The sequence below is a fragment of the Leguminivora glycinivorella genome, chromosome 5 (genome assembly GCF_023078275.1).
Source record: "Leguminivora glycinivorella isolate SPB_JAAS2020 chromosome 5, LegGlyc_1.1, whole genome shotgun sequence".
NCBI classification, from domain to species: Eukaryota; Metazoa; Arthropoda; class Insecta; order Lepidoptera; family Tortricidae; genus Leguminivora; species Leguminivora glycinivorella.
Genome location: NC_062975.1, coordinates 638739 through 777390, shown reverse-complemented (window position 1 = coordinate 777390; position 138652 = coordinate 638739). Strand labels below are relative to the sequence as shown.

General features: G+C 38.6%; 3 protein-coding genes across 8 annotated transcripts; 2 read left to right on the top strand and 1 right to left on the bottom strand.

Annotated features, from left to right (window-relative positions):
- Positions 1-21698: 21698 nt before the first annotated feature.
- Positions 21699-129737, bottom strand: LOC125226253. Of its 6 annotated transcripts, none has more exons than XM_048130176.1 (11): positions 129539-129737; positions 81909-82160; positions 77818-78016; positions 36234-36372; positions 32359-32475; positions 29437-29685; positions 28463-28567; positions 26691-26915; positions 25435-25594; positions 24899-25049; positions 21699-23802 (listed from the first exon to the last, which is right to left on the bottom strand). In XM_048130176.1, exons 2-11 carry the CDS (start codon positions 81916-81918, stop codon positions 23733-23735), a joined length of 1425 nt encoding a protein of 474 aa, XP_047986133.1. In that variant the 5' UTR covers positions 81919-82160; positions 129539-129737; the 3' UTR covers positions 21699-23732. The 6 variants fall into 6 exon arrangements, with proteins under 6 accessions (XP_047986133.1, XP_047986135.1, XP_047986131.1 ...); XM_048130178.1 differs by having other exon boundaries at positions 21699-23748; XM_048130174.1 differs by having other exon boundaries at positions 24916-25049.
- On the top strand, positions 49257-51321 carry LOC125226254. The gene is made up of 2 exons (XM_048130180.1): positions 49257-50279; positions 50708-51321. Coding segments are annotated over exons 1-2 (912 nt in total). The 5' UTR covers positions 49257-49369; the 3' UTR covers positions 50710-51321.
- On the top strand, positions 90737-91630 carry LOC125226420. Its single transcript, XM_048130402.1, has one exon. The coding sequence runs from the start codon at positions 90737-90739 to the stop codon at positions 91628-91630; it is 894 nt and encodes a 297-aa protein (XP_047986359.1).
- Positions 129738-138652: the final 8915 nt, after the last annotated feature.

The window sequence follows — 138652 nt, the reverse complement described above, 5'->3', positions numbered from 1 at the left end:
TTACGACGCTTAAGAGCGAAGATAAGGGGGGGCTCGGGGGGCGCAGCCCCCCGCAAAATAGAAATACCGATTAAGTATCCAAACTAAGTAAGGTTAGGGTTATCTTGTGACCCTGAAAAGCGAAAATAGGCAACCCACTTCGCGGGCTAGCGTCGACACGCTTACAAATCCAAAATTGATAAGAAAAACAAAATGGATCACGAGGGGTGAAGCATCCACAATGGGGGCTGGGGGGGCGAAGCCCCCGCCAAAAAGAAACACCAACGTAGTACGCATTGAATATAAGTTAGGTTAGGGTCTTTTTTACGAAGCTTAAGAGCGAAGATAAGGGGGGGCTCGGGGGGCGCAGCCCCCCGCAAAAAAGAAAGATCAATTAAGTATCCAAACTAAGTAAGGTTAAAGTTTTCTTGCGACCCTTTAGAGGGTAAATAAGGGGGGCTCGGGGGGCGCAGCCCCCGCCAAATAGAAATACCGATTAAGTATCCAAACTAAGTAAGGTAAGGGTTTTCTTGTGACCCTGAAAAGCGAAAATAGGCAGCCCACTTCGCGGGCTAACGTCGACACCCTTACAAATCGAAAATTGATAACAAAACCAAAATGGACGACGAGGGGAGAAGCACCCACAAGAGAGACTCCAAAAAGAAATACCACGTAGTACGTATTGAAAATAAGTTAGGTTAGGGTTTACTTGCGAAGTTTAAGATCGAAAATAAGGGGGGGCTCAGGGGCGCAGCAAAATAGAAACACCAATTAAGTATCCAAACTAAGTAAGGTTAGGTGTTCTTGTGACCCTGAAAAGCGAAAATAAGCAACCCACTTCGCGGGCTAGCGTCGACACGCTTACAAATCGTGGACGACGAGGGGCGAAGAAAGAAATACCACCGTTGTACTTATTGAAAAGAAGTTAGGGTTTTCTTGCGGCGAAACACCCACCCCGGTGCTCGGGGGGGGGGGGTAGCCCCCACGAAATACCAACGTAATACCTATTGAAAATAAGTTAGTTTAAGGTTTTCTTGCGACGAACAAGAGTGATTATAGGGGGGGGGGGGCTTGGGGGCCCAGCCCCCGAAAAAAGAAAGACCTTTAAATATCCAAACTAAGTTAGGTTAGGATTTTCGTGTGACGCTTAAAAGCGAAAAGCCCACTTTGCGGGCTAGCGTCGACACGATTACAAAACAAAAGTTGATAACAAAACCAAGGGCAGGACTATGATGCTTGCCATTTTATCACTTATCTACGCGGATAAAGCATCCGTTACGTTGTGGCTAGTTAGTCAGTGTGAGATTGACATATGTCTTATCCACATTGATAAGTGATAAAAGTGCAAGCATGATAGCCCCACAGTTTTTATATGTTAAATGCAGAAATTGCCGTTAAGGGCTTGAGTTGAGTGCCTATAGCGTACGAGTATATGTCGCTTGAAACTGTTGCTGTCATGAAGTCATGACTTGACTGCGATAATCACTAATTAGCTTTCAGTTTTGCGTTCTCTAAGCATTTCGCGAAGGTCTACAGCTCCCAGAGCCACTAGTCATAATAGTAAAATCTAATATAAGATTCTAATGTGAGGTACATAAAATTGTTTTTTTTTAACACTTGGTGAATATTTGGTTTTATTTATGCAAGAGTTGAAATTGCATATCAGGTAACCAAAATTCACACGGAGCCCCCAGAGAGGCTTTGGGCCTAGGGGTCCGCGGAGCACACTTTGAGAATGGCTGCTATAGGTATATCCAATTATCCAGTATCCACGCGCACGCGTCCTATAATTAGAATAATCAAGCTAGGTATCAAAAACGTTCAGTGCTGACTGATAATGGGTCTCCACATGACTCAAAACTTGTCACCAAACGTGATATATTAACGTGAGTAGGTACAACCGTATATTTAAATATTTAAACGTCTCTCGAAAGTTTTACGTCTATTGAAAATGCAATTTTTTGTTGTTTTTCATATGTATACACCGTGGGCCTAAATAAACCGAAAGTTTTTAACAGTGTATTCCTGACCCATTTAGAGTATAATGTCATATAAAATTTTCTGGATATAACCTAAGTTTAAGAGTTATTACTAATTGAAAAAAAAAAAAATTTACTCGGTACAAAAGGCATTTTTAACGGAGTGATGCCATTATGGAGAATAGTCCCACTATCCTCATTGACACATGTCAAAATGTAACAATTAAAACCTTTCAAAAATGAAGTTTGTAGATAAAACCCTAAAACTCATTACAAGTGCCAGTTTTGTGAATAAAATTAACTTTTTGTGTGAAAATACATTAAAAAATAGTAAAAAAGTAAAAAAAAAAAATATTTTTTTTTTTTATACCACGTCGGTGGCAAACAGGTATACGGCCCGCCTGATGGAAAGCGGTCACCGTAACCTATGGACGCCCGCAACTCAAGGGGTGTCACGTGCGCGTTGCCGACCCATTAGAAACTTGTACACTCCTTTTTTGAAGAACCCCATACTGTAGTTCATCGGGAATACCTCGACAGGGAGCTCATTCCACAGCCGGAGCGTTCGTGGGAGGAAATTCCTCTGAAACCGCACGGTGCGCGACCATTTAGGTTGCAAGGTGTGTGGATGGGCGCCCTGTCGATGGCGAGCGGTGCGATGATGAAAAGTGGCCGTTGGCATCATGTCAAACAGTTCTTCAGAACACAACCCATTGTACAGGCGATAGAACACACATAAGGAGGCGAAGTCCCTCCTTAGACTTAAGGGTTCAATACCGCCTGTGAGTTTGGGATCGTCGACAATTCGTACAGCGCGTCTCTGGATCGAGTCAAAGGGTCCAAGCTGGTATCCAGGTGCTCCTGCCCAAAGGTGACAGCAGTACTCCATGTGGGGTCTAACTTGCGACTTGTACAAGAGCAGTCTTTGCCCCGGAGTAAAGTATCCCCTCGCTCTGTTGAGCACACCGAGCTTTTTGGATGCCAACGCAGCTTTCCCTTCCAAGTGACAACGGAATTGGACGCTACTCGAAATGTCGACTCCGAGGATCCCAATACTTCCTGACAAGGTAAGGGCTGTGCCTTGAAACTGTGGAACCACAGTAAATGGGGTTTTCTTAGCGGTGAACGCACACACCTGTGTCTTAGTGGGATTGAAACAGACTAGGTTGTCCCGACCCCACACCGAGACTCCGGACAGAATCCTCTCGATGTCCGACACAAGCTTTTCACGACTTTCTAGCACCACTGAACGAGGGATATTAGCACGGCCCGTGTAAAATGTATCCCCAGTACTGTCATCCGCATAGCAATGGATGTCGCCGATAGACAACATGTCATTGATATGCAACAAGAACAGCGTTGGGGATAGCACAGAACCTTGCGGGACGCCAGCGTTTATGTCCATGCTATCGGAGCAGCTACCGTCTACTACGGCTCGTATGCGTCTGCCGGACAAAAAGCTGGCAATCCATTTGCATAATCCCTCGGGCAGTCCATAAGATGGTAACTTCGACAAAAGGCCCCTATGCCAGACCCGATCAAATGCCTTCGCTATATCTAGGCTAACTGCCAATGCCTCACCTTGACTCTCAATGGCCGAAGCCCAGCGGTGAGTTAGATACACTAGAAGATCACCAGTAGAGCGACCGTGGCGAAAGCCATACTGGCGGTCGCTTATTAGATCGTGTTCTTCTAGGTATCCAAGGAGCTTCGAGTTAATTACACGCTCCATGACCTTAGAGAGAAGGGAGGTAATAGCGATAGGCCTATAGTTTGATGGATCCGATCTGTCGCCCTTTTTTGGGACAGGGTGCACAAGGGCCGTTTTCCACGAAGATGGAACTTCCCGTTTGCTAATAGAAAGCGTGAAGAGATGCGTTAGCACGGGACACAACTCTGGAGCACAGCGTTTGAGCACAACTGCAGGTATGCCGTCTGGCCCGCTCGACTTGTGAACGTTTAAGGACAGTAGCTCCCGCCGAACATCCTTCTGGGAGATGCGGATTTCCGGCATGGAGTGTGCGCACCGCGGTATGGTAGGTGGCACGGTGCTACCGTCATCGCTCACAGTCGAGTTCGAGGCAAAAAGAGTACCTAGAAGATCGGCTTTCTCTTTTGCACTATGGACCAGATTACCGTCAGCATTTCGCAGTGGTGGTAAAGACGACCGACAAAAGTTCCCCTCGGCAGCTTTGGCAAGAGACCAGAAAGCGCGACTCCCGGATGGGTAGGCTGCGAGTTTCTCACCAAATCTGCCGACAAAATCGAACTTTGCTCTGGCAATAGCTTTTTTACTAGACCTCGAGGCAGCGTTCAGCTTACGTTTCACATCAGTAACGTTCGGATCCTTATCAGCTACGGCCTTGGTCCAAGCCCTGTAAGCAGCTTGCTTACGTGTTGTAGCTTCCTTACAGGGCCGGTTAAACCAAGGTCGCTTCTTTGCTCCTGCAGCGACTAACGAGTTGGGAATGAAACAATCCATTCCCAGCTGTATTGTCTCAGCGACATTTGTCGCACAGGAGTCTGGATCATCTGTTGCGAAACAAAGCTGCCTCCATGGGTACGAAGCGTAAAACTCTCGCAATCCGTCCCAATCTGCTGACCCGTACTGCCAAACGCGACGTAGGCTAGTTGGCCGCGGTGGATCAGGCCGCGCGCAAGGCGCTTTAGTCCGGACGAGACAGTGATCGGACGAGCCGAGAGGTGCATTCACTGTGACGGAATATCCGTCCGGACGCGTGGTCAGCAGGAGGTCCAGTAAAGAGCTCGTATGGTCCTAGATGTCTGGTATTCTCGTGGGAGAATGTACCAGTTGTGAGAGCCCATAGGCCAGAGAAAATTCATGAGCAGACCTTCCCGCAAAGTCGGTGGACCGAGAACCAAGCCACTCAATGTGATGGGCGTTAAAGTCCCCCAAAATCACCAGCTCTGCGGATGGGTACTGCTCAAGAACTCTGTCGGACGTCAATTGTAGGTGCTCGAAGAGTCGGTTTGTCTCCGTGTTGCCGCTATGAGACAGGTCTCTATACAGGTATAGGCACGCGTAGACACGGGTGTGGCCGCCGTAGTCCACACGCACCCACAGAACTGACAGGTCCCGGTCTTCAAAGGCTTGAAGACGGCGACAGCATATATCCCGCCGGGCGTACACACATACACCGGCGCGTCTCATGAACTTATGTTCAAGTGTATAGCCGGGGTACGATAGGTATGATGTGTCCGTCGGGCAGGATATCTGCGTCTCCGTGAGGAACAGTAAGGTCGGCTGCGCAGTCTCCAAATAGCAGTGGACTGCGTTCAGGTTGGAGTGTATACCCCTGATGTTGCAGAAATCCACTTGCGTGGATGGAGATTCCGCTGATGGACCAAACTTTCTTTTTCGGATTAATAAATTACAAAAGCCATATTTTATCATATTTTTTGTTTGTTTTACATCAAAAATGCGTGGTTAAAATATTTCGGGTTATTCAGGCCCACGGTGTATAATGTTTTGTATTCAGTACTATTAACTGCTTTAGCTTCCTGAGTGATCAGCTTATTTATTTGGCTCTGTAAATTCTTGTTTATACTTCTAGATAAATTAGCATCGCACTCAGATTTTTTAAAATACCAGGAAAGTTAAATTAAAATGGAAGAGAGCTCGGATGCATTTTCGTCCAAAAATAAATCTGTCACACTAATAATGACGAATGAATTCGAGTAGATAGTGGGCGGATGTTTCTTTGACAAATGGCGTTGATAGTAACGGGGTTTTATTATTAAACGGGTTTATTTTTATTTTATATACAATTTGTATGTATATTCACGTATATTTTACACAATAAAGTGATCACATACCTGGTATTTAAGTCCGTTAGGTATACACCTAACTAAATAGGTATGCAATGACTTATATGTAATCAAGGGTGAACAGGCATCTTCTGGGAGAGTTCACTTCATTGTAAGCCACGTCTTTGCCTTTGGCTACTATGTGGTAAGCCCATTATAATTAAAAAACTACGGACTATTACGGAAGTATATACTTGATTTAAAACACTCTCTACGTTTGTGTTTTAATTTATTGCCACTTGTTTTGAATCCTTATCGACAAACAGCAAATAAAAGTACGTTTTTATTTAAGCGCCAGAAACGTGTGATATTTTGTAATATCTACTTACATACCTATACATATTTAAACAGTAAGTACGTAAATATAAACTTCCTGTCGAATATAACACAAATAAAAAAAAACAAGGTGTATAGTTAATAAGTTTCGGTGTATCCATTGCTCCAGTATTATATTGTGTACATTATTTACTACAAAACTACTGAAACAAAACACCCTTACATAACATTGTCAAGTGTATAATAATTAGTATTATGCTAATCTATGCTAAAAGCACTCGCAAACCAAGGGCTATAAATAGTCTTGTCAAGCTGCCAATAAATTCAATGGCTTGAATTTCGTAGCCAAAATCATCCTGTCTTGTACTGATAAATGATCGAAGCATAGACTTGAGATAATATGAACCTTGGATACTATGTTTCGATCTATCGTATATCGTGTTTAAGAGGAAAGAAGAGAAGGAGCATTCATCTATGCAAACGTAATGCTAATTTTTTCTCTGGATGTTGACATTACGAAAAATGTTTTACTTAATTTGGCGAAGCCCTTCTTTTGTTTGGGCAATATTACAATGGATCAAAAACTAGAATTAATTCGCGTTAATAATAAATAACCTTTAATAACGATAGAAATTAAATCCAGGCGAGCAAGCACGACCGAGTGATATGGTGGTCCTTTTTGCGCTTACAGAAAGTACGAAAGGGACGCACTGACGCGATAGGCTATAACACGCTAGTGTACAGTCAACAACACACCTGAGACAAAGTGGCAAAGATATGTATATACACCTAAATTTACCGGCAATAAAGTTCTGTATATATATTTTTGGCACTTCGTCTGTATTCACAGCTGTGTTGTTGACTGTACTAGGTCCGAAGGAGCATAATTGTCATTGATATATCAAATGGTGTCAAAATATTTTCAATAATGTGAATACCCAAATAGGCAAATGTGTCAATTCTATGAAATGGTGATTTCGCTCGAGCTCTTCCGTCTTAAAACCGAAACGTCATATAAGACATAAGTGTGAATTCACTTAAGCTGTTTTGTCGATGAGAGGCATCATGTCTTCTGGCAGACAGTACGGTACGGACAGAAGCCAATGACGGCCGGTATTTCATCCAGATTAACCGGGCGCTCTATTCCCTTTGCGGTGGACATGATGAAACTACAGTGCTTAGAAAAACAACGACAAAAGGATATCTGGGAGTGTTGTCAAAGCAGAGAGTGAAGAGCTAGATAAACTAAGTCGCCACAAGTAAAGATAATTAAAAAAACATTTAAGAAATGAATGAAAATATTCTCCTATTATTTCAGAACAAAATTAAACATACAGTCGTAAGCTTTCTACGTTTTCAGCAGTTGTGAAGTTCCAGTATTAAGTTTTAGTATTTCATTTTCATATTATTTAGAATCCATTTAAGAGAGATAAAAGTTACATTGTTCTAGTTTCGACGCATGAGGAGGCTCGACCTGAACAGAACTTGTAATGGTATTAGGGGACCTAAAATACCATGCTGAAGGCTTTAGAGAATTAAATAAATTAGATTGATTAGGATGTAGATGAATCTAAGGAGTCTGAGCTGCTATATGGGGTAGTTGTAAGGAAAGGCACATGGCGATTTATAAAATTGAAATATATTATCGCAAATTTATAAAGGTATAGGGCGTTCCTATCAAAGAAATCTATAAGGCATTCGTTATATAAACTGAAATCAATAATCTATGAATGCAAACTTGAATACACTACAGAAATACGTACGTGAGGAAAACAATTTAGGCCTTCATCACTTGAAATATTTATATAAATTATAAGACAAAAGTGTATACAATACAAGTCAACCTATAGCCCATACCTTTGCGGGGACAATATATTAAATCAGTGGCTCATGAAGCAAGGGAAAACCCGCTAAAACCCTTACTTCGCCTTATTAATGTAACGTCTACATACAATGTCTACATAACATCTATATGCTCTATTTAATACAACAATACAATAATTCATTAGAAATTGTAGTAATAGAATTTCCAAGACAGTTTACTCTAAACACAGTTTGAGTTACAATAAATGCACATGTTAGTTAATCCGTAGGATATAACAATAGAATATCAGCTGTCTCACTTCAATCGCTTTCGGGGTCTACATAAGAATATATCAGGAGCTCGAATCCTGCTTTCAACAAATATTACAGATCATAATATTTAACATAAAGGCGAGGCTTGAACTCGCACTAATATTTATCAATAAAGTGTCATACAAGATATGTAACCCAAAGCTGAAAGAAACTGAAGAAGCATTTAGCAGTTACTTTAGAATACTAAATATCCGTCATAAGGTTTTAGAATCTGTCCCAACAATAAATCCAGATTATAACGCAAGAATTGAACTTGCTTTGCACTTGAACAAAGATAATTAAATATTTATGTTGTGTTACTTAAAATACAACATGGGACGCTGTTTGGATAAAAGAGGTACTTAGCTCGTTTTTCGCCGAATCCGGAACCACTGGCTTTATCCTCTAATATAACTACTAAATTAATCTTTAACAATTATTACAATTATATATGATCACGATCAGGGAACAAATTGAAACAAAGCTGAAAAGACTTGGATTTTCTTGGAGTCTAAAATCCGAGTGTCCTGCTACTCTCATCCCTCGTGTTAACTGAAATCCCTACTAAACCAACTTACTTCTAGTTACGATAATATCAACTTTATTAACAATAATTTAAGAATTGTGCAAACGCTTCTTCTATGGGACCTTATCCCTTCCAACTCTTCCAAGGCTCTGGTTGGTGCGCTGTCTCGCTCTCTCTTACTGCAGCAGTGCACGTGCAGTCTCTGCGTGGTCAGGGCTTCAGAAAGACCCCCCGCTGTCCCTTTTGCAACGAATGGTACGGTCATGGTCAATTTGCCTTGACACATGGGCTCCAGATGTCCTGGAAACAGTTTACCAAGGAGAGTAGACTTTGTATGGAATAATATACCATATTAGAGTATGATTACGTTATAGGTTTGGCGTGCGGTGTGCATTGTGCGATAGCGGTTTTTCTGTTGTCCCAGTAAACTCATAAATAAATCTTATAATGGGTTTTGTTTTTAAATTTCTATAGAATATCTTTTAACTAAAATATTGAGCAATCCGAGAATGGGAAACAGCCTGCTTTCTACTTTTATTGCCGCCCTTTTTTTTCGGCTAGCCATTTTAAATTTATTACTTTTAACCGATGGCAATTTTAATCACCTATTTATAACTACTTAGTAAAGCACGTATTCACGTATGTGGAATACGGGTTGCCATCTCAAACTGGGGAAAATGCTAGACAATGAAGAAGTATCCATACTAATATTATAAATGGGAAAGTGTGTGTGTCTCTTTGTTTGTCCGTCTTTCACGGCAAAACGGAGCGACGAATTTACGTGATTTTTTAGGTGGAGATAGTTGAAGGGATGGAGAGTGACATAAGCTACTTTTGTCTCTTTCTAACGCGAGCGAAGCCGCAGGCAAAAGCTAGTAAGTACATAAATGTCGAAAATCCTGACTTCTTATTTTAATCATGCGTAAATGTAATCTTCTTGTCATAATTCAGTGCATCTCAAAATAAGATCCACTGCTACCATTTTCTATAATTTACTGCTTTCCACTTAAATAAATAAAGTTTATTTAGGAAAACAACTGATTATAAATATCTTCAAGATCCCAGCTGCGGAGCTCGTGATTGAACTATTCGGGCATGTAGGTCAAGTTTGTGGACCGACGGCAGGGACTTAGTTTGGTCCCTTGAGTGCCAAAACTACGAAACCTCGCGACAAGTCCGTCGACGTAGTAATGAAATATAAGCTGTTTACCATCTTTAAGTACTTAGGTACAAATTATATTAGAGTTTTGAATGCTGAAAGAAATAAAAAGTGGAGAAAATTGAGACGCTAGAAAACGCTGTGTCAAAGGAATGCTTATAAAAATAAAAAAAAATTCAAACTTCAAAGTCGAAGCAAAGAATGACAAATTTTTACAATAATTAAGCCTCCGTCACATATAAAGAGTTTTAGTAGCGCAATGATAGCGTTGCGCCGGACGAACGCTGACGTTGCGCTCGAGATCCGCGCGCATTCCGCTCGTAATCCGCGCTCGTTATTTCCCGCCGGCGTCCGCTGGGCGCAACGCCAGCGTTCGTCCGGCGCACCGCTATCATTGCGCTCCGCTAACGCTCCGCTGCCGCTCCGCCTACGCTCTCAAAACGCGCATGTGTGGCCGAGATTTTAGCGATATAGGTACTTAGAGTGAGACCTTGGTCTACAGCCCCGACTCTGCATGGGTTAAAATGGTCATAATTTCATCAACGTTTGACCTTTGGAACATAATGTACAGTGACCTGCAAAATTGCATGGAGATATTATGAATGAATTCATTGATAAATTCGCCATGCACTTTTGCAGCTGATAGTACCTACACCGGCAAGGCTGTGAATATCGTTGTCAACATGTCTTGGAATGACTCTACCCCTATGGTAGCTCATAATGCAACATTGTAGGGTCATTGTGGTGACATTCAATCACATATTTTTCAGAGCGACATAGAATCGTCGGCCGGCGTATTATGCTTCCAATTTTATCACTTATCTATGTGGATAATGTATCCGTCACGCTTTGGCAAGTATGTCAGTGTGAGAGTGACAGCTGATGTCTTATTCACGTGGATAAGTGATAAAATTGGAAGCATAGGTAATAGGCCGGCTGTTTTTTTGTTTCAGATTTAGATACCTATTTAGCGAGATCTAATAAACGTACCTACTGAAATTAGTCGACTAAGCTATTCGCAGTGTCCAATGAATGTGCACGGTCGCGGTTATGCGGATGCGGATTGCAGGATTTATGAACACATTCGCCTTTATGTTGTTGTACGAACCGGATTTGTCGCCAAACGGCTACGCACACTCACGCCAGTGTTCCCCGAAGGGGTAGGCAGAACACACAAAACAGATCAAGTTGGTCTACAGACTCGAGCTTGCAATTCTTAACATAATATTTTTCATTACAATGGCAGCGAAAAACATACGAAGAAGCTTTTTTTTAGGACTCTCGCTACTCCTGTGTACAATTGCACACGTACCTATCGTAGCCGAATGGCATTTCTACGATGCGAAACGAAATCGAAACGCCGCAGAAAGGTAGTCTGGCTCTGTCGCGCCAATACGCAAGAGCGATATAGATAGATAGATAGCTACGAAAGAGAATATCGTGAGCTTTTCACAGTGTGATGAAAAAAAAAATGCATTCATTCAATATGTCATTTAAAAATATCAGAGTGATAACATAAAACTGGATGTTACGTACGAAATTCATTACTAATGCAAACACTCGTGGAACTGATGAATCCACACAATTCACAAGTCGGCGGCGCGTAATCAAATTAGCGAACCTCGTTTTTGGCTCGGTTGTAAAAACTGATGCAGAAATCCTGTCTTATTTAGTATTAAGGGGATAGGGGACTAAAGGTTCTTCAGAAAAAAGTCGTCCTCATAATTTTCCTCCCTGGGTTTCGACATTACACATTTTTTTTTACTACACACATATTTCTGTAATGAATCTTAATAATATTGTACGTCCCTACGTTTTTTATTTAGTACAGATGGTGATTTTTTTAAGCACTAGTGCGAGAAGTGGTTCATTATAATTATGCCAGGTTGAAACTTCGGAGGGCTATCTGCACTGAAAAACGTCGTAGGATACACGTGCGAAAAGGAAATTCGTAACTCGTGTCGATTTTAAATACTCCCTTCGTTCGTGTTTTGATTTATTGCCACTCGTTTCGAACTTCCTCTTTTCCGCACTTGTAACTCCTACTTTTTACAATACTTAATAAATTGGGTAAAATCAAATACGAGTAACTACTCGTATGACCAAATTGTGTAAAAAATATCCAGGAATAAAATAAATATGAAGTGTATGTATGTTCGTATGAAAACCTGGTTTCTGAGCATTCATCCTCTCTCCTCTTAATTTTGCGTAGACGTCAGTTCAATCATGTTTCTCATAAAATCTGACGAGTTTTTTCATCTCACGAACCCTTACGACTCGGAAAGAAGGTTTACAATCCGCTGGTTAACATTCTCATCATTATTACAGCGAGAAGCGTAAAAGCGATGAGGCGGATAATTTCACTGCATTGCGATGGATTTTTTTATGTGAGACATAAAGATGTGATTATGAAATTTGGGGCGGTCTCAGTTGGCACGTCTTAGGATATTATTATACCTACTTTTGGGTGAATCCACGTAGCAGTAACGTGAGTCACGACTTCATTGAGGGTTTATTTGAACTAGAGCTACAAATGAATGGATCTATGTCATCATCATTGATCCTGCTTGCGTTATCCGGGCATTTGCCACGGCTCATGGGAGCCTGGGGTCCGCCTTGACAACTAATCCCAAGATTTGGCGTAGGCACTAGTTTTACGAAAGCGACTGCCATCTGACCTTCCAACCCGGAGGGTAACTAGGCCTTATTGGGATTAGTCCGGTTTCCTCACGATGTTTTCCTTCACCGAAAAGCGACTGGCAAATATCAAATGGCATTTCGCACATAAGTTCCGAAAAGCTCATTGGTATGAGCCGGGGTTCGAACCCGCGACCTCCGGATCGAAAGTCTCACGCTCTTACCGCTAGGCCACCAGCGCTTGATCTGAATGAATGGATCTATGTATACATCGGGAAAGTAACACTTATTTAAAGATAGATTATCACTTGAACTTGCGTCGTGGATAAATGGATCATGCCATAAAATCGTGACTTAGCATGTTACTCTTACCGAGGATTGACCCTTTTGAAATAGGACACATTTGTAAATATTCTGTGATATTAAGTTGAGTAATAGCAATACTTACAGCTACGTTTTTAATTCGTTCTAAGTTCTAATACTGTTTTACTTAAATATTAAACAGTTTGTGGAGTTTTTCCTATGTAACACGTCGGAGCTTAGTCTTTAATAGTATTTTATGCAACAGGCGTTTAAAGGAGGTCAAAAAGACGAGTGGCGTGGGTAACAATTTGAGGCGAAGCCGAAAATTGTTATTAAGACGCCACGAGTATTTTTTGACTCAGTTAAACACCGTTGCATACTTTTTCTACGACCATGCACTTACTTTTTAATAGTTTTCTAGAATAACTTTCGTGAAATTCGCACTGTTCCCTGTATTTTGACTTGTCCTCTGTAATGATCCTGTACTCACCCTGTCGCTCGCACTCCCCCGCGCCGCCGCAACCCCCGGCGCCCCGCGCACCCACGCTATATCCCTTAAAGGCTACCTAACAATACTTTAAGAGCTATATCGTATGCGCGGGTGCGCGGGACGCCGGGCGGGGCCGGGCATCTTTTATGTAGGGTTTTAACGATCTATGCACGACCCTGTAAATGACGAATAACAGTTTGGGAGTAGAAAAACATAATAATAAGCGATTTAAGTCTTAAGTAAGTAGTTATAATGTGTAAGAATTGTGAAAATAAAATAAATAAACTTGATATTTTGCTATGGGCAAACATGTTTTACAAGGAAATATTGGATACGAAATTGAACGAAAAGTCTTGATTCCCTATGAATAGTTATAAATAAGTTATAATATGTAACTTCCTGAAAAAAATATGGGATATTTATAATAAGTAGCTATATATATATTAAATAAATAAATAAAATAAATATTATTATAGGACATTCTTACACAGATTGACTGAGGCCCATCGGTAAGCTCAAGAAGGCTTGTGATGTGGGTACTCAGACAACGATATATACAATATATAAATACGTATATACATAGAAAACATCCATGACTCAGGAACAAATATCTGTGCTCATCACACAAATAAATGCCCTTACCGGGATTCGAACCCAGGACCGCGGCGTAGCAGGCAGGTTCACTACCGACTGCGCCAGACCGGTCGTCATATTCTATTGTAAGCGTTTACCTAATAACATATTACGTATGTAGGTATGTCACAATTTCAACGGGTAACGTATGTAATTCAAAGTAAGGACGACATTTGCAAACGATACTAATAGGTCACCGCCCCGACACGCCGTTTAGCTTATTCATAATTCCTAGCAACACCGAGCTTTCGGAAAGTTTGTACTTTGGCCAACTCCTCAAGTCTGCTAAAGCTTCTCTCGTACCTGGCCCCGTAGCCGAATGGCATTTCTCCGACGCCAAACGAAAGCGATACGCCGCTGGCTCTGTCGCGCCAATACGCAAGCGCGATAGAGATAGATATCTACTAGCGCTTCGTTTCGTGAGCGTTTCGTGAGCGATTGTGCCATTCGGCTAGCCACCCTGGTGCGGTAGCCGAATGGCATTTCTACGACGCGAAACGAAAACGAAACGCCACGAAAGGTAGTCTGGCTCTGTCGCGCCAATACGCAAGAGCGATAGAGATAGATATCTACGAGCGTTTTGTTTCGTGAGCGTTTGTGCATTCGGCTACGCACGCTGAACTATATAAAAACTCTCTATTAGACTAAAACTGTTGTAAAACAAATGGGGTAGTTTATTATGATCTTGTAAGACGAATAACACCGCCATTGAAAAAATCGTAATGTCTGTTTTGACTTTGCCGTTTGTTGAACAACGTTGAGTGAAAGTGAGTGAAAGTGACCGAAGTCATCTATTATAGTAATAAAATGTCTATTTTCAGCTGTGTCCCAGAGTAGAGTAATAGGCTACTAGACTCGTAATTATCGAATTTGGCACAATATAAATGATTGTCTTCTGTAGTATTTAATATAAAAAACAATATTTATAGATTGTTGGTATTAAAAGTGTATGATGACTACGTATTTTCGATTAAAAATGTGTGTAAATTTTTATTTATTTTGGCCACCGAAAACGCTGACAGCGATGTAGTGACGTCACCAAACTCGAACTTACTTCATGTCAAAACAATCACTGTCAATCATGAACTTTTTGCCTCATACCTGCCGGCGTACCATGCTTCCAATTTTATCACTTATCCACGTGGATAAGACATCTGTCACTCTCACACTGACATACTTGCTAAAGCGTGACAGACGTCTTATCCACGTGGATAAGTGATAAAATTAGAAGCATGATACGCCGACTGCTCATACTCAAAAGTCAGAAAATGTTGTTTTCGAGTAGAATGACCTGATGCACAGATAATCTATAGATTACGTAAAAGTATACTTACGTAATCAGGCGAAAACTTATTATGACCTAAAAACAGCAATGGAATGATTGCTTTATTTGGGGTGGTATGTTCAACCATACTACTAAAGTGACTGACGACGATTACAAATTGTTGACATTTTATATTAAGTATATGGCTTTTCTTTAGAAAATGATCGTCAATCAATTACGGTTGTGGGGACCTATATACCACACAGTTAGGAAAAAATCGCGCTGCCAAGAAAGTGTACCTGGGAAGACCAACTGGTGGCCACCCTGTGGATCCAGACACAGCTAGAGAAACAGTGTGTAGCGGATCTGTGACAGCTTCCAGCCGATGTTTGGCAGAAAAATAATCAAGATCAGGAAAGTTACGTGTACCCTACTTATTTGGAGGTAATTTTCTTTGAGTCACTGAGCTGCATTAGTTAGATATCGAAGCCCTTTGTCTACGCCTTGTAACTTACCTTTTATTCTGATTCATCCCCGTCAAAGTTCTAAAATACATTATTAATAACAAGTAAACAACGGCAGCCACGGTAATACCATCCGGCTCTAGCTAGCATCTCAAATAAATTGCTGCTCTCTCAAAACTTCCCTAGCACTTTGCTTGTTATAATTAATGGTCGTACTTTACGTAGCTGGATCGGTTCCGTATGCTCGATGTTAGCTATTTATTCCGTGTGGAGGTGTAAAACAATAATACCATTTGAAAGAAATTACAAGTTTATAGAGAAACTTTCTTAAAGTTAGTTTTGATTTCACTTTATTAGTCTTTCGGTGTTAGTCTTTTAGTACTTAGCGTAGCGGTAAGTACGTGCGACTTTCGTTCCAGAGGTCGCGGGTTCGAACCCCGGCTCGCAGCAATGAGCTTTTCGGAATTTATGTGCGAAATGTCATTTGATATTTGTCAGACGCTTCTCGGTTAAGGAAAACATCTGTGTAACAATGTCCTACAATATTTGTGAGTGTGTTTAGTAAAACGTCCCACTTTGTCGGTTATCATTAAGGCGAGATTTACTTGTATCTTTATGTGAATAAACTGACAAAACGGCTTTATAGCAATCGACAAAGTGGGACGTTTGTGCACACTCACATTTTTCTTTTTTTTGTCTGTGTAAGAACGTCCTACAATATTTATTATTACATATTTAATTACATTAATTTTCTTTCGACCTTGAGCTATATCTACGTGCTATACCTACTTACCCTTTTTTTGGAAAAACATGCGTGAGTAAATGTTTAACCCCCGACGCAAAAACGACGGGGACGACGGGGTGTTATAAGTTTGAAGTGTCTGTCTGTGTGTGTGTCTATCTGTCTGTTTGTCTGTTTGTCTGTCTGTCTGTGTGTGTGTGTTTGTCTGTGGCATCGTAGCTCCCGAAGGGATGAACCGATTTAGATTTTTTTTTGTCTGAAAGCTGAGTTAGTCGGGAGTGTTCTTAGCCATGTTTTATGAAAATCGGTCCACTGTGTCGGGGGTTTTTTGAAAATTTTAATTTTGTGGTTATTTTGAGTATGTTCAAGTTCACCCTCTGAATTTTTGTCTCTAACCTACCTAAATTGCTCAAGTACTAATAATACTATTTTCCAATAGAACAATGGAGACACCTCGGTGTTTCCTTGTTAGACAATTCAATTTAGTTCCAAGTCCGTAACAGATAACAAATTGGATACGAAATTGAACGAAAAGGCAATTTTTCTCTTCAGAAACTAAGATACAACAAATTAAATTGTTTGCTAAACATAATACCTACCCGTTCCTCTTTGCCAATAAGAATTTCATTACATAATGTATTTTCTGGACCAAGATATACTTCTGTCTTGTTGTTTTTGCGCTATTTGAAAACGGGGAAAGCATTGTTTGGTTTTAATTAAATGTATTATGTACCTATTGAAAATTAATTTAAAGCGATCCTTCGATAGAAAATCCCATTTAGACAAAATGAGGTTACCTACCTATATACACGGTGTTCGTCAGCAATGCGAGAGACTTAACCAAGAATTCCTGATTCTATAAGGAGTAATAAATTTTATAATATGAACTTCTAGGTCGAAATACAAGTTCTTTTTAGGGTTCCGTACCTCAAAAAGGAAAATCGGAACTCTTATAGGATCACTCGTGCGTCTGTCTGTCCGTCTGTCAAAGCCAATTTTCTCCAAAACTACTAAACCGATTAACTTGAAATTTGGCGCACATAATTACCTGTGACCCAAAGACGGACATGTAATTTAAATTAAGAAAATTTAATTATAGGGGCCACTTTTGGGGGGGTAAAAGTGAAAATTAAAAATCAAATAAGGGGGCGTTATTTATTTTAACAAGTGGGCAAAGTTGTTGTTTAACCGCTCGTGTCAATATTAATACCCGAGAAAACAAAATATTCCAAATATTGAAAATAACATTTTAATGAAATGACTTCTCTTTACTTGTTTTCGAAGAACAAAGTAAGCCTTTACCAGTTTGTGTGATGAAAATAGTATTTTATGCAACCGGCGTTTAAAGGAAGTCAAAAAAGACGAGTGGCGTTAGTAACAATATGACGCGAAGCCGAAAATTTTTAATAAAGACGCCACGAGTATTTTTTGACTCAGATAAACACCGTTGCATACCTACAATACTTTTTCTACGACCATGAACTTAGTTTTTAATAGTTTTCTAGAATAACTTTCGTGAAATTCACACTGTTTCCTGTATTTTGTATGTATTTCCAGCTGTCAAAGCCATCCCCCGCCGGATTATCGCGCACGCGCGCAGTATCGTTATAACAATGCGTTGCCTTGGTTACAAAACCAAACAATGCGTTTTCAACTTTTTCGTTACTGTGCGCATGTGCGGGAAGCCGGCGGGGGCTGGCTTTGGGGAATATACTTTTATATAGGCTTTTAAAGATCTATGCACGACCCTGTAAATGACGAATAACAAGTTCTTGAGTAGAAAAAAATATTTTTCCACCAACATGAAACTGAAACCCACGGTAACGTCAAACCCAATAATGTTCTGAATTCAAAATCGCAAACAAAACAAGAGTGAATCGTCACGTTCGTTATACGCGCTAACAACTTTATTTGATACTCTTGTGAAGGTTCTTATCCCTTTTGTAATAAAGTTCATTCTTGCTCGATTTATATCATTTGAACTTGTTGTGTTCGTACGTGCTTAGTGGAAGTAAATCTAGTTATCGACTGGAAGGAACTCGGTGGCACAGAGTAGCTAAGTAAGCAGTATATTGTCTATATTTACAGTATACCTACGGTTCTGTGTCTGAACTGAAATGTTTTTTTCTGCTGACAGAATATGCAATTATCTATTTGGTATGACGAAAACAGGTATTCTACATTTGTTTGGAAAAGGAACGAGAGTATACTTACCACCGTAGTTGCTATTCGAAAACTCTTATTGTACATTTATTTACTGAAAGCAATACAAACCAGTTTAACTAACTCGTTCTCCATTTTCAGCCAATAACTCAGAATAGTCTGGTCTAACAAACTCTGACATCAGAACGATGTCAAAATCATACAATTTTATTTCACAAGCAAACACCTAAGATATGTTCGAACTTCGAACAGGAATTTTATTGTAGGTTATTGCATGGTTGGCTTTGGCTATACAAATTATTTTAAATTATAAATATAACTTTTTCGGTCTGCCTCTTCCACAAAAACTTTGTAGTTAGCTCGTGCCTAATTTGGCTCATCTGTCACCGCAGTCTCTTAGTCAGCAAAAAAATTAAATGTGTAGAGAAAATTTTAGAAATATTATGTCCATCATAACCAACATTCACGCAAGTGTCATTAATTAGAGGTTTATTTTTTTGTCAATTTTTGCAACGTTTGAAACGTCATTAATAAAATTAATGTTAAAATACTGTTTAATTATACTGTGTGTTCCGCCATCGTTGTCCCGAACGCGGGCCAATTAAGCACATAATCGCATTATTCCGCGAAAGCTTTGGAATAGCTTAATTAATGTATGATTAAAAGTCTGCGGCAGCACGGGAATTATAACACAAGTGTTATCATAATGAGAAATATGGAGCACCCTTTAGAGAATGATACTTACCTATCTAATGAGATGGGTAAAGTTTATTTAGATTCCAAATAAGTTTTAGGCAAAAATTTCATTTTTGGAACAAGCTTCTATCGCCGACTGTACCTTTCTTTCAACAGTCATCTGCTTTCCGAGGCGTTTCTATTAAAAACCCCTTACTTGATGGGGATACGACGTTTCATAATAGAGTTCCTATCACCACTTTTCTGCTCCATCATCAGATCAGCTCCATGATACCATAATATACCATAATATTGCATTGTCACGTCATTTACATATGTGTGCGAAATTTCAGATCAATCAGAAACCAGAAAGTGGGTCTTTAGCTTCTACGTTTTGACCCAAACTAACATAAGTACTAACAAGGCAAGTTAAATGAGCTTGTAAAATACGACAGCATTTTTTTCACTCAGTGAGTAATACACCGTGTTTTTTTTTGTTTTCCGTTAAATTCCACACGCAGTTAGGTTCACCATCAGAAACCATCCTGTATATAGCTTTTCGTTAAATTCGAAAAAACATTTTTTTCGTCAAATACATAATAAATGAATTAATTAGTGTGAGAGGACTTTAATCATAACATTAAAGTCAGTGTCAAGTATCTGATGGCACATGTCAAAACAAATAACATAAAAAAAGGTTAGGGATGCCACAACCGTAAGAGTTAAGTAGGGTAGGACGCCAGTTTCTTAAGAGAAATTTATTGTGTTCGGCCTCAAGAACCTTCCCTTAAAGTTAAAATTCAATAAAAAGACGGTGTATTTCATTTACCGTGTAAAAGTATCTTATCCATCATGACACACATTTTGGGAATTATTTACTATCTAATGAGGTGGGTAAAGTTTATATAGTCAGATAGTATACCTAGAGAAGCTCATAATCACGGGGCGCATGGCAAGGAAGCAAAGAAGTGGAAGCATGGGCGCACGTTGGGCAGACAAAATAACGTTTGTGACAAAGACCACATTGCAGGCCTGCATGCACCGGGCTCAGGATCGAGTGGCGTGGAGACAGCTGCTGAAGACTGTCCACATTCGTCACGTCGTTCAGCCATGAGGATACGACAAAGAGGAGAAGAAAATTTATTAAGATTTCAAAATACGAGAGTATTTTCTTCCCTCAGTGAGTAGGTTTTTTTTTACCGTGATACACATTTTAGCAAAAAACAAGGTTAAAGATTATTGTGTCTAAGGTAAAGGCCATAAAAATACTAGTGAATACGTTTTCACTGAGACAATATGGAAAATTACTTGTAACTAGAGAAAACTAGTCTATATTGATACTGACCGGTTTATCAGTGACATAATCACAGACCAGTAAACTTTGAATTAATTGTCCTGGAAAGGTTGAAATAATCGTTCGTTGGTAACAATATGACGGTTACAACATCATAATATCAGCCTCTTATCGCTTCAGTAATTATAGGCCTTTCCTCAAGTACGCCAATTATGCCGGATACCTACTTCGTACGTAGAAATGCATATAATAGCTAAAAATATAAATGTTTCATTTTGAAAACTAAAACAATTAAAAGTCAAAATCTTATGGCTAAATAACTTTTTAACAAAAAATAAAACCGCCTTCAAAAAAAAAAGCGTGTTACAAAACACGGAGAAACTAAAAAGCCAAAAATAATAAACCTTCGAATTCAGATTTCTTATCGGATTGCAATAATCTAAACATCCAAATTATAAACAAATCAATTATTTTTGTAGTCGGTACCAGACCTGTTCGTCGCCTTGCTATTTCCTGTTTGCCCTACCCAACCATACGCAGGCTGGTCCCGACTCCAAAAATAATTGATTTGTTTATAATTTGGATGTTTAGATTATTGCAATCCGATAAGAAATCTGAATTCGAAGGTTTATTATTTTTGGCTTTTTAGTTTCTCCGTGTTTTGTAACACGCTTTTTTTTTGAAGGCGGTTTTATTTTTTGTTAAAAAGTTAATTTATTTGTTGATTTTTAGTGGTTCCTAGTGATATTATATGTATCAGTCCGAATATATGTACAGTAGTGAAAGAATTGTCCTTTAACTCCTAACCATTGAGGAGTTGACCTTCCATCATCAGCTCAGCCACATAAAATTATTACCATCAGACGCAAATACTGGTGCACCTTTGAAAAATACACAAAAAACATTACATGTGCCTATAACATTTGAAGAGTTCCCTCGATTTCTCCAAGATTCCATCATCAGACCACGACTTGGTGTCAATGGGACCATGTCGGGGTGTTACCCGTTCGATCAAAAAAAAAATTTTGAAAATCGGTCTACGATTCTCGGAGATTTTGAGTAACATACATAAAAAAAAAAAAAAAACAAAAAAAAAACATTCAGTCGAATTGAGAACCTCCTCCTTTTTTGAAGTCGGTTAAAAATTAAACACAAACCACATTTAGTCAAATCATTTTATTTCGTCTTTTTATAGTCTCATTTTAATAATTACGTGAAGAACACGATTTTATAATATCTTCTTAATTTGGCATTTTATTTTAGACATAGGTCCTTACAATTATACACCATTGCGACACGTTTAACATAGGTACATTAAACTATAGAAAAAATTGTATAATTAATATGAAAATGTAAACAGGACGATTTATGTCTCTTTATTTACTATGTACAATGATTTTTATAAAGTATAATTCTATGCAATTAAATTATACTTTATTCTACTGTTTATAAAGTTTCATGTATTTAAAAACATTTAAAAACAAACGTAGAGCATACTGATAGTAATATAATCGGTGAACATCCTTAAATAAACTCACAACCTAATAAAGAACCTCCTCCTTTTGGATAAAGAAGGTAGCTAAAAATAATTATATTGACACTATTCTGAAGATTCTTCACATTTGAATCAATATCATAAGAGACCATTCCGGTACTACACCGATCTACCTGTATTAATTTAAACACAAATCGATATTTATGAAATCATTTCCTCAAGGACTAATTTGTCAAACACTAATCTTATACAAATATACTACCCCATCAGTGATTTGTATAGATCAAGTTTGTGATACTGTCCATGTTTAAGACCTTACGCTGTGTAAGTGTGACACTAAATAATATTTATATGTAAGTAACTGAATTTAAAGGTTTTTTAATTAAGGAACGGTTGGCTGATGAAACACAACATAGAGAAGATACTTACATATCTACATGAAAATGAAAACACGTATAGTAACTTAACTCTAAGAGTGACTTAATGAGTAATATATTTGATATTTAAAACTAAGATAGTATACTTACATAAGTTCATAGGAATACGTACAGGACAGTTCAACAGAAAAATAAAATTAGTCAGTCTTTATGCATAAAAATTACATTGAGTAGATAAATGTTAACAATCAACAGAGTTTTAGTGATAATTTCACGTTAACAAGAAAAATCAAACGAATAATAACTTGAAAACGGATAATAGTTATAGATTCATAATTGAACTGTTTTAGATTATATATTGTAGATATAGTATCATTTAGTATTTACAAAACAACAGTTTAAAACAATATGATAGACGGAGACTCATAATTCTCATAAATATATTTCTTTATTAATAAACTACACTCCCTATCTAATTGGTGTCTTGAGAACATATTGCTTATGCTTACATAATAGGAGATTGCATTCACTAACAAAAATAGAATCTTTATTTAGACTATTACCGATTCCAGTCGGTACTATTTCTAGTGCATATGATTGAGATGTATTGTATGTTCTCATGTTTAGAATTTGAGCTTCCCATAAAACGTTACAAGTGTATAATATTTAAAATACCTACATACGTTTATGATACAATAAGATCTCTATAAACTTTGTCTAAGTGCTTAAGTTATAGAATAAGAACACACATTAATCGAATACACCATAAACATTCATAATTTTTAATTACTTTATTTACTCTGTGCTTTAAATGCTTAGTCCGAATATAAAAAATAAGAATTATTCTGATAGGATAGCCACACAATAATTCTTATTTTGGTTACAATCTTATAACAAGTTTAATTCCAGGTTCAGGTGCACTTGTCAATAAGCAATTAGTCCCGTATTAGTTTTTATCTTAATAAAACTTTGCACTTTATTCACCATAATCAAGGTTGCAAGTCTGGTCAAAAACCTTTATTTATATGCAAACCAGAAACTACTACATACCGCTAATTTACTAACTATGTACACATAATTCGTTGATGTTTCACGTATATTTACATAGATATTTGGACAGGGTTGATAGTGAGTGCAGCGCGGATATGTGTGGCTCACGAGGACGTGGCACGGCGCAGGATGGCCGAGTCGGCCGAGGACGCGGCACAGCGCAGGATGGCCGTGTCGGCCGAGGACGCGGCACAGCGCAGGATGGCCGAGTCGGCTTAGATGGCGGGCAGCAGGGGGCTCGGGGAGCGCGGGGGCCGGCGCACGCCGCTCCACGGCTCCCCCATCATATCCTCGTCTCCCTGCACACGCGCACTCGACATACTCTCAGCGTCACACTCCTCAACTTCCCAACTCTGAGATCGAGATTTTGAGATCATTTAACTTAGAGTAGGGTAGCTACGGGATGTCTAATAGGAACGCCACTATCACAGAAGAATTGAAGCTCATAGTCGGATCAATCAGAGTTATTACTCTTGGAACTGCTTGGTGACTTTACCGTTGTTCTTTTTCTCGCGCAATCGTCAGACTTACTGCCTCAGATTGAGATAATATTTCCAAATGTCTCCATGCAGTTTCTTTTACCATAATTATAAGAAAGTTATTGGTCCAATAAGCTTCTTCAAAAAGCACAGCTAACACAAACCTGAGACTTCTTTGAAATGTGTTGGTAGTATTAACAAGATGCCGATTGTCTAGATCACTTTACTCTTTTAAGGTTTAAAAGATAAATGTCAAGTTTGTCGCTAAACTCTGGAAAAAAGCCTAAGGGACCAAAAACACCGCGAATCTTCCGTGTCTAACTCGCGAGGGAACTACGGGAGGAATCCTATTCATACGTGCACTATTGTACCTCTAGAATAATTAAAAATTTAACACATTTAATAGAAACGTTTGCATTTGCAGGACTGGCCCCGTAGCCGAATGGCATTTCTCCGACGCCAAACGAAAACGAAACGTAGTCCGGCTCTGTCGCGCCAATACGCAAGAGCGATAGGGATAGATATCTACTAGCGTTTCGTTTCGTGAGCGTTTGTGCCATTCGGCTACGCACCCTGATTATTAAATAAAACAACAGTATATTATTGCCAATTTATAGCAAATAATTCGGATTGGTCAAAGTTCTGTCAAAAAATATTTTTTTGTAGTTTGAAGAATTGGGTTTTGACATGCTCGAGTCAAGATCACTCGGCAGACACAGGCAGGTTAAAAGTAAAAGAAGGAACAATTCACTAATATCTCTCTTCTACTTAAGTTCGTTAACTTCGTTAAGTTCGTTGTGTAGCGCTTTGTTTTTAGACGCTGCGGTTTTCTAGTAAGTATTCAAAAAAGTCCAATAAGAGAGAAATCTTAAAAACGTAAGGCACAATGGCACACAAATGGGATTCCGCCTAAGGGTTCGTGCGGGGCAGTGCGAGTGAGTAAACCACGTATTACGGTGTCAACACTTACATATAAGAGGTAATTACCATCATCGTGTGAGGCGCGGGGACCGCGTGGGCCGCCGGCGGCGCGGGGGGCGCCATTGGCGGCGGGGGCGCGGGGGGAGGCTCCGGTGACGCCGCGGCGGGGGAGAATGAGGCTGGGGCCAGTGGGGACTGAGCTGAAAGAAAAAAAAATAGATATGGATGTGACATGGTCTTGAAAGGGAGAGTGCACTGGCGGCTCAGTTTTTTAAGATAAGGCACAGTAACCACGGCTGATTGGTACGGAAGTCAAACATGAATTATATTTGTTTCGTGTTTTAATTTGTTGTCACTCGTTTCGAACTTCCTCTTTTCCGCACTTGTATCGTAATGCACTATTGTAGTAGTGACAGGTGCCTCTTAAAATTCAAAACGACCTATATTCCTCTTCTGATAATTTTTTCCAAAAATAACTTCGTCGTCGACACCAGAATTTTTGAGCTTCATTGATTATCATATCTATTATTTCAGATATTGTTAACATACGAATATCTTCAAAGACTATAAATTAGACTAAATTACCAGCAGCCGTCAGTGCCAGAACGAACTGGCTCCAATGCACGCAGCAGCCACAGCACAGCTGCAACGCTGCTCGACGCAGCGCGCGGTGCAGGGCCATGAACAGCAGAGGATTCACTGCAGCATGCACGTAGGAGATGTGCAGCGAGATTTGGAAATACATCTAGGGATGAAAGGTTGGTACGATGTAGTGGCAAATGGTAGGTAATCTATGCTGATGAAAAACCATAGATAAAATAAACTGCGTGTACAGTACTATCGGTATTACTTAATTAAGCTGATGAATCTTATAAATAAACCATCGATACCTAGTTCAATATGTTTTTTTATGAAAATCTGTGATTTCTGCGCACTGAAAACGATCGTTTATTTATATCCTCGTAAGGCCCAATGTACATTACAATGTACATAGTATTGCAATCTAATTTGAACCTTCCATGAACTGGATAAAGTAGAATTTCAATTGTTACATTGATTTTTGAAACAAACAAAAATCTTACCCATTTATTTATAGAAAAAGGTTCAAATTCAAAATGGGAAAACTAACTATGGTGGGCCTTACGAGGATATAGTTAATTTATACATACTATTTAATGCTAATAGTTGCCAATAAATTTATTGAAGTAAAACTTCTAATCTAATGTGACTTCCATTCCAACTGACAGCGCGTAACACAGTCATTGTTACTTTGCGTAGAATGGCGCTCACTCAGCGCGTATCATTCTGTTTTAAAGTGACTCACTCATTCCATTCATTCACTTATTCACTCAATCTGTGACAGGACAGGAATGCCCAGAATGGTTTTGAATGGTGGAATGGTTGGTTGGAATGTGTGTGTTTTATATTTAGATCGAGTGCAAAATAAGTTTCTTTTTTAATAATTTGAGCAAATAACAATGTAAAATATTTAACAGTAAAAAGATGGACGTAACTAAACGCAAAAACGTGAACACTTGACTAGATGTTTTGAGGTTATGTTCGGATCTTTCACTTCTTCCGCGCGGAGGGACTCCACGCACTGTTTTATTTCTTTATAATCACATTTATGCATAACTAGTTTCTAACTTGTGCAACCTAACATTAACAACTTGTGCGGTAATTTTCGTCCTTCGGACCGGATTTGATCCAGCGAGCTAACTTGGGCAATTTTAAAATTAAAGTTGATGTCACCTCCTGCTTACTATTAAGACGACAACTCAATGACCATATAAATGAGACGAAATTTGTATATTAAAATAAATGTGTATAGTAATTTGTACCTCATAAGCGATATGCGACGTAAGCATCGGATGGTGCAGCAGTGTCACAATGAATAGCGGCCCCCAGAACAGCACGTACGCCGCAGTGATGACGACGAACATGCGCACGCGGCGCACCCCCTCCCGCTCCACCCGCGCCAGGTACCCCCGCAGGCGGCGACCGCCACCTAGCGGCAGGTTCGAGCTTTGCATGCGCTGCCCGTCCGCGAGCGCGCCATCTACTGTCTATAAGAAGAACTTGTATCAGCATCAAGTGTGGTTTTAGGTCCGTGAACACTGAAGTTCGTAGACTAATGTTGCTTCCACACCACAACGGTTATTATAAATGTTACATAACATTCTATGACAGGAATTATGTTATATAATGTTATATAACATTGATAACAGCTAGTGTGGGAGGACCATAGGGACATATTTTCTCTGTCTGTTGTAGTAAAAGATAAATATGTCCGCAGTTTGCAAACTTTAGTGTTCGCGGAAGGACGTGTAAATTTTAAATTGTAATTTAAGGATTTCTTTTAAAGCGGAAAGCTACTTAATTTAGAATTCAATTTTATTTAAGAATTTTTAAAATAGGTAAAGGGCGTGTAGGAGAAAAGTTGAATTAAATGTGAATAGGTAAGTAAGGTTATACTTTCTTTATTTAAATTGGGAGAGTTTAAATATTAAAGCGGATACTATAAATGTTATGTTTTATTTAAAGTGTCATAGTTTAACTTTTAAAAGTCAAAAAAGTCTAGTCTAGCCGCATGAGTCTGCTAACTTCAAAAGTAGAAAAAAATACCTTAAGCGAGCACTCAATCTCTAGAAGAGGAATCTTGAGGTTTGAGGAAAATTTTTAAACTTTGGATTTTATTGTATTTTTATGTAAAACTTCACGCGGCTAGACATTAAAATAGATACCAAGGGATATACATCTACAGTGCAGTCTACATTTGCAGCTATAGGTTAATGTTAGGAGTGCGCATGCGACAAGAAGGCAGTCAGGGGCCTATTGCATAACAATTTACAACTCATATTACAAGCGGTAGTCCCCCTCCAATTCATTTTATAAGAAAGAGAGTTCCACTTGTAATACAAGTTGTAAATTGTTATGCAATAGGCCCCAGGTTATTTGCGAGATCCTCACGAAAACGAAGAGAGAAAAAAACCATTCACGTTACATTGTTATTTCACGATATCAGTACTTTTTTCATAATATTTATCAATAAATACTACATATTCACTTTAGTTACTGACTAAAATGTGTCATAAAATACTGTTTTGCCAACTATAGAATTAGTAGTAGTAGTAGATAGTATTTAGTAAACACTTTATTGAACAGAACAAATTACAAATACGTATACAGTGAATAATTATAATGGTTGTGTACAAAGGCGACCTTATACCTTTAAGGGATCTCTTCCAGCTAACCTTAGATTAATTAAGAGAGGAATTATTTAAGTATCAAAGTAGAAGATCGTTTACTTATATCCAACAAATCCTACAATGTCTAGTTTATTCTGATTTAGAGCTTATTTAAGTTCATCTACACCAAAAAATATATCTCCGGAATTTTTAAACAGATGCTAGACCAAGTGCGATTCGATTACGTCATAGCGTGATCGTGAGGATCTTGCTTTGATGGAGCATGCTAGTTTAGGTATAGTAGACGCAAAGCAAACTAACCACCGAGGCACACTGTATTATCTCCCTCACTCAAATTACAACCAGGTAAGTATGAATGAGAAGTTTCTCAACCTTGCTTTGCGTCTACCACGGTAGGTACTTACCCTCGGTCCGACGCTGTTAGGCAGCGAGTCCATACGCCTGTTGTCACCAGCCATGCTGACAAGCGTGGTCACTAGACCAGCTACTCGCACTGCTTCTACGTTAGCCTGCATGCGATAACATTTACATTATCCCCCCTGTGCGGTGTGCAGGTTAAAGCCGTTGAAGGTATAGGCTCCTCTGTTACTTGATGGTGAGATATTTGCGGGAGCCATAATTTTTTGCTTAGATATCCCAATTTGGAAGTACTTCTGAAAGTACTACTTGGAAGTATAGATAATCTAAGTTGTAGCAAATTACCTCATAAAATATGAAAACAATATCGAAAAACCAAATTGAATAATCTGTCAGGAAACTTCAGGATTCATATAGATGGCTAGGAATCTAAATGGAGAAACAGTGGTAGGTATAGTTATTATTATACTCGTATCGCCAAATAACAGACAAGCCTATAAACTTCCGACGCCGTATTCCGCACAGCTCCTAAAACTTTACTCGGCAAATTCCTCTTGACCACCCGATTTTGCATCCATTTAGTATAAGCTGACTCGTGAGAATTTAAATCTTATTTGTGGTGCGAGGCGTATTGGCAAAGTACCAAAAACTCCTAACTCCAGCGTTGGTGTTTGTCGACTATCGCATGATGTAAGAGGTAAGTTTTGTTACGAAGATGTCTACTATATTTATAAATCCTATGGTCGTTACTGATAGTGCATTTCTCCACTAAAATATGTTACAATTACACCATTTTTCGTGTCACTGAAACAAAAACTATCACTAATTCGTTAAAAGCTGTGAATGACGATTATGATTAACAAGTGATATGGTCAAATGATCATGGAGAAGTCTACATCGACAATGATAATGACCATGACAACGCAAATGAAACATACTAAGCGACTATCCTGCTAGTAGCCTTCTCCATGCCATTGTCCGTCGCTGGAAGAACTTCAACCTAAAATGAGTGTTATCAAACCTTGGTGAGGTCCCTGTGGAGTTTCTTGAGATGGAAGAGCGTGAGTCCTACGCAGACGGCGTTGACGCCGATCCAGAGGGCGTTGAGGACGTAGTGTCGGAAGGGGCCCCGGACGAGGGGGCAGGAGGGGGAGGGCCCGTAGGAGCCGTAGTGGCCGGCGCTGGCCGCTAGCGCGCCCGACAGGAACGTCGGGCCCAGGTTGATCGTGATGGACGCGAACCAGATCATAAATGTGCCGAAGAGGACGCACTAAAACAAAAGAAGAAAGATCAGGGTATAAAAATGTTTTAATTTCCGACGGTAGACATTGTGGTCTCACGTCCCGACGCGCTCCAAATTAAATTTCAATTTGAAGTGACAGAAGGGACGACGTGTTCGCACCGCGACTTTCACACTTGAAATTGAATTGTGGTTCATTATGGTTTAGTTTAAGGCCTCTTGGAAAATGCAGTTGCTGCTAGAAGCAGTCTCTAGTAAAATTATATATTCATGAACATTTACAATGTACCTATTTGGTGATTTGTAATAGGTAAGAGTTTTTTTAAGGACAATCCATACTAATATTATAAATGGGAAAGTGTGTGTGTCTGTTTGTTTGTCCATCTTTCACGGCAAAACGGAGCGACGAATTGACGTGATTTTTTGAGATAGTTGAAGGGATGGAGAGTGACATAGGCTACTTCTTTGTCTCTTTCTAACGCGAGCGAAGCCGCGGGCAAAAGCTAGTAATAAATAAACGGAGGTTTAATTATACAAAGGTATCTAAATTTACTGTTTCAAAAAATGTTATTATTACGCTCTCGATGATACTTTATTTTCATTGTTTGTTCTCAAAGTAAACGAATAACAAAACAAATTAAATTACACGAGGGGTTTTTTAATATTCCGAATTCACTCAGACACGGTTTTCTGTTGATCATTATAATTTTTCCTGTAGGGAAAACGCGTGAAAAGTCTTAAAAAATATGGGAGGCATTTTGTATTTTGCAAAACAGTATCCATGGATCTTGACTAGCAACTTTATGGCTACTTAGGAAAAACAAGTTTAATAGCAAGAAAAAAAAATATTTTTAAAAATATTCTTCCATTTTCATTCCCCTTGTGTTATCGCGGCATTTGGGGGCTCATGGGAGCCTGGGGTCCGCTTTTTGGCAACTAATCCCAAGATTTGGCGTAGGCACTAGTTTTTACGAAAGCGACTGCCATCTGACCTTCCAACCCGAAGGGTAACTAAGCCTTATTGGAATCAGTCCGGTTTCCTCACGATGTCTTCCTTCACCGAAAAGCGACTGGCAAATATCAAATGACATTTCGCACATAAGTTCAGAAAAACTCATTAGTACGGGTTCGAACCCGCGACCTCCGGATCGAAAGTCGCACGCCCTTACTTATTTCATATTTCTTCTTTATTTCATAACCAACTTCAACACAATTCCAAATATCAGGTTAAAACAAAAAGAAAGGCTAATTGAAGTTTGTACACGACTTTTGAAATACCGCCATCCATGCTTTAACACTTTCGCTACCAAGAACCCGACTGTCGGGCACACCGCTCGTAGAAGCGTAGCCGATTACATGGGGAAACCCGTATGTAGCGAAAATGTCGTAGCGCCGCGTAGAGCCCGGTTTCGAAAGTGTTAACGATGCATTATGATCGTGTTGCTCCGCGCCGTAAACTCGCTCATTACCGGCTTGATGGCTCATCCCGGGCTGATCATTACTCGAGCATGTCCATTAGGCTCTCGGATATAATCTCCTACTTCTTTAGATAATAATGAGAAACATTGATAATAATGTAAAATGAGATGAAGCAATTCAAGTTTGTTTTAATTTTATTTTAAAATCATTGAATTAAATAGAACCTAGTTTAACAATATGAGTACTTGCCTATGGTGCTCCCACACTGGGAAATCTTTCTATCACACGGTGTGACAGGGATAGCGCGATGGTACGATGGCTTGCTGTCCCTTTCACACCATGTTATAACATTTATAACAGCACAGTGTGAGAGCGTCATAAGTAAGTACTCATATTGTTACACTGAAAACGGGGTCAAACATTTTACGCGCAGAAAGAGAAGCTAAGGCATTTGAATTTGTAATTGAATCACCAACAATTACTTTTTAGACAAGTCGATTTATTAAAGCTGTTTGTGCCAGAGAATACAAAACGTGACAATATTTAATTCGGCCTGTCTAAACCAAAATCTTAAAAATATGCCTGGGTAAATGTGTGACATGTAAAATGTGTTAGGTGTTTTTAAGTTGGCAATTTACACATAGACTTTATAGACAATTACAATTTCATTTGGGATTAATAATTATTAGACGTGAAATGTCCCACTTTGTCGCTTACCATTTGCAAGAACATGTTTATACTTACGTTTGACCAGGCCCCGTAGCCGAATGGCATTGCTGCGAAACGAAATGCCATCGAAACGCCGCAGAAATGTAGTCAAGAACGATAGAGATAGACAGCTACGAAAGAGATATTTAGCGTGAGCGTTTCATGAGCGTTTGCGCATTTGGCTACGCACATTGTCAATGAGCGTTTATAGCAAACAAAGGCGAAAGGACTAAGCAAAAACCAACAGATTTAATATAATTTTACACGCGGGCTGTTATTAGTCATTAGCGGTGCGGATAAGTCCGCTTGCTCCTTGACAGCAAAGCAGGACTTTTTGCGTGGAAACGCCTTTAATATAATCTAACCGACCGGTCTGGCGCAGTCGGTAATGACCCTGCCTGCTACGCCGCGGTCCCGGGTTCGAATATTTTAACACCATCTACAAGTATAATCGAAAGCTACAAGAGATTTTTTTGTGGCGCCATCTATGAGTGGTGTAGTGTATGCGCGTTCTAAGGCGGTCGCATTTTAATGTATGGGATGGTATGATCTTCTTATACTTAATCTATGTCTAACCTGCGGGCTGTCCATCAGCAGGGGCGCGGATAAGTCCGCCTGCTCCTCCTCGTTCTCCGGGAATATCGGGCTATCGTTCAACACCGTCGTCAGCATATTCACTGTTGACACCGTTACCTGAAACAAGGGATATATCAATGACGAGGTCATGAAGTAAGCCCCCATCCATCATGATTCAAAAACGATAAGTTTGACGTGTCTGTCTGTCTGTTTGTCTGTTTGTCTGTCTGTCTGTCTGTCTGTCTGTCTGTCTGTCTGTCTGTCTGTCTGTCTGTCTGTCTATCTGTCTGTCTGTCTGCCTGTGTGTCTGTCTGTGGCATCGTAGCTCCCGAACGGATGAACCGATTAAGATTTAGTTTTTTTTTTGTTTGAAAGCTGAGTTAGTCGGGAGTGAAAATCGGTCCACTATGTCGCGGTCGGGGATTTTTTCAAAATTTTAATTTTATGGTTTAGTAATTCTCACTGGACTGTTAACTTCTGCTTTGGCCTATGGTTGATTTTTCTGAATAGACAAAACACTGTTATTGTATTTTTAGGACACCTGTGAACAATTCTCGTAATATTTCTCGGAATTTGCTTAACATATTTACATTTATCAAATAGGTATAAATATTTTGGAATGTCAAAGCAATTTATTTTCGGTATTATTTAGTCTTTAAAAAGTCGTTTGTAATTACTAGGGTCCCTCTTTCGCAAACGTAATGTTTAGTCTGTACAAATATTACAGAAAAAGTAATTACGCTTAGAAGTAAATGACTTTTTCATTCAGTCCAAAGCTTAGAATGCGCAGAATATCTTATTTTGTTGTCAAAGGATCTCTAGAAAACAGAATATATTGGAACTGAAGAACTAATTATTTTTTTAAGATTACGCAAACATTTATCAAAAAACTCCTATTAACACTTTCGCTACCAAGAACCCGACTGTCGGGCACACCGCTCGTAGAAGCGTAGCCGATTACATGGGTTTCCCCGTATGTAGCGAAAATGTCGTAGCGCCGCGTAGAGCCCGGTTTCGAAAGTGTTAAAAAAAAATCTATCAAATACAGCTGACGAATTTAATTATAATTACTATTTACTCAAAGTCCAGTATTATTTAACTTAAAGTATGACCAAATGCTAAATTGTCTCTCTTATCTGCGCACCTGATTTGACACAAACCAATTAAATTCAACAAAATCTTTTCACATTATAAAATGAGTTAGAAAATTTAGTCCAAAACGAATGACGTTCGGACAATAGAAAGCTGAAGGCAAAAGACAAACGCAGAATTTTTTGTCGAGAAGTTATAAGTGGACACATTAAGAGCACTTAAGTCCAGGCCGGGAATAATTCTTCGCTTCGTTTTGACGGCGCAGGACTTTTCTAACCTCGGATTTTATTGATGATATCAAATTGCTACAAGGTTCTTTTATACCAGCAGTGACAGAGAGAAATGCTGGTTTTGTGTTAATTTTTAAGGCATTTTTTTATATTTGAGGTCTTAGTTCAAGTTTTAAGATATTAAGTACATAAAAATTTTAGAAGACTCGCTTACATGAGACGCAATTTTATAACATTTTCTTTCTTTTAAGTTATCTACTTTAAGTCAATAATGACTGTAACTTTTTCTTGGGCTTTTTATGTACAGTAAAACTTATACACACATACTTGTATTTTGTCATTTTTCACAACATTCTAATGAAAATCTGCTATCTACCTAACCCTGGCTACATACTCCGATAGTTAAGTTTAGCACTGCTTATGCCAGTGCCATAAGCAAGCAGCTTAGAATACGGAGGCAGTTGTTTTCAAAGGCACATACATGTGCGGCATCAGAAATTCAAATAAGACTGCACATGTGAGAGGCACTTGTCAAACATACTGTACTTGGTCTTAGGCAGACTCTAATAATAATAATAAGCATTATCTACATTGCCATATACATTTATTACTATCCTCCTAAAAAGAATCGAGAATTATTGGTATATATTTCCAATATTCTTCCTAAACTTCGGTAATTGAGAATTATTGGTAAGGAGAGATGAGTTAGTTCCAATGTCTGACGTCCGTTCATTCATCCTTCCGACCTTTTTTATTTAAGTAAATAATTTCGCTGGTATAACAGATAAGTTATAATATAACAGAATAAAATATAGTAGAAAATCTTATTACCTAAACAATTTTTTTGCACATATTAACTGAGTCGCAATCAAAACCAATGATACAAGAGTTAAAAATAGGAAAAAAATCAGAGATGATGACTATTTGACTATGAATTTTATGTAACAAAGGATGTGGATGATACAGATGACATAAATTTGTCATTTAAAAAAAATACCGCAGCTATTATCCATTACATAAAACGTTCGTTAGGTTTGTGCGAACAGAAATCGTTTTCAATTCAAAGAAAAGTTTTAACGAGTCACAGTGGAAATAATAGACGTCTTTTGATCAGGAGTTCCGGAGGCGAATTATGTTTTAACATTTTGATAGGATTTTTGTTTTTTCCAAAAGAGGTTCAGACCAATATGTACCTACCTGACATTAAATAAAATAGTCTGTTAAGACGGAACGATGAAAAAGATGTAAACTTTTTTTATGTCAACACCATCGAAATTCATCAGAAAATTTCATCAGATTACTTAGCGGAAAAGTTATCCTATTTGGACTGACCTAAAAGCATTACAATTGACTAAAGTTGGTCATTAACCCATATTGTGCCCAACACATATATTTTTCCCCTATTTTTTGAGGTGACAATCTCATTCTCTTACTTATTTTAATGAGTACTAGTAGTACGAGTACGAAAACGACCCTATGGGCATATATGGGTTAAAAGCATTCCGTCGCCCGCGGCGTCTGAAATAGTGTGTTGGGGAGTGCTTGGGAGTGCGTCCGGCGTCCGCCCGCCGTACGCGACTGCCGTCCGCTGGCCGCCGCGTCTTTAGTTATTTTGAAGCATGTCGGCGGGTGGACGCTGGCTCAATATGAAGAAATTCACCAAAGAAAAAGACGATATTTTGATCGAGCTAGTCAAATATAATATTATTTTGTACGATGCACAGGACAAAAACTTTAAAAACAACAATTTGAAACATAAAGTGTGAGAAAGTAAAATAATATTAAATAAAAAAAAGATTAAAATATTTTAAAAAAATCCTCATCCTCCTCCTCCTGAAGCAATAAATATGCTGTCGGCGGCATCCAGCGTCTTCCATCGGACGCTACACGCCACGGGCGGCGGGTGAAAACGACCGTGGCCTTAGAATATCTTATAGCACTTTCGCATAACTGTAAAAGTTTTCATAAAACTTAAAAACCAGAATCCGTAGACAAATTATCAAACGCTAACGCGTGCCGCAACAAAACTGGCTCTGTCATATGAATACGAATAAGAGAGAAAAAGATATACGAAGCGTGAACGTGGCACGTTGGCTAGGCACCCAGGAAAGCTCGATGCAACCGATCGATTGATGGAGGGATTAATTCCCATCGCTGCAGAAAGGAATTAAAGCCTTGGTGTGTGGCTATGAATATTTTTCACGGATTTACATTGTTCATTGGAAAATATTACCTAAGCGCTTTTCGTGCATGAGGTTTTAGTTTTAAGTGCCGTTCTATACTCTCATTGTGGTGTCTGTTCGTGTTTGAGTTCTTCTACAGTTTAAATTAAATACATCGTTAATTAGTATTCTAATCTCGGCCAGGAACTTACCTCAGTGTAGGAAAGACATTTAGTCCTCAGTTGAAATGTTTCTACGTTTTTAAGTATTTATAATTATGTATCGCAGTAGAGAGGATATCAGGTATATTGGTTCAGGACTGTACTTTGGTGAACTACCTCTATTTTAGCTTCTCCAAAAATGCATTCGTATATTTTCATCTCTTACATACCAATAGTAGAAAAGCAGTTTCAACCAGCGAGCACTTGTAGACTGGCTGACAGCGGAAGACGGCGATACCAAGCGGGAGCAGGATAGCGGCGCGGGCGCAGTCCACGATGGCTTGGTGGAATAGGAGCCCGTGTGACCACCTGCAACAAAAAACAACATGTTTAACATATGGAATGAAGAAGGCTAAGGGGGTCTATTGTGCGAGGAATGACCTACGACAAACAGAAGTAGCGCGTTTTTGCCAGACTTCGGGTGAAGTCCATTTCAAGGGCTTGGCTTTCAAGGACCGAAATAAAATATGTATCAGTCTTAAGTGATATTGATGAATTTAGGAAACTTATGGCAATGCCGCATCACGTTACTTCATCCCACGGCGCAAGCAACACGTGTCGTGGGTCGTGGAACGTTTGTCGCCAAGATCGTGGTAGTAAAAGTAGTATGTAACAAGTTAGTATCGACGCAAATCAATACTCTGACTGAGAGGTTTATGTACATATCTCTTGCGTAACCAACTTAAAATATCTCAGCAGTCCAATAAATCAAACAAAACAAAAGCCATTTTAAAGGCACAAATTTCACATCAAAATTTAAAAGTTGTGGAGCAGTTTCAAAGGATACATACATACATACATACAATCACGCCTGTATCCCATGAAGGGGTAGGCACTGTAGGCAGAGCACATAAACTAATTTAACCCATATCCCACAATCGACTTCTACGACACCCACGGGAAGAAAGGGGGTGGTAAAATTCTTAACCCGTCTCCACACGGGCAAAGTCAAAAGGATTCAAAGGATATAGCGATAAAGCTAATTGTGTAAAGAGCAGTATAAAAACTCTTCTATATGCACGTCGTGACTTCGTGCTCAACGGCGGATCACGTACGCAAATTAGTGGACATTGCCGGATGCATTGTACTCTTGCGTCCTAGTCGTTTAATGCATTTGGCTCCTCTGTTAGTTCAACTTTTTATGCCAGAACTAAGAATTTACGGGCGGATAAATATTTATACGGATCCGTCATGTTAATTCTCGGCCACACATGCGCGTTTTGAGAGCGTAGGCGGAGCATTAGTGGAGCGCAATGATAGCAGTGCGCTAACCGCTATCATTGCGCTCCGCTAACGCTACGCTATCAAAACGCTACAAGTATGGCGGAGGCTTTAGTATGCACGTAATAACATCTTATTATTATGATGCATTTGAGTAGATACACTTTATGCAACTCTGAACTACATGATGCTAAATATAGTTTTCTTCATTTATGTAATTTAATAATTATCATGACTCAAATTTTATTCTAACGCTAGTTTACGTTCAAATTGGTACTTCCATTGTGGCTCACACAATTTATTAAGATACCTCATTGTTTTCAACTATAACAGGAACTATCAGTTATGTTCAATAAACATAACTTACAAAAGGAAATAGGCACCATCGCATGCTAAAACAGCATTATCATTAAGATGAACGAGAAAACTATTACCGAGCACAAAAAACCATTTAATGGTTATCTGAAACGCATTAGGGAACTTTTTTAGTCTAATCGTTAAGAAGAAAATAAAGGAACTAATCCTTAAAGTACCCTGTTACTTAGTTGCTGGAAATAAACGATATTTTCGAATAAGTGTGGCTGCAAAGTTTTTGAAGTTTTGGCAACAAATACCACTAAACTATAGAGTTAAGCTTCTAGACGAAGGAAAGGGTAATAGTAATTTGTTTAACACTTTCGAAACCGGGCTCTACGCGGCGCTACGACATTTTCGCTACATACGGGGAAACCCATGTAATCGGCTACGCTTCTACGAGCGGTGTACCCGACAGTCGGGTTCTTGGTAGCGAAAGTGTTAAATTCTGAAATGGGTGCACTAAAAATCTTCGACGTTAAAGCAGATACGAAGAGATTCTTGCACAAGAACTGAAATAAATTAGTCGTCTGAAAAATTATCTGACAAAACTAACTAACTTAACAATTATTCAGCACTGCAAGTAAAGTATCAGAAGTCCCATTTTCGTGCAAGTGTTCTTAATATTTTTTAACTTAAAACAGAAGCGGAAAGATTCTCTTACACGAACTTAAATAGCATTTGAAATAATTTTATGTAATAAATTAATATATCTAAAAACTAAAAACTAATAAAATTTTCAAAGTATGTTCTTAATTTTATATTCAGCAACGCAACTGAAGTACTTGCCATCAGAATTGCAAAAACCATTTCTCCCTCTCTCATACAAGTGTTCCTTTAACCTTTAGCGACCCAGAATCAAAGAATATACTCGTATACCCACCGTACAAAACATCAGCCAATCAAATTTAAATCAGAATCGAACGAATCAAAACAAAAGAATTGTGACACTAAAGAATCTTTAACTGTTAAGCAGAAGCAAAAACATTATCTCACAAAATAATCTGACAAAACTAATAAAATGCTCAAGGTAACTTAATATTCAACACCGCAACCGAAGCATCATAAGCCCCTAATAGCAAAAACCATTTCTCGGGCTCTTTCCTCGTCAATCACGAGGAGCATGATTGATGAATTGAGTGATAAAGTATTTCTTTTAACCACTTCGGTGACGCGGTGGCGACGACGGTAATTTGAGTCGTGGGCGGGACGCAGGTTGACGTCACTATTGTCACTGCTATTTTTCCTGCTAAAGTTGCGTGAAAATTGGTGAAATTATTTTTTCTGTCCCAAACTGTTATTCGTCATTTACAGGATAGTGCATAGATCTTTAAAACCTTAAATAAAAGTCTATTCCCCAAAGCCAGCGTCTGCCAGCTTTCCGCGCATGCGCACAGTAACGAAAAAACTGAAAACGCATTGTTTGGCTCTGTAACCATGGCAACACATTGTTATAACGATACTGCGCGCGTGCGCGGGATGGCTTTGGGCAGCTGCGCTGACCGTGCAAACTTTTGCGTCAAAATACAGGAAACATTGTGAATTTCACGAAAGTTATTCTAGAAAACTATTAAAAATTAAGTGCATGGTCGTAGAAAAAGTATTGTATGCAACGGTGTTTAACTGAGTAAAAAAATACTTGTGGCGGCTTTATTAACAATTTTCGGCTTCGCCTCAAATTGTTACCCACGCCACTCGTCTTTTTTGACCTCCTTTAAACGCCTGTTGCATAAAATACTACTGTAGGTGCTATATATTTTTATTGATTGTTGATACTTTTTTGAGTGAATGAATAAAATCCGTAATAAGGTAGACATACGAGTACGCTGTCCCTGCGGTTAATTATTTCTAGGATAATTTTCAGTAAGAGTTTTGAATGATTTACGGTTATTTTCATTACATTTATATTGACCTCCCGGTCGTATCCCTGTAAACCGTGATTACCATTTAGATTTTTGTCGAGCTCCCGATATTTCGACGAAGTAACATGCATCATGATCACGGAAAACTGAAGACGGCGGGTGGAAATCAAAAAGGTAATCTGGGTACATCGGTCAATATAAATCTAATTTTCAGCACTTTGTTAAACGTACCGTGTTCGTGGTGTGGTCAAAAGTAATTTCTAACTACACTGCGTTTGTCTCGAAACTCTACCTACGTTTTGGAAAGATTTAATCCAAAAAATCTGGTGCTTTTTAGATACCGTTGAGTTTTATGGATCACTAAACCACCTGCAACTTTATACTCGTGAAATACATTTAATAACTTTAGACTGAAACTTTATTTGCTGTGCATTCAGACTTTATATTGTCTTGTATAAAATATTTTCTCATCTTTTCTCATTTCCCGTCCACTTAAATCGCCTTAAGCCTTCCCATTGTTGCCGAAAATGGATCCATAACTCACACCAACCACGTCCTTTGGTGCCTAAATTCAATGTTCGGTTTTGCTTCGATTGGTGTCTTTAAGACGATACAGGAGCGAAAATGCTGAAATGGAAAGGGGGGCTCCTTTCAATTTGGGAATTTTAGTTAAATATACTAGTGTTATTAACTAGATTTATCGAAAAAAAATTGTCAAGAACAACTCAGTTAAAAGATATTCCGAAAAAAATCTTTAAAATCGAGGTTCCGCTCTCGACTGTTTCCTCCTTCAAAACTTAATAAATCGGAACGAAATTTGAGAATCTGAATAACAATGAAATAGTCTTTGTCGGACCGTTTAGTTTTTTTGGCAAATTGTTACCAATCTTGAGTACCACACTTTTTTTGCGCCATAATGAAAAAAGCCGTTTTTGGAAATTTTTCGTTGGCTCTAGCGTCTTTAAAAATAAAAATATCAAAACGGTCCAGATAAAAATAATAATAATCTGTGTTGATAAAATTATTCCTCTATCTTCAAAAACCAGGAAGGAAATAGTCGAGAGCGTTTGTATGGAGAATTGACCCCTCCTGTATCGTCTTAACAGACCATTGAAGGTTAATTGTTAAAGCACTTAAACTAACCAACTTGCCAACTACTCTATTATTTATTTGACTCCATCTAGTTACTTGAACCTTAACATGTTAATACTAAAGCAGCATTTCCCTGATTAAATAGACTAGTAAATACTTGCTGAGATGGTATTAAGTACGTGTCTGTGGAGTTCGATGGGGCCATTAATATCTACTTCACAACTAGTCAAGTATTTCAAACTACTGAATAACAGATATTAAGCATCATTATTTTTGGGATAGGTGTAAGAAATACTTGTGGATTACGGCACAAAATGCACATCCAACTGATGAGTTAAATATCAATTTGATATAGGTACTGGACTTTCGAAGTGGCAGATAAAATAAAAAGGTTATTCATGCATCAAATCTATTTCTCAAAAGTAGTTCCTTGTTATAAAGAAAAACATCAAAATCAAAGCTAAGCCAAGGAGTGGAATTCCTTGCCGGCGGCTATATCTCCGAGCTCATATAACCCGGCAACCTTCAAATCAAGGGTGAACAGGCATCTTCTGGGCGAGCTCACTCCACCGTAAGCCACGTCTTTGCCTTTGGCTAGTCTGTAACCATAAGTAAGCCCATTTATAATTTAAAAAAATTGCCATGTAACACCGCCTGTATTTCCATAAAAAAAAAAACAAAAAAAAGGCAGAGCACATGAAACTACTCAAGTTTCAGTGGCACTCCTAGCAAGGGGTTGAAAAAAAAATGAAATTGTGATATTGCAGTGACAGGTTGCTAGCCTCTCGCCACATCATAAAAATAATATAACTCAATCTAAGGTTTTTTAATATACTTAACTCAAGGTAAGGTATCCAACTCAAGTAATAATAAACAAACGGATTGAAAAGAGCATAAAAATCTGTTCCAATTCCGTTGTGATGTAGCCCGATACCCTTTGGAGATAAAAGACGAAAATAACGAGCTCCCGAACTGATACCTTTTGTGTTGTCAATCTTCGAATTCACTGTCTTCGCTAGGAAATAGGTCAGTAGCTCGCTAAAATCTGGTACTTTAATAATTTCCTGTCTGGCTCAGTAGTTATATTGTAAAAGTTTAAGAAAGATTTTGAAAATGCGCTCTCAATGTTTTGCCAGGGATGCCAGGGAAGCAGAACATTCTAAATTGAACTACGAACGTGGTGGCTCGAAGAGTGTTAGAAGCGAGGGTTTCAAAGCAAAGTTAATATAATATATTACCTATATGCTACCCTTTTATATGTATCACTACGACAGAGAAAAATGAGCAAAATAATTTGTAAGGTACAGCGGGGCAAACCTTGACTGAGGGGCAATTGTAACTGATCCATTTTATTCTTATTACGCTATGATCTTGAGTTTTACATGTATCCACTAAACACGCCTACCATATTTAACCGGTGGACACTATTAAATAATGAAAACATTGTAAAACATAGAAAAAATGGATCTGTTACATTTGCCCCCAAGTCGAGATTTGCCCCGCTGTAGATACCTTATGTTAAAAAATTTACTCACTGTATCAAAAAATGTTAGGGTAGGAGACCATTAAAATATTTGATGAAATTTGTTTTCTGCCGCTTCGCGTGAATTCGTCTAATGAACTGAAAATGTATGTCAGAAGGCTTCGTTAACTTAATTTTCTTTTCTTATTCGTATTAAGGTACGTCGATAATAAGAATGAATTCGTCGTACGACAGAAGAATAGGATTCCTCGAATAACCTTTCAGGTTAAAGAAGATTTATCATTAAAGAGAAGCAATTCTTTTATTTTATTTTAAGCATTAGTTTAGTTTTTTTCTTAAGCTAATTTGTATACCATTTTGTACCTATTTGATAGGTTTAATTAACCCCCGACGCAAAAACGACTGTCAGTCTGTCTGTCTGTTTGTCTGTCTGTCTGTCCTTGTGTGTGTCTGTCTGTGGCATCGTAGTTTATTTGTTTGAAAGCTGAGTTAGTGGGGGGTGTTCTTAGCCATGTTTCATAAAAATTGGTCCACTATGTCACGGTCGGGGTTATTTTCAAAATTTTAATTTTGTGGTTATTAAATTAGGTAGGCCTAAGAAGCGCTGGCTGGACGTCGTGACAGCGGACATGGAAGAGAACAATCTCTCACCTCAGGATGCCGAAGACCGGGCAAAGTGGAGAAGGCTGAGCAGGAAAGCGGACCCTGGCGCTAGGCCGGGAAAACGCTAGGTTGAAGAAGAAGAAGAAGATTAAATTACCTAATAAATTTTTTAAGCATTATTTTCTAATGTGTGATATTCTCTAACTGTATCATTGTTTTCATGTCCAAAGTGAAAATTCTCATTACTCCAAGAAAAGCCGTTAGACTAGTAATCAAATTCTGATAGTCCAATTAATTTAGACTATCTTGTATCATATTATCATATTAGTTTATTCCGAATAATAAACGTGACCCTTTTCTAATCAGTATTCTGGGAAAGCACTGAAATATTCATCTTATGGACGGTTAGTTAGTTTTGTACGCGTTGCGAATATTAAGTATTGTTTTTTTGTCTCCATCGTGTGAATAAATAGACTGAATTACCCTTTTATTTTAGAATATGAGGCTATATTACACAATACAATATAATAGTAGGTACAAGTACAGAATGCTCACTGCTGTGATGTTCACAAAATGCCGCCTTGAGCAGCCGACATTGAGTTCTATTGCGCCGCGCGAAGGTTGTCAGCACTGAATGGGCCGCGAATGCGCGACCGCCGCCGGCATGTACTTGTAGCTCGGCGAAAGAATCGCGGAGTGAGCCACCCCTGGCCATATTTTTCTTAGAAAATGTGTTCTTGGTCTGTGAGTTCAAATATCTTTCATACTATCAGCATGAAGTCATGAAGGAGACGACTGCACATGAGTACGCTATACGGGGATTCGTAATATTTTTGTTTTTATTTAAGTGGGTAGGTGTATGTGACATTTGTTTAAAAATATTGATTAAGTTATTAGTTTTGTATTCTTAATTTTGCTAAAAAAATAAGTTACTAGCGTGTATTTTCTTTCAGAATGTTTTAACAGAGGGAAAAAAACAGGTAGGTTTAGTAGAAAAACATGTTATCCATCCTCACATAGTTTCAAGTTTCCAAGCCATATGTTAAATCTCTAAAGTACTTCCTCTCTTTTACCCTCTAAAATTAAATATGTATTAAAGGGGTAGTTTCTAGGTCTCCAGGATCTTTAGCCGCCTTCGCAGTCGATCGTAAAATGAAAGATAAATGTTATCTTTCAGTTCATAAACTTCCTCGTGGTGTGCCTTAATAGCACAAAGTTGGCATTAAACTAAAAAAAGTTCGCAAGTTTGTCAACCAACTTTATCGCGTTGAATTATTCTGCGTCCAGTAGAAAATGCGGGCAAGGCGATTAATAAAATGTTTATAGAGCTGTATTATTTTATATTATTTTATATGATGGGAACACATACTGTTGGTTTTATTTTAGCTTTTATTTGTAAGAGGCTTGTTTTATTAGCCTACGATCTCAACAGCTTTTTATGCGAAATGATATTTTTATACCGCTTATTAGAAAACATACTAAATTCTTCTCATATTTCTAACGAGTTAAATAGGCTAGTTTCCTATACTTACTTAAAATAAAATATTTTATGCAGTGCACGAAAAACAGCACCACATAATTAGAAGAACAATATGGACAGTAGTTATGTGTAAACATAATTTCTATTTAATAAGTCAAAGAGAAAGATGTAAAGTAAATGAATTGACCGTGACGTCACTCCTTAGTATTTCATAGTAATTCCATATTAGCAAATCATTTTGACAGTTCTTAAAAAGAAGCTGATTTGACTAGTAGGAAACTAGCCACTAGCCTATTATAAGACCATTTTTCCTCACATATAATATTAACTAAATATCTCTATAAGCTCAAGAAGGCTTCTGTTGTGTGTCGAAGCTGTTCCCAAGCAAGCAAGGATACAGTCAATTAATTATAACCCTAGGCCACTCTACAACCATGTCAAAATGACGGGCAGTAAGACATTTCTTACAATCTGATGTAGAACGTCACTATGACATAGTTCTACAGTGGCATAGGGTTCCAATTGGTTGACTGTACCTCCCAGATTAATCTAGGTGTACCTATTCAGGGATGATTTCACTGATTGAAGCTTATGTATGTATGCTTCAATTTAAGCTCCTTTGAGCTGCCACTGTATACTACTGTATACTGAGATCAGTTTAGTTAATATGGCATTCAATTAATTTACTTAGAATACATTTTATTGTTTATAGACATCAACAAAATTTTTAATTTAAGGTACTGACAAGCAATGTTTATCTAAAAATGTAAGTATAAATCCTTAGTAGATAACTGAAAGCTATAATAAATAAGCACCTAATGCTCTATAGTTTGTTAAGGACAGAGATTAACGAATACTGGTAAAATCCTCCTTTTTGCTGTGTACTTAACACAGCGAAACGGAGTGTACTAGTTTCTAATGGGTTGGCAACGTGCATGTGACACTCCTTGAGTTGCAGGCGTCCATAGGTTACGGTGACAGCTTTCCATCAGGCGGACCGTATGCTTGTTTGCCAACGACGTAGAATTAAAAAAATAAGTTAAAATTACGCAAAGAAAAGTCGATAAATATTTAATACACTGAAGTTAACCCTTAAATGCATGACCTTGACAAAGATTTATTCAAATTTTAATTTTGACATGCTGTCAATAGAGTCAAAAAATGCATGATGCAGATATACATCACTATGCATTTAAGGGTTAAGTACAAGGGCCAGATAAAAAAAAGATTGGGATTAGAATAAGGCAGTCAGAATAGGCATCTCGTTCAATATCATTAGCTTAACTATCCAATAAGAACTTTTGGAGTATTAATTCAAACAGATGAGGGTGGGTGGGAGGGGAGGGAGGGAATGGAATCGTGACCAATCTCGAGTTCCGATCTTGGAGCCATACGAATGGATTTATGTTCAGACATATTCAATTTGCATATGTGTTGAAATCTTACAGTCGTGGTTCAAGGGCATTAAGTTTTATTATTATTATCAAATAATTTATTCCAGACACCCTTAGTCCACAGGTACAGTATACAATTAAATTACACACATTCACAAATAACAATTACAAGTATGTAACGAAAAAAATTAATCATAAACAAATTTATGACTAGACATTAAAATTTAAATTCACTAAGCATTTTAATAAACAATTTGGCTAAAATTAAAATTAATAAAGGAGTAAAATAATAAAAATACAAATACACTATGTAACATAATTGCCGAAGATAAATCCTACGGCTTATACATTACCTTCTATAGTACCTTTAATTTTCATGGTGTTTATTTAAAAAAAAGGAAGTGGTATTCGTAACCGCTATTCGATACCGGTTATGCTCTTAAATGAATCACCAGCATTAATGTTACACCCTGTATAGTAAAATAATAATAATGATTTCATTTATAATTAAAATGCATAATTGTCAGAATAACCTATCATGTGGCTATGGTGCTATTACCTATAGTGGGACCTAGTCTTCAACAGAATGTCATAATGTCACGACCCTCAGCATTAAGAGAACGACTGAAGAAGAAGAAAGGAAGGAGTCATGTCATGTCTCGTTTGAATAACCAATAAGAATACGCAACTACGGGAACAAATCATTACAAATTATTTTTAACAAATATTTTGATTTGTGTTTTTTAAGTAGTCAAGGACGCCTAGTCTTACAAAGATGACATATAGAAGAGAAATTCCGACGGCTTCCGCTGTGGCGAGGTGGCCTAGGGGTTCATGGCGTGAGCCCGGATTGCTAAATACGCCGGTTCGAATCCGGCCTTCACCACTGGTGGTGCTCGTCATTTTTTCTTTAATATATGACATCTTATTTCAATTTTTAACCAATAAGAGTCTTCATCAATATTATGTTTATCTGTACCTATGCAATATGATTTAGGGCTTAAATTCCATTAGGTTTTTCAGTTTGTCCATTTAAGTGCAGTTCCTTTCATATCTAGATCCTGCTTATAAATAAATATGAAACCATTATTATTATTTAGGACGGTAATTAGTTAATGATGAAAACCAATAAACGAATTAAACAATTAAATGTTAACCTTAAATTGCTTTCCCAAATCCAAATGAATATTGTTGTACTTTAATATCCGTATTTCGTCATTATTCCGTGTCATGAACAGTTATATGTTATGTTAATAATATTGTTATGCATCCAACTACATTGCTTTATAACGCTGTAATATCACAGTATATTGACATGTACATACTATGCACATATCGATATTACTATTGATCGTAGGTTATAGGCAATTGGCTGTGTTACTCAATCACGTTATTACGGCTTCATTCATTTCAGCTGGCTCGATTCCAGTTTTAGTGCAATCATGATAATTTGGTAAAAATTGGTTATATCACAGTTATACATAGGTTTTTAGCATAGCTTTAAATATTACTAAATGATCCATGCAACTTGTATGATGCTTTAATAACAGTTGATCCATTACAACATTTATAACTTTTAGATCCGTGAAATCGCACAGAAGTAAGTACCTAAGAAAAACTTGAGAATTAACCAGCAAATTCTGTTAAAAGCAAAATACCAATTTACTGACAGTTTACCTACCTACATACACAGAACACACTATTCTTGACAGAATAGTTTAGTTTTCCGTTTTTAAATTTATTTGTAAAGTTTACTGTGGTCAACATTCAAACATTGGTTGTTATCTACCTATCTACATAGATCCAATCCTTTTACACATGCTATCACAGCTTAATCATTTTATATCATTTCTTCTAAAAAATATTAAGTTCTTAAAGGATATTCAATACAACATATCTTATGTACCTATTTTATTTATTGAAATCATAAGTATTCTGCACCAACTCATACACCTTTTATCCAATCTAAACAGAAAGACCATCCAAATTCCACCATAAAAGCCTAAAGTACCATAATTTCCTTTACAACACGACGCGAAAACCGTGGAAATTGTACCGGTATCAATTTTAATCAACTCCGTTCTTTAATCCTAACTCAATGCAGTACTTACACGGAAGTTCTCGACACAAAGCTCTGACGGCACAATAACTCACGTGCTACGTGCATTCAGTTCTGCAGAAACAATATTGGTAGGTTGTATACGTGTTATGTTATTACTGATATTTTCACGATGGATTTTAGTAGGCGTTGAAAAAATTTACAGTAAATTTGGATATTTTGTTACATTCCTTTACAATACGACGTGAAAACCGTGGAATTGTACCCGTATCAACTTTAATCAACTCCGTTCTTTAATCCTAATTCAATGCAGTACACGGAAGTTCTCGACACAAAGCTCTGACGGCGCAATAACTCACGTGCTACGTGCATTCAGTTCTGCAGAAACAATACTGGTTGTATACGTGGTATTACCAGTATTTTCGTGATGAATTTTAGTAGGTGTTACAGTTAATTTGGATATTTTGATACAGATAAATTGAAACAGTAAATACTTATATTAGAGCAAGCTTCCTGCAATTTTTTTTCGCAATTGAGGTAAGGTAAGGGTAGGGTAAACTCGCTTCATTCGGTGACACGCCTAATTCGGTGATACAAGCTTTGAAACACTATTCCGAAAGACGATTTTTGGTTGATTCACCGAATTAGGCGTGTCACCGAATGAGGCGAGTTTACCCTAGCATAAGATGATTGTTGCACTACCAACTGCGAAAACAGAAGTTCAAAAGTTGCGGGAAGCTCCTCTATTTAGAGTCAGAGACAGAGAACAATTTCCGCAATTTAGGTACTTCGATTTTGATTATACGAGTAGGTACCTAGTTCCAATATTGTATTGTATTTCTGTAACACAAAGCAAAAATCTTTGTGTTATTATGAGATTTTTTTACACAATAGTGCGGAAGTGTCAATCCTAACCTAAGCCAGGACAGAAAAGAGCTAACGTCTGATCCCTAACGGATTCAGCCGGCCTAGCCAAAGTGACAATCGTTGACGCTACGACGTGGCGATGGAAACACAGTCTGGCTTTGTCGTGCAACTACAGAAACGCGATAGGGGTCTCCCTATCGCGCGGGGTCCTATACTATTTTTCACCTTTCGGTGATACTTCCAGAAATTCTGCATAACGCATACAATGTTCACTAAATATTCATGCGAACTAAATTGTTTTTGCGTAAAATAAAGGAAAACATATAAAAAAAACTGCACATTTTTAATATATTGCATTATCAAGGTCTATTAACTAAATTACTTACATCAAAAATGACGGAAAATACTAGGGCGGATATTCCGTTTCATACATTGTTTATTTAAAAGTTACATTATTTTTCTCTAGAACTTGATGGAATCTATTTAATAAGCACTGATAATGCAATATATTAAAAAAATGCTTTTTAAATATTTTTCATTATTTATTGTCAAAATATAAATTATTTTTCAAAAATATTTAGCGAACATAGTATGCGTAATTCAGAATTTCTGGAAGCGTCACCGAACTCATCTAAAGTGACAAAATAGTTTAGCTGAACTTACACAGCGATTGACGTTGGCTAGGTACCCTGTTAAGGCTCAAGCTGAGTAAAAGCTGAAAATGATCTAATATCTGTTACGTTATCTATGGTTCTAGTTTATGGTACAATTCGTATTTTGAATCAGTCGAATAAATAATGGCTTGACAATCATTGTCTTATTATTTTATATAAATATTCATAGTGATTAAACATGGTGTCAGAAGTATAAATACTATAGATAGACATAACAATGGGTGAGTCGAGCAAAGATACTATTATTCCTACTATTCCCCAATCCCCACCCCGTCCACAATACTCACAGCGGCATGCCTTCCTCCGACCCCTGGAATTTACGGAATCCATGGAGGAGAATTGGAAACTATGGGTCCAAAAATTTAAAATATATCTTCTTGCCGAGGACCTGGAAACAGTTTCCGACGATCGTAAGGTCGCATTATTACTCCACAACATGGGTGATAAAGGAGTAGAGATATATAACTCATTTAATTTAGATACAAAACAAACCTTCGATGAGGTCCTAAAGAAATTCAATTCTTATTTCATCCCAAAAGTTAATATTACCATGCAGCGCCACAAATTCTTCACGAGGGCACAAGGACCTACCGAGTCGTTTGATGAATTTCTTACTGACCTTCAAAATAAAAGCATGACATGCAACTTTAGTGATAAGAGGGAAGAACTCGTGCGGGATGTCATAGTAATAGGATTAGCCAATTCCGCTATGAAGGAGAGGCTACTGCGCACGGAAGATCTAACCCTCCAAAAGGCAATCACTATGTGCAGAGCGGCCGAATTATCCCAAAAACAAGTCGCAGAACTAACGAACGAGATACCTGCAACCTCCGTGCTCAACGTCAGCTCAACGCCGATTCACGACGTCAAACACGTCAATCCTGTCAACACGTCAAGAACAAGAAGCATCAAGATGAGAAAATGCTATCGTTGTGGCAATAACTGGGATCGTACTCATCAATGCCCAGCCATGGGTTGCAAATGCCAGAAGTGTGGCATCCCTAATCACTTTGCAAAAGTCTGCAGGAACAGACAAGTTGCAGCGATAGTGCAACAACCAAGTGAGGACGTCGACATGGACAGCGAGGAGACTTACTTCGTAGGCTGCATCAATAGCGAGTGTGAATGTGAGTGGATTGAGACATTCATTATTAATAATAAAAATATAAATGTTAAACTAGATACAGGCGCCCAAGTAAACTGCATGTCCTTAGCTACATACAAGTCTCTCAATCTTGATGAAAAATTCATAGTTAGTAAGCGCATTAAATTGGTGACACTTCATGATAAATGCATACCTGTCAAAGGTGTGTGCACTATTAAATCTTACCTCAAAAATGGAAAGTATGATAATATTCAATTTGTTATTGTGAATACAGAATGCATGACTATCCTAGGTCTACGATCATGCGTGAAATTGAAATTAGTTACTAGGAACATGGTCGACACTATTCGTGTGTCGGATAACACCGACACAAATAAAATTATGTCGAAATATACTGATTTGTTCAATGGCATTGGCTGTTTTAAAAAACCTTATAAAATTGTATTACAGGAAAATGCAATTCCCAGAGCCGATCCACCTCGTCGGGTCCCTATAGCACTAAGACAAAACCTTAAAGAAGAGTTGGAAAATATGGTGAGACAACAAATAATTACCAAAAATGAGGATCCGATGGAGTGGGTCAACTCTACTGTTGTAACCAAAAAGAAGAACAATAAAATTCGCGTATGTATTGATCCCCGGTATTTAAATAAGTTTATTATAAGAACGCATAAACAGTTGCCAACTGTCGATGACATACTAGATAAGTTATCAGGATCTAAGTATTTTTCCAAATTCGACTGTAGCAGTGGATTTTGGACCGTACAGCTTGACCCGGAGAGTTCAAAGTTGTGCACGTTTTCTACTCCATTTGGAAATTACTCCTATAAAAGATTGCCATTTGGACTTTCCGTGTCAACGGAAGCGTTTCAGGAACGTATGGAAGAGACGTTCAGTGACATCGACAATGTACAATTTTATGTGGATGATTTAATTATTTACGCTAACACCGTGGAAGAACATAATAAAGTGTTACTAAATGTATTGAAAAGAGCTCAGGAATGTAATGTCAAATTCAACAGGGAGAAATCTCAAATTCTGCGTAAAGAAATTTCATTTCTAGGTATGATTGTAAGTGACCAAGGGGTTAAACCCGACCCAATGAAAGCAATGGCTATCTCTGAACTGAAATGCATTCATGACAAGAAAGAACTTGAAAGATTTCTAGGAATGACAAATTACCTGTCAAAATTTATCAATAACTATTCGACTATTACAAGCCCGTTACGTGAGCTTCTCAAAAAAGATATATTATTTAAATGGCTTCCTTCTCATGAAAGTGCATTTAATAAGCTTAAGGACGCATTAACGAATGCTCCGACACTTAAACTATTTAATAGCAATAAAGATATTGTTGTATCAGTAGATTGCAGCTCAGAAGGGGTAGGCGCTTGCCTTTTACAAGACAGACAGCCTGTTGCATACGCTTCAAAGGCACTAACCGAATGTCAGAAGGGATATGCACAGGTTGAACGTGAGATGTTTGCTATTGTGTTTGGATGCATTAAATTCCATAAGTATATTTTAGGAAAACATGTCTTAGTTGAAACCGATCATTCTGCCTTAGAAATTTTATTTAAAAAACCTCTGTCTTTAGTTCCTGTAAGATTACAGAGAATGATGCTTAAAATACAAGGATATGACATTACTGTCAAGTACGTGCCCGGAAAACAAATGTACATATCAGACTTTCTCAGTCGCTCATTTCTAAACGATAAAAATGATGAAACAAAACAACTTGATGAAGACTTTAATAAGGAAATAATTTGTCATGTAGAGATTATGATGGATTTGCTGCCTATTTCTAGCGAAAAGAGACAGCTCATTGCGATGAAAACTACTGAGGATCCTACACTATCTTGTTTAAAAAACTATATTCATCATGGTTGGCCAATTTCTAAAAATAATTTGAATGACTCAGTAAAACCTTTTTGGAATTTTCGCAATGAATTGTCTGTAGTTGACGATATTATTTTAAGAAATAATCTGGTTGTGATACCATTGACATTACAGAAAATGATGTTAGAAATTATACATGAGGGTCACTTAGGATTAAATACATGTCTTAGAAGAGCTAAAAATGTTATGTTTTGGCCTGGATTGACAAGTCAAATTAAAGAACTCTGCAATAACTGTCAAACATGTGCCGTGTTTAGAAAAAATAATACCAAAGAACCAATACATTTTCATGAGATACCCAGACATCCTTGGTTAAAGCTAGGCACGGATCTTTTCGAATTTAATAAGCAATATTTTTTGATAGTTGTGGATTACTACAGCAAATTTTTTGAAGTGGTTCGAATAAATGACTTGTCTTCCAAAACCATTATCAATCACATCAAGTCTATGATAGTTCGACATGGGTGTCCATTAGAGGTTGTAAGTGACAATGGCCCGCAATATTCTTGTAAAGAGTTTAAAGAATTTGCAGATGCATATGGATTTAAGCATATTACTTCATCTCCTGACTATCCAAAGTCTAACGGATTAGCAGAATCGTGTGTCAAAATTGTGAAATCTTTATTCAAAAAGTGTAAAGAGGATAACACAGATCCTTACATAGCTTTATTAAATTTTAGAAATAGTCCTAAGGAAAATAGCCCTTCTCCAGCTAATCTTCTGTTTAATAGAAACCTTAATGATCGTTGTCCTGTGTCTGCAAATTATTTAAAACCTAAAATATATACTAGAAACTATCACATAGATAAAACTTTGCAACATAAGGTAGGATACCATTATAATAAAGCAGCTAAAATACTGAAAGAATTAGAAGTAGGACAGAGTATCATGTTTAAAAAAGGTTTTCAGATGACCGCTGGCAAAAAGGCACTATTGTAAATAAGGCAAATTTTCCTCGTTCTTACATTGTAGAGGACGAACAAGGTCGCCAATACAGGAGGAACAGGCAATTTCTGCGTAGCATAAACGGCTTTGAACATGCTAATTCTACTCAAAACGAGTCTGTTAACCCTAACCCTTATGCTATAAATTATGACAGTGATGACAGTGAGTCTGATTCTTTTTATGAAGCAGAGGAAAGGGATGCTGATGATCAGGAGATCATAAATACAAGCGATGTAAGCCAAAACAACACTGAAATCATTGTTGCTCCGGAAAGAAATCCTGATCTGTATAAAACTAGGTCTGGGCGAATAGTTAAGCCTCCATCGAGGCTAATTGAATCTTTGTAGTTTGTGTTTGTTATAATTTTATTAAGGAGAGGAATGTTACGTTATCTATGGTTCTAGTTTATGGTACAATTCGTATTTTGAATCAGTCGAATAAATAATGGCTTGACAATCATTGTCTTATTATTTTATATAAATATTCATAGTGATTAAACAATATCCAGTGTAGTAGGACGCTGTATCAGTTGTCTGATGTGTCGATAAAACTTATTATGGGTACAAATCTTGCAAGCCGAAGGCAAAATTTTATTTAGATCGGTTTTTATGATTCAACCTAAACCCCTCTGTACTTTGTACAGAGTAAATAAATATTACCTTATATAATTAAAATATCATATTATTCAACTATAATTTTATGTGAGCAAATATTCACGTTCACGCAAAATAAAATACTCAAATGTAACAACTTACATTAAGCACCTAAGTAACCAAAGTGAAATAAATTATGTCATTTGTCTTACCCATTCTTTTATTCACGCTCGGGGTAAATCCTCGAAAGGTTGGGGCGTTTAGTGACTCGTTTGAAAGATTTGTATTCGTTACAATAAAAAATATCGTGTTTTTTGTAAGAATGTAAATGATCCAAAATCCATTTTATCAGTTTTATGCGTTGGTCGTTGCATAGGTACTTACAAAGAAATAATTATTACTTATACTAAAGCGAGAACTAAGATGTAAAATTTTACATACTTTGTCGTACCTATTTTTAGAGCTCCTGTTTTTGATTTCCATTCCTATTATTTTGAACGGTATTAAAATGGTTTGTAGTGTGTAGTAAAAAGTTTAGTAATAACGAACGAAGTTTTTATTCATGTTTTACCATCGATCTAAACTACCTAGATGCACCATCACGGCTTAGAATGTGTCCGCAGCAAATTGTGCTTGAAAATGTTCTAAGCACAATTGGGCGGTCAGTAGCGCTTCATCCGCCGTGTCGGCAACATGCCTAAGTGCTCCGTAAAAAAGTGCAAAAATAGCACCTTATATACGTTAAAAAAGGTTGACGTATCGTATTTCCGGTAAGTAATTGTTAATAATTTTATAATGTTATGCATTTGTGGCCAAAATGGCTTCCTTACTTACTAAAAACATTTATTTTCTAGAATAATTAAAGTAAATTCCTTGATTTGGTCTTACGCAGTTTGTCTCTTTCTCTCGCGCTATACTAGTAATGAGCGGACGGCGACAAAAGATAGTTGAAGTGGAACATAGTTAAAAATGGAATGATGGAGTCGCTAATTTATATTTTTTGTAAAAGAAGCCTATTTCATATTAATAATGTATGTATTTATTTATTATTATGGACCAATAAGTCTGAAATAAATGATTTCAATTCAATAACATTAATACATATCTTATAAATTACTTTAATTATAAAAAGAAACAACCCGGGAATAGCAAATTCGTTTTTAAGTAATAAAAAAGGTTTTTATTCCAGATTCCCAAAAAAAGACGTTAAAAGGGAAAAATGGCGCAAGATTATAGCTGAGGAGCGGAGAGAAGATTTGCCCACACAAAGCTTTGAAAGAAATTACGTAGAATAATAAATTAATGTCATCATTCAATTCTTCTTTGTTTTAATAGCTACTTAATTCATATTCTCCAAGTGCTCCATCCCTCACACACCACATACAATCCCTCAACTGTTTAATACCTTAAATATCGTAGATAGTATATATATATATTGCTAAAAGAAGACTTTATTTTATTTTCAAAACTTAGAAACTTTGAAAACCGGTCTGGCACAGTCGGTAGTGACCCTGCCTGCTACACCGCGGTCCCGGGTTCGAATCCCGGTAAGGGCATTTGTTTGTGTGATGAGCACAGATATTTGTTCCCGAGTCATGGATGTTTTCTATGTATATAAGTATTTATATATTATATATATCGTTGTCTGAGTACCCACAACACAAGCCTTCTTGAGCTTACCGTGGGCCTCAGTCAATCTGTGTAAGAATGTCCTATAATATTTATTTATTTATTTAGTAAATGTGCATTCAATTTTTTTTTATTTTTACTATGAGGACTTATACAGGATGTATTTTGATAGCGGGTCAGTAAGGCCGGTATGAGATCCCGTAGTCCTACATGAAAATAGTCTAAGGGGACCATCCATCAATTTTAAATTGATGAAAAATGGCATTTACAGATTTTGGAAAATTTTTCATTTTTCATAAATTTCAAATTGATGGATGGTCCCCTTAGAATATTTTCATGTAGGACTACGGGATCTCATACCGGCCTTACTGACCCGCTATCAAAATACACCCTGTATAAGTCCTCATAGTAAAAATCAAAAAAATAATAATGCACTTTTACTAAGTTTTAAAAATAAAATGAAGTCTTCTTTCAGCGAAATATGCTATCTACGATATTTAAGGTACTTTCCCTCCATGTGACATCGCCGTGGGACACCCTGTATATACCTCAGTTGACTCTATTTAATAATGCAAACATTGCAAAACGTGGAGGTATTGATCAGTTGCAATTGTCCCCCAGTCCAAATTGTCCCGCCGTACCTTATATATTTTTTTGTTTGAGATAATATCAATAAAAATATCATACAGTAAAAACTCATTTTATTCGCTTAAAATACGCAACATCTCGAAAAATGTTATACCAAACGTTTTGTTCCTTAAGAAATTTTCTATCTAATAGGATTTTTTAAAACAGTTTTTCGCACAAATACCGCAAATTTCCTCATTCTCGCCTTTCATCTCATAGCGCGACTCCCATGATGCCTCTGTCCATCCTCGTTCCCAATGTAAAAATGGCGTTTAGATTGTTGCAGCGCGAACGAAATTAAACTTATGTTGGTTGCAATAAGACGTAGATTTGTTTAAAAATATGCACACCTGCGATCTGCGGTAATAAAATTTTATGGCTTTCGCGATGATCACATTCATTAATGTCATAACCGCCAATTGCTTGCATTTGAAATCGAACTTTAAGTACTAAGAAATAACGTTGTTTTTGTAAAAAAATGAAAGTAGTTTTACTACATTGCGAAGTTTTCGTTTGTCAACTAGACGCACACATTTGCAACTAAGCGATCGGACACTTTTGAGTGTCGAATTTGCAGGTGATAGTGTATCTAGGTAAGTTTAAATCGATGTGTTTTACTAGTTAGTGGTTAGTTAATTGATGACTACATCGTAAAAAACTAAGTCGCTTCTCGCTGTCTCCTTTATCCTTTAAAACTATGCAACGGATTTTGATGCAGTTTTTTAAAGGTGGGTACACTACCTATTAAAATATCTCTTGAATCAGTACTCAATAGAAAGTTTTATATGTTTAATACCCGAGCGAAGCCGAAGAAGGTCGCTAGTCTCTAAATATTTGACAAAGCCATATGAATGGTTCCAGTTTTGATCAAGTCTTTGATGCCACTCTGAATATTCCACAAAATCCAAGATAAAAAGGTTTTTAAATAAATATTTCCTTTTGGAAGCGGCTTATGAATTCCGAAAGCTTTCATTGAAAGCCGCTGAAGATCTTCCATTGAAACGGAGTTATCAAATACGTTCATGGTATAAATAATAGGTACCCGCCTTATTAGTCTTATTACACTCGGTTTTGGAAGTGTTCATTTTTAGCTTTTTCACAGTGCGAATTTTATTTGAGTAAAGGCAACGTTCGTTTTGTAATTTTTTTTACCGCCGACGCAAAAACGACGGAGTGTTTTAAGTTTGACGTGTCTGTCTATGTGTGTGTCTGTATGTGACATCGTAATTGTAGCTTTCGGACGGATAAACAGATTTCGATTTCGGTCTTTTTTTGTTTGAAAGCTGAATTAGTCAAGATTGTTCATAGCCCTGTCTGATGAAATCGGTCTACTATGTCGGTTTTTTAATTTTTTTTCTTATGAATTCAATCTAAATGGGAAACAATAAGTTTATTGTTATTAAAGACATTGACGTATTTTTGGACATAGGCATTTATAATATCGGTGAGCTGGTGTGCTATTAATTTATTAGGTATTTAGCAAAATGCAAATAAAGTTTACAAATGTTTAACTGACAAAATTATATATTTATTTAATCATTGCGGAATATTTATTTACGTTTATGGTAATGCAAGTAACATTTCACACGCAAAACGATTAATAATTTTGAACGTTGGTAATGTCACATTGATTTCCGACGTGTGCGTAGCCGAATGCACAAACGCTCACGATAATATCTCTTTCGTAGCTATCTATCTCTATCGCTCTTGCGTATTGGTACGACAGAGCCAGACTACCTTTCTGCGGCGTTTCGGTGGCGTTTCGCGTCGCAGAAATGCCATTCGGCTACGGGGCCTGGCTTAAGTAAAATTCAATTAACAGATTTGAGTAGAGAACTCGTGTAATAAATGAATTCGTTGCTAAAGTATATTTGGTAAGTTACAATTTAATATGTCAAGGCGTAGGTATATTAAGTTCGAGTTGCACTGAGTTCTATTTCGTAGGTACATCATAAATATGGTTTTCAACGTTAACTCGGTGTAGGTAGATATAACCATAGGTTAAATAGAAGATCATACCATCCCATACATTAAAATGCGACCGCCTAAGAACGCGCATACACTACACCACATATAAGATGGCGCCACAAAAAATGCTTTATTGCCATCGATTATTTGTAGATTGGCGTTAAAAGTGACACTACGCCATGTACAAGTATAATCGAAAGGTACAAGACATTTTTTTGTATTTCTTTCTTCGACTTCGACTTCGAGGAGAGGCTGGCAACCTGTCACTCCAATGTCACAATGTCGTTTCTTTCAATCCCTTCATTGCCAAGAGTGGCACTGATTGAGTAGTTTCATGTTCTCTGCCTACCCCTTTATGACATACAGACGTGATTTTATGTATGTACGTGTGTTAAGTTATTTATTACTAATCGATGGAATCAGGCGTTACTTTGCGGAAATCCATGTTAATCGTAAACTAGAACTTTCCTTTGCTAATCCGCGAATAGATAACGTGCAAGTCAATCAGTGCTAACCTGTTATAATTACTTGCGTATTTTTACATGCAATTAATTTTCCCACCCTCCCACCGCAAAATAAAAATAAATACGCAAATAAATATAACAACCCACCACCAAAAATACAAAACTCGACACGTGTTTCGCCTCTCTACGAGGCATCCTCAGGAGCTGATGTTGACGGCCCGAAGTCCCGCAACTGACTGATCGTCCCCAGAATGGTCGGCCATATTTATACTTTGTCCATCCCCCTACCAAGCAAGTTAGATGGAAAAATTCGTAATAACGGCGATGACGCAACATTCAACTGCTCATTAAGGATTAACCCCTATTGTTGTACCTAATTATCTCCAACTGTTCCAGAACCCCCAAACGCAGCCCTTTCTCACATACATGTAAAACATCAAAAGAATGATTCTCTGATACAGTATGGTCACTCTCTATCAAATGCTTTGCAAAATTGGATCTCTCTGGATGGTTGTGCCTGTATGATGCCATATGCTCCTTATACCTAGTAGTGAAATTGCGGCCTGTTTGGCCCACGTACACTTTGTTACAAACATCACAGCTCAACTTATAAACCCCAGATTTTTTCCCCTTTCTCGATCCTATCTTTGCCGTTACAAAGCTTGGAGTGCAAAGTGTTATTTGTCCTAAAGGCCACAGGAATGCCGTTTGACTTCAAAATCTTATAAATGTCCTCTGACACTTTGCCAACATAAGTAATGCTCGCTTGACACCTCTTAACCGGTTCAGAAGGACGTGCCGCATACAACATATTGTTAACCATAACCATTCGCTTCTTTCTGATGATGCCATCAACGATTGATTTATCATAACCGTTCGAAACTGCCAAGTGGTAAATAATGTCCAATTCGGCTCGATAGTGTTCTTCAGAAAGAGGCACAGACAACATCCTATGCACATAACAGTGAAAAGCGGCCAACCTATGCTGCCAAGGGTGTGTAGAAGAAGCTGGTATAACTGTATCAGTATGTGTAGGCTTGCGGTAAATTTGAAATTGATGGCTATTATTAACTCTAGTAATGGTCAAATCTAGAAAATTCAATGACTTGTCTTGCTCTAGTTCCTTCTTAAACTTGATCTTTGGATGTTTACTATTAAGCCCAGTAACAAATTCATCCAGCAGGTCCATACTCCCCGTCCAACAAATAATCAAATCATCTACGTATCTGAAGTAATACAATATATTATCATTCCCTGCAATATGCTGGTTCTCAAAGTGGTCCATAAAGATATCCGCCATTAGAGGACTCAGTGGAGAACCCATGGCTAAACCATCACTTTGCAAATAATACTGTCCCCCGAATCTAAAATAATTATGTTTCATACATATAGCAGTTAGATCTATCAACTCATCTACCTCCCCTGGATGTAAACGTTGCTTTTCAAAAAGGTCCCTTAGAATATCCAAAGTTTCCCCATACGGCACATTCGTAAACAAACTATCTACATCCAACGAAAGCAAGACAGCATTCTCCGGAATAATAATATCTTTGATCTTTTCTATTAACTGCAAACTATTCCTCAAACAAAACTTCGGCCGGAACTGAGACTTTTCTCTAATAATGTGATTCAACCTCTTAGCTAGATTATAAGTTGGTGCACCCAAATATGAGACCACTGGACGAACTGGAATGTTATCCTTATGAATCTTAGGTAGCCCATAAAGAATAGGAGCTCGTGGATTCATTGGCACAACCATGCTCTTCTGATGTTCAGTTTCAAAAACAAACATAGAGTTCTTAATTGCCTGTCTCAGATCTTTCTGGAATCCTGGAGTTGGGTCTCTCTGCAAACTCGAAAAGCCATCACCTTGAATCAGATCAAGAACTTTCTGATTATAACTTCCTTTCTCCATAATAACAATGCAATTTCCTTTGTCTGCTTTCGAAACTACCAAATCATTTTCTCGCACTTTCCGTTGAATAGTTCTCAGTGCCAAACCATCAGAACTAAATCCACCACCCTGTGCCGGAACAGTACTCTTAATAACATTGGCCACCATGGTCTTGGTATCTAAATCACCACGGCCCCGCACTATCGCTACCTCTGAATCTACAGCCAAATTCTCTAACGTCCCCTGAGTTATTTTTGGCTGGAAATTATATTTCAACCCTTTTCCTAAAAGCTCTACTTCATTCTCCGAAAACTCCACATCAGTTAAATTTTTCACACGAGGATGGAAGTCATGGTGAGGTGTTGGTTCCGTTTCCCCCCCCTCAAAAACGAACTCGACTCCGTTAACCTACGCAATTTGTTTAGCTGAGTAGTATACATCTCATGTGCAAGTTCAGAAGCAAAGTATCTCGCCTTTTGGTCTAGGATATCAAACTCGAGATTATGCAACTTAAATGAGAGTTCAGAATACAACACTTTAAGATGCAGTTTCAAATTATCTCTAACCGAAAACCAATGGCGAGATTCTTCGTTCAACCAAATTCTCTGAGCCCTACTAACAGCCAACTTAGCAGCCCTCGAATTGCTACTACAACGCAACTGGATGTAATTAGGCACAACGTTCAAACGCTTGCACTGTTGATTAAACCACACATTCTGGACAGCTGCACGATGTTGTTTGGTTAGTTTGACATAAAGTCGTGCCTGTTCGGCCACGCTAGCCGTTTTCAAATAATCGATGGAATCAGGCGTTACTTTGCGGAAATCCATGTTAATCGTAAACTAGAACTTTCCTTTGCTAATCCGCGAATAGATAACGTGCAAGTCAATCAGTGCTAACCTGTTATAATTACTTGCGTATTTTTACATGCAATTAATTTTCCCACCCTCCCACCGCAAAATAAAAATAAATACGCAAATAAATATAACAACCCACCACCAAAAATACAAAACTCGACACGTGTTTCGCCTCTCTACGAGGCATCCTCAGGAGCTGATGTTGACGGCCCGAAGTCCCGCAACTGACTGATCGTCCCCAGAATGGTCGGCCATATTTATACTTTGTCCATCCCCCTACCAAGCAAGTTAGATGGAAAAATTCGTAATAACGGCGATGACGCAACATTCAACTGCTCATTAAGGATTAACCCCCTATTGTTGTACCTAATTATCTCCAACTGTTCCAGAACCCCCAAACGCAGCCCTTTCTCACATACATGTAAAACATCAAAAGAATGATTCTCTGATACAGTATGGTCACTCTCTATCAAATGCTTTGCAAAATTGGATCTCTCTGGATGGTTGTGCCTGTATGATGCCATATGCTCCTTATACCTAGTAGTGAAATTGCGGCCTGTTTGGCCCACGTACACTTTGTTACAAACATCACAGCTCAACTTATAAACCCCAGATTTTTTCCCTTTCTCGATCCTATCTTTGCCGTTACAAAGCTTGGAGTGCAAAGTGTTATTTGTCCTAAAGGCCACAGGAATGCCGTTTGACTTCAAAATCTTATAAATGTCCTCTGACACTTTGCCAACATAAGTAATGCTCGCTTGACACCTCTTAACCGGTTCAGAAGGACGTGCCGCATACAACATATTGTTAACCATAACCATTCGCTTCTTTCTGATGATGCCATCAACGATTGATTTATCATAACCGTTCGAAACTGCCAAGTGGTAAATAATGTCCAATTCGGCTCGATAGTGTTCTTCAGAAAGAGGCACAGACAACATCCTATGCACATAACAGTGAAAAGCGGCCAACCTATGCTGCCAAGGGTGTGTAGAAGAAGCTGGTATAACTGTATCAGTATGTGTAGGCTTGCGGTAAATTTGAAATTGATGGCTATTATTAACTCTAGTAATGGTCAAATCTAGAAAATTCAATGACTTGTCTTGCTCTAGTTCCTTCTTAAACTTGATCTTTGGATGTTTACTATTAAGCCCAGTAACAAATTCATCCAGCAGGTCCATACTCCCCGTCCAACAAATAATCAAATCATCTACGTATCTGAAGTAATACAATATATTATCATTCCCTGCAATATGCTGGTTCTCAAAGTGGTCCATAAAGATATCCGCCATTAGAGGACTCAGTGGAGAACCCATGGCTAAACCATCACTTTGCAAATAATACTGTCCCCCGAATCTAAAATAATTATGTTTCATACATATAGCAGTTAGATCTATCAACTCATCTACCTCCCCTGGATGTAAACGTTGCTTTTCAAAAAGGTCCCTTAGAATATCCAAAGTTTCCCCATACGGCACATTCGTAAACAAACTATCTACATCCAACGAAAGCAAGACAGCATTCTCCGGAATAATAATATCTTTGATCTTTTCTATTAACTGCAAACTATTCCTCAAACAAAACTTCGGCCGGAACTGAGACTTTTCTCTAATAATGTGATTCAACCTCTTAGCTAGATTATAAGTTGGTGCACCCAAATATGAGACCACTGGACGAACTGGAATGTTATCCTTATGAATCTTAGGTAGCCCATAAAGAATAGGAGCTCGTGGATTCATTGGCACAACCATGCTCTTCTGATGTTCAGTTTCAAAAACAAACATAGAGTTCTTAATTGCCTGTCTCAGATCTTTCTGGAATCCTGGAGTTGGGTCTCTCTGCAAACTCGAAAAGCCATCACCTTGAATCAGATCAAGAACTTTCTGATTATAACTTCCTTTCTCCATAATAACAATGCAATTTCCTTTGTCTGCTTTCGAAACTACCAAATCATTTTCTCGCACTTTCCGTTGAATAGTTCTCAGTGCCAAACCATCAGAACTAAATCCACCACCCTGTGCCGGAACAGTACTCTTAATAACATTGGCCACCATGGTCTTGGTATCTAAATCACCACGGCCCCGCACTATCGCTACCTCTGAATCTACAGCCAAATTCTCTAACGTCCCCTGAGTTATTTTTGGCTGGAAATTATATTTCAACCCTTTTCCTAAAAGCTCTACTTCATTCTCCGAAAACTCCACATCAGTTAAATTCCACTGAGTCCTCTAATGGCGGATATCTTTATGGACCACTTTGAGAACCAGCATATTGCAGGGAATGATAATATATTGTATTACTTCAGATACGTAGATGATTTGATTATTTGTTGGACGGGGAGTATGGACCTGCTGGATGAATTTGTTACTGGGCTTAATAGTAAACATCCAAAGATCAAGTTTAAGAAGGAACTAGAGCAAGACAAGTCATTGAATTTTCTAGATTTGACCATTACTAGAGTTAATAATAGCCATCAATTTCAAATTTACCGCAAGCCTACACATACTGATACAGTTATACCAGCTTCTTCTACACACCCTTGGCAGCATAGGTTGGCCGCTTTTCACTGTTATGTGCATAGGATGTTGTCTGTGCCTCTTTCTGAAGAACACTATCGAGCCGAATTGGACATTATTTACCACTTGGCAGTTTCGAACGGTTATGATAAATCAATCGTTGATGGCATCATCAGAAAGAAGCGAATGGTTATGGTTAACAATATGTTGTATGCGGCACGTCCTTCTGAACCGGTTAAGAGGTGTCAAGCGAGCATTACTTATGTTGGCAAAGTGTCAGAGGACATTTATAAGATTTTGAAGTCAAACGGCATTCCTGTGGCCTTTAGGACAAATAACACTTTGCACTCCAAGCTTTGTAACGGCAAAGATAGGATCGAGAAAGGGAAAAAATCTGGGGTTTATAAGTTGAGCTGTGATGTTTGTAACAAAGTGTACGTGGGCCAAACAGGCCGCAATTTCACTACTAGGTATAAGGAGCATATGGCATCATACAGGCACAACCATCCAGAGAGATCCAATTTTGCAAAGCATTTGATAGAGAGTGACCATACAGTAGTTTTGATGTTTTACATGTATGTGAGAAAGGGCTGCGTTTGGGGGTTCTGGAACAGTTGGAGATAATTAGGTACAACAATAGGGGGTTAATCCTTAATGAGCAGTTGAATGTTGCGTCATCGCCGTTATTACGAATTTTTCCATCTAACTTGCTTGGTAGGGGGGATGGACAAAGTATAAATATGGCCGACCATTCTGGGGACGATCAGTCAGTTGCGGGACTTCGGGCCGTCAACATCAGCTCCTGAGGATGCCTCGTAGAGAGGCGAAACACGTGTCGAGTTTTGTATTTTTGGTGGTGGGTTGTTATATTTATTTGCGTATTTATTTTTATTTTGCGGTGGGAGGGTGGGAAAATTAATTGCATGTAAAAATACGCAAGTAATTATAACAGGTTAGCACTGATTGACTTGCACGTTATCTATTCGCGGATTAGCAAAGGAAAGTTCTAGTTTACGATTAACATGGATTTCCGCAAAGTAACGCCTGATTCCATCGATTATTTGAAAACGGCTAGCGTGGCCGAACAGGCACGACTTTATGTCAAACTAACCAAACAACATCGTGCAGCTGTCCAGAATGTGTGGTTTAATCAACAGTGCAAGCGTTTGAACGTTGTGCCTAATTACATCCAGTTGCGTTGTAGTAGCAATTCGAGGGCTGCTAAGTTGGCTGTTAGTAGGGCTCAGAGAATTTGGTTGAACGAAGAATCTCGCCATTGGTTTTCGGTTAGAGATAATTTGAAACTGCATCTTAAAGTGTTGTATTCTGAACTCTCATTTAAGTTGCATAATCTCGAGTTTGATATCCTAGACCAAAAGGCGAGATACTTTGCTTCTGAACTTGCACATGAGATGTATACTACTCAGCTAAACAAATTGCGTAGGTTAACGGAGTCGAGTTCGTTTTTGAGGGGAGGGAAACGGAACCAACACCTCACCATGACTTCCATCCTCGTGTGAAAAATTTAACTGATGTGGAGTTTTCGGAGAATGAAGTAGAGCTTTTAGGAAAAGGGTTGAAATATAATTTCCAGCCAAAAATAACTCAGGGGACGTTAGAGAATTTGGCTGTAGATTCAGAGGTAGCGATAGTGCGGGGCCGTGGTGATTTAGATACCAAGACCATGGTGGCCAATGTTATTAAGAGTACTGTTCCGGCACAGGGTGGTGGATTTAGTTCTGATGGTTTGGCACTGAGAACTATTCAACGGAAAGTGCGAGAAAATGATTTGGTAGTTTCGAAAGCAGACAAAGGAAATTGCATTGTTATTATGGAGAAAGGAAGTTATAATCAGAAAGTTCTTGATCTGATTCAAGGTGATGGCTTTTCGAGTTTGCAGAGAGACCCAACTCCAGGATTCCAGAAAGATCTGAGACAGGCAATTAAGAACTCTATGTTTGTTTTTGAAACTGAACATCAGAAGAGCATGGTTGTGCCAATGAATCCACGAGCTCCTATTCTTTATGGGCTACCTAAGATTCATAAGGATAACATTCCAGTTCGTCCAGTGGTCTCATATTTGGGTGCACCAACTTATAATCTAGCTAAGAGGTTGAATCACATTATTAGAGAAAAGTCTCAGTTCCGGCCGAAGTTTTGTTTGAGGAATAGTTTGCAGTTAATAGAAAAGATCAAAGATATTATTATTCCGGAGAATGCTGTCTTGCTTTCGTTGGATGTAGATAGTTTGTTTACGAATGTGCCGTATGGGGAAACTTTGGATATTCTAAGGGACCTTTTTGAAAAGCAACGTTTACATCCAGGGGAGGTAGATGAGTTGATAGATCTAACTGCTATATGTATGAAACATAATTATTTTAGATTCGGGGGACAGTATTATTTGCAAAGTGATGGTTTAGCCATGGGTTCTCCACTGAGTCCTCTAATGGCGGATATCTTTATGGACCACTTTGAGAACCAGCATATTGCAGGGAATGATAATATATTGTATTACTTCAGATACGTAGATGATTTGATTATTTGTTGGACGGGGAGTATGGACCTGCTGGATGAATTTGTTACTGGGCTTAATAGTAAACATCCAAAGATCAAGTTTAAGAAGGAACTAGAGCAAGACAAGTCATTGAATTTTCTAGATTTGACCATTACTAGAGTTAATAATAGCCATCAATTTCAAATTTACCGCAAGCCTACACATACTGATACAGTTATACCAGCTTCTTCTACACACCCTTGGCAGCATAGGTTGGCCGCTTTTCACTGTTATGTGCATAGGATGTTGTCTGTGCCTCTTTCTGAAGAACACTATCGAGCCGAATTGGACATTATTTACCACTTGGCAGTTTCGAACGGTTATGATAAATCAATCGTTGATGGCATCATCAGAAAGAAGCGAATGGTTATGGTTAACAATATGTTGTATGCGGCACGTCCTTCTGAACCGGTTAAGAGGTGTCAAGCGAGCATTACTTATGTTGGCAAAGTGTCAGAGGACATTTATAAGATTTTGAAGTCAAACGGCATTCCTGTGGCCTTTAGGACAAATAACACTTTGCACTCCAAGCTTTGTAACGGCAAAGATAGGATCGAGAAAGGGAAAAAATCTGGGGTTTATAAGTTGAGCTGTGATGTTTGTAACAAAGTGTACGTGGGCCAAACAGGCCGCAATTTCACTACTAGGTATAAGGAGCATATGGCATCATACAGGCACAACCATCCAGAGAGATCCAATTTTGCAAAGCATTTGATAGAGAGTGACCATACTGTATCAGAGAATCATTCTTTTGATGTTTTACATGTATGTGAGAAAGGGCTGCGTTTGGGGGTTCTGGAACAGTTGGAGATAATTAGGTACAACAATAGGGGTTAATCCTTAATGAGCAGTTGAATGTTGCGTCATCGCCGTTATTACGAATTTTTCCATCTAACTTGCTTGGTAGGGGGGATGGACAAAGTATAAATATGGCCGACCATTCTGGGGACGATCAGTCAGTTGCGGGACTTCGGGCCGTCAACATCAGCTCCTGAGGATGCCTCGTAGAGAGGCGAAACACGTGTCGAGTTTTGTATTTTTGGTGGTGGGTTGTTATATTTATTTGCGTATTTATTTTTATTTTGCGGTGGGAGGGTGGGAAAATTAATTGCATGTAAAAATACGCAAGTAATTATAACAGGTTAGCACTGATTGACTTGCACGTTATCTATTCGCGGATTAGCAAAGGAAAGTTCTAGTTTACGATTAACATGGATTTCCGCAAAGTAACGCCTGATTCCATCGATTATTTGAAAACGGCTAGCGTGGCCGAACAGGCACGACTTTATGTCAAACTAACCAAACAACATCGTGCAGCTGTCCAGAATGTGTGGTTTAATCAACAGTGCAAGCGTTTGAACGTTGTGCCTAATTACATCCAGTTGCGTTGTAGTAGCAATTCGAGGGCTGCTAAGTTGGCTGTTAGTAGGGCTCAGAGAATTTGGTTGAACGAAGAATCTCGCCATTGGTTTTCGGTTAGAGATAATTTGAAACTGCATCTTAAAGTGTTGTATTCTGAACTCTCATTTAAGTTGCATAATCTCGAGTTTGATATCCTAGACCAAAAGGCGAGATACTTTGCTTCTGAACTTGCACATGAGATGTATACTACTCAGCTAAACAAATTGCGTAGGTTAACGGAGTCGAGTTCGTTTTTGAGGGGAGGGAAACGGAACCAACACCTCACCATGACTTCCATCCTCGTGTGAAAAATTTAACTGATGTGGAGTTTTCGGAGAATGAAGTAGAGCTTTTAGGAAAAGGGTTGAAATATAATTTCCAGCCAAAAATAACTCAGGGGACGTTAGAGAATTTGGCTGTAGATTCAGAGGTAGCGATAGTGCGGGGCCGTGGTGATTTAGATACCAAGACCATGGTGGCCAATGTTATTAAGAGTACTGTTCCGGCACAGGGTGGTGGATTTAGTTCTGATGGTTTGGCACTGAGAACTATTCAACGGAAAGTGCGAGAAAATGATTTGGTAGTTTCGAAAGCAGACAAAGGAAATTGCATTGTTATTATGGAGAAAGGAAGTTATAATCAGAAAGTTCTTGATCTGATTCAAGGTGATGGCTTTTCGAGTTTGCAGAGAGACCCAACTCCAGGATTCCAGAAAGATCTGAGACAGGCAATTAAGAACTCTATGTTTGTTTTTGAAACTGAACATCAGAAGAGCATGGTTGTGCCAATGAATCCACGAGCTCCTATTCTTTATGGGCTACCTAAGATTCATAAGGATAACATTCCAGTTCGTCCAGTGGTCTCATATTTGGGTGCACCAACTTATAATCTAGCTAAGAGGTTGAATCACATTATTAGAGAAAAGTCTCAGTTCCGGCCGAAGTTTTGTTTGAGGAATAGTTTGCAGTTAATAGAAAAGATCAAAGATATTATTATTCCGGAGAATGCTGTCTTGCTTTCGTTGGATGTAGATAGTTTGTTTACGAATGTGCCGTATGGGGAAACTTTGGATATTCTAAGGGACCTTTTTGAAAAGCAACGTTTACATCCAGGGGAGGTAGATGAGTTGATAGATCTAACTGCTATATGTATGAAACATAATTATTTTAGATTCGGGGGACAGTATTATTTGCAAAGTGATGGTTTAGCCATGGGTTCTCCACTGAGTCCTCTAATGGCGGATATCTTTATGGACCACTTTGAGAACCAGCATATTGCAGGGAATGATAATATATTGTATTACTTCAGATACGTAGATGATTTGATTATTTGTTGGACGGGGAGTATGGACCTGCTGGATGAATTTGTTACTGGGCTTAATAGTAAACATCCAAAGATCAAGTTTAAGAAGGAACTAGAGCAAGACAAGTCATTGAATTTTCTAGATTTGACCATTACTAGAGTTAATAATAGCCATCAATTTCAAATTTACCGCAAGCCTACACATACTGATACAGTTATACCAGCTTCTTCTACACACCCTTGGCAGCATAGGTTGGCCGCTTTTCACTGTTATGTGCATAGGATGTTGTCTGTGCCTCTTTCTGAAGAACACTATCGAGCCGAATTGGACATTATTTACCACTTGGCAGTTTCGAACGGTTATGATAAATCAATCGTTGATGGCATCATCAGAAAGAAGCGAATGGTTATGGTTAACAATATGTTGTATGCGGCACGTCCTTCTGAACCGGTTAAGAGGTGTCAAGCGAGCATTACTTATGTTGGCAAAGTGTCAGAGGACATTTATAAGATTTTGAAGTCAAACGGCATTCCTGTGGCCTTTAGGACAAATAACACTTTGCACTCCAAGCTTTGTAACGGCAAAGATAGGATCGAGAAAGGGAAAAAATCTGGGGTTTATAAGTTGAGCTGTGATGTTTGTAACAAAGTGTACGTGGGCCAAACAGGCCGCAATTTCACTACTAGGTATAAGGAGCATATGGCATCATACAGGCACAACCATCCAGAGAGATCCAATTTTGCAAAGCATTTGATAGAGAGTGACCATACTGTATCAGAGAATCATTCTTTTGATGTTTTACATGTATGTGAGAAAGGGCTGCGTTTGGGGGTTCTGGAACAGTTGGAGATAATTAGGTACAACAATAGGGGGTTAATCCTTAATGAGCAGTTGAATGTTGCGTCATCGCCGTTATTACGAATTTTTCCATCTAACTTGCTTGGTAGGGGGATGGACAAAGTATAAATATGGCCGACCATTCTGGGGACGATCAGTCAGTTGCGGGACTTCGGGCCGTCAACATCAGCTCCTGAGGATGCCTCGTAGAGAGGCGAAACACGTGTCGAGTTTTGTATTTTTGGTGGTGGGTTGTTATATTTATTTGCGTATTTATTTTTATTTTGCGGTGGGAGGGTGGGAAAATTAATTGCATGTAAAAATACGCAAGTAATTATAACAGGTTAGCACTGATTGACTTGCACGTTATCTATTCGCGGATTAGCAAAGGAAAGTTCTAGTTTACGATTAACATGGATTTCCGCAAAGTAACGCCTGATTCCATCGATTATTTGAAAACGGCTAGCGTGGCCGAACAGGCACGACTTTATGTCAAACTAACCAAACAACATCGTGCAGCTGTCCAGAATGTGTGGTTTAATCAACAGTGCAAGCGTTTGAACGTTGTGCCTAATTACATCCAGTTGCGTTGTAGTAGCAATTCGAGGGCTGCTAAGTTGGCTGTTAGTAGGGCTCAGAGAATTTGGTTGAACGAAGAATCTCGCCATTGGTTTTCGGTTAGAGATAATTTGAAACTGCATCTTAAAGTGTTGTATTCTGAACTCTCATTTAAGTTGCATAATCTCGAGTTTGATATCCTAGACCAAAAGGCGAGATACTTTGCTTCTGAACTTGCACATGAGATGTATACTACTCAGCTAAACAAATTGCGTAGGTTAACGGAGTCGAGTTCGTTTTTGAGGGGAGGGAAACGGAACCAACACCTCACCATGACTTCCATCCTCGTGTGAAAAATTTAACTGATGTGGAGTTTTCGGAGAATGAAGTAGAGCTTTTAGGAAAAGGGTTGAAATATAATTTCCAGCCAAAAATAACTCAGGGGACGTTAGAGAATTTGGCTGTAGATTCAGAGGTAGCGATAGTGCGGGGCCGTGGTGATTTAGATACCAAGACCATGGTGGCCAATGTTATTAAGAGTACTGTTCCGGCACAGGGTGGTGGATTTAGTTCTGATGGTTTGGCACTGAGAACTATTCAACGGAAAGTGCGAGAAAATGATTTGGTAGTTTCGAAAGCAGACAAAGGAAATTGCATTGTTATTATGGAGAAAGGAAGTTATAATCAGAAAGTTCTTGATCTGATTCAAGGTGATGGCTTTTCGAGTTTGCAGAGAGACCCAACTCCAGGATTCCAGAAAGATCTGAGACAGGCAATTAAGAACTCTATGTTTGTTTTTGAAACTGAACATCAGAAGAGCATGGTTGTGCCAATGAATCCACGAGCTCCTATTCTTTATGGGCTACCTAAGATTCATAAGGATAACATTCCAGTTCGTCCAGTGGTCTCATATTTGGGTGCACCAACTTATAATCTAGCTAAGAGGTTGAATCACATTATTAGAGAAAAGTCTCAGTTCCGGCCGAAGTTTTGTTTGAGGAATAGTTTGCAGTTAATAGAAAAGATCAAAGATATTATTATTCCGGAGAATGCTGTCTTGCTTTCGTTGGATGTAGATAGTTTGTTTACGAATGTGCCGTATGGGGAAACTTTGGATATTCTAAGGGACCTTTTTGAAAAGCAACGTTTACATCCAGGGGAGGTAGATGAGTTGATAGATCTAACTGCTATATGTATGAAACATAATTATTTTAGATTCGGGGGACAGTATTATTTGCAAAGTGATGGTTTAGCCATGGGTTCTCCACTGAGTCCTCTAATGGCGGATATCTTTATGGACCACTTTGAGAACCAGCATATTGCAGGGAATGATAATATATTGTATTACTTCAGATACGTAGATGATTTGATTATTTGTTGGACGGGGAGTATGGACCTGCTGGATGAATTTGTTACTGGGCTTAATAGTAAACATCCAAAGATCAAGTTTAAGAAGGAACTAGAGCAAGACAAGTCATTGAATTTTCTAGATTTGACCATTACTAGAGTTAATAATAGCCATCAATTTCAAATTTACCGCAAGCCTACACATACTGATACAGTTATACCAGCTTCTTCTACACACCCTTGGCAGCATAGGTTGGCCGCTTTTCACTGTTATGTGCATAGGATGTTGTCTGTGCCTCTTTCTGAAGAACACTATCGAGCCGAATTGGACATTATTTACCACTTGGCAGTTTCGAACGGTTATGATAAATCAATCGTTGATGGCATCATCAGAAAGAAGCGAATGGTTATGGTTAACAATATGTTGTATGCGGCACGTCCTTCTGAACCGGTTAAGAGGTGTCAAGCGAGCATTACTTATGTTGGCAAAGTGTCAGAGGACATTTATAAGATTTTGAAGTCAAACGGCATTCCTGTGGCCTTTAGGACAAATAACACTTTGCACTCCAAGCTTTGTAACGGCAAAGATAGGATCGAGAAAGGGAAAAAATCTGGGGTTTATAAGTTGAGCTGTGATGTTTGTAACAAAGTGTACGTGGGCCAAACAGGCCGCAATTTCACTACTAGGTATAAGGAGCATATGGCATCATACAGGCACAACCATCCAGAGAGATCCAATTTTGCAAAGCATTTGATAGAGAGTGACCATACTGTATCAGAGAATCATTCTTTTGATGTTTTACATGTATGTGAGAAAGGGCTGCGTTTGGGGGTTCTGGAACAGTTGGAGATAATTAGGTACAACAATAGGGGGTTAATCCTTAATGAGCAGTTGAATGTTGCGTCATCGCCGTTATTACGAATTTTTCCATCTAACTTGCTTGGTAGGGGGGATGGACAAAGTATAAATATGGCCGACCATTCTGGGGACGATCAGTCAGTTGCGGGACTTCGGGCCGTCAACATCAGCTCCTGAGGATGCCTCGTAGAGAGGCGAAACACGTGTCGAGTTTTGTATTTTTGGTGGTGGGTTGTTATATTTATTTGCGTATTTATTTTTATTTTGCGGTGGGAGGGTGGGAAAATTAATTGCATGTAAAAATACGCAAGTAATTATAACAGGTTAGCACTGATTGACTTGCACGTTATCTATTCGCGGATTAGCAAAGGAAAGTTCTAGTTTACGATTATTTATTACTTATGACAAAGTTAGTAATAAGGTAAGATATAAGTATATTTTCAAGTAGCATATAACCATTTTGTGGTATGGACAATTGGACATGGTGTATGGTTCCTAAAATATTTTTCCTTTCAGCCTTAGGTAATTGATGATAAATAAATACATAAACATGTATTTTGGACTTATTTACTCTCTCAATGTGTCTCCTGCTTTAGCAATGGCGGAGAGCATATTGCAGCCGCCTCGCGATATTAATTGCACAGCTTTTTAAAAAGCCTCCTCATATGAACATTACGCTGAAAATAATGTGTTGATTTCGTTTTCATTTCGCGTGTTTAATTTGGCTGCCATGTTTTGAAGAGGCTAAAACTTATAAACTCAATTGACTGAAAATATAAACTATTCAGTTAGAAAAAAACTTGCTACAAAAAGAAGAAAGAAGAATATAAATAAGCAAGTTACAGCCACAGTATACTCGTTATTCTAGGAAGAAATTTCAAGACAAGACATGTTTAATATTGTCTTCGGTTACCGCGATAGTTACTCATGAAATAAAACTATGGAAACGGATTAAATCGCGTATAATGAATTTAAAATACATCCCGACGTTTCCATAGTTTTATTTCAAGACATGTTCAATTCATAATAATTTTTAAGTTGGGACTTAATCGCCTATCACTACATATTAACCCAAAGAGGATCGAGTATTGTAGAGAGTTACTGTCAAAGTAAAATGTGTAATCACAGTGGATATACTGCCATCTCTCGACACAAGCTTAAAAGTTTTGAACGGTTCACCCTGTTGTGGCATAATTTTTTTATGAATAATTCTATTGTGCATAATCGATTTAGTCATAATTGGCTTTGTGCATAAACTGGTATGGCATAGTCAAGTTTAGCATAATCTGTTTAGGCAGATTGTGATTAGTCCGAATATTCTTTGTACATAAATTTGGTGCTCCGAATCATATTTACGCATAAATTTTATGTGCATAAACTTAGTGTTCCGATTTAATGTTTTGCCGAATTTATTCTGGCATAACATCAGTATAGGTCGAATCTTACCATTATATATTCTTTTGTATATAAATAAAAAATGGTTACTACCAGTATTACAACATTATTGGAGCAATAACGATCTAATTAAAAAATAAACGTTTAAAATTATAAACGTTATTGTTTTATTTTTGTTTCACTTTTACCTAGCAGTGCGTTTTTGTTGTGGTCACAGTTGTAAGCTAACCTAACCCACTTTTTCCTAGCGGTAGTTTTCTGTTGTGGTCGCAGTTCTAACCTAACGTAACCCATTTTTCCCTAGCGGTGCTTTTCTGTTGAGGTCGCAGTTCTAACCTAACCCATTTTTCCCTAGCGGTGCGTGTTTGTTGAGGTCGCAGTTCTAACCTAATCTAACCCACTTTTCCCTAGCGGTGGTTTTCTGTAATAGTCGCAGATCAAACCTAACCTAACCCATTTTTCTGGAGCAGTGAGTATCTGTAGAGTTCGCAATTCTATCCTAGTATAACCATTTTTCCCTAAAAGCGCATTTCTGATAAACGAAAAATGTATGCGAAATAAGTTTCGGATAATGGGATGTATGCCAAAAATATTTATGCTCATCCAATTTCTTCCTAATGACACTCGGCCTCAATAATAGTAGGCCAATATATTTTCGGACAAAATAATATTCGAAATATCGTGAATTATAGCAAACAATGTTTATGCCACATTAACATTCGGCAAAAATCGATTATGCCAAATCTGTTATGACAAAAGCGTTTCGGACAAATAAAGTTATGCCACATAGAGGGAACCCATTAGCGCCATCTAGCTGAGCGTACCCCAAAGGTGTAATGCCATCTAGGCCACCGTACCTTTTTCTGTATGGTACTGAGGTACGTTTTTTTCTTAGACTTTATCTGTCTATACGGAGTTATATATGTCTTTGATTAAACTGATCTCCATCTCCGACGTATCAGGGACGGTGTTGTCTCCGTGGTCTCGGAGAAGACTCTAGAGTCCAGATACTAATAATCGTGAAAATTTAAGCCAATGTTTAATGAAATAGATAAAATAAATTAATAAATATTGGGGACACCTTACACAGATCAACTTAGCCCCAAACTAAGCAAAGCTTGTACTATGGGTGCTAAGCGACGATATAAATACTTACTTATATACATAGAAAACATCCATGACTCGGTAACAAATATCTGTGCTCATCACACAAATAAATGCCCTTACCGGGATTCGAACCCAAGACCGCGGCTTAGCAGGCAGGGTTACTACCGACTGAGCCAGACAGGTCGTCAAAAAAATTGAGATTACCTTTAACCCCTGGAATGCCGACGTTCAAAGTTTTCTACGGAATTAATAACATTAGAATTTTCAAATAAAGCCTAAATTGTCTGTGATCGATACGGGACTAGGCATTTGAGGGGTTAAGACGACCTTGTGTATTGAACTGAAGTCTCAGTATCTCTAATACTGCTTAGAATTCAAATCAAATTCTATTATAAGCCTATTATAACTTGCGGTTTTCAATATTCAGTAGGATAATCTGAGCAGTAACTTTATCAACGAAACTATATAAAGGCTCGTTCACATTATGAACCACTAGGGTATGTTTAAAGGTTAGGTACAAGATCCTAAACTTGTAAACGATCCTTGAAAGTTACGTCTATGAAAGGGAAAACGACCCGACATCGGACCGCACATCGTATCATCAATATTTATGTGTAATATTATAACAATGAGATTAAATGGAAAACGATACTTTCAAAGTCATCGGGCTACGTTAGCTATGAAGGCCTTTACGGATAGACCAGTGTACAGTAAAGGTTTAGTAATTTTAATTGTATGACGTATTAAAAAGAATGTATTTTTACCAATAAAGAATCTCAATCTGAAAGGGCTAGGTTTGTGTAAGAAAGTCAATGATAGAAAGTTGGTGCATTCTTTTGTCATAAAAGATCGATAAAATAGAAGACACTGCGAGAAATGAAGATACATTATGATCAATTTGCCTAAATGCCGAGGTGCTAGACGTGGGTTTCGTCATTACCAAACTAAAATGGAGTTGGGCGGGACATGTTGCTAGGCAGAGTGATGGCAGATGGACTAAAATGTTAACAGAATGGTGGCCGCTCACAGACGTAAGAAACGCGTGGCATCCGTTGGCTCGTTGGGTGGACGACATCCGGAAAATTGCGGGTCACAACTGGATGAGACTAGCTCAGGACCGGGACAAGTGGCGTACTAGAAGAGAGGCCTATGCTTAGCAGTGGGCGGTAAAAGGCTGATATGATGATGATGATGATCAATTTAGTATGAGGAGGGCTTTACGCAGTGCGCAATACGCACCTACTTACACATATCAATATGTATATATGTATTGTGTATCAATCTATCTTATAGCTAAGTTTGCGAAATCATGCAGGATTATAACTAAGTTCCCTCATCCCTTGAGATATTTGATTGATTAGTAAGACTGATATTGTGATTACGTTTGTGTATTTTCGTATCGGTTATTAATCCGTCTTACCAAGATGAAGATAAATAACTAGATGTTCTATTATTTCTGCTAGTAGCGCCACCTGGTGGGCACTTGGGTAGTGCCGCGTGAGTTTGGTTCTCTAAGGTGATACTTCTAACGGAGTTCTAAGAGGACTTCTAAGAGTAAAAGTAGTGATGCTGTAAAGTTGGAAACAGATCAGAAATTATAGCTCTCTAATATGCTTCTTGCTCAATATTACCGTCATCAGCGCTAGATTGGCCGACATTACCAACCTCAACAACGAACGCCAAAAGAGCGACAGCGCCGGTTGCGCCCTCTAGTAGGCCGTACCTGGTATGGTTGAGATCTTCATCCACAACACAGTATAAGGATATATCAGTAGTTAATCTCCGGCAGCGGCGGCGCGGTCGTTACTACTGCGCAAGGTCACGCAGGGTTGTACATGTACAACGTTACTATAATCGACTTCGTACAATGTAAGTTGTTGTAAATCTAATAGGTACTATTAACTGTAAGTAGGTTTTAGTATAACAATACCACGTCATGACACCACATTAGTCAGTATTGAAGACACAAAAAATCATTATAAATATATTACTCTCATACGCGCAATAGTAGATTGTGTAACAATAATTGCAAAAGCGTTAATTTAAGTGTTCATTTTATATGTTTTCTCTAGAATACACCCAATCCATCACAATAAAAAAAAGATTCGTTTGAACTAGAAACGTAGGTGCCTATACTGTCCTACTCGTATTAGTAACTGTGTATGGCGCTATGCTAGTACCAACGCTCTTTCTACCTTTTTATCTAATAAAGATTCAAGTACGTATTTGTTTCTTAAATACTGACGAAATCATATTTACATAAAATGTTTGAATAGATGTTTGCACAATATTTAAGTAGGTACCAAACTTTCGAGCTAGATAGATCGCAGCATCTACCTAAATGTCGTTACAGATAAATCCTTATTGATTTTAATGTGTCATTCTAGCTTTAAATCTCACTTTTACGCCATTTACGTAAGCAATAATGTACCTAACACTGCAAATATATAACAACCACTTACTTTTCTGGGTGTCTAGGAATTCTAAAGAATGACATTTCCGCATTTTGAGAACTTTCCATACACCCATAAACACTACAGTAACGAAAATATGTCTTCGGTGCTGACGTCATTTTCTCCCGAACTCAACACGTCAACACAGCGCGCAAACGCGGCCCCGACTGTCCAGCCCAATAATCACCAGTTTCGCATGTTTTCGCCGCATGCGAGGGGTGGGAAGGGGACACACCGCGCGGCGTGAAGTTTGTAAGAAGAGTTATTACTGGTTTTATACTGTGTCCACAATGTTTACGTTATAGTAGAATAAGTGGAAGTTGGAAAAAATATATAATGCAAAGGTGAGCTCACCTTCTTAACTGCTTCTTGCTCAATATAACCGTCATCAGCGCTAAATTCGCAGACATTCCAAGGCCAGACAGTGCTAGCAACGCTGCCGCACTGGCAGCGCCACCTGGTGGGCAGTGTCGCGTGTGGTTGAGGATGGACGAGTTAGTCGCTCCGGCTGACCCGAAACGCAGGTTCGCGCCGATCATGGCAACTGCCGATCCTGAGGAAAAAAAGGGGGAATTTTACTATTTATGATTTTAATTCAATTTCTTACTACACCAACCAACGCCGAGCGGCGACACCGGTTTAGTTACCAAAAAACCCGCTAGATATCGCTGTCAAGGTCCCATAGTATTTGTAGATCGCGGTGTTAAGATTTTTTACGATTTGGTTAGGCTCGCCGCTTGAAACTTGCTATGTATCGAATCTTAGGGATACAAATTCCGATATAATAGCCCCCTGCTTCCCTCTGGGAACTACGCGCTATTATTGAGGACTGTCCTAAACGTGCTTCCGCTCCAGTTCTTTCTCTCTCTCTAACTGGTTGAGGAACGCGTCGGCTTCGTTGTCATTGTAAGAAAAGCTCTGTAAATACAAGTTTACGTTCACGTCGAATTGGTTTTCCCTTCACTTCCCGCGCATCCCCGCTACAACTTTCATTATTATAAATACACTATTAAAATCACTTAGTAAGGATTAGAAACATCGTTTGCCACTTCGTCACAAATAATCATTAATCTCCACGCATCATGTTGGGGTCACAGTTTCTAAGTCGATAAACAAGACTACGAAGCGTATTCGATGCGTCAAATGACCTTAAGGGCCACTTGCACCAACGAAAATGCAGGGTTAACCCGAGGTTTAACTCACCATTTTATATGGAATTTGACAGATGACAGCCCACTAACCCTGAGTTAAGTGGTTGGTGCAAGTGGGCCTAAGACAATGTAACGGTGGTTCACAAAATCTTTTTTTGTTTGTGTTTGTTTGTGTGTTTTTTTCTCTTAATGATATTTTTTTGCAAACGTATGTTTAGCGATGTTGCTAGATAGTGCATTTCCACCAGATACGTGTTAGGTGGATGTATTTGATATCCAACTATGCCAGTTGATCCACATAACTTTGATTTATGTGAGAACGGTTTCAAATTAGCTGATTGGTGTCTACCAAAAACCTTCACACATTTTCAGTGAAAAAGCGCTCTATACTAAAAAATCTGAGAAGGCTAAGTTTAGCCTTAACACGATTAAATCCCATTAGCCAACGATAAACTCCGGGAAGCTGCAATGCGGTGAAGAAGTTAATTGTCCTTTCGGTGGGCCTTCGCTTTTTGTCCGTCTGTTGTGGGTCCCGCTCTGATTAAACTTGGGTTTTGGATATTGTGCCAACTCAGTATGTTTTGCGATGAAAACTATTACTAGGCATATTTTGTGTTTGTAACTTGGGCTACGTTCTCTTGCCATGAATAACAATGAAATAATTATAATTAATGAGCGGCCCGCCCTGGATAAGCATTTGACGTTTAGAAGCTTCCTCAAGACTCATTTTATAATAGGAATGAATTTATATTACGCAGGCGAAAAATGGATGGGAATTTGTTTTATAGCGTTGATTTTTTACGATAACAGACAGACAGACGCGGCAATTATTTTCTACTTTTCATAAGATATTAATTGGATAGCCCGAAAATTAGTTCATGAAATAAAACTATGAAAAAGTATTACAGTTTATTTAAAAATGTTCAAAACGTCGAAATACATATAAATTAAACGCGATTTAATCCGTCTCAATTGTTGTATTTAATAAGGCATGTGTAAATAACTCAATTTTTTTTTCTACAGCCTATAATGTGCTGCTGGGCACAGGCCTCCCCTGTTTTCCGCCACTCGTCACAGCTCTGTACAAGTATGCATGCACCCGTCAGCCGCCACAAAGTGAGTCCAGTTCTTTCCGCAATCTCATTTTTGGTCTACTTCGGCCTTTAGTAATTTGTGGCGCCCATTCGGTCGCTATTTTGGCCCATTTATTATTTTTTGCAAAATAAAAGTATGTTAGGTTTTGTCATTATCAAAACGGACAGTTCACTAAACTACAAATCGGACCGGTCATCTATAAAATATTATACTCCATTTAAGCAAGAAATGGATGGTTCCCTTTGTGTCGCTCCAGCAGGGCAGACGTGTCAATGCGGGCGGGGCTAATGTAGACGATTTAGGCTTGACGGATGACGGGCGAGCTCTTAATCCGATGGCGTCGTGTCAGAGGCCGGACCTACCGCGAACCGACGGTCGCAAATTGCGGGCATTCTCCACCATTTTTTAAACACTATTCCCCTTATTCATAGACGATCACTAAAAATATCAAGCCGATAAAGTTCGTTTGTCCCTTTCTTTCACACCAATACGTCGGAAAGGGACAAACGAACTTTATCCGCTTCATAACTTTAATGACGGGAGGTATGTCGGTAGCAAACTAGCATACGGCCGGTTGCTGGTAGGCAAGTAATTTTTGTAACTATATTATTATGCTTGCAACTTCCATGTGTTGCGTACTCTCATTGAGCTCTGACAGTCTTACTTACCGGCAAGAAAATAATATGCGTAGAGATTGGTATAGTGTAGGGTTACTTCAATTTAGGCGTAATAAGTGTTATAGAGTAAAATACTCGCAATTTGTGTGTTGTGTTTGCGGCAGGCCCTTGTCAACCACTCAGGCTTGTTTAGACAAATAGGAGTTACACGTCTATCTAATATTAGACCAATATTATATTTTGTTTGTTAATCAACTTGTATAATGTATAAAATTATAAATTATAAAATTGAGACGAAGTTTAGGTTGACATTTTTACTTTTTCCTTTGGTTTTTGCAAAATTTAAGAACATTAACGTACGTTAATACGTACGTTCGTACCTACCGTAAGCTTCATTAAAAAAAACCTTCATTCTTTGACAATAACAAATGACTCGAGAGATCAATTTATTAAGAACGTCGTTCTAACAAAAAAAAATAAGGATATCAAATGAACAAACGTATTTTAAGCCCATAATTTTAATTTAATGAGATGTGGGTAAGAACACGACTTTGCTCTTAAAATACGAATATAACGAAGGTTCGACTTATCGATGGCTGAAAAATGAAAGAACGCTTCAATGGGATTAATATTTTTTGTAATTTTTCGTAATATCTCTGTTTCTATTACTTAGGACATTTTTAATACTTCTTGAGTAACAACTTTCTTCGTTTCATTAGACTTTTATTTGACATTTATTTTAAAATGAAATGTTTGCGAACTTTGTAAAAGAATTGGATATGTTTGTGACATTTTACGTCTAGAACACTCAGCTTTTAAAGTTTTAGTACTTTCGGTGCTCGTATCGCGCTGTTGACAAATCTAATAATAAATCTAATCTGTTGTTCTAATTTATTTTTCAAGGCAGACTGGATACAGTAGGCTCCGCCTTGTGGTATAACAATTCACGGTTAATTTCATTAAACGTGTAAGTATTGACCGCGATACAGACTGTGATTACCTTTTTGACTTTTATTCGCACGAATGAGGGTAGATCGCGCGCTGTCTACACAAAGATACCCACCATCTTCAGTCGTGATCATGATACACGTAACTGCGTCGAAATATCGGCAGCTTAAAAAAATTCAAAAATGTAACCACGGTCTATGTCCTGCGGGCCGATTTTTGAGTCTCACGCGTTCGAATTCAGAAAATTGACACTTAATAAATAGACAAGTAACTCCATACATCAGTAAATTCGGGTTATTTGTATAGGCATAGGTAAGTGACATCTAGCGACAATCACGCGTCAATCACGCGTCAACTAGCGTAAATTATCAGTACTGCTACTTGTCAATAGTAGCAGTACGACGAGACACAGTTGCCACCTATTATCGAGTAGTGGTACTGATAATTCACGCTTTTTAATGCGTGATAGACGCATGATTGTCGCTAGATGTCACTTAACTATGCCTATACTTATACAAACAACTTTACTCTTCCCTTACTTATTCCTCCATGCTCAAGTATAGATTCGTCAAACTTGCGCGCCATTGTGAATGACACTATCTACAATTCCTTATCCGTAACCATAGCAACATACCTGCTGACATCCTGCCGGCGTCTGGTCTCAGATCACTGACTGTCGATCTGTCAGCCTCCTCCGCCCCACTGCACTTTAGAACAAATCACGTAGTTCTTCACTGACATTGCACTGGTTCTGTTCGACACTGTTTCACTGTTTCGGTCACTAGCACGAACGGATTTAGTTTCTTGAAATCTATTTGTAGTCTTTAGAAATGTTTGTTGTAGGAATTGATTGATTTAGTCTTTTAGTGATTTGTAGAATTAGTACCTAAACGAAAAGGATAAAATATTTAAGAACATTGTTACAAGGATTCAGTGAGTAAGTGCCACCTTACCGTGGCTTAACAATGCTCATGTGACAAAAGAAAATCATTTAATAGTAGAAAATCTTTGCCCTGGGTTAACTTGAACACACTGCCTCTGCATCGATGGATGAAGTATCTCACCCAAGGCAGAGATTTTCCACTTTTACATTTATTCAAAGCCTAGTGAAATCGATTGCATATGTTTCTAAAAATGTAAAAGAAAAGAAAAAGTGAAAATAAATAAAATTATACTATTATCGCGTATAATGAATTTACAATTTATCCCGACGTTTCGAACACTTTGCAGCATTCGTGGTCAACGGGTGAATGCTGTAGTATTCGAAACGTCAGGATCAATTGTAAATTCATTATACGCGATATAATCCGTTTCCATAGTTTAATTCATGAGTAACTATCGCGGTAACCGAAGACAATATTATTTTAAAATAGTGGAACAAAGTATGATAATTTTACTGTTACCTAGCATAACTAATCATCTAGACTATTCTGTATTGATGAATAATGAAGAAACGCTATTACTGAATACTTCTATTTACTAAATTTTAGTTCTAAATTGTATTTATTCACGCCAACAAAGCGGTCTAGTTATTTTAATACACAGAGGAAGTTGGAACTGAATGCAAAGTAGGATTGAGTGAATTTGAATTTCAAGTTTCTCTTTTAGTACTGAATTAATTTTAGACTGAACGCGGAATGCGTGACGGGCACCACAATTTTATAAATGTGTGCAGAAATATTTAAATAACATTTAATTAATTAACTTTATTTTATTTATAAAAATATAAAATAAAAATGTAAAATAAGTACATTACAAGATGTTGCTAATACATATATTACTTACCTATACATGAGTGGGGTCCTAAACTTCTTTCTTCTTTAAGTATTAGAAAACTATTTTCGCGAAAAAAGTCAGAAACTTGTTTTTCTAAAATAGATTAATATTATTCCTACTCAGAATTACGAGCCCTTTCGATCCTCCTAGCTGAAAAAAGCGTCCCAAATTTAATTTTTCCACTTCGATACCATTTTTCAAAGACTTTGTACAGCGGTTACAAAGTGGAAATGCAAAATGATACAATGGGACTATTTTTTGTCTCTCGTTTTTTCTTCGAGATCGAAAAGGCTCGTGATTCGGAGTAGGACAAACATAAAATTTACCTACCTAACTTAGAAAAAATATTTTTTTAGATTATTTTCGAGAAAATACCCTTAACTAACAGTTTTGTTTACTCTGGGAAAAAAATAGGCAGGTTGCCGGATTTTGCACAACTCAACATCTGCTAAATGTGGCGTAGAGAGGCAAAACACATGTCGAGTTTTGTAATTTTGGTGACGGGTTATAGGAACTTCACTTTTCTGTCAATACAAAACCATTCAGCTCTGGAGGAATACGCCAGGCATGAATCATTCCAAGGTTCTCATCAGAGCCTACAACAAAAAGGCATCCGCAATTGCCTTGGCGCTGTCAAGGAACCAACACAACCTAGTGAGGGTGCTCACAGGGCACTGCTACCTGAACAAGCACATGCACACTATCGGTAAACGTGCGAACGGGCGGTGCAGATTCTGTTCAGAGTCTGAAGAAACGCCCCTGCACATCCTGGCAGAGTGCCCCTCTCTACAACACGTAACATGATCCAGGGCAGCTACCTAACACACCCAGATGATGGGAGGTATCTCGATTTCAAAAAGATACTACAAATCTTCTAATTTGTAGGACTTGATCGAGAATTGTAATAGGTGGCGATGACAATAGATCAGAAATGGTCCCAGTGATACATAAGGCGCTATGGAGCCTTACATAGCCCCTAACCTAGAAGAAGAAGAACTTTACTCTCCGAGTAGTTATAAAAATCCTGAACATAGCTTCATTCATAGAGAAATAAGTTAGGGATGAGTTGTAACTCCATACATCAGTAAATGCGGGTTATATTTGTATAGGCATAGTTAAGTGACATCTAGCGAATCACGCGTCAAATAGCGTGAATTATCAATACCACTACTCGATACTAGGTGGCAACTGTGTCTCGTCTGCCAAAATTTTTATATTAGAACAGTTTACAACTTATATTACAAGAAGAAATAATTGAAAACAGAATACTGATTAATACTATTGTAATATTTTAACTTCTGTTTAGCAGAAACGTCTGCAATCGATGCCACTAGGCTTAGACTAAATTTAAAAGTGGAAAATGTCTGCCTTGGGTGAGACTTGAACTCAATCCAGAGGCCGTGAGTTCAAGTCTCACCCAAGGCAGACATTTTCCACTTTTAAATTTATTGTAATATTAGCTAAAAATTGGTGAGCATTAGACTTTTCGTTCGTCGCGACATCTATTGACAAGTAGCAATGCTGATAATTTACGCTAGTTGACGCGTGATTGACGCGTGATTGTCGCTAGATGCCACTTCACTATGCCTATACAAATAACCCGCATTTACTGCAACTCTTCCCTTACTTATTCCTCTATGCTTAAATTGACAAACAATCTCAACTTCGATTTTTCCATCTAGCAGTGTCTTTAGAAAATATAGGACTCATAAACTTTCGATGACATCCTTATATGACACTGTGACAAGGGTTTAACAATTGCGTCCCTTCTTGATCCCTCCTCCGCTTATACAAAATGCAAGCTTCCAACTTTTGGAGAGCTTTTCCAACAACAGATCTCAAATATAAGTCAAAGAATATTGGCAAAGAATACCTTTTTGTACCCTTTGGTGTAGAAACTCTAGGTCCATGGGGCCCCAGCGCGAACAAGTTGTTCACAGAAATCGCGAAGCGTCTGGTTGAGGTAACTGGTGACCGAAGAGCTGGCGACTTCCTCGCACAACGTATCAGCATTGCGATACAGCGAGGAAATGTCGCTAGTATCCTTGGTACAATGCCTCAAGGGCCTATTTTAGATATTAGCTAGCTTTTAAGTTTAGTCTTAGTTTCTTATATAATTATGTAAATATGTTCATGTAAATAAAGAGATTTAATATAAGTCTTTGCTTAACGCTTAAAGTAGATGCCAAATATTCCAAATAAATTTAATACATTTTAATATTGTTTGATATAATAACGTAAGGTTTTTACGAGGGTTGTTTTCACTGATAAATTACAACTTTAACTGATCCTAAAGATCAGCAAGGCTATTACACTTCCAATTTTATCACTTAAATATCTTGTTCTTGGATAAGACATCTGTCACTCTCGCACTGACATACTTGCCAGAAAGTGACGGATGCTTTATCCACGTAGATAAGTGATAATAATAAAAGTGAAAGCATAATAGGCCTGCTGGTTTCAGTTTTATGCCTTGTAGCAAGGTGTATATTGTATGTAGGCTAAAGTGTATGTTAATTATCACATGTGTATCCGTTAACACAACACAAATTCAATTAAAAATGCAAGAAAACAAACACAATTTCGCGATTATTAATCCAATCTACAGCGGCTTAATGCGGTTATCACCTGCCACAAACGCGAACGTTTAATTAAAATGAACGACATTAAAATCCACAACTTTTCAGGAACTTAAATAAATTTTCACTGACTTCCACTCACTATGACCTAGAAACCTGGCTTGGGAACCGGAAGAATTCTAGCGCGGACGTTTCACTTGATAATTTAGGTTTTTTAGGGTTCCGTAGTCAACTAGGAACCCTTATAGTTTCGCCATGTCTGTTTGTCCGTCCGTCCGTCCGTCCGTCCGCCCGCGGATAATCTCAGTAACCGTTAGCACTAGAAAGCTGAAATTTGGTACCAATATGTATATCAATCACGCCAACAAAGTGCAAAAATAAAAAATGGAAAAAAATGTTTTATTAGGGTACCCCCCCTACATGTAAAGTGTTGGCTGATATTTTTTTTCATGCCAACCCCAACGTGTGATATATTGTTGGATAGGTATTTAAAAATGAATAAGGGTTTACTAAGATCGTTTTTTGATAATATTAATATTTTCGGAAATAATCGCTCCTAAAGGAAAAAAAAAGTGCGTCCCCCCTCTAACTTTTGAACCATATGTTTAAAAAATATGAAAAAAATCACAAAAGTAGAACTTTATAAAGACTTTCTAGGAACATTGTTTTGAACTTGATAGGTTCAGTAGTTTTTGAGAAAAATACGGAAAACTACGGAACCCTACTGAGCGTGGCCCGACACGCTCTTGGCCGGTTTTTTTTGGTGTTGAGTTGAGCTTACAATTATTTTAGTCAATAGACTAGCACAAACAGCTTTTGTTTTGCGGTATGTAACATAGTCTTAATATAGAAAATTTCGCTTTCTTGGACAGAATTAACATTGCAATTGATTGAATGAAAATTGCAAAAGTTAGGCGGAAGATTAAATAAGGTAGGATTGTGTAAGAAAATTGCGTATGAAAAAAAATCTGTTTTATATAAATTGGAATAATCATATGTCTTTGCTACTTTAAACAGCTGTGTTTTATATTTATACTGATTCGTAAAAGCTTATCATTTTAAACATCATACTTACTTTAAACACTGGCGGCTTGTGCAAATAAATTGATATACCTACATAAATAAAACAAATAAATTCTCCGTTTCTATATAATGTATACAAACTTATTAATAGGAATATTTTGTATAATATTAAGAAATTACATTGCATTGATTACTGATTCATTTAATTAACATTTCTTGACATACCTACCTATGTTGCTTTAACGCATGAACTAGTTTAATAAGTTTTGTTAGAATTGTAAGTACTATCGACAACGCTGTTAAAAATATATAAGTAACTGTATATTAATAATCCCTATTATGGGTGTTGCTGTTGTACCAATGTACCCTCCTACTTACTAACATTTTGTGCCCTGGCATGGTGTCATGTACTGACTACCTATAATTATTAACATCTTTTGTAATGAACATGACGTGTAATGTTGTATAAATGAAATAATTCAGTAACGGATAACTTACTAAATCGACCACTTCACTCGTATGCTACAGGAGGTTCGTTTTTTGTAAAAAATAATAAATGTAACTGTTACACAAACTGTCAGCAACTTGATATCGGAGTGAGCAAATTTGCTCTTTCGATGGCTCGGCAAATACACCCTCGATCAATCGTTTGAAAACTACTTTTTTGCTGATTTAAACGTTGTACTTATTTGTACTGTGAATTTTCCTGAATCATCGTTTTTATTGATTGGGATCTAATCCTTTGAAGACATATGGGTACATATGAATAAGATTTTGGCTTTTTAGAAGTTATAAGACTTTGAATCATGTAAGTAGGTATTTCATCAACTCAGTACGTAGACATCTCATTGGCATAGAAATCAAAAAATCCTTGAATATATTTTTTATAATCTTAGTGTCACAAACCTTAATTTGTATATTATCTAGTTTTAAGTATGATCTCTTCCCACGATAAGAAGAAGATTTGTATATTCCTTTAAACGCCATGTAAAATCGTAAACATGCATAGTAGGGTAAACTCGCCTCATTCGGTGACACGCCTAATTCGGTGATACAAGCTTTGAAGAGTTTGAAGCACTATTCCGAAAGACGATTTTTGTTTTTTTTCACCGAATTAGGCGTGTCACCGAATGAGGCGAGTTTACCCTATGCATATAAATAATAGGCAATAACTTCTTACATACGGTATGGATTAATTTATAAGAAACCATCTACATAATTTGAATCTATAAATTCGGGTCATCCTGTATATAAATGATGCACACATGAAATGCCTTGCGTGAACGTGTCAAGACTCTCGACTGAGACAATTGGGGTCGAGATGAGGCCAAGGGTTTTAACCTCACTAGTGGCTAGTTCATGCCCGATTTTGCTACAGGTTTCTTCTCCCGTTTAACTACTTTTTTGAAATGTCTGTCATCACGCTGAAATATTCTTTTAACAGTTGACTCCAGAAAAAATGCTAATAGTACCAATGATGATTTACATTAAGTTTCATTTTTAACATAGCCTGAATATATTCTTGGTTTGACCAAGAATATATTCAGGCTATGTTAAAAAACATTGTGTTTTAATACAATATTAAACTTTTATCTTATATCTAACTTCAGACATTATAATCACTAAATTCATCTAATTCTAAACTTATGTAGTTAAGTATCCATAACTTATCTGTTTAGCTCAAGATAAATGGGTCGGAGATTTATCTCAGGAAATGAAGGGATCCGGCGAAAGAACCCAAAAGTCTCGAGCAAGGCCCAGAGGCACAACATTTGAACCTCGGAAGTAAAAGAGAATAAGTCGTTCTCCATACAAATGTAGGTTTCGCATTTTGGAGTTAGAGTGATGGAACTTGGAATAAGTTGCGGTGTTTAATCTTACAAATGAATCACATGGATACTTATGTGGAAGTTTTATCATAATTCCAGACAATTTCGCTTTTGGGTAAGAAATGGTAGCAATATGCCACAATTGTCGCTATTCTTAGGTATTGGTTTGACCAATAGTTAAGTGACATCTAGCGACAGTCACGCGTCAAATAGCGTGAATTATCAGTACCACTAGATACTAGGTGGCAACAGTGACTCGTCTGCCAAAAATGTAAAATTAGAGCAGTTTACAACTTATATTACAAGCAGAGGGAATTAAAAATAGAATACTGATTAATACTATCGTAATATTAGCTAAAAATTGGTGAGCATTAGACTCTTCGTTCGTCGCGACATCTATTGACAAGTACCAGTATTGATAATTTACGCTAGTTGACGCGAGATTGTCGCTAGATGTCACTTTACTATGCCTATACAAATAACTCGCATTTACTGATATATGGAGTTACAACTCTTCTCCTCTATGGTATTGGTTGATGTATGATAATACCTAATGGCCATCCTAAATATCGTTGGGCCTATCCACTGGAGGCGGATCTCCGTGAACTCGGCGTTGGCGAGAACTGGCGTGATGTCACTCAGGCCAGGCCCCTTAGCCGAATGGCATTTCTCCGACGTGAAACGAAAACGAAACGCCGCGAAAGGTTCTGGCTCAGTCGCGCCAATACGCAAGAGCGATAGAGATAGATATCTACTAGCGTGTCGTTTCGTGAGCGCTGGTGCCATTCGGCTACGCACGACTGCTACGCGCGCTACGCGCTGTTCACGACTCAAATTCGAATGGTGTCTCTAGCCATAATAAATGAAATGAAATGAAATGAGCCTGTATGTCTTTATATGGAGCTGAAATTACTGCCGTATTGGACATGTAAATGACATTATTATTCTTTCGGTTTCAGTTGAAATTGCTTACTAAAATTATAGAACATTTAAAAATAAATCTACGTAAGACTTAAGATGCCCATAGCGTAAAGAAGCGTTTCACAAATCATAACTTACACCCTATCGATAACGTTATTCAGAGGGGTGTATCACGAAAATATACGGCGCAACGCGATTGGCTATAACCCCAAGTGGACTATCATAACAGTATATCTCGAGCCTGTGCTGCTATCCATCATTTAGTACAAGAGCTCCGAAAATGTACAACCTGGAAAACAACAAAAATAAAGATGGAAAGGAATGGTGTATGACATAAATAGACGGAAGATATGTGTAGGCCTTTATCTTATGGAGCATATACATCAGGATTATTTTCTGGTGCACAGGCCCTTATGAAGTGCACATGAAACGCCTTTTCCTGGTGCAAGGACCCTTGAATGAAATATGCGACGCTATTGTGATGAAAAAACACAATTTTATGAAGAAAAATGATATATTTTACCCTAGACAACGATCGATGGCACTTATCGCGATATCAGTGACGCTGGTTTGATTCCAAGTCTAGGCACTATACGAAGAACTCCACCTTTGAAACTTGGATTGCAACACGTTCTATCTCTCTCATCCCTAAAAGGCTACCTTCCCACTTACACCTAAACTTACATTAATAACATATTTACACTTATAATAAAATAAAATCATAAATATATACACATATTTATTTATATACATTTTATACACATATATACATTGACTTACATCACTAAACAAACAAACACAATATTATATTACATTTACATATTTATAATATACACGTTAAGTTTATGTATCGTCCGTCAATAATTTGCCGTACCAACAGGTCGTTGTGTGCTATGCAAACGCGCACCGCGATAGCAGTTCTTTGTTCGCTGCGCCCGGTTTCGATGCGTCCAGTACCGGCCGGCAAGCGCCGCGCCCCACCTCAGTTGATGCACGATACTGACGCGAAACGCATGTCGCTTATGACCGCTAGACGCATTACGATCGCTATCGCTTTGCCTTTGTTTAAACTGTATTTTCTATTTCTTCCGTACTGTTACCTTCTGTGTTTCTATCTTCTGAACTTTGGACATTCCTTCTGTGTTGTAAACATATTTATAGACATTATAATATTTATTGGAGAAAGTGGATGTTTGCATTTTGTGGCTGACCTACGTCACGCACCCTGCCTGCAACCCCATACTGTTGACCCCTGACGAACACAGGACCGAAGGATATTTACCAGAAAACCGTACGTAGAAGTGTCCAGAAAAATAGATAACAAAAGTACCGTTATGCCGCCCGTCACAGAAGTACCGGCTGGAGTGCCTGTTTCCACTGCACCATCCGTCACTACTGCTCCGCTCGGTTCCACAACATCGACGACGGACTCATCCGATGTTTGTAAGGTCGGAATGCGACTCCCACCTTTTTGGCCAGAGGACCCGGAGATTTGGTTCTCACAGGTTGAGAGTTCGTTTGACGTGGCCGGCATCAACACGGATCTGACCAAGTACAATTATATCGTCAGTCAGTTAGATCGGCAATATGCGAAGGAGGTCAGGGATGTTATCACCAACCCACCGGCAACTGATAGGTACAAAAAGCTGAAAAGTGAACTCATCAGTAGGCTGAGCAACACGACCGAGAAACAAATCCAGCAACTTCTGCACCATGAAGAGCTGGGTGAGCGTAAGCCTTCGCAGTTTCTGCGTCACCTGCAGGCCTTGGCAGCGAATCGTATATCGGACGACGTTTTACGCTTGATGTGGACCAACAGATTACCTGTGACTGTGCAAACTGTCCTCGCAGGTCACCCAGATGCTTCTATGGACATTATCGCTGACCTTGCTGACAGAGTCTACGATATCGGCCCACGCTGCGCTTGTTCATCGCACGTCGCTTCCGCCAGCTCCGAGCAACCAGGCTCCAATAATGACGCCTTGGCGAGGGAGATAGCTGCACTCAGGAGAGAGGTTCGCGACTTGAAGATGGACCGTGGTGGGGGAAGATCCCGCCCAAGGGATCGTAGCCGCTCCAGGAGGCAGAGCCGTTCCAGCACCAGATCCCAGTCCAGCTACAGAAAATTTCCCGTCTGCTGGTACCATTCCAGACATGGGGAGAACGCTAGCAAGTGCTTGCAACCCTGCGACTACAACAAGTCGGGAAATGCCACGGGCAGTCGGTAATGGCGACTCCTGACCGCCCTGTCACTTCGCGTCGCCTGTTTGTCACCGACAGAAGGTCGAAGCTGCAGTTCTTGGTCGACACCGGTAGCGACCTCTGCGTCTTCCCCAAGTCGTTACTACGCGAGCGTCGAGCGCCGACGGGGTACAACCTCTCCGCAGCCAATGGGACGCCGATCGAAACCTTCGGTTACGCGCATCTCAACCTGGACCTAGGACTCCGGCGCGACTTTCCATGGCGTTTTGTGGTAGCTACGGTTACAAAACCGATTATAGGTGCAGACTTTTTAGCGCACTATAGTATAATTGTAGATTGTGGTGGTAAAAGGCTAGGTCGTATTATAGATAACACTACTAGCTTATTTTCCAATGCTATTGTAGCTACTAATAGTGCTGACATATTTTCCGTCAAGGTCATGAACGGCAGCGATTCTTGCTACCATCAAATTTTATCACAGGAATATCCTGAAATCACACGACCTGCTGGTATTCAACGCACTATACCTCACAACACACAACACCACATTCGCACCACTCCAGGTCCCCCAGTATCCTGCGCTCCGAGACGTCTTGCCCCTGACAAGCTGAAGTTGGCGAGACAGGAGTTTGAAGGTATGTTAGCTAGCGGCACAGCACGACCATCGGAGAGCCCTTGGTCTTCACCACTGCATTTGGCGCCTAAAAAAGATAATGGGTGGCGCCCCTGTGGTGATTACCGTCAGCTCAACGCTCGGACGATCCCCGACAAGTACCCAATCAGGCATTTGCATGATTTTACACACAGCATATCTGGTTGTAAGGTCTTTAGTACGATTGATTTAGTAAAGGCTTACAACCAGATACCTGTATGTCCGGAGGACATACCGAAGACGTCCGTCACGACGCCCTTCGGTATGTTCGAATTTCCATTTATGACCTTTGGACTCCGGAATGCAGGTCAGACCTTTCAAAGGTTTGTGGACGAGCTGACACGCGGGCTGGACTTCGTCTACTGCTACCTGGACGACTTTCTAGTTTTTTCTAGGGACGAAGAGCAGCACAAACAGCACCTGCGTGAAGTTTTTACCAGACTCCGGGACTACGGCATGGTGATCAACGTGTCTAAGTACGTCTTTGGGGCTCCCCAGGTAACTTTTTTAGGTTACTTGATTTCGGAGAGCGGCACCAAACCCTTAGACACCAAAGTCCAAGCCATACGTGACTTTGCACCACCCAAGGACGTCAAGCAGCTGAGGAAATTTTTGGGTATGGCCAATTTTTACAGGCGATTCCTGCCGCATGCCGCCCAAATCCAAGCACCTCTCAACGCTCTCCTGGGTGGAGCAGTCAAAGGTTCCAAACCCATCAACCTGACCGGCGATGCTCTGAAGGCTTTCAACGAGACCAAGGAAAGCCTATCCAACGCAGCGTTACTTGCTCATCCCGATTGTCGGGCTAAGCCGGCGTTGGTTACAGATGCATCAGACGTAGCACTGGGTGCAGTACTGCAGCAGCAGCTGCAGGACCAGGTATGGCAGCCATTGGCTTTCTTTTCCCGGAAACTCAGTCCGTCCCAGACCAAATACTCACCGTATGATCGTGAACTGCTCGCGATCTACGAAGGTATCAAATACTTCCGACACATGCTAGAGGCGAGGCACTTCACGATCTATACTGATCATAAGCCGATCAGTTTTGCTTTCCACGAGAGGAAGCATAACTGTTCGCCTAGGCAGTTTAGGCACCTAGATTATATATCCCAGTTCACGACCGATATAAGGCATATATCCGGCAAAGATAATGTTGTGGCCGACACCTTATCTCGGATCGAGGAACTGGCGATACCTTTCGATCTGGCCGATCTGGCTAGAGCTCAAGTGTCCGATCCAGAGCTCGCCGAGTACTTGACCTCGTCCTCCCTGCGCTTGGTAAGGATGCCATTTCCGGGTAGTCCAGAGCCTTTGTACTGCGACGTCAGTACGCCGACTCCCCGACCGTTCGTTACCAAGCAGCATCGAAAAGCCGTTTTTGAGAGTCTCCACTCCTTAAGTCACCCTGGACCCAACCCAAGCGCCAAACTGGTAGCACAGCGATTTGTATGGCCCAGCGTGAGGAAGGACTGCAGAGACTGGGCACGAGCTTGCGTGCCATGTCAACGGTCGAAGGTGAGCCGTCATGTGTCTGCACCCCTGGGCACATTTGAATTACCTCGGGCTCGCTTTCAACAGGTACACATTGACCTAATCGGTCCTCTCCCCGTTTCTCAAGGCTTCCGCTATTGCTTGACGGCTATAGATCGCTTTACGCGATGGCCAGAAGTCGTACCAATAGCGGATATCACGGCAGAGACGGTGGCTAAGGCTTTGTTGACTGGCTGGATATCCAGGTTTGGCTGTCCCGTAGATATTGTCACAGATCGTGGTCGACAATTCGAGTCCGCACTGTTTCAATATCTATCCAAGGCCATTGGATTCCAGCATAGGCGCACCACAGCGTACCATCCAGCATGTAATGGGATCGTGGAACGCTTCCACAGGCATCTAAAGGCCGCCATTACATGCCACGCTGATGCCAACTGGTCCGAGATATTGCCACAAGTGCTACTTGGCATACGCAGTGCCTTTAAAGAGGACTTACAAGCGTCCTCAGCCGAGCTGCTATATGGCGAGCCACTGCGACTTCCAGGCGAATTTTTTGATCCTAGCTTGCCTGGTTCCACGGATATAACCGAATTTACCGCGCGACTACGATCATTCGCCTCGAAGTTAAAGCCTACGCCAGCTTCTCGCCATAGCAAAGACAGAATCTTTGTGTTCAAAGAGTTAGCGACAGCTGATTACGTCTTCCTTCGTGAAGATGCAGCACGCGCTCCTCTGACACCTGTATACTCAGGTCCACACAAAGTTCTGGAGAGAAGTGACAAAGTTTTTAAACTCCTCATTAAGGGCAAACCAGTTACTGTGACCATTGACCGGTTAAAACCTGCACATTACCTGGCCGAGGACTTGACACAGCCGGAACCACCGATTGCACCTGTCGCACCTGGAAATGTACCGCGCGAGAGGCAGCATCCTGACCCTGGGCCTAGCATACCTACTGCACCTAGAACTACACGTTCGGGGAGGCAAGTACGTTTCCCAGATTATTATCGCCCTTAACCAGGTCTCTGGGGGGGAGTGATGTGGGCTACCTTCCCACTTACACCTAAACTTACATTAATAACATATTTACACTTATAATAAAATAAAATCATAAATATATACACATATTTATTTATATACATTTTATACACATATATACATTGACTTACATCACTAAACAAACAAACACAATATTATATTACATTTACATATTTATAATATACACGTTAAGTTTATGTATCGTCCGTCAATAATTTGCCGTACCAACAGGTCGTTGTGTGCTATGCAAACGCGCACCGCGATAGCAGTTCTTTGTTCGCTGCGCCCGGTTTCGATGCGTCCAGTACCGGCCGGCAAGCGCCGCGCCCCACCTCAGTCGATGCACGATACTGACGCGAAACGCATGTCGCTTATGACCGCTAGACGCATTACGATCGCTATCGCTTTGCCTTTGTTTGAACTGTATTTTCTATTTCTTCCGTACTGTTACCTTCTGTGTTTCTATCTTCTGAACTTTGGACATTCCTTCTGTGTTGTAAACATATTTATAGACATTATAATATTTATTGGAGAAAGTGGATGTTTGCATTTTGTGGCTGACCTACGTCACGCACCCTGCCTGCAACCCCATAATACAATTATCACTGCTGCACAATATGTTCGAATTGATCTAGGCACTATACAAAGAACAAGGGGCAAGACCTCCGCCTTCGAATGTTACCGTAGCTTGTATCATGTCTCACGCCAATACAGGGATAAGTACCTATAGTAATTTAAATATCACTGCTACGCTTCAAAAGAACCTCCATGGTGCTCAGACCAAGCAGGCTGACACTGTGCCCGTCGCTTGCAACAGTCATCATCCTCCTTGCGTTATCCCGGCATTTGCCACGGCTCATGAGAGCCTGGTTTCCGCATTGACAACTAATCCCAAGATTTGGCGTAGGCACTAGTTTTTACGAAAGCGGCTGCCATCTGACCTTCCAACCTGAAGGGTAACTAGGCCTTATTGGAATTAGTCCGGTTTCCTCACGAAATTTTCCTTCACCGAAAAGCGACTGGCAAATATCAAATGACATTTCGCACATAAGTTCAGAAAAACTCATTGGTACGAGCCGGGTTCGCTTCGCTTACAACAGTATCTATTCGAATTTACCGCAAACCAAAAATGTGCTCTTCTCAATTTACGAGGCATTAAATTTGAAAAGGCAATTCCCAATACCCTACTACGTTACAAACCGTTCAAAGTATTCAAATTGGACTTGGTTCGCACCTCGCCAATAACCGGCGTGATGTCGTTCCGCCATGTTTACGACTATCGCCGACTATAAAGCTGATTCACAATTCTGCAGCAAACCTAGCCAATGTCAGGTTACGTAGCCAAATGCACAAAAGCTTACGATAATATCGTTGTAGTATCACTCTTTCGAATTGGTGCGACAGAGCTAGACTGCGTTTCGATCGACGTCTAGCGTCAACGACCAATTGGTTAGATCAATTGAATTGGTTACGCGTCGTAGCCAGCCCTCCCTATCGCTCTTCTGGAGTGGCGTGACAGAGCCAGAATGCGTTTCGATTGACACGTAGCGTCAATTCAATTGCTTCAAATATAAACCATCGCTAATTTTAAGTATTTGTTGGATGTAATGTAAATATCGTCACTACTTTTAAAAAAAATTGTATCTTCGTCTGTCAATGAAAAGAAAATTGTAGTAAGTATGTATGGAATGCATAATAGACTTACTGCGTTTTAACTTTGAGGAACAGCGTGAGATACGAGATTTTTTTAAAGTAGTGACGATATGCAATACTTGTTTTTAATAAACATTATGTTTATGTTTATGTTATGTTTAATTGACACTTTGGTTAGACCTACAGACCCAACACTCGATCTTGTATTTTATTGCGAAGATGTACCTAAAGTTAATTGGTTTTAAATACATTTTCAGAATGTTTAGGTCGGCATAGGTGAATTGGAAACTGTTTACAGGTTATTTTAGAAACAGGAAATTAATAAAGTAACTTTGTTTTTGATTTAAGGGAATAAACTGAAATAAACAAGCCCACTGGTGGCGAAGCCGGAATCGAAGGGGATAAGTTTCAATCGCGGTTACTATTGATTTACTACCTAGTTGAAATGTTTTGCCGTAGATTTAAAATAAAATGACTTTTATTTTCAACAAAGGAAAAGAATTACGTAACAATGTAACCTAATAGGTATTACATAGATGTTTATGTTCTTCTAGAGGTAAACAAATGTTGTCCAGCTTTTATTGTGGAGCAAGTAGTTTATGTTAGTCGTTTGTTTGAACAAGATGGACGATGTGAAATGCGAGTACAAGATGGATTTTCTCGAGGGACTGTAGTCCCATAAGGAGTTGTGAATAAAATACTAAATGTATGTTTTTGAAGGTCCGTTAACATAGCCAATCTAGCCAACATGAAAATCATTAATATTTCATATTAGCGTAGTCACTCAATCACTCTTCCATATTAATGTGATAGAGATACAATACATATATTGGAAGGAGATAGCACGTGCCGGGCGATATGTATTGAATACGCCTGTTGCAGGTTCTTGAACCCACATCTCTTAAAGGCCGGCAACGCACCTCCAACACCTCGTGTTTCGGGTGTCCATGGGCGGCAGTGATCGCTTACCATCAGGCGACCTGTCTGTTCGTTTGCCTCTTATCCCATAAAAAAACACTAGATGGACACTACTAGGTATCACAGTATGAAACCAGTAATAATTCTTCTAACAAATTTTGCGCCGCGCGGTTTGTCCTTGAATAGCGCTCGCACGCAGCGAGGTGCAGGGAGTAGCTTCATGCGGAACCGGATGATGCCGGTCGCGTTACTACGGGCCGCACTGCGTGCTGCCACTGCGACACACGCACATCATTTTAATTTTATAACCTGCGAACGACCAGCGAGTCGTGTCATCATGCACGCACACAACGACAACTGTACCTATGCACAATGAGCTAACAACTGCAACACCTCCGCCGGCGGCGTGTCTAGTACCTATTATTATACACTGAGGATAGAAACATCGGCATTGGCATGTCATTTCGTTCGCCATGGAGAATTATACCATTGGCATTATGTCGGCTTGTCATTCCATATTAACATACGTAAGCTACGCTTTTATAGTGCTGAGAATAATAAAAAGATATATTGTTATACAAATTGGTTCTGCTTTTACTTGTCCAAATAATCATTGCCCCACGGCACCCCACGGATAGCTTTACAGTACTTATCGCCGCTTCCAAGCTCGCAAAACCGCCAAAGTACCTACTTACGATTCAGCTATAATCCTTTAGGTAACCGCCGCGATCACCTATTTTGACTGCGCTCATTTATTCCTACTGCGGGAAATACACTGCAATTTCACTGCCATAGACTACGTAACAGCGACGCAGATATAGAAGACTGGTGATAATTCATTGATGAGCGTTTACGGGTAACGCTGAGTAATGCTGACCGATTCAAATGTGGATTTGACATCAAACCGATACTTGATTCGAATCAGCTTAGATTCAACGTCATGAATGGACTCTATGTCGACAGAAACGCACTCTGGCTCTGTCGCTCCAATACGCAAGAGCAATAGAGATAGATAGCTATGAAACAGATATTATAGTAGCGTTTGGCTACGTATACCCTAGCCCCGTCACCAAATGGAATTTCTGCGACGCCAAATGCCGCAGAAATGCAGTCTGGCTCTGTCGCGCCAATATGCAAGAGATACTACGGCTACGGGGCTGAGTGTCACGCTCGCAATATAGTCTACAAGTTTGATGAAAGAAGGCGCGAATGACAACTAACGATTTGATTACAATACGATTGAAAGTAAATTGTGTATTTTAATGGCGGTAATCTAGAATTTATGTCATGAACGAATGTGAATTGATACCCGAAACCTGAAACCGTAGCCATCATAGCTTCAAAAGTTTAGTGTGTAATTTCTGTACCAGTGATTGCACATCATGGTTTTCATAATTCTAATAAAAATATACTTACTTAGTTTAGAAGCAATTCTATTATTCACTTAGTACGTTTGTATATTATCCGGGTCTGAACCGCATCGCCTACGTTTAGGTAATAACTTTTACACAGAGAAAATTCATATTAATTATAAAATGTAAATTAAAATGTTTTCTACAGTGTAGTATCTTCTATAGTATATAATCTGTGCCTCACCGCCAGTGCCGGAATAAGGAGCACAATGAATGTAATCCTGCCTTAATAAGGAATGGATTGTGTAACACTTAGTTTCCGATTGGGCTGGAATTGGGTATATTTAGGACGAAATAAAATTAAACTGAGCGGTGTTCACTTGATTGTTGTGCATAATGAAAAAAAAAAGGAGATATGTACTCACTCTCATCATATAATACCTACAAGTTTTTTATGCATGGGATAACACACTAAATAACTGAACTTTTTAAGTACAGTCAAGTGTAAAAATATGAGTGAAAACAATCTTTACTAAAAATATGTCCCATAGCATCTTAGTCCGGTGTAATAAGAGGGTAGTACCTATCATAGCTGGGCACCGTTAATCAAATAGTTAACTTCGTTAATCGCTAATCCGTTACTAAAAAAGTTAACTTCGTTAATCGTTAAAGCGATACATTTCGACAAATTTAACGTAAGTTAAAGTTAATCGTTAATCCGTTAACACGTGAAAAAAAATGAACTTTACTGAAAGTATTTAGTTGTATCAGTATCCACTATAACGTATTATATTGCTGTAAAAGGCCGAAGTACAGCTAGCCTATTGAACTCTAGGTTGCGCGTGGAAGGCAGTGATCGCCTGAGCTACTGCCAAGAGCTGTGTCAGGAGAGATGCTGGCGGTGACGGGACTGTTGTGGCACTTTGGGCGGTAGAGGCTAGGGAAGCGAATCTGGTCGTAAATAGGCCTCGAATTTGCTGCCCCATCACTACAACAGTCGCCATGGTAAAGCTTAGGATTCACCGAATCAACGTTAGTGAAAGCAAATCCTCGTGAAGAATACTTTTTTAGGTAATATTTCGGGCTTTTAGCGATCGACATCGGTAAAACCTAGGATTTACTGGCAAATCATAGGATTTGCGGTACTTCGGGCTTTTATAGTAGCGTTCAGAACGTGTTTTTCGCAGCGCAGATGGCGCTTGTGCCCTACTAGATTAACGATTAACGGACTCGGAGAAATTTAACGGAAGTTAACGAGTCCGTTAACATTTTTTCAAGTTAACTTAAAAGTTAATCCGTTAATCGAAATGTTAACTTCGTTAATTAACGATTAACGGATTAACGAGTTAATGCCCAGCCTTTGAGTAATTATGTTAACTAGAGAGGGCACCTCAACTTGATTTTGTGTAACAACACTTAGAGCCGATCGGCACAAACGCGCTTAGTCTGTGCCGAACGGCTGTGGTAGATTGACGTATCGCAATGAAAAATATTTCGTCTAAATAATGCCGTCATGTGTAGTGAGGTACTGTACAAACTGCTCAGGAAAATCTAACAAAAGCCAAGGAGTGACTTTTCATACGTAAGTTTACTGCATTTTTGTTTAAACACGCTTACTTTTTAAAAAATGTATCAATATAAACTCATGCCGAAGCGCCATGTTGCGGCGGCCATGTTTCGTTGAAACCAAAGAGTAAAAAATGCAACAAAAGCAGACGTGACAATATCGCAAGTTAGTTCAAGTTTCCTATCATACATTAAATTATATATATTTATCGACGCAAAAAAGGTTATTTAATTATTATTGTCAGAATTGCACAGTTTTCCGACATGTCGGTCTATAAAAGATTCTCAATACGCGTGTCGAATTTCATGTGACTATGTAAATGTAAGTGCAGTACCTAACCTATCTGAATGAATTTGGGTAGGTAGACGGTCAAGCAAATTATGAGAGTATAAAAACGCGCGAAATTCAAATTTTCTATGGGACGATAAACCTGCGCCCATACATACATGGATGTAGATAAAGTTATGTATGCGATTATACATAATTAGGCGTTAAAACACTCATGTTATCTTATTAACACAACAAAAACAACACTCATGTTTTAATGCCTACCATTATGCAAATGTCACATAAATAACTAATATCCAGTTGCGGCTACGTGTACACATGTACGCTCAGTCCGTATGCAGCTTTATATGTGGGCATTTAAAAAAATTGGGACTCACAGAGTTGTTAAAAAAATGTTAAATCGCTGTCAGTTTTGCAACGATAATTAAGCATGGAATTTCAATAAAAACATCGTTTTTGTTTTATGTAAATTATACTAAACTATAATCTAAATTCAGAACGTGAAAAAAGTTTAGTTTTAAATACAGATTTCAAGCTTGATTGTCGTTACAAAACTAACAGCGATTTATGTTTTTTGTTAACAACTCACGCTAAATGTAAACCCATGTCGCTTCTATACTACGACTTCTAATCTATGCACTCTATGCAGGGCTCATCATCGCGACCGAAAGGTCGTAAGCGCCGAGTAAAATCGTAGCGCTTGCGACGTTACGGAAGCAGGCCATTGGTTCACACCCCGCCCCCTCGCCCCGCCTTCAGCTTACAGGCTGTGACACGTTCGTTGTTTGCTATAGCTCCTCTATACGAAGTAATACTTACTCAATGTGCCCAGCTATGGTACCTATCATATTTATGAGTTTCTCTTTTAATATGCTACGTCGGTGGCAAACAAGCATACGGTCCGACTGAGGGAAAGCTGTCCCCGCAACCTAATATGGACGCTTGCGACTCGAGAAGTATCACATGCGCGTTGGCAACCCATTAGAAACCTGTACACTCCCTTTTGGTGTGTTAAATACACAGTAAAAAGGAGTGTAATAGTTCCAAGGAGAGTTCGGGTTGCCGACGACTCAAAGGACAATAGACGGAATAAATTTAGTTCCGTAGGTCCTTCCGTCACCAGCACACCGCACCCTCGTTGAGCTCTGGCAGCCTTACTCACCGGCAGGAACATAACACTATGAGTAGGGTCTAGTGCTATTTGGCTGCAGTCTTCTGTAAGGCGGAGGTACTTCCCCAGATGGGCTCTGCTCTAGATTCGAGCGAGATGATATCCGCTGTGCTGTGCCCTACCACACAATGCGGAATATCATTCGCTATGCTCTACCTATTTATTAGGTACTTAACTGTACCTACGCGACTATGACCTAACCCAAAACCGCAATGTAGGTAACATACGAGTATTATACTCGTACACTGAGAGAAATTTGCATTGTGAATTTAACAAGTTCGACTTGTTGCGGTTTATCCGTTTGAATCAGCCAAACGTATGTTTAAAACAATATGTGTCAGGTTGTTTTTATAAAATCGACTTGTTGATTCAAATATATTGCCGATTCAAATGACAAGTAGCTTGTTGTTTGAACCAAAGAGCACGTAGGCGCTATTTTAACCAAAAAACTTGTTGAACGAACATGAAAACTGGTTGTATTTTCTCTCAGTGTACGTGGCATGGATATCATGCCGTTCATCCATGAAACATTTTCAGAACTATAATAAGCCGTCCTATCCATACAAATGTAACTTGTGTACTTACGTAGATAGTTACGGTCAAGAGTACCCTAAACCCACAAGCAAGTTATGAAAGTAAATGAAGCGAAAGCGGTCAGGGTCGAAGGAAATACGTGATTTTTGGACCCTCCGGAATATGCAAAGTTATGCATAATTATGATATGACTTCGTTTTCATTGGTTTTACCCCGCTGCGTTATAAAAACATAAATGTTAATTAAAAACACGTTATGAATGTTTGTCTACAATATATAATAACCTAACCACAAAATTAATATTTTGAAAAAAAAAAAAAAACCGACATAGTGGGCCGATTTTCATGAAACATGGCTAAGAACATTCCCAACTAACTCAGCTTTCAAGCAAATAATAACAAAAAATAAAACCGCCTTCAAAAATAAGCGCGTTACAAAACACGGAGAAACTAAAAAGCCAAAAATAATAAACCTTTGAATTCAGATTTCTTATCGTATTGCAATAATCTAAACATCCAAATTATAAACAAATCAATTATTTTTGAAGTCGGCACCAGACCTGTTTGCCCCTCCCAACCATACGCAGGCTGGCCCCGCCTTCAAAAATGATTGATTTGTTTATAATTTGGATGTTTAGATTATTGCAATACGATAAGAAATCTGAATTCAAAGGTTTATTATTTTTGGCTTTTTAGTTTCTCCGTGTTTTGTAACGCGCTTATTTTTGAAGGCGGTTTTATTTTTTGTTAAAAAGTTTATTTATTTGTTGATTTTTAGTGGTTTCTAGTGATATTATATGTATCAGTCTGAATATATGTACAGTAGTGAAAGAATTATCCTTTAACTCCTAACCATTGAGGAGTTGACCTTCCATCATCAGCTCAGCCACATTAAATTACTACCGTCAGGCGTAAATACTGGTGTACCTTTGAAAAATACACTAAAAACCTTACATGTGCCTATAACATTTGAAGAGTTCCCTCGATTTCTCCAAGATCCCATCATCAGACCCTGACTTGGTCTCAATGGGACCATCTCGGGGTTATACCCGTTCGATCAAAAAAAAAATTTTGAAAATCGATCCACGATTCTCGGAGATATCGAGTAACATACATACAAAAAAAAATAAACAACAAAAAAAAAAACATTCAGTCGAATTGAGAACCTCCTCCTTTTTTGAAGTCGGTTAAAAAATCTAAATCGGTTCGGTAATTCGGTCATAAATGGGACTTAAATGATATTTATGGTTATGTTTTTTTTTTAATGATAGGAGTATTTTACAGCCGTAGTACTGAGTGAGAAGTGTTACTAAAGGTCACTTGCACCAAAGAAAATTGAGGGTTAACCCTCCATTTTATATGGCATTTGACAGTTGACAGCCCACTAACCCTGAGTTAAGTGGCTGGTGTGGCCTTAGTGTACTGGACATTTCTTCCAGCAAGAAAGGCGGAACTACATTAACACTTTCGAAACCGGGCTCTACGCGGCGCTACGACATTTTCGCTACATACGGGGAAACCCATGTAATCGGCTACGCTTCTACGAGCGGTGTACCCGACAGTCGGGTTCTTGGTAGCGAAAGTGTTAACAGTAACATGTAACTTCGACTCCTCCCTTCCGACGCGTCGGAAGCATTTGTTTTTTTTTTATACTACGTCAGTTTCTATCAAGCATACGATACGGTCCGCCTGATGGAAAGCGGTCACCGTAACCTATGAACGCTTGCAACTCAAGGAGTGTCAAATGCGCGTTGCCAACCCATTAGAAGCGTGTACACTCCCTTTTGCTGTGTTAACAGCAAAAAAGAGTGTACAAGTTCCAAGGAGGGTTCGGGTTGCCGACGACTTAAAGGACAATAGACGGAACAAATTAGTTCCGTAGATCCTTCCGTCACCAGCACACCGCACCCTTGTTGAGCTTTTGCAGCCTTACTCACCGGGAGGAACACAACACTATGAGGAGGGTCTAGTGGTATTTGGCTGCGGTCTTCTGAAAGGCGGAGGTACTTCCCCAGTTGAGCTCTGCTCTAGATTCGAGCGAGATGATATTTATCCGCTGTGCGGTGCCCTACCACACAAAGCGGAATATCATTCGCTTTGCCCTGCCTCCTGGAAAACCTGTTCCTTTGTCCCATACAGACATTCTCAACGTCGCGACTGTGATGGTATCGCGTCCCGCCAGACGTTATTAAGTGGCCCTCTCCTGAATATATAACGGCCCGCGGGCGCAATAAAAGGACTGAGAATGAGCTCGCAATTTACCACGGAAATGTATTACACCTGTAAGCGTTGCGTGAATAGACTTGCTCAGAAGAGTGCTTATTAGGGAATAAATGAGGCTTTTTTACGAAAACGTAGGGAAAACTTTGAAAAACAGTTTTTTTATATACCACGTCGGTGGCAAACAGGTATACGGCCCGCCTGGTGGAAAGCGGTCACCGTAACCTATGGACGCCTGCTACTCAAGGGGTGTCACATGCGCGTTGCCGACCCATTAGAAACTTGTACACTCCTTTTTTGAAGAACCCCATATAGCCCATATTGTAGTTCATCGGGAATACATCGGGTTTTTTATTATACTTAAATGGGGCTTACTCTTGACCACAGACTAGCCAAAGGCAAAGACGTAGCCTACGATGGATTGAGCTCGCCCAGAAGATGCCAGTTCACCCTTGATTTTAAGGTTGCGGGGTTATATGAGCTCGGAAATATAGCCGCCGACACGTACTTATTTAAAATTTTGTATCTACAGAGAAACATATTTTTCTGAGACATCAGTCGTCCGGGATCACGGAAAAAGGTTAAATAATGTTAATTAAATGTGTTCGACCAGGAGGGCGATTTTTGAATCTCGCATACGGGATTTTGTCACTAAAATACCGGTTTAAAACGGTGACTTGCTTATTATTTTCAGTGACAATTTTCTGAATACGAACGCGTGAGACTCAAAAATCGGCCCGCTGTAAGTGGCTTCAAACTTTTGTGGAGAAAATGGGAGAATAAACGTTAGGTTAGGTTACCTATATCTCCAGAGATATTACATATTCCATGCATCAAAAACCTCTCTTTTTAACCGACTTCAAAAAAGGAGGAGGTTCTCAATTCGACTGAATGTTTTTTTTTTTTTTTTTTGTATGTATGTTATTCGATATCTCCGAGAATCATGGACCGATTTTCAAAATTTTTTTTTCATTCGATCAGGTATAACCCCGAGATGGTCCCATTGGCACCAAGTCGGGGTCTGATGATGGGATCTTGGAGAAATCGAGGGAACTCTTCAAATGTTATAGGCACATGTAATGTTTTTAGTGTATTTTTCAAAGGTACACCAGTATTTACGCCTGATAGTGATAACTTTATGTGGCTGAGCTGATGATGGAAGGTTAACTCCTCAATGGTTAGGAGCTAAAGGATAATTCTTTCACTACTGTACATATATTCGGACTGATACATAGAATATCAATGGGAACCACTAAAAATCAACAAATAAATAAACTTTTTAAGAAAAAAGAAAACCGCCTTCAAAAATAAGCGCGTTACAAAACACGGAGAAACTAAAAAGCAAAAAATAATAAACCTTTGAATTCAGATTTCTTATCGGATTGCAATAATCTAAACATCCAAATTATAAACAAATCAATTATTTTTGGAGTCGGTGCCAGCCTGCGTAGGGTTGGGTGGTGCAAACAGGAAATAGCAAGGCGATGAACAGGTCTGGTACCGACTACAAAAATAATTGATTTGTTTATAATTTGGATGTTTAGATTATTGCAATCCGATAAGAAATCTGAATTCAAAGGTTTATTATTTTTTGCTTTTTAGTTTCTCCGTGTTTTGTAACGCGCTTATTTTTGAAGGCGGTTTTCTTTTTTGTTATTTTGTTCCCTTTTTAAACCCTTTATGGCAAACCCTTTATACAGTGTGTGTATTCCACACGGGCGAATAATTTAAGGCACGTATTTAACCGGGCGACTAAATAACCATAGAAATGGGTATCAAATATAATAGTTTGGCGACTAAAATGGGGCCTCAAATTATTTCAATATGAGGTAGCATTTTAATGTCATTACGGCTACGGTTTATTCAGACGCGAGTACCAACTATTTATTTGGCAACTGAATTATTATATTGGAAACAATTTAAGAGAGACAGTTTAATAGGAAAACGGCTATCTATTAATATAAAATATACAGTTCTTTTAAAATATTTATATAGCAAATTAACATAAAAAGTACATTTAAAATTTATACATCGGCACTCATCACCTGAGCTGTCATTTTAATAAAAAAAGGGATTCTTATAAAATATAATGGTCGACAAAATATTGTACTTATGGGTATGAAATTAGGTGTTTGGGAGTGCTGGCAACTTCGTCTCTATACAATGAATTTAACTTTTCATGACGTTTACTCTATCGAATCTAAGGCCGGTCTTACGTAGTCTTAACGTCACTCTGAAAGATTCATTTTTTTGGCAGGAAAACCTTACTCAGAATATGCCTTGACATAAATCGTTCCGCAGATTTTATAATATCCAATCTTATGCTGGCATAATGTTAATGAGCAAAATAATCTTCTAAATTAAGAGTACTTCCGTAGATTTTTGTTTGCATAATATTTAGGCATTAAAAAGTTGTCCATCTTCTTCCTATTTCTGTTTTGATAGCGAGTCTTGTGTGTTGGGGATGCAAGATATACTAACACTCCTCCTCGGTTCGCTCGTCGTCGTACCTAACGGTGCCTCTGGGACTGTATTTCATTTCCTTTTTGCTATCGTTGTTTTGTTCATACAAAGTACCTAAGAATTATGCCATAGCAAATTTGGTAAGACTTATATTCTACTAAAAAAATAACCTAACACTAACCCACTTTTCTGCTAGCAGAAAATAATTCTGCTCCTATACCTCTAATATTATACTATACGATTAACACGGTACTTTTTTTTAAATGCCATGTCGGTGGTAAACAAGCATACGATCGGCCTGATGGAAAGTGGTCACCGTAACCTATGGACGCCTGCTACTCAAGGGGTAGGTATCATATGCGCGTTACCGACCCATTAGAAGCTTATACACTCCTTTTTGCTGTGTATTTATTATAAAATGATTTGGTACGCGTTCCCTTATAGAGATATTTAAATACTACTCGTGGTTTACGGGTCGCAAATACGATGTTTGAATAGAATAAGTAGAATAGAATAGAATAAACATTTATTCGTGAACACAGGCAAGAAAAAATACACATAATAACAACAAGACGGAAAGGAATGAAGTGCCACGAAATGGCCTCATCTCAGCGTGTTGCTGGTGACTTCCAGCGCTGATTTTCCGATGGGACCATCGTTTCCATAAAGAAACGATTTTATATGTTTTTTTAAAAAAACCTACTTCCCAGTAATTTTTTTAGTTGCCTCCGCAATTTAAATACTACTTTAAACGATGAGCTAAGTATAATTATTTAGGTGCTAACATCTATATGACTACAAATATTAAAAATCTTACGCTTTACAATACTAGGTGCCAATTATTATTTTAGTCGCCAAAGTATTTTTTAATGTTCCTCGGCAATATTTTTGTCGCTTGAAATTTGCTGCCGTTTTTTCAATAATAATGATGCTTAATATTTGAGGCTCATATATTTTTTTTTGTCGCCTCAATATTAAAACACAGCCAAATTATATTATTGTATGCAAGACTTAACTTCCCGTTTAATATTTTAGTTGCCCGGTTAATTATATGCCATAATTTAATAACGATTAGTATCGGACCTAAAAAGCCTAACTACATTGTTTTTGTTTTTAATAGATGAGATTTTTTTCATACATAATAATTCAGCACGCAATGTATTACGTCCACATCAATTAGCGTACCTACCTAATCGTCATAACGACATGACGTTTACATGTCAAGTTGGATGGCATACATGGCTCCTTGGTCAGATTAAAAAAAAATAATTACTCTTAATTAATAACATTTTTTAACAAAATGATTATCCTATACGATTCGTCTGACCAGATACTATAACGATACATTATTCGCCCATATGGAATCCACACGCTGTATAAGAGAAGAGAAAAGGACTGTTGTTATTACTGCAAGAAAATCCTTTAACACTTTTGAACAGAATGAAAACAAGAGATAACGTTGACTAAAAAGTATGCGCAAAACTCCTGGCCCGTAGCCGAATGGCATTTCTGCGACGCGAACCGCCACCGAAACGCCGCAGAAATGTAGTCTGGCCCTGTCACGCCAATACGCAAGAGCGATAGGGATAGATAGCTACGAAAGAGATATTATCGTGAGCGTTTCGTGAGCGTTTGTGCATTCGGCTACGCACACTGTAACCCATTTCACGCTTCTGCGTAAGAAAATCGAATATAAATAACGGAATAATGTATTCCATACATGTGGCTTCCGAAAACATACCTATCTGAATAGATGATATGTATAATAGATATGCAGTGAGAGATATGACAAGGCGTAGGACATGTTTATAAGACAGTTCTGGATATAAATTCGGGAATAAAGACAGCATTTCAACCTGAACGGCTTTGAACGACATGTAATAAATAAATATGGAACAGGTGTGAGCGAATGCTATATATAATGAAAACCTAAACTGCTGAGAATATTTTAAGATGAAATATGTATTAGATTCAACACATAAGCGTTTTTCGTCGTGCAATTTCGGTCGCTCTATTTCTGCTGCATTTGGTTTCACAATAAAACGCCTGTTTGGTTCATAGCGCTGCAAAATGAGTGGTCTGCCAAATTGCATTACAATGCAGCTGAAATTACGCAGCTCATAACTCCCGCCTGGCTTCCCGCGTCAGTAGTTGGACTAAATTCAAACAACACACAGTTTGAAACTAATATCAACATCCATTGACGCTATACAGTCTGCAAAGCTTTGCAAATGCAACAATTTTACCAAAAAACCGGCCAAGTGCGAGTTGGACTCGCCCACCGAGGGTTCCGTACAAACTTTCAATGGTTAAAATAATCATACTACTTATACTCATATTCATTTATTCATATTTGTAACGCCATTTTACACGTCAAGATTTGATTTAAAAAAATAATATTTATACAGCAATAATACTTAGAGAATAAATAGACAGAAGATTGAAATTACAAAAAGTTAGGCAATATTCACATAAAAAATGCACAAAAATATTTTTCTAATTAGGTAATAAAAAAATTGTCATTAGTGTAGAACGGGTGCTCGACCAGCCAATTTTTTAAGCGATAGGTACTTAAAGTTCGACACACTAGGCGCTTCAACCACATATTGCGGCAATTTATTATAGACGGCAGGGTCCATCACATGTGTTAATTTGACCGTAAATTGGATTTCGCCAATTTACGGTCGATACCTACTAACTTTCCGGCATTTCGAATGTTGTACTTGGAACACATGTTATTAGTTTTGTCACAGAATATATTATGTATAATAGTACAAGTACGGAAGGCTCCTTTGATGTTCACAAAATGACGCCATTCTAAATTCTTACCTACATTAACAAACGGACCGCACGCGAGCAGCCAACATTGAATTTTTCCCCTCACTAGCTCGGAAACACGTGTTTTGTCCTTCAATACCAGCGGGTAAAAACGCATTTTACCCACTAGTGAGTGGGTAAAGTAATTTGACCTTGAATAAATTCAAATGAACTGCTTTAAAATTGATAAAAGTAGGTGAATCTAGTAATAAAGATCATTTACCACCTGTGGAACTACTGGAAGCAGTGATAAACGCATTTCTTGCGTTGTAGTTTCCTCGCTACAGTGAGGGGAAAAGTTTTGTGTTACACTCGGGTGCAAATGTATTTTACTTCTCGTGTGTTAAAAAACTCGCAAGTTCAGGATTTTATAAATAACTCGCAAGTTCATGATTCTTCAAATAACTATTATACAAATAACTATTATTGCGCCGCGCGAAGGTCGTCGCCAATGAATGGGCCGCGAACTCGCGGCCGCTGACATGTACTTGTAGCGCGGCGATAGAATCGCGGAGTGAGCCGCCCCTGGTTTTGTATGCTGCCAAGTTCTCTCTTACATAAATGGCTACCTGCATGATAACTATTGCAGGCAGTGTAATGAGTGTAAAGCTAGGAACATACTACGCGGACGTCCGTCGTAAATCGACCGCGACCGCGACCGAACAGTGTGCACGGAACAAAACATCCAGCGAGCCAGATTTCGAACGGACGTCCATGCGCTCAAAGCCACGTCCACGTCCGTCGACCGATAGTTTGCACGGTTAAGTGTATATTCATTGTCCAGATCCCCGTCCGCGGTCGATTTACGACGGACGTCCGTCCGCGTAGTGTGTTCCTAGCTTAAGGATTCTTATTTTTTAAAGAGTTCTTTGGCCGGAGTGTCTACTGTCTACAGGTACCTGAGCAACGATCCTGACAGCTCGTTTCTGAAAGCGAAAGACCCTCTCCCATTCAGGACAACATCCCCAGACCAGACCTCCGCAACGTACTGTATTAATGAATGGACAGTGGCGAAATAGCATGTCCGGGCTACTTCTGGAGCCACAGACTTTGCAACTCGACCTAAGGCAAAGCACGCACTGCCCCGACTACCACACGGTTTATCTACTTGCTGGTCCCAGTTTAAGCCCTGATCAATCTTTAAACCTAGGAAAGTAGTCGTGGATGCCTGTTCAAGTATTTTCCCATTAATTATGAACTATCAACGGCGTGGTCATGCGACCCGAAAGATTAAAATGCACAAAGTGTAATTAAAATGTTGGCAGCCTGTATCGCAACTGGAGGACCTACGGAAGTAATTAGGACAATAGATCCTTCCTCCTTCCTTCGGTCCTTTGAGTCGTCGGCACCCAGGCCCCTTCTAAGTACAGGTTTGTATTTGTACAAGTTTCTAATGAGTCGACTCGGCAACGCACATGTGCCACTCCTTGAGTGGCAGGCGTCCATATGTAACAGTGACCGCTTTCCATCAGGCGGACCGTATGCATGTTTGCCACCTACGTGGTACAAAAAAAAATCTCGACGAATTCACCTTAAACATTAAAAACTAAATCAAAATCGATTGATTCGTTCGGGAGCTATGATGCCAGACAGACATGTCAAGCGTCAAACCTATTATTATTATAACACTCCGTCGTTTTTGCGTTGGTGGTTAAAAACAAGAAACCTCCTTCAAAACTATAATAAAACACAACTTTCTATGAAAATCGGTAAAGTGCGAGTCGGATTTCGACATTTCCATACAAAAAGGTCATGAGCGCCTGACGACATGTGATAGCAACGTACACTAGATTTGTACTTTAAAGATTTTGCGTATATTTTGGAAACTATAAGAGATAGAGCAAATAGACTTCAGATTTTGGTTGTCGGTGGCACAATTTTTTTGTTTTCGTATATATACACCATTTTTTGGACCTATTAGGGCAATATTATGGTCAGTGCAGTTCTAAACAGTCGTAAGCGCCTCTTTTTTAGTAGGAACTTAAGTCATTTTGGCAAATGATTAAAATTTTTAACAATTTCTAAACAGAAATGAATTTCTTTCTACCTGTCCATGGCGCTCACAAAATTTCAAAACATTTAGTAAGTACTTGCAGCGGCAGTGAGTGAAAATCTCAATTTGAGTTTTTTCTCTTAAGTCCGACTTACGCTTGACTGTAGATTTCTAATAGGTTTTCCTGTAATCTACAGGTAGAGCGCTATCTCGTGTATTTTTTTGAAAATTTTACGCTAAGTAGTTTCGGAGATAAGGGGGGGGAATGGTAATTTTTCTTAAATAACTTCTAAATTACCAAAATAAAAACTATAAAAAAAATATATTTGAAATGCTTATAAAATGCTCTTTCATTTGATATGTATCACAATATAGTTCTAATAACTTTGATTTTTAATTTTCAATTTTACCCCCCAAAAGTGCCCCTTATGATTAAATTTCGTTTAATTTCATTTGATTATATTGCATGTCCGTCTTTGGGCCACAGGTTTACATACGTGTGCCAAATTTCAAGTAAATCGGTCCAGTAGTTTCGGAGAAATCGGCTGTGACAGAGGGACAGACAGACACGCGAGTGATCCTATAAGGGTTCCGTTTTTCCTCTTTGAGGTACGGAACCCTAAAAAGTATACACATTTGTGAGTAAAGTAGCGGAAAAATAGTTTTGCCGACTGTACACTCAACCAATCGAACCTCTCTACAACCATGTCAAAATGACAAGCAGTAAGAGATTTCTTACAATCTGATTTATAACGTGACTATGACATAGTTCTACAGTGGCCTAGGGTTCCAATTGGTTGACTGTACAATTGTACATGTTTACTTGGAATTGGAACCCCATCTTTTCTGTGTTCGCCTGTGTGTATTAAAAGCGTTTGCTACATTCCAACGAGATTGATCCAACGTGTTACCAGGACATTATGCTTTAAACGCTACTATACTGAGAGGATAACTTATTCTAGCGGTTTTTAACCCCCGACGCAAAAACGACGGGGTGTTATAAGTTTGACGTGTCTGTCTGTCTGTCTGTCCGTCTGTCTGTCTGTCTGTCTGTCTGTCTGTCTGTCTGTCTGTCTGTCTGTTTGTCTGTCTGTGTGTGTGTCTGTCTGTGGCATGGTAGCTCCCGAACGGATGAACCGATTTCGATTTAGTTTTTTTTATTTGAAAGCTGTGTTAGTCGGGAGCGTTCTTAGCCATGTTTCATGAAAATCGGTCCACTAGGTCGCGGTCGGGGGTTTTTTCAAAATTTTTTCGTACTTGAGGTCATATATTTCTATCGTGATGTACGTAAGAATACGTCAATAATAACGATATAAGACCAAGAAATGGTTAGAGAAGCTAAAAGGCCGGTAATGATGATTTAAAAAATTAAATTTCATGATCTAAGACTTTAGAGATTCGCAAGAACCAACCTAATTGCTTCATAAAGTATGTAAATTGTTAAATTAACATGAGAATCCACAATATGTGTGTCTACGTTAGAAGGATGAATGTAACATTATAACGAGCATATTGTGAAATTACGTGGAAACCACATTTAGATCTCCGGCGAAGAGTCATTGAGCTTAATGTAGCGTTCGTAATGGGTTAGTTAAATTATACGCGATAGATTTTATTGGGAATGTTCGCTTTCAGAATGAAATAAGAAAAGAAGCAACAATACATTTCAATCACAGAAAGTAAATGACAGTATTATCAAAACCATCATGTAACAAGATGCAGTCTCGCAAATCTTCTACAATAAATCGAGATGTTTGTCGCAAAACAAATAAAGTATTTTGGTGTTTATTTTATGCTTGTTCCCAAAAACTAATGGACTAGTGAAGAATTTACACGAAATCATTCAGAATTCAAGCACCTGCGTATATTTTTTTTATCTTTTGTATTCGAAGATTTTTTTTAAATGTTTCCAAAATGTAACAGTTGGTGCGCTGTTCAAAATCTCATAGGAAATGAGACATCGAAAAGTTTACGTCAAAGGTAAATAGCTTTCAAGCTCCTCTTGGTTAGCCGTCCCATGTCAGCCGTAAGAGAGCCACGCTCCGGCCCGCTAGACAGTGGCCCGGGATATATTGCGATTTGCGACCCATAAAGCCTTGTTATCATGGCTGGAGGAAATTTCTGCAGCATATTGTATCTAAATTTAGACAGTGTGCTCTTAAAGTTCGGGTATTATGATGCTAAAGAGGTAACCGTAGCCAATAGATTATTGCAAAGTCGTGGGTTAGTTGCCTAAGGGATAGATTGAAATATATTTTTATAGATATAAATATTTCAAAGATATCTTTCTCATTTTCACTTCTAAATCGGACTCTGACCTTTCAAACAGAGTTAGTTCAAGGTCAAATAACCTCTTCGTATCCACAAAAACTGAGAGCAATGTCAACTTTTCAACTGTAATAAAATAAAACGTGAGCAAAGTTTTTATTCCTGACCTTGGTGGGAAAGGTCCCGACGCGGTCCCGACCAAAGCTGTTAAGATGACGAATCAAATAATCTTTACCCGTTCCTAATGGAGCAAAGAAAGCAACTTTTGTTACATAGCCGATTTACGCAACCATATTGTAGTGATAAGAATATCACTACAATATGGTAGATGCCGTTACGCGCCTTAAGGTACATCTATGAGTGATATTGGAAACATTCCCTCTCATTGACTAATGTCTGTAGACTAATTGGCACTTGGCAGAGCGATAGACTATTAATTAGTGACCAAATAATTGTGATTTCTAGTTTTGCACGAGATAGTGATTTCTCCCACGTTTTTCTTAATACAAAAAAGATCAAAATTAGAATATTTAGATTACAAGTCCAAGATATAAATTGAAAAGGTATTCACGTGAAAGTGCTTTTGGGCTGTAAATACACTAAGCTCAAAATACACTAGTAGTCAATATGCTACAATTTCAAAACGACCTTTGCTCATAACACACGAGACCCTAATTACTATATTCCCAAAAGGAACCTGTCCTCGATATGCACCATTCTCATTGCGTACTATTTCCAAAATACTATAATCCCAAAATACCCTAAATTATCTCCACTCGGAAGTGCCAAAATACTCTACTGTCATAAGGCATTATTCCCAAAATACTCTAATCCCAATACACCCTAGTCCCAAAATACACAAATTTTTTTTTATGCCAATTTCTCGTTTCTACGTTAAGCGGAAGGGCGGAGGGAGGGAGGGGGGGGGGGGGTCACCTGACGTTATTGGATTGAAATATTAATTTTTTTAGCAATGCCACTACTTACTTAACTTATTATTGGGTTCCATTGTGGTGCGGGCGGTGAGCTGGCAACCGGTCACCATCACAATTTCGTTTAATTTCAACTCCTTACGTAGGAATTGATAATCATCATTTCCTATTCCTAATCATTTGCACCGGCCGTAGCTTAAGAGATTAAGGTATTTTAGAGGCATTATTCCCAAAATACTCTAATCCCAATATACCCTAGTCCCAAAATACCCTAATTTGTTTTTAATGGCAATTTCTGTTTTTACGTTATTAAGTTTTCTTTCAACTCCTTAATTATAGTGAGTTTATGTACGTTAACTTATTGTGTATATATAACAGGGTGTATTTTGATAGTGGGTCAGTAAGAGCTATGAGATGCCGTAGTCCTACGTGAAAATGGTCTAAGGGGACCATCCATCGATTTCAAATTGATGAAAAATGGCATTTATGACAAACTTTTTTTTTGACGCCAATCGATCCCATTCCTATGAAGGATTAAAAGCTTGTATGGGACCAAAAAAAATTTCCGGCTAGAAAAGTCACAATTCGCAAAAAAACTTTTCCCATACAATTTGTCCCGGAATTTTTTTTGGTCCGATACAAGCTTTTGATCCTTGATAGGAATGGGATCGATTGGCGTCAAAAAAAAATTTGTCAAAAATGTCCTTTTTCTCGCACCCTGTATGTTTTTTCCAAATCAATTTGAAATCGATGGATGGTCCCCTTAGACCATTTTCACGTAGGACTACGGAATCTCATAGCTGCCCTTACGGACCCGCTATCAAAATACATCCTGTATAATAAGTTAAAGTACATAAACTCACTAATCTTGTAGACTCTACAGAGCAAATGAAACTATGAATTTCAGTGCCATTCTTAGCAATTAAGGAGTTGAAAGAAAACTTAATAACGTAAAAACAGAAATTGGCATTAAAAACAAATTAGGGTATTTTGGGACTAGGGTGTATTGGGATTAGAGTATTTTGGGAATAATGCCTTATGACAGTAGAGTATTTTGGCATTTCCGAGTGGAGATAATTTAGGGTATTTTGGGATTGTAGTATTTTGGAAATAGTACGCAATGAGAATGGTGCATATCAAGGACAGGTTCCTTTTGGGAATATAGTAATTAGGGTCTCGTGTGTTATGAGAAAAGGTCGTTTTGAAATTGTAGCATATTGACTACTAGTGTATTTTGAGCTTAGTGTATTTACAGCCCAAAAGGCTCAGACATTATTATATTTAATCCATAAATTATTATAGTTGTTGACTAAATAAACACCATTAAATATAATAAATTAACAGTTAAATAACACATATAATCACATATACAAACATCTGTAACTGCTATCTAAATAATAATCAAACGCAAACAATTAATGAAGGATTTATTAGCCAATATCGCAACCAATTTGGAAATTAATGGCATGTTTCCTTGTCACGTCTCTCGAACTTAGACAGGCAATTTGAGGAATCGGATAACGGCAGCGGTTGACATCATCATTAACTTTGAGATCAAATCATAGATGGCAACTTTGGAACTAATTATTTAATCTACGATAATTTTATACTTGCCTTCGTATTTTGTCTTCGTGTAAAATTTTAGGCAAGGAAGTCCCGTTTGATCGATCATTTGTTAGATATTGACGTAATATCATCTCATCAGAAACGCTAAATTTAATAAAAGTTGGTTACAGGTACTCGCCTACTATTTGACAGTTCCACAAAACTATACATCGGATAGTACGAAGTCAGCCGGCGTATCATGCTGCCAATTTTATCACTTATCCACGTGGATAAAGCATCCGTCACGCTTTAGCAAGTATGTCAGTGTGAGAGTGACAGATGTCTTATCCACGTGGATAAGTGATAAAATTGGCAGCATGATACGCCGGCTGGTTACAAAGTGTACTACGATAATGTAATTTTAAGGGCTTGCCTCGTAGGTAACTATAATCAAATATGTATGTTGAAGTACTAAATCTTCAAATATACCTATTTTAAAAATTTCTGTAACTTTGCACGCATGTACTTTGCCCAGTTTCTATCTGTGGAAACTTGTTATTGGCTCATTGTTTTTATGTTATAAGCCTTATTGTAACTTTAGCTGTAAGTTTTCCTAACAAATAAAATAAAATAAATAAAATAATAAATAAATATTTTATGTTTAAAAATCTAAAGCTATATTCAACGTCGACATTTTTTAAAACTATAGTTATGTAAAATAGCTCAAGTTTATACATTAAAATATAGCATTTTGAATGTGGAACAAGAGAAAACACAATAAGCACTCAATTCCCTCGGGGAATGTCAAGTCAGCAGAACATTCCCAGGTGGCTGTTGAGTGTCGGCCATTCCTAGAGTGTTTTTGTTTCTTTGTTATTTAGGTCCGTTTTGGAGAAATGTTGTGATTTTAGCATTAAAAAAATTCAGGCTTACGAGATGTAATGAAATATACAATAATTATGTTATTTACTAATAAAAAATATTCTAAGCCTAGTGGCATCGATTGCAGACGTTTCTGCTAATCAGAAGTTAAAGTAAATACTATATTGTCACGGTTAAGTAGGATTTTTTTTTGTGTACAATAAAATAATGTAGACAGTCCAGTCACTACGCTGATCAGTCACTATCAAATACTTTACCACAGATCAGAATCATATCTAAACAAGATCTAATAAACTATATATCGAATCGGGCACTCTAAATATTCTAAGTGAAAGAAAATTCCTTATTCACAATGTTAAACGCATTTAGACTAAATAACAAGGGTTCAATTATATCGTTACTAAGGTTTAAGTTTTAATTGAGTCGTAAAAATGTCAAGTGACAATTAAGTTAAATTGCTTGTAGCCTCGAAGGCTTTGACTAGTACTAAAACTAAACGCTCTAAATATTTATAGAGCTACCTAACTAACTAACTAAGCTAAAGTGCTGTTGTGCTTTGGAATAGGGTGGGTGTGTTCACAGAAAAAATATTCCAAAATTGGTGTCGTATGAAAAGTCTCTAGGTATTCTTGATTTTGGGCGAGATTTTTTTTTTTAAAACACAGGATCTAAAATTATACAGAACAAAAAAGATTACAAGGAAGACAAGTGGCACGAAAATGTCATATTTCAGCAAGATGCTGGCAAAATCCAGAACTGATTTTGCGATGCATCAATCTGGTAAAACAATCACGGTAATTGAAAAAATGGAAAACTTAAAAAAATAAAAGGAAGCATATGTAAAACTCCTAATAATACTTCCTGAAAATAAAATCTACGCGACGGCTCGCAAACATCCCGGAAACGTCCCTTGTTGGAGATGATACTACTCGTACAATTGTCAGGAAAATGCACTTACTCTGAGCCGGAAAGGCTGTGGGAAATGCAAGAGATCACTCGTTCTTATTGAAAAATGTACATTGCAATCGTAAGAAACTTTTTCTCATAACTATGACAAACCGTGGGCCTGAATAACCCGACTTTAACCACGAGGTTTTAACCACGCATTTTGATGTAAAAGCAAGCAAAAATTATTGTATGACTGTAATTTTTAGTGAAAAAAAAATTGTACATACTTTTATTCATTTTTGAATAATTTTACATGGCTTTTAATAAATCATAACCAAAAAAGAAAGTTTTGGAGTTTTTTGCGGATAATTTCTTAATGACATTAAGAAGGTTGTAACAGGCTCACGATGTATTATTTGATTTTGAACGCGGCTGAAGGAAGTAAGCACAAAGCAACGTGTCCAGCCGGCGTATTATAAGTACTTCCAATTTTATCACATATCTATGTGGAAGTCACGCTTTGGCAAATATGTGTGTGAGAGTGACAGATGTCTTATCCACTTGGATAAGTGATAAAATTGGAAGTATAATACGCCGCCTGCCGGCGTATCATGCTTCCAATTTTATCACTTATCTATGTGGATAAAGTATCCGTCTAGCGGGGCTATCACGCTTCTAATTTTATCACTTATCCACGTGGATAAGACACCCATCACTCTCACACTGACATACTTGCCAGAACGTGACGGATAATTATCCACGCAGATAAGTGATAAAATTGGAAGCATGATACGCCGGCTGCTTTGGCAAATATGTCAGTGTGAGAGTGACAGATGTCTTACCCACGTGGATAAGCGATAAAATTTGAAGTATAATACGCCGCCTGATCAACCACAGCTAAGTATAAGCTGATAATTTCATAATGACATTATAGTTTCTATATGTGGCCAGGAATATTAGACTGTTAAAAATCTTTCGGGTTATTTAGACCCACCGTGTACGAGTATATTATTTGATTCTGAATGCTCATATGTGGTCAGGAATAGTAGACTGTTAAAATCTTTCGGGTTATTTAGATCCACCGTGTACGATACGAGTATATTATTTGATTCTGAATAAAATAAATAAAAAATAAATAAATAAATATTATAGAACATTCTTATACAGATTGACTGAGGAGGCCCACGGTAAGCTCAAGAAAGCTTGTGTTGTGGGTACTCAGACAACGATATATATAGTATAATACTTAATGCGGATGCTGAATGCGGTCAAAGAAAGTAAATAAGCAGAAAGCATCGTGTCCCGGTCAACCACAGATAAGTAGAAGCCTCAAGCAGGATCACAACTCGGACGAGTCTAGTTCTAAGCACGGCGAGGTGCAGTTTGGACGCAACTTTAATTGAGTTTACATGTACCGGGTTAAGATTTTTGTTTGAGGTTGCACAGTGAGAGACTTGTGAATTTGAGAATTAGGGAGAATAATATACATTGCGACATTTTGTCCGCATAGGTATGTTGTTATTGTATGATTTACTTTTTTAAGTGGAACATTTTTGGGATGTTTAATGTATATTTCATTTAATTTTGAATATATTCCTAAACTTGTAACTCTTTATTATTCGTGGAATTCGTTATTTTTCTGTAGAAGTCAAGTTTACCTACTTAGAATCTGTAACCTGGGTAATGTGAAACGCTCTTGAGCTTTTCACATTACACAGCTTGGAATCGAGTTTTCAGCCCCTAATCATGTTTTTTTTTTAAATTTATGTTACAAACAATTATAAAGTCTTGATACATATTTTGCAAACCTTACAACAATATATTTGCTAAAAATAAGCAAAACGTCAAAAATATAAAGTATTTGCAGAGCCTGTATTTATTCCAGTAGGTACGTTGGATTGCCTCAAAGGTTAATAAGCAATTAAACTTCGTACAAAGGTACATGTGCTCCATTGTTGGGAAAAAGACGAAGACTATGGGATGCTTAATTCAATTAACTGCCGTAGGCGGTTCGTTAAACAAAAAGCTCTTCTTACAATATCACAAACTTTATTTATATATTATAGTGAAGCTCATAAATAGGGTAAAATAAATAAGTACATAAAGAATAGATATGTTGCTCGAAAATATTATAGCGGATATTTTCAAATAAATCATATTTTTTTTTCTTTTATTTGTAATCTTGGTAACTGGGTACTAATTTTATCTAATAGGGTATTTTCGGTAAGTATACAGTATAATTAAATATCAAAAGTTTCAGAAGCAATTTTCCAATGTACTTCTGAAAACACGATCCACTTTGGTTTCCACTGACTTTCCACTTTCAGTCTTTTCAGTTTACCAACCATGTGAAAAGTTTTATAAAAAGCAAGCATAATTTGAAGTAATATCATGAATAATACAAAAGCATACTGAAAGAACCGGCATCCCATTTACTTACCTACTTCATTAGAGAACTAAAAAAGTGTACGCCTGGGTAAGTATGCAATGTTGTACATGCTTTGCACATGCAACTGTGTTACAATAATTATATTGTTTCAGTATAGTTGTTGACATGTTTGGGAACTGGATTTTTTATAGCTGCTTTGGAATCCAACATGGAATAAAGTGAACGCACTATATTAGGGTCCTTATTATTAAAAAAAAAAAAACATTTTGTATGAGGAATCAAGATCAATCAGTCAATTTGTGGTAGCGACCCCTAAAATGTACCAAGCAGAAAATTCTTTAAAATATTACTAAGGTACGTGGAAAATCTCGACTGGACCAGTTACATTTGTCCCCAGTCGAGATTTGCCCCGCTGTACCTTATCATTTTTACTGGCAGACAACATTTTTAGGGGGTGCCACATAGAAAATTTTAAATTCGATAAAATAAGAAGCACCCTACACTATTCATAATTGACAAACCAATGCCGTCCGAAATACCTACTGATAGTTAGGGGGCGTCTTTAGTCATATTATAATATTACACAAATCCGATTCAGTTAGTTTCTTGTTTAGTGTAATAGGTAGGTAGTTAAAGCAAAGTCATACTGGTTATACTTATATCACAATAAACGTTTATCAATCGATCAATCAATCAATCAATTATTTATTCGTGATAAAAGAAATTAAACATATAAGTTACCACGAAATGGTCCCGACTCGGCATAAAATGCTAACCCGAGGGTCAGCGCTGGTCTTCTATTTATGTAGCGATTATGAGCGATGTAGACGCGTTGATGAGTAATAATTAAAATAAATTGCGAATTTAGCGCGGCTCGAGTCGCGTTGGCGATTTGACACGATGGATCTCTCCAAACCGAGTCAACCCATCGTGAACGAGTTCCTCGCCTTTCTGCAACTAAAAAACAAGCTGTTGCGGGAAGGAAAGATGGATGCGGCTGCTGCTATGCAGATAAGTTCTCGTGCGTCGAGTTTTACCATCGAGGACATCTGCCAAGCGAAGCAAGTGCTGTGCCAGTCCCTGGGGATCGTCGGCACATATGTACCTCACCGGAGAGGTGATGAAACCGGAGAGAAGACCCTTCAAGATATTAAGAAGATCCTGAAGGAGAATGAAGACCGGATTCCGGAGTTTTTAGCGACGGATACCATCCTGACGTCGCGTGAGCCGGATCAAGTCGACGTTCGCTGCTTGGAAAAGGAAATCGTGGCCCTTAAATCAAGTTTAGCGGAAGTTAAAATTAAATTTGAAGCTAGCCTAACAACAATAGCCGAATTACGCAACGAAATCGCTGCTTTGCGGAATGCCCCAATTCGGACGGCTGATTCAAATATTAATATGGACATAAATCGGCCTGACACTAGTGTTCGGTCGGTCAGTTTGCGCAATGCTGACACGGTAAAAAGTGCAGCACGTGTCGCCGCTCCGCGCGCGCCCCCCCTGCGCGCGCGACCGCCCCCGGTAAACTCGACACTACGTCAGCGTGCTTATGCTGATGTTGTGGGTCAGCCTCGAACAGCTGACCGGGTCAAGGCACCTACTAAGGTGTGTGATGAACGGGCCCCACTCAAGAAGTCCTCCTGCGCCAGTGTGGATAAGGAGGGATTCACACTAGTGGAAAGAAAAACAAGACACGCAGGGCGCCTCGAAAGACTCTGTGTGGCACTGCAGAGCCGGTTAATTCTGGTCTACGGGTCGCAACACCGAGTAGGGCGCTCTATGTGTCTCGCCTGCACTACTCCGCCGTGGCAGACGAGGTGGTGGACTACGTTCGCCGGAAGACTGGCTACACGCTGAGGGTGCAACAGCTGCAGTCGCGTCACTACGTGCACTTCAGCTCGTTCGTTGTGCGCGTGCCGCGGCCGCTGCAGGACACCATCGCGAGCGCAGACTTCTGGCCGAAAGGTGTGGTTTTTCGGCGGTTCCGGGGCAATTTGCCGAATCCTACACCGGGGCAAACGACGCAACGGAGCCACGCAGTTACGTCATCGCCCAAATCAATTGTTTAGTTTTAAACTTTATTGTTTTTTTTTTTTTTTTTTTTCATGTTCTTACAAACTGTTTTTTTCTTTTATGTTATCTAAGTTTCGTGACACATTGGTTTTACTGTAATGTCATGTAAACATGTTTTTACTAATAAATAAATAAATAAATAAATAAATTTATTACTGCCTCTATTACTGTGGTTTTAGAGTTAATGCGTATAGTTACTGTGGTTAAAACCTCTATTAAGGCTAGAACACAATTTGAAGTTTTGAGAGCCAGCAATGTGTGACGGCAAGCTTTATCATAATACGTTGGTAACTAGAGTCGTCACACAAAAGTACATGTAATTTAAACTGTAAGCCCCAAACTAAAAGCGTTTCAAAGCCTGTTTGCTGCTGCTACTTGTTTTTATTACGAGTAGGTATAATGGCATTATTACAGCCAAGTTTATGAATTAGACCGTCTATTCCCATCGCATCGGTGTTAACGCGCAAGATGGCGCAAGAGTACTTATTTGTCGTCTGAAGCCAGTTGCGATTTCGGATATCAACTGCAGCCGCATTACCTATTATTGCAGCATCCAAACAAACAAAAAGGCCTCTCGCTTGTTTTTGCCCAGAACATGCAAGTTGTGGAATGAGACCTTCTGAGGTATTATTACCCTTGCGCTACGATATGGGGTTCTTCAAGAAGCAGGTATTTAGGGTTCTCAAAGGTCGGCAACGCATAAGTGGCTCCCCTGATGTTGCTTATGTCCATGGGCGGCGATGACTGTTTCCCATCAGGCGGCAGCTCGTTTGCTGCCTATTTTATAAAAAAAAAACAAAAGTGCAAATGCAAAAGTATTGTTCGACTAGAAGACTATTATGGTCATCAACATTATGACAACAGACGATTCGGTATTACAAAAATCTGCGAAATGATTTATGCCAAAGCATATTCTGCGTAAGGTGTTTCTGCCAAACGTGACTTCTGCCAAGAACTATTATACGAATCAAATATATGCGTAAAAAGTTTCTGAATATAATAGAATAGAATAGAATATTTATTTGTATTAATTGTACATCGTCACATTCATCTTTCATACACTATTTACAATTAGTAAAATAATTATAAGTATTTCAAAATCACAATAAAATCATTACATTAAATTATAAAAATAATAGTGAACCAAGTCATCATCTTCCTCTTGTCCTTAACCCAGTCACTTGGGGTCGGCGCAGCATGTCTTCCTCTTCCATACATCCCTATCACCCGTCATCTTATAATTATCTTGCTTCCGCTGGTAGTTTTGCTAATAAAATTAGTTAATTTTGATTTTTCTCCCCCAAAGCCCATATCGCAAATTCCTTCGAAATTCGTTTGAGTCATTTCAGTGAGACCATATTAGACCCCTATAATAGGCTAGTTTCCTATTAGTAAAATCAGCTTCTTTTTAAGAACTGTCAAAACGACTTGCTAATATAGAATTACTATGAAATACTGAGGAGTGACGTTACGGTCAATTCATTTACTTTCTATCTTTCACTTAATAAATACAAATTATGTTTAAACAACACCAAACCAACCTCCAACACCTCTGGTGTTTCGGGTGTCCATGGGCGGCGGTGATCGCTTACCATCAGGCGACCTGTCTGCTCGTTTGCCTCCTATCCCATAAAAAAAAAAAAAAAAAAAAACATAACTACTGTCCATATTTTCCTTCTAATTATGTGATGCTTTATTTCATGTACTGCATAAAATATTTTATTTTAAGTGCGTATAGGAAACTAGCCTATTCAAAGTTGGCTGAGCTTTCTAAGCGATCGTAATAACACTTCTGTTCTGCGGTACCCGTTTGTAAGGGTATAAACACATTACCATCCTAGCTTAGTGTTGGGAATTGCGATAAAAAGTTTGGAAGTAAACTCGTGCAGTGTCTACACTAGGCTTAGGTAATGAGGTTTTTAAATGTAGGTTTCTTAACTATTAGTAGTAGTAGTAGTAGTAGTAATCACTTTATTGTGTACAACAGTTTATATACAATTTGTAGGAATAGAGATACAAAGGCGAGCTTATCCCTATAAGGGATCTCTTCCAGCTAACCTTGGAGAAGATGAGAGGATCGTTCCAGTACGTAAGATAGACAAACTTACAGGAGTACAATAAAGGTCAAAAGACTCAAAAGTAATCCAAAATATTGCTAACAATTATATAAACTACATAAATACAAAATGACACTATTAAATAAATTACATACTAGAGTACATAAATAAAATACAAAATAAGTACCTAACAAATATAAATATATCAATACATACATAATATATATATAAAATTCCCAACCATTATCATACTTGTTCAGAAAGCCAAAGTTTCTTCAGATTCACCTTGAGTGATGTCACAGACTGAGACCGTTTGAGCGACAGAGGCACCTCATTCCACAATTTCACAGCGCGCATTAGAGTTCTAAAAGAAAACGTTCTCATTATTACGTATTACAAAACGGATGAAAAATTCTTCAAAATTCAAAAGTTAATTGGTAAAACACAGGAAGTATGAAAATAATAGCTTCTAATATGGTTTCCCTTCACAAAGGAGTTTTTTTTTTATAAATAAACTAAATGATGAAAGAAAATGTATTAAAATTGAAATTTAAAGAACAAGGAAGTTCTCCAAGAATAGATCCTTTCCTTATCGAACGCTTTGAAAAAGACAACGACGACTTCCACGAAATTTCGGAAATTAGTTTAAAAACGAATACGCGATTAAGGGTTCGAAAAGTCCTAATTTAACACTTTCGAAACCGGGCTCTACGCGGCGCTACGACATTTTCGCTACATACGGGGAAACCCATGTAATCGGCTACGCTTCTACGAGCGGTGTGCCCGACAGTCGGGTTCTTGGTAGCGAAAGTGTTAATATAAATCCAAAAGATTTATAGCACGTAATGATATTGATAGCGATATGATTCATTGCCCATAGTCACAATTCATACAAATCGAATTAAAAGTTATTAAAACGTTGATTCTGAAGGAGCGATTAAGGTGAGGCATGGATGGCGGCAATTAGGCAAGAGGGCGTTGCCGGCGGAGGCAAGACGCGCTGAAACTCTTGCCAAGGTTTTGTTCAATCGCCCTCTGTGTTTTAGGCTACGTCTATTCAGTGGCGGTTAGCGGAACTCATAACCATTAAATTATTCTTATGGGTGGTTTATTTATTATGAAATGTCTCTAAAATACAAAAATGACGCTATAATTGCACTGTTTTGTTAATGAATTTAGAATGAGTTATCATTTCTCATACTGTTCGAATTAATTAATAAAACGATTGTAGGTAAATACGCGATCAACGAATTTTTATATGTAGACTGATATCAAGGTGGACTAAAATGTTAACGAAATGGTGGCCGTCTAGAAATGTAAGAAGCGCTTGGCATCCGTTGGCTCGTTGGCTGGACGACATTCGAAAAACTGCGAGGCATTTCTGGATGAGATTAGCCCAGGACCGGGATAAGTGGCGTACGCGAAGGGACGCCTATGCTCAGCAGTGGGCAATTACTTAATGGCTAAAATGATGAATGATGGTGATTAATGATGCTGATGATGACAATATTTGAGTGTGCATGGGAAAACGCCCCACTTTGTCGATTTCTATAAAGCCGCTTTGTCAGTTTATTCATATAAAGATACAAGTAAATCTTGCCTTTATGATAACCGTCAAAGTGGGACATTTTACTAAACACACTCACATATACATCGATTAATCAAGTTTTGTATTAATTTTATTCCATGTTTTATAAGTAAGCAAAAAAATCACATCAAAAAGACAGAACTTACAGCTTGGCAAAAAAAGGTGGATATGGAACTATTTAATATAGCCACTTAACTATCCTCAAAGAAAAGTGTCAAAGTCTGTCAAAATGCCACATGAAAAAAGATTTACATAGAGAATGGCGCCCCTATTATTTTCTACTCTTTTTTGAACGCGACGCCAAATAAGCATAAACGCTCAATCGCTGCCACTTGGACGTGGCTCCCAAAAGAGGCACTTACTGAAATCGAGCCGCGACGCCATCGTAAACATCTGCTAAGTTCTGGCTGCCGTTATTGGTTTAGGATTATTTTATAGCGCCACGATATTTGAATTGGATTCAGTATTGTTGTATGGGATCATTTGGATCGTTTTATGCGCAAAATGTCTTCTTCTTCTTCAACCTAGCGTTTTCCCGGCCTAGCGCCAGGGTCCGCTTTCCTGCTCAGCCTTCTCCACTTTGCCCGGTCTTCGGCATCCTGAGGTTAGAGATTATTCTCTTTCATGTCCGCTGTCACGACGTCCAGCCAGCGCTTCTTAGGCCTACCGCAAATGCGCAAAATGTGTCACCGAAAAAAAAAGTGATACCTTTGCTTCGTACACTGTAAAGTACACTTTTGTATTAAAATTACTGAGTTTTTGGTAATAATATTGAATTGGAATTACGGTTGTAAGCCTCATTGAGTGCCTGAATTGTTTAGGGGTGAAATGATGTAGGCCGAAATTGATGATAATTTTATTCAAAGCGTCTTATTGTTGTGTGCTTATATAACGAACAGGACAAAAGCACATGATAAATTATAATAAACAAGAATAATCAGTGAGAAATACTTTATAATGTGGTTACTTCACAAAAACAAATATTTAGAAAGTCAAAGATTTTTTCCATACTTAACTCTGTAAATTTCTCATATATTTAGTCGAGCCTGTATCCCCATAAGGGGTAGGCAGAGCACATGGAACTGCTTAAGTTACAGTGCCAATCTTAGAGATTAAGGGGTTGAAAGAAAACAAAAATGTGCCATTGCAGTGACAGGTTGCCTGCCACTGGCCTAAGTCATAATTTAACCCATATCCAACAGACTATTTCTACGATATCCACGGGAGGCAGATGGGTGGTGAAACTCACCCTTAACCCACCACTTAACCCGTCACCATACGGACAACATATTTTATATTAAGTATATTTAAATAAAACTTAACTTATGCCTTGGCTATTAGATAACCAGTTAGCACTACTTAAATGAAAGCAATACGAAGCAGACTATATAAAATATATAAATCTACCTACAGACAAGAGCAAACTTTGTGTAAAGTATCGTCGTTCATCTACACGTATAGAACATATATCTTTCTCTAGTTAATTTCATCTCCGTAGATTTCAATTCTGATACGAAACCTGAGACATAAACCTCACATTGTTGAGTCGTAACCAGCCCGCCTAGCCGAATTGACAATCGTTGACGCTAAACGAGTATCAAAACGCAGTCTGGCTCAGTTGCACCAATACGAAAGAGCGATAGAGAAGCTACGATAACCATATTGTAAACGTTTGTGCATTAGGCTACGTAACTCCGGCCTTTTATCCAGGAGGCTTACACATCACTAAAAAGACGTTTTATCTGAGTCATCATTTGCTAACCTGTATAGTAAAAGCTATATACTCACATTTTTAGAGTGTGCTCTCTGGTTTGCTCTCGAGTTTCTGGTGTCATTTATTTGTAGCTTTCCATGCCCATGTTTTTTTTATGCTTTAAAAAGGTCCTCAGAGAAGATTGGCGGAAAATTGTAAGAAATGTCACCCGACACAGCATGATTACTACAATCACTCTGCCAATAATGGTACGCAGAAGAATTAGATCCGTTCTATTCGAAATTTCAACGGATATGATTAAAAAGATCCTTTCCCGCCACATTTATTTATAACTGCCAATAGGTACGAGTAAAATAAATAATACTTTTTAAGAAATGCATCATTGTGTTGTTGAAGATGTAACAAAAATATAACCTAGTTTGAGAATGTCTTCTCTCTCACTCACCGTATTAATATTATCATCGAAGGTAATGATTAAGTTTCATCATACAAATAACTTTATACGTATAATATGCCTAGAACACATTCGTTTGATACTAAAGGATTAAATGACACGATGCTATCTTGTTACTTAGACGGATTCATACATTTGGTTCTGTTATATATTAAATAATAAATAATAATAAATAAATAATAAATATTATAGGACATTCTTACACAGATTGACTATATATTCATATATATGTTCTCCGCATAACTTATTGACTAAAGTAGAAACTTGACACGAGAACTGCCGAAGTTGTGCTGACATAACGAAGCTAAGTTCCTAAGTAGATCTTGTCTAACTCAAATAATGATGAAGATACAATCTCATTAACTTCTTAAAGTTATGAAGTGTTTGCGATGTTTATTTACAACATAAATATTAGCAGAATCTCTTTAAAGTTAATTATGAAATAACTTTGTTAACTCTTTTAATTTAAAAAGTATCAAGTAGTACAAGTACTCAATGAAATTTAAAACATTTTAAATGGTAAGATTTAAAATGTTTTCGGCGGAAGGGAAGGTTGTAGATTTTCCTTTCACATTTCGTTGAACTCGTCTTACGTCATACAAAGTAGGGGTATGAGAAAATGTAGCGTTATTACAGGAAATTGAATGTTTCCAGCCTTTTGGTTCCTATTTTCTAACACATACCAATTTGTAGGACGCCAAATTTTAACTTGTCATAGAATTTTACGTTATGTTCTCATAAAGTAGATTTTTGATCCAGTAAAAAACAAAAACAAGGGTTGGCTTAATGAGTCGTAGTATAAAATAAATATAACAATAATAAATATAACATATCTTAATAAATTAAAATCATAAATAATCATTGTATGGGCTTAATGCTTAATACGTTTTTATAAGTAATTAAGACTTGGTAAGGACACAATACACAATTCTGATCCGAACTTCAAAAAACTGGCATGCAATAATTAAAAATAAAACCTAAAACAAACTTTTTTCAACCGTTACCGATAAGCAATAGAACTCTCAAACTGGCACAATAAAGTTCCAAAATTAAAAAGAATGAGGAACGTCAGTTGTAAGCTCGCGCGGTTAAGCGTCCGATAAAGTGTTCCAAATTTAAAAGACTAAGGAACGTCAGTGGTAAGCTCGCGCGGTTAAGCGCCCGACGGACGCGGGCGGCGCAGTCGGCATCGGGGCGGATACTGCCGCGTGACGCCTCGCGCCTGGAGCCTGCGTCACTCTCTGGACCTCGACACCTTGGCCTCTACCATGGTTTTCACGTTACTCGTTGGATATCCTTTCCGTGGTGAAGAGTGTTTTGGTAATGTGCTAGCAACTGTCAGTCCAAAATCACAATTTCGTTTTCATTCAACCCTTATTGCTAGTAACATTGACAGTTGAGCGTCTATTACCCACGTCCTTTGGAAACCTATAAAGGATAAAACAACGCACCAAAAGTATATGACTGAGTAATTTTTATTAATATAGATAATGATAATAGAAAATGACATTGTGTGGAAAAAATGAACAACGCCCCTAAACAGTTACTAGGACAAGAAATTACATATAGACGGTCAAACAAATCTTGTCACTAGGAAAGGGCGGAAGAAAAATATATGAAAATTTGAATTTGCTTGACTGTCTAAGAAAATGTGTAATTTCCGTGTGGTTAACGCTATCAAGAAAGTTTTCGAAAATACGAAAAACCCGTGGTAGCGCTATTTTTTGCGGTACCCTAATTAATTACAGTGACGCTGACGCCTCGCGAATGATGAGCTCGCATGAAGACCGATCTATTCGAGGATGTGATTTCTTTTCGCTTCTTAGACTGAGATTTGCTACTTTATTGATAGCGGATTAAACTGTTTGAAGCCCTTTATATTATCCGTTTTGAAATTGGTTTTCGTAAAGCTGAAATCACATACAGTCGCCATTATATATAAATTAAAACAATTCCTCCTTCGCACGTGTATCGTACGATGTTTATCATCAATACATTATGTCCCTTTGAAATTTCAATCTCAAAAGAAAGTAACTTTAAAAACTAGTGTGAAAATAAAACACCATATCTACTGAAATAATAAATTACGATACAAGTGCGTAATTTTTTTTTCAAATCGACACGAGTTACAAATTTACTTTTCGCACGTGTATATCGTACGACGTTTTTCAGTACAGATACGACTCCGAAGTTTCGACCTGACTTACAATTAACCACTTTTCGCACTAGTGCGTAAAAAAAGCACCATCTGTACTGAAAAGGTTATTGTATAATTATAAGTTATCGGGTTAATATTTATTGGATAGCAGAAATTAGACACTAATTTACTATGTACAAGGATATAATTTATCGTTTCTGATGTGCCTGCCGATAAATTCTGAACTAAATATTGTGATTCTGAAATTGAAGCACGATGGGCGTAAAATTAATCAGTTTAAATTAATAATGAACAAGATATTTACTAATTTGATGTTGTAATATTTAAATTATTATGTAATAACGTACAGTTTCACACAACTTTTGATGAGTAGGTTGATCACAAAAAATCATAATTATTTTTACATTAAAGGAAAAATTCATACCTCCGACAGGATTCGAACCTGCGACCTCTGGCTTTGCCGGAGCCAGCCGCGCTCCCAACTGCTCCACGGAGGCCCTATGTAATATCGTTCGCAGACGTTTCTCCATGATAAAAAACAAATTCACAAAAATTCACTTCAACTTTTGTATACACGTCCTATGCAGAGGGTTCACTATTCTCTACGGAGCATTTCTTTTTTTTGTCATTTCTTTTATTTTGATTGTTTTAGGGAATTTTAGGTCGATTGTACTCAGAATCACAATCTATTTTCAATCTCACTGGGAGACAAAGTGTCCCAGAATTTCCATTCATTTTTGTTACTTTCCTGTTTTGTTACCCCATACAACATGTACGGAAAATGGTAACAAAATAAGAAAAAATCGTATGGGACAATTTTTTAACTACTAGGATTGAAAAAGCTGAGTCTGAGCAGAAATAGTGGATACCCCCCTCCCAACTGAGGGGGGACTGAAATCTTCTCGAGGCTGAGGCGTAGGGTTAGAGCCGGCGTAGCTTTATTTGACGTTCATATGCGCATTGTAATATGCCTACTTGAAAAATAAATATTTCATTTTCATTTTCATTTTCATTTTCAATAGCATATTTTTTTCAAAAGCGGCCCTGTTCGAACAAATCTATACCTCTCATCATCAAGGATTCCTTGTCTGATGACAACCCCTTCCGCGCTACAAGCCTTTCATTGGGAATCCCTAACGTAAGGACGACCCAATCGAGAGACTCTCCCTTTCGAACTGCAAGCCCATTCATTTGACTAGCCCTTACAAAAAACTTAGCAAAACAATAAAGCTAGCCCTGTGCATTGGCTTACCGCTATCCGATACGGCTTGCAAGCCTTTAATAAGGGTTACCCTTATTTTAAGCGCTATTTATAAGGCTTTCCCTTTTGTTGAAGCGTAGTCGAGCCTTGCGTGAAAGAGACAGGATTATGAATCTAAGCTAGTGTAAGAGGCGGAAGGAAAATGCGCTGTTGCCACTCCGCACTATGCGCCCCATTTTTAATTTTGCAACGAAACATGTTTTCGTTGGATAGAAGTAGAACACGGCTAGAAATTATTTTTAATGAACTGGGAGACAAGGGACTGATGGATCGCCTGATGGTAAATGATCATCGTCGCCCATAGATCAGTATGTATGTTCGTACGTATGAATGTATGTAGGTATGTATGAATGTATGTAGGTATGTATGAATGTATGTAGGTATGTATGTATGAATATAAATATATAAATATGTAAATATGTATGTATGCATGTAAATATACATGTATATTTACATGCATACAGTGTTGGCCGAAAATCAATACAATTAACCATTATCATTACACATTGAAAACGTTAATTGCCAACATAAAAATAAGCCGTTTTCGTCATCCAACTCGCCTTGATGAGTTAATTGGGTGAGCAGTTCCTAAGATAGAGCTGATGCTGAACCCTGGCTTTTCCCAGGGGAACGCGGGTTTGGTTTAACATAGGCAAGCGCTGTTTTCGTCATCGGACTTGTTTTGATGAGTACTTGAGTGAGCAGTAACCAAGGTAGAGCTGATGCTGAACCCTGGCTATTTCTAGGGGAACTCGGGTTTCGTGCAACATAGGCAAACGCTGTTTTCGTCATCGGACTTGTATTGATGAGTACTTGAGTGAGCAGTAACCAAGGTAGAGCTGATGCTGAACCCTGGCTTTTCCCAGGGGAACGCGGGTTTGGAGTAACATAGGCAAGCGCTGTTTTCGTCATCGGACTTGTCTTGATGAGTACTTGTGTGAGCAGTAACCAAGGTAGAGCTGATGCTGAACCCTGGCTATTCCTAAGGGAACTCGGGTTTCGTGCAACATAGGCAAACGCTGTTTTCGTCATCGGACTTGTATTGATGAGTACTTGAGTGAGCAGTAACCAAGGTAGAGCTGATGCTGAACCCTGGCTTTTCCCAGGGGAACGCGGGTTTGGAGTAACATAGGCAAGCGCTGTTTTCGTCATCGGACTTGTCTTGATGAGTACTTGTGTGAGCAGTAACCAAGGTAGAGCTGATCCTGAACCCTGGCTATTCCTAGGGGAACGCGGGTTTGGAGTAACATAGGCAAGCGCTGTTTTCGTCATCGGACTTGTTTTGGTGAGTACTTGAATGAGGAGTAACCAGGGCAGAGCTGATGCTGAACCCTGGCTATTCCTAGGGGAACTCGGGTTTCGTGCAACATAGGCAAACGCTGTTTTCGTCATCGGATTTGTATTGATGAGTACTTGAGTGAGCAGTAACCAAGGTAGAGCTGATGCTGAACCCTGGCTATTCCTAAGGGAACTCGGGTTTCGTGCAACATAGGCAAACGCTGTTTTCGTCATCGGACTTGTCTTGATGAGTAACTGAGTGAGCAGTAACCAAGGTAGAGCTGATGCTGAACCCTGGCTTTTCCCAGGGGAACGCGGGTTTGGAGTAACATAGGCAAGCGCTGTTTTCGTCATCGGACTTGTCTTGATGAGTACTTGAGTGAGCAGTAACCAAAGTAGAGAGCTGATGCTGAACCCTGGCTTTTCCCAGGGGAACGCGGGTTTGGAGTAACATAGGCAAGCGCTGTTTTCGTCATCGGACTTGTCTTGATGAGTACTTGTGTGAGCAGTAACCAAGGTAGAGCTGATGCTGAACCCTGGCTATTCCTAAGGGAACGCGGGTTTGGTGTAACATAGGCAAACGCTGTTTTCGTCATCGTGAAATATCTGAGACTCGTCTTTATGACTGGTACTTGGTTGAGTTGAGTAGTACCATAGAATCTGTCAAACTATTTCTGTTGATTGTTGTGAATTCTATGAAGATCGTTTGAAACAGAAATACTTTTCTGGTGGAAATCAAGCATACAGCGCGTCTGATAGTAAGTAGTTACCGTAGTCTATGGACGCTTGGAACTCCAGTATTCTCTTTATTCCCTGTGTTACTATTAGTGAAATCGACTGTACTTAATTTTGATATTCAAATGGGTATACATACGTATCTACGCAACTTAGACACAAATAAAGTGTTTCATGTATGGCAAATTAATAAATGTGTTCTAACTACTTGATGTTAATATTCACTTCTGGTAAGATTTTTGTTCAATTAATATTATGTTTTTATGCCTAACTTGAGATTGCATGAAATATTTCTATATTATAATGTACCGAAACCAGAGTTGCCCTAGATACCGCCAGGGCTCAGCTACAGCGCTGTCTTGCGCTACTGCGCACCCAAGTCTTCGTCAAGACATGTCCGATGACGCAAACAGCGTTTGCCTATGTTACACCAAACCCGAGTTCCCCTAGGTACAGCTAGGTTTCAGCATCAGCTCTATCTTGGGTACAGCTCACCCAAATACTCATTAAGACAAGTCCGATGACGAAAACAGCGTTTGCCTGTGTTACACTAAACCCGAGTTCCCCTAGGTGCAAACAGAGTTCAGCATCAGCTGGACTTTGGGTACTGGGTACTGCTCACTCGAGTACTCAAGACAAGTCCGATGACGAAAACAGCGTTTGCCTGTGTTACACTAAACCCGAGTTCTCCTAGATGCAGCCAGGGTTCAGCATCAGCTGGACTTCGGGTACTGCTCACTCGAGTACTCATCAAGACAAGTCCGATGACGAAAACAGCGTTTGCCTGTGTTACACTAAACCCGAGTTCCCCTAGGTGCAGCCAGAGTTCAGCATCAGCTGGACTTTGGGTACTGCTCGCTCGAGTACTCATCAAGACAAGTCCGATGACGAAAACAGCGTTTGCCTGGGTTACACTAAACCCGAGTTCCCCTAGCTGCAGCCAGGGTTTAGCATCAGCTGGATTTCGGGTACTGCTCACTCGAGTACTCATCAAGACAAGTCCGATGACGAAAACAGCGTTTGCCTGTGTAACACTAAACCCGAGTTCCCCTAGGTGCAGCCAGGGTTCAGCATCAACTGCACTTCGGGTACTGCTCACTCGAGTACTCATCAAGACAAGTCCGATGACGAAAACAGCTTTTGCCTGTGTTACACTAAACCCGAGTTCCCATAGGTGCAGCCAGGGTTCTGCATCAGCTGGACTTTGGGTACTGCTCACTCGAGTACTCATCAAGACAAGTCCGATGACGAAAACAGCGTTTGCCTGTGTTACACTAAACCCGAGTTCTCCTAGATGCAGCCAGGGTTCAGCATCAGCTGGACTTCGGGTACTGCTTACTCGAGTACTCATCAAGACAAGTCCGATGACGAAAACAGCGTTTGCCTGTGTTACACTAAACCCGAGTTCCCATAGGTGCAGCCAGAGTTCAGCATCAGCTGGACTTTGGGTACTGCTCGCTCGAGTACTCATCAAGACAAGTCCGATGACGAAAACAGCGTTTGCCTGGGTTACACTAAACCCGAGTTCCCCTAGGTGCAGCCAGGGTTCAGCATCAGCTGGACTTCGGGTACTGCTCACTCGAGTACTCATCAAGACAAGTCCGATGACGAAAACAGCGTTTGCCTGTGTAACACTAAACCCGAGTTCCCCTAGGTGCAGCCAGGGTTCAGCATCAACTGCACTTCGGGTACTGCTCACTCGAGTACTCATCAAGACAAGTCCGATGACGAAAACAGCGTTTGCCTGTGTTACACTAAACCCGAGTTCTCCTAGGTGCAGCCAGGGTTCAGCATCAGCTAGACTTCGGGTACTCATCAAGACAAGTCCGATAAAAAAAACCGGCCAAGAGCGTGTCGGGCTACGGTCAGAACCTATCAAGTTCAAAACAATTTTCCTAGAAAGTCGTTATAAAGTTCTAGTTTTGTGATTTTTTTCATATTTTTTAAACTTATGGTTCAAAAGTTAGAGGGGGGGGGGGGACGCACTTTTTTTTTTTCCTTTAGGAGCGATTATTTCCGAAAATATCAATATTATCAAAAAACAATCTTAGTAAACCCTTATTCATTTTTAAATACCTATCCAACAATATATCACACGTTGTGGTTGGAATGAAAAAAAAATCAGCCCCCACTTTACATGGGGGGTACCCTAATAAAACATTTTTGCCATTTTTTATTTTTGAACTTTGTTGGCGTGATTGATTTGATATACATATTGGGACCAAATTTCAGCTTTCTAGTGCTAACGGTTACTGAGATTATCCGCTGACGGACGGACGGACAGACAGACATGGCGAAACTATAAGGGTTCCTAGTTGACTACGGAACCCTAAAAAGCAGCGTTTGCCTGTGTTACACCCGAGCAAAGCAGGAGCCTATCATAACTATAAGTATTTGGTATTGAAAATTGAACCTTATTTTATCTACAGCCGTTTCCATTAAACAGAAACGCGCAAATATCACACACAGTGCCGCCATAGGTAACGATCGTATGTTATTTCGTTCGGAGTAATGTGTGCTTTATGAGCGAGGTACAGGATTTAAACTCGCACGATATGATCTATAAGGGAAAGCAAATAAAACCCAATATAAGGCTCACCCTTATGGCGTTAGGCTGAGCCGATGATAAGGGTTTTGAAAGGGTATTGGGCTATTTTAGGTAAGCGCTTTCGTTAGGGCTTTAAAAGCAAAATGAAAGGGTATCGCGTCAAAAGGGTAGGGTAAGTTAAGCCTAACGAAATACCCATACAAAACCCCGTATAAGGGATAGCGGGCCGGTCCCTGCTTCCAACCCGAAGGGTAACTTACATTAAAAAAAAAAAAAAATTTTTTTTGAATGCAGTTTTACCAAGTTTTAAAAATAAAATAAAGTCTTCTTTCAGCAATATATCCTATCTGTGATATTTTAGGTACTTTCCCTTCATGTCCCATGGTCTTGGGACACCCTGTATACCTACCTACAATACGTATGGTACATATTAAACATGTAAAATCGTGTAACACGTAAAATTGTTGAAGATCGCTCGACAGGTTTCGCTCCGTAAACGAGGAGCATTTTCATTGAGCACGCGCGATGCCGATGGTATCCGGACGCAGACTGCAAGACTCAATGAAAATGCTCCTCGTTGCGGAGCGAAACATGTCGAGCGACCTTCAGCAATTTTACGTGAGTTACCCGATTTTACATGTTTAATATGTCAGTGTCTCAAGATAGTTTTATTATTAAAATGTATGGTACATATACATATGCCGCTTCTTTAAGCAAAAGGATAGATAGATAGATTTTTACTGGTATTAATCATACTGTCAGCAACAACTGATAATAACACTGCACAACTGTTACAACAGATAAAATTCATTATATTCACATTATATGTTCATAAATATCAACAATCTTGCTTCTGACATTGACATATCAGATTCATATCGTATCTAGAGCCCTTTCTTGATGTATTTGAAAGTTGGAATAGGGCTGTAGGTGGCGCGATAAAGTAAGATCACGGGTTGTCGGGCCGGCGGGGATTAATGAGAAGGAAAAATGATGGAAGAAAGTGCGGACTTGTGGAGAGCTATTTCTGTGATAGGTGCGGACTAAATACATAAAAAATGTTATTTCATCGCATGAAATGTATAATTTAAGTGAGATTTTAATTTTTAACCCCCGACGCAAAAACGAAGGAGTGTTATAAGTTTGATGTGTCTGTCTGTATGTTTGTCTGTCTGTCTGTGTGTGTGTGTCTGTCTGTGGCATCGTAGCTCTCGAACGGATGAAGCGATTTAGTTTTTGTTTTTTTTTGTATGACAGCTGAGTTAATCGGGAGTGTTCTTAGCGATGTTTCATGAAAATCGGTCTACTATGTCGCGGTCGGGGGTTTTATCAAAATTTCAATTTTGTGGTTAAGTAGGTTATATACAATTTAATCAATCTTTATATAACCTTCTTTGACGACACAGCATTGCAGCCAGGATCAGGGGAAGATTTGGAAAAACGAAAAGCATTTTAATGTTAGAAGATGAAATGATAAGATTACACTACAATTACACCCGGTTATGACATCAAATATTAAAAGATACCGTAAAACCTTTTCTTCGCCCAGTTTTCAGGTTCTGCCAGAAGCTATTAATTAGATTAAGGTTAAATTTGTTTTTTATCAGGCAGAAACGTCTGCGAGTGATATTTAAATTAAAGGAAAAATTCACATTCAGGCCAGAGGTCGCAGGTTCGAGTCCTGCCGGAGGTATGAATTTTTTCATTTTCCCTTTAATTTAAAAATAGATTAAGGTTAATTCAGTGAACATTGTAGATCCTGCTTTATAAAAACTAGGCATTTTTTTTAAGGCCATGGGGTTTTCCGGTAGGCATCTGCTGCATCATTAAGTTTACTCGAGAGGATCTTGGGGATTTATAAGGTGTTTCAATAAAAATATCTAAGATCTAAGAAGAAAATGCTTATCTTCTTTCGTAAGTAAAAAAAAACTAAGTATGATGCCTTACGTATACTTGACATAAACAGGGCACATTGATTCACTTCGCTACCAAACCGTCTAGAAGCACCATGCCACAGATTTGACACTGTAAGAAATCACGCCTATTCCATCTAAGTACACTTATACTTTCGCTATTTCTCGCCAAATGTGTGAATCAAAAACACATCGAGGGTAATTGCTGG

Bases quoted from the DNA above. Each gene is read 5' to 3' on its own strand.
- LOC125226254 (XM_048130180.1), top strand. From the start codon at position 49,370: ATGGGTGAGTCGAGCAAAGATACTATTATTCCTACTATTCCCCAATCC.
- LOC125226253 (XM_048130174.1), bottom strand. The intron at 36,373-77,817 runs GTGAGCTCACCT...TTTTTGTTGCAG, and splicing joins AGCAAGAAGCAGTTAAGAAG to GTGGTCACACGGGCTCCTAT. The intron at 25,595-26,690 runs GTACAAATTACT...TTTCATCCCTAG, and splicing joins CGTCGCATATCGCTTATGAG to ATGTATTTCCAAATCTCGCT.
- LOC125226420 (XM_048130402.1), top strand. From the start codon at position 90,737: ATGCCGCCCGTCACAGAAGTACCGGCTGGAGTGCCTGTTTCCACTGCA.